The following is a 144,179-nucleotide window of genomic DNA, read 5'->3' as shown; positions in this document are numbered from 1 at the left end:
ATATCTACAACCACCTGATCTTTGACAAACCTGACAAAAACAAGCAATGGGGAAAGGATTCCCTATTTAATAAATGGTGCTGGGAAAACTGACTATCCATATGTAGAAAGCTGAAACTGGATCCCTTCCTTACACCTTATACAAACATTAATTCAAGATGGATTAAAGACTTACATGTTAGACCTAAAACCATAAAAACCCTAGAGGAAAACCTAGGCAATACCATTCAGGACATAGGCATGGGCAAGGACTTCATGTCTAAAACACCAAAAGCAATGGCAACAAAAGCCAAAATTGACAAACGGGATATAATTAAACTAAAGAGCTTCTACACAGCAAAAGAAACTACCATCAGAGTGAACTGGCAACCTACAGAATGGGAGAAAATTTTTGCATTCTACTCATCTGACAAACGGCTAATATCCAGAATCTACAAAGAACTTAAACAAATTTATAATAAAAAAACAAACAACCCCATCAAAAAGTGGGCAAAGGATATGAACAGACACTTCTCAAAAGAAGACATTTATGCAGCCAACAGACACATGAAAAAATGCTCATCATCACTGGCCATCAGAGAAATGCAAATCAAAACCACAATGAGATACCATCTCACACCAGTTAGAATGGCGATCATTAAAAAGTCAGGAAACAACAGATGCTGGAGAGGATGTGGAGAAATAGGAACACTTTTACACTGTTGGTGGGACTGTAAACTGGTTCAACCATTGTGGAAGACAGTGTGGTGATTCCTCAAGGATCTAGAACTAGAAATACCATTTGACCCAGCCATCTCATTACTGGGTATGTACCCAGAGGATTATAAATCATGCTGCTCTAAAGACACATGCACACGTATGTTTATTGTGGCACTATTCACAATAGCAAAGACTTGGAACCAACCCAAATGTCTATCAATGATAGACTGGATTAAGAAAATGTGGCATATATACACAATGGAATACTATGCAGCCATAAAAAATGATGAGTTCATGTCCTTCATAGGGACATGGATGAAGCTGGAAACCATCATTCTCAGCAAACTATCGCAAGGACAAAAAACCAAACACCGCATGTTCTCACTCATAGGTGGGAATTGAACAATGAGAACGCTTGGACACAGGGTGGGGAACATCACACACCAGGGCCTGTCATGGGGCGGGGGGAGTGGGGAGGGATAGCATTAGGAGATATACCTAATGTAAATGACGAGTTAATGGGTGCAGCACACCAACATGGCACATGTATACATATGTAACAAACCTGCACATTGTGCACATGTACCCTAGAACTTAAATTTTAAAAAATACCCAAACATGTACAGCCAACTGATCTTTGACAAAGCATATAAAAACACAAATTGGGAAATGGACACCCTGTTTAATACATGGGGCTGGGAAAACTGGATAGCCACATATAGAAGAATGAAAATGGATCCCTATCTCTTACCTTATACAAAAATCAACTCCAGATGGATGAAAGATGTAAATATAAGACCTGAAACGATAAAAATTCTAGAAGACAGCATTGCAGAAACTCTTCTAGGCATCGACCTAGGCAAAGAAAGAATTCATGACTAAGACCCCAAAAGCAAATGCAACAAAAACAAAAAAGGGACCTAATTAAACTAAACATCTTCTGCTCAACAAAAGAAATAGAGTAAAAAGACAACCCACAGAATGTGAAAAAATATTTGCAAACTAGGCATCTGACAAAGAACTAGTATCCAGAATCTACAAGGAACTCAAACAAGAAAAAAATCTCATCAAAAAGCGGGCAAAGGACATGAATACACATTTCTAAAAAGAAGATATACAATAGCCAACAAACATATGAAAAAAATGCTCAACAGTACTAATCATCAGGGAAATGCAAATTAAAACCACAATGAGATACCACCTTACTCCTGTTAGAATGGCCATTAAAAAGTTATAAAACAACAGATGCTGGCATGGGTGTGGTAAAAAGGGAATGCTTATACACTGCTGGTGGGAATGTAAATTAGTACAATCTCTATGGAAAACAATATGAAGATTCCTTAAATAGCTAAAAGTAACTCTATCATTCAATCCTGCAATCCCACTACTGGGTATCTAACTTAAAGGAAAAAAGATCATTATATGAAAAAGACACTTGCACACATATATGTTTACAGCAGCACAATTCACAATTGCAAAGATGTGAGATGTGAAGCCAACCTAAGTGCCCATCAACTAATGAGTGAATAAAGAAAATGTGATAACTATACACCATGGAGTACTACTTAGCTATAAAAAGGAATGAAGTAATCTCTCTTTTGCAGCAACCTGGATGGAGGTGGAGGCAATTATGCAAAGTGATGTAACTCAGGATTGGAAAACCAAAAACCATGTGTTCTCACTTATAAGCTATGAGTACATAAAGGCACACAGAGTGATATAATGGACTTCAGAGACTCAGCAGGGCGGGCAGGAAGGGAGGGAGGGAGGATGGGGTGGGAGGGAGGGAAGGAGGGGAGGGAGGGAGGGAAGGAGGGGTGGGAGGGAGGGAAGGAGGGGTGGGAGGGAGGGAGGGAAGGAGGGGTGGGAGGGAGGGAGGGAAGGAGGGATGGGAGGGAGAGAGGGAAGGAGGAATGGGAGGGAGGGAGGGAAGGAGGAATGGGAGGGAGGGAGGGAAGGAGGAATGGGAGGGAGGGAGGGAAGGAGGAATGGGAGGGAGGGAGGGAAGGAGGGGTGGGAGGGAGGGAAGGAGGGGTGGGATGGAGGGAGGGAAGGAGGGGTGGGAGGGCAGGGAGAGAGGGACGGAGGGCAGGGTGGGAGGGAGAGAGGCATGGATGGCAGGGTGGGAGGGAGGGAGGGATGGAGGGCAGGGAGGGAGGGAGGGATGGAGGGCAGGGAGAGAGGGAGGAAGGGAGGGAGCGAAGGAGGAAGGGAGGGAGGGAGGGAAGGAGGAAGGGAGGGAGGGCAGGGAGGGAGGGAGGGAGCGAGGAAGGGAGGGAGGGAGCGAGGAAGGGGAGGGAGGGAGGGAGGAAGGCAGGGAGGGAGGGAGGGAGGAAGGCAGGGAGGGAGGGAGGAAGGCAGGGAGGGAGGGAGGGAGGAAGGGGAGGGAGGGAGGGAGGAAGGGGAGGGAGGGAGGAAGGGGAGGGAGGGAGGAAGGAAGGGGAGGGAGGGAGGGAGGGCAGGGAGAGAGGGAGGGAGGAAGGGCAGGGAGGGCAGGGAGAGAGGGAGTGAGGGATGGAGGGAGGAAGGGCAGGGAGTGAGGGAGGGAGGGAGGGCAGGGACTGAGGGAGGGAGGAAGGGCAAGGAAGGAGGGAGGAAGGGGCGGGAGGAAGGGGAGGGAGGGAGGAAGGGAAGGAAGGGGAGGAAGGGGAGGGAGGAAGGGGGGAGGGAGGAAGGGGGAGGGAGGGAAGGAGGAAGGGGAGGAAGGGGAGGGAGGGAGGAAGGGGGAGGGAGGGAGGAAGGGGGAGGGAGGGAAGGAGGAAGGGGAGGAAGGGGAGAAAGGGGAGGAAGGGGAGGGAGGGAGGAAGGGGGAGGGAGGGAAGGAGGAAGGGGAGGAAGGGGAGGAAGGGGAGGGAAGGAGGAAGGGGAGGGGGGAGGAAGGGGAAGGGGAGGGGGGAGGAAGGGGAAGGGAGGGAGGGAGGAAGGGGAAGGGAGGGAGGGAGGAAGGGGAAGGGAGGGAGGAAGGGGAAGGGAGGGAGGAAGGGGAAGGGAGGGAGGGAGGAAGGGGAGGGAGGGGGAGGAAGGGGAGGGAGGGGAAGGAGGGAGGGAGGGAGGAAGGAGCGGGAGGGAGGGAGGAAGGAGCGGGAGGGAGGGAGGAAGGGCAGGGAGGGAGGGAGGGAGGGAAGAAGGGCAGGGAGGGAGGGAGGAAGGGCAGGGAGGGAGGGAGGAAGGGCAGGGAGGGAGGGAGGAAGGGCAGGGAGGGAGGGAGGAAGGGCAGGGAGGGAGGGAGGAAGGGCAGGGAGGGAGGGAGGAAGGGCAGGGAGGGAGGGAGGAAGGGAGGGGGAGAGGCTGGGAATAAAAAATTACACATTAGGTACAATGTACACTAGCTGAGTGTCCAGTGCACTGAAATCTCAGAATTCACCACTATTTAATTCACCAATGTAACAAAAAAAGCCCCCAAAAATAAAAACCACTTGTACCTCAAAAGCTATTGAAATAAAAATTTTAAAAAAAAAGTACAAACCAAGGCAACAGGTCCTTCACATATAGCCAAGCAGCCTGTGCACTGCACACCCCAGGTGGCACCATACATAGACCAAAAGGTGAAGGACTTGCTGTTGTGATTGTACAATGCACAGCCTGCACAACCAGACCTGGTATCCACCCACATAATTCACTACAAATTCCTGATCCAGAAGTCAAGAAGTCTGGGTTTGCACACTGATTTCTCCAGTAACTTACCCAGAGACCTTATGCAAGCACCATTTCCTCTCTGTGCCAGTTTCCTCTTCTGTAACAGGACTTGTGTCTGAAGTTTCCTCCAGCTATAAAATTCTGTGATTCAACAGAAGCAGATTTCAATTTGTGAAGGGCTGTCATACAAAAGATGAAATAAGCTCCCTCACCTGGCTTGAGAGAGAAGAACCGTGAGTTGGGGAGGGGTATTAGAGGGGAACAGTATATGCCTCAGTCAGAAAGAAACTCTTCCTCATGATCAGAGTACCCAGCACCCGATAAGGCAGCTCTGGGAGTGATGGGTTCCCTGTGCTGGAGGATTTCAAGTACACTGGGTAAGCACCTGTTAGAGGTGGGCGGTCTCTTCCAGCACGGAGAGTTCATTGTTGCAAAGCTTGGTTCTGCTTTCCTCAGTGCTAGGAGGCACTCAGCTGGGGCCAGGTGTTGTCCACTCCTGCGGATAGTTATTAATGCAATAAACTTGTCGGCTCTGCCTCTCTACCCCTCTTGCAGCTCGCACGAGTCCACATTCTCCAAATTAAACTTGGTCCCTCGGGCCATGCAGGTGTTTACCTTTGCTCTGACAAACAAATCTTTTCATCCTAGAAAGAACTAATAAATTAATCGCCTCACCCAGACTCGGGGTAAGGAGAAGATGGAGCTAGGATGGGGAACCATGCAAAATACTCAAGAGAATTATCCATGCAAACACTTCTAGCAGCTCTACTCCAACAACAGCTAATGCTAATTGCAAATCATCCTTATCTAGGCAAGACTGCGGGTCCCCTAGGAATTCCTAGCAGCAACAGCTGTGTAGGACTGGTTTAAGTTTCTGCACATGAAGGAAGAGAATCAGAAGGGTTCTTTTAAAATCACAACCATTTGTTTTTTCATTAATTCAGATCAGGTGCCCCCAAACAGTGTAGATGGTTCAGGGCAAACTGTATCACCTTTAAGTTGTGTCCACAATTCCATGAGGAATGGTAAGATTTGGCAATTATCCACTTGGGATGATCAATGAGGGGCATTCAGTCAGTCTTGGGAAGGTGGGGTCAGAACACCCCCACTGTTGTTCAAAACACTTCAGTGTTTTGCTCTCACTTCCAACGTGAATCAATTTTTTTAAAAACCAGCTTGGATGTAGCTCTTAAAGACTTCCATTCAGAAATTTACCTCAGGGCACTGTCAGAGGCATTCAAACTGGAGTGACTCCGTTTCGAGTGAGGGTTAGGAAAATGAGGCTGATACTTGCTGCGCTGCATTCCCAAAAAGTTAGACATTCCTAGCCTCTAGATGTTTATAGTTAAGGGAACAAATTAATAATGTTTACTAAACAGACCCAGACTTGGGAGTTTCCAGATATTCTGATATCTGGAGAACAAAAGCATTCCTAATTTTGCTTTAAAAATAATATTAATTCTTCACGCCTGTAATCCCAGCACTTTGGGAGGCCGAGGCGGGCAGATCACAAGGTCAGGCGATCAAGACCATCCTGGCTAACACGGTGAAACCCCATCTCTACTAAAAATACAAAAAATTAGCCAGGTGCGGTGGTGGGCGCCTGTAGTCCCAGCTACTTGGGAGGCTGAGGCAGGAGAATGGCGTGAACCCAGGAGGCAGAGCTTGCAGTGAGCCGAGATGGCGCCACTGCACTCCAGCCTGGGTGACAGTGCAAGACTCTGTCTCAAAAAAGAAATAATAGTAATAATAATAATAATTCTTGCAAAATATAGTAGTTAAGAAAATTAATCCTTTATCACAAACCCTTGTAGCAGAGCACATCTTCTGAAAATCTTTCTTTAATCCTATATATATACAAGCATTGTACCTAGGGTGGACGCATTTCTCCTCTTATATTCAGGAACACTCTACTCTATCCATGAGGTAGCTGTACTTTCATTACTTTACTTTCTTAATAAACTTACTTTTACTTTACACTGCAGACTTGCCTTGAATTCTTTCTTGCTTGAGATCCAAGAACCCTCTCTTGGGGTCTGGATTGAGACCTCTTTCCTGTAACATATTTCTCTTGACCACAGAAGGGCACAAAAAGCATTAAACACTCTGTCTCTAAAATTGCTGATTGAGATTTGGTATTTAATAGCTATGAGCAATAAGATTAGATAGATGCTTTTTGTTTTGTTTTGTTTTGTTTGAGATGAAGCCTTGCTTTGTTGCCCAGGCTGGAGTGCAGTGGCACGGCTCACTGCAACCTCCAACTCCCAGGTTCAAGCAATTCTCCTACCTCAGCCTCCCAAGTAGCTGGGATTACAGGTACCCACCGCCACACCTGGCTAAGTTTTGTATTTTAGTAGAGATGGGGTTTTGCCATGTTGGCCAGGCTGGTCTCAAATCCCTGGCCTCAAGTGACCCACCCACCTTGGCCTCCCAAAGAGCTGGGATTACATGTGTGAGCGACCATGCCTGGCAAATGTGGTTATGTTTTGTTGCTGCTATGCCAATTAAGTGTGATCGAGAAGCACTAGGATAGAAATCAGGGGACTTTTCTCCTTGCTGTTTTGTTTCATTTTGCACACTAAAAAAACAAAACAAAACACTTCTTTCCCTTACTGGATTCGGGCAAACTGGCTTTGCTCCTCTGCTATTGCCCAGAATCTGCTTGCTCTGGTTATTCCCATCTAAATCCTCCTCATTTCCTTGCCTTATTCAACATTTTTTGTGTTGGAGTCCATGTTGTGGTTTATCTAAGATTCATGGCTCGGTTATAAATTTATTTGTTATTTGGATAATGTGCATCATGTTTGATGAGAAGAAAGGAAGAAAAAGAATTAGACATACTAGATGATCCTTTGATACAAACCTCGCCTGGTTCATTGGGCATTTTTGGGTAGACCAGAACCTCCTTCTGTCAGCTATGAAGGTTCAGATGCGTCAGTCATTTCTCCCTCTAGTCCACCTGAAAGCTCTATTGAGAACCCTTCATCCCCTCCTTCTTTCCCGTCTAGTCCCACTCTGTACCCACCACTCCCTGAAGAACTTAGCCCAGCAAGTACCACTCATAGTGGAGCCTCATATCAACCTCCAACGGGAAACCTTTGTCCACTTAAAGAGGTGGCAAATGGGGAAGAAGGCACTGTGAGAGTATATGTTCCCTTTTCTATATCTGATTTGGCTCTATGCAAAGAGAAGTTTGGTCTTTTCTCTGAAGATCCAGGACAATTCATAGATGAGTTTGAGAAATTAACTTCAGCCTATAGTTTAACTTGGCAGGATCTTCATGTTTTGTTGTTTCTGTGTTGTATAGTGGAAGAGAAACAATGTGTTTTGGGGACAGCTAGGGCTCATGCAGATAAGGCATTGGCTCACAACCCAAACCATAATATATATGGCAGGATGTAGAGCAGTTCCAGATCAAGATCCAGAGTGGAAGTATCAAAGGGCCAGTGAAGACTTGGGAAGGAAAGCTCATATGGTCACTTGTTTGTTGGAAGGGATGAAGAAATATATGAAAAAGCCTGTTAACTATGCAAAGGTTAAGGAAGTTTCTCAGGGTAAAGATGAGAATCCAGCTTTGTTTCAAAAGCATTTAGTTGAGGCAATTGGGAAATATACTAACACTGATTCTGCCCCAAGGGAAGGACAAACCCTTTTGGGAGTACATTTTATAACCCAGTCTGCCCCTGATATCTGTAGGAAACTATAAAAAGCAGCTACGGGTCCCCAAACTCCTATAGAACAGCTTCTGGATTTGGAATTTTTAGTTTTTAATAACAGGGACAAAGCAGAGGAAGCAGAAAGAACAAGATGGACCTCCCCCAAGGTGCAGCTCTTGGCTGCAGCCTTAGCTGCAGATTAGGGACTCCTGGGCTGGAGCTGATGGGGTTGCCCTCCTGGCCTTTGGCCTGAACAAGGGAAGCTGAAAGGTGGGAAGGCCAAAGCTGGATGTCTGAGTCACTGTGCCTTGTGCATAAATCAGTGTGCACCCTGTAAGAAAAGTGGTCATTGGAAGAGGGAGCCATTGGCACCTGAACCAATAATGGCCAATTAGCCAGACAAACCCAAGAGTGATGGGGGCCCAAGGCCTTTTGCCACAGTTTCCATCAGACAACTAGCCATATCTCTGGAGAAGCCTCAGTAACCCTTGATGTGGCAGGTAAGAATATTAACTTCCTTCTGGACTGCTTACTCTGTTTTCGCCCATTATAATGGGCCTCTGTCACCCAAAAACTGTATGGTCACAGGGTAGATGGACAAGCCCATAGACGCCATTTGACCTATCCTTTAAGCTGTTCTTCAGAGACTTTGGTTTTCTCACATGCCTTTCTTATCATGCCTGAGTGCCCCACCCCTTTGTTGGGAGGGGATTTGTTGACTCAGCTGCACACAGTGGTATCTTTTGGAAATCACAAGGCAGGTGAGGAACTACTCCTCCTCCTTTCCTGTGATAAGGGAGGAAAGTCAATAGGGGGCTTATCTACTTTACCTATTGAAGTAATCTCCCAAGTAGATCCTATAGTATGGGACACTAAGATTACAGGCAAAATGTTAAATGTTTCCCCAGTTTACATCCAACTTAAGCCCATACCCCTGGAAGAGTCAATACCCCTTAAAGCCAGAGGCACAAAGAGGGGTCCAACCATTAATAGCTAAGTTTTTGCAATTTGGGTTGCTACGGCCCTGTGAGTCTCCTTGTAATACGCCAGTCTTACCAGTTAAAAAGCCAAAGCCAAATAGAGACTATAAATTTGTTCAAGATCTTCAAATTGTCAATGAGGCTGTCATTCCCATACATAATATAGTGCCCAATCCCTACCTGCCATTAGCCGAGGTCCTTGGGGATGCCAATTGGTTTACGATCTTAGGTCTTAAGAAAGCCTTTTTTTTTTTTTTTTTTTTTTTTTGCATTCCAGTACACCCTGATTCACAATTCATTAAGTGGACTGATTCTGATAGTCATTTAGTTTTTCAATTAACTTGAACAGTTCTTCCTTAGGGGTTTAGGGACAGCCCTCATCCATTTGGAAATGCACTGGCTAGAGAATTAAAGATGTTACAATTAAATAAGGGCAGTATTATTCAATATGTAGATAATCTGCTGATTTCTAGCCCAACCAAAAGAAACTCAAATGAAAATATCACCATGTTGCTAAATTTTCTGGGAGCTAATGGGTATAAGGTTTAGATGCATAAAGCCCAGATTTCAACTCAAGAGGTTAAACGCTTAGGATATGTCCTAACCCCTGGCACCTGGGCAATAGCGCCAGAACTAAGGGAAGCTACCTTGGACATTCCAGAACCCCAAACTAAAACGCAGCTCTGGGCTTTCCTAGGGATGACAGAATTCTGCCGTTTATGGGTGCCTGGATTTGGGCATATAGCCAAGCCTTTATATGAGGCTCTAAAAGGAGCAGATGTAAATCCTTTTGAACAGGATAATAACTGTAAACAGGCTTTTAATGCTCTTAAGGAGAAACTGGGATCAGCTCCAGCCCAGGAATCCCTAATCTTATTAAGCCATTTTTCCTTTATGTGGGTGAAAAACAAGGAACCACCCTAGGTGTCCTTGTACAGAAGTTAGGAGATATTCCCTGACCAGTGGCATATTTTTCCAAGCAATTAAACCATCTCCCTTTGGGATGGCCTGGATGCCTCAGGGAAGTGGTAGCAACTGCTCTTTTAGTAGATAAAGCCAATAAACTGGTTTTAGGACAACATCTGGATGTTTTAGCCCCACACTAAGTACAAGGAGTGTAAAAGCTAAAGGACAGCAGTGGATGACAGGGGGACATTTATTAAAATATCAGGCTTTGTTGCTAGGTGCTCCTAACAAAGTATGTCAAACTTTGAATCCACCTACCTATTTGAATCCACCTACCCTAGATCATTCTTGTATACAAGTTATGGAGCGAGTATACTCCAGCCATCTGGATTTAAATGATGAGCCTCTAGATAATTCTGAGGCAGAATGGTTTACAGATAGAAGTAGCTTTGTGCACCAGGGAAACAGTAAAGCTGGGTATGCTGTTGTCAGTTAACATGAGGTAACTGAATCCCGGGCCTTACCAGCTTCTACCTCAGCTCAAAATGCAGAATTAATAGCTCTTATTAGAGCCCTGCAATTGGGAAAGGACTTAAGAATTAACACACTGATTCTAAGTATGCCTTTCTGTTACTTCATGTTCATGCTGCTATCTGGAAGGAACGGGGACTCCTAACTGCTAACGGTTCCCCTATAAAATATCATTTAAAAATTCTGAATCTATTGAATGCTGTTTTGCTGCCCAAGAAAGTAGCTGTAATCCATTGCAGAGGACATCAAAAAGGAGACTCCAGTGCGGCTAAGGGAAACTCCTTTGCAGATGCAGCTGCTAAGGCAGCAGTGTTAAAGGAGCCAACTGAATTTGTCAGCATGTTAGTGCCCTCAGCCACGGTAATGACAGAACTCATACACCAAAGAGGAATGACAATGGGCTAAAGGTCAGGGTTTAATTTAAGATCCTTTTGGTTGGCCTATCAATAACAACAAACTGTTAATACCAGGTGCTAATCAGTGGAAAACAGTTAAGCATTTGCATGACTTTACTCATTTGGGAAGAGATGCCCTGTTTCAATTCACGTCTCAGCTTTTTATAGGAAAAAGCTTACTTAAAATAGTAAAGCAGGTAACTCAGGCCTGTGAACTCTGTGCCCAGAATAACCCAAATAACTAATCTTTATCTCCTCCTCTAGTAAGGCCTGTTCAGCATAGGGCAACATACGCTGGTAAAGACTGGCAAATAAATTATACTCAAATGCCCCCATGTAAAGGGTTTAAATATTTATTAGTATTTGTTGACACTTTTACCAGCGGGATTGAGGCTTTTCCTATGCAGTCTGAAAAGTCAATTGAGGTTTCTAAACTCCTACTAAAGGAAATAATTCCTAGACTTGGGCTGCCTAAGAGCTTACAGAGTGATAATGGTCCATCTTTCACAGCAACAATTACCCAAAACATATTTTCAGCCTTAGAAATTCAATACTGCCTTCACTTGGAGTGGAGGCCACAGTCTTCAGGGAAAGTAGAAAGAGCTAATCAAACTCTAAAAAGAACTCTTGAGGACTAAATAGCAGCTCTGGACAGAGCAGCATGCAGGCTTGCATTGTGAATTTTAGCTCCAGATCCACTGCAAGAACAAACCAGCCAATCCTGAGAGGACCCGCAGTCCCTCTGAAGGAAGCAGTGCCCCTGCAGGACCTGGGAGACCCCCCAAATACTGTGAGTGCCCCAACTACAGAAGTGGGAAAGGGAGACTCTCCTCTCCCAAACACACGCCCCCACTGGAGAAGCTGAAGTTCTGTTTGTGGGAGAACTTTCCGACTTTACCTGCAGCTGAGTCAAGTTAGAGAGCCGAGCAAAATACAGAGGTAGAGGAAGCAGCAGAAAGGTCCTGGGAGCTCACTGGGTCCCCAAACAGCCCATTCCTGCCTGACACCACAGGGATCCCGCAGAAGGGTGGCCAGAGGGGCAGGCAGTAAAACTCCGCAGGGAGAAGGAATTCTCTAGCTGAGCTTTGTAACAATTTGAACGGGGCAAGAAGCCTCCTGGCAAGAACTCGGGGGAGGGTGCGAACCTGGCAGACTTCACAGGCACGGGGAAGAACTAAATCCCCTTTCTCTCTCAGCTGGGAGGTGGAAAGCCTCTGGTAAGTTTTCAAGCCTGTTTGGCCCTCTGCTTGGAAACAGACTCCGGGCTGTTGGGGGACACATGGTGGGAGTGAGACTGGCCCTTCTGTTTGCTTGGGAGCTGTGTGAGGCCTGTCACTGCTGGCTTTCCCCCACTTCCCTGACAACCTGCATGACTCAGCAGAGGCAGCCATAATCGTCCTAGGTACACAACTCCAGTGACCTGGGAATCTCACTTCCATCCCCCACAGCAGCCACAGCACGACCTGCCCAAGAACAGTGTGAACTCAGACACTCCTACCCCCACCCACACCTGATGGTCCTTCCCTATCCACCGTAGTAGCAGAAAACAAAGGTCATTTAAGGAAAGCAGCACCTCCTGGTAGGAGGCCAACCAGCACAAAAATAGAGCATTAAACCACCAAAGCTAAGGACCCTCATGGAGTCCACTGTATCCTCTGCAACCTCCACCAGAACAGGCACTAGTATCCATGGCTGAGAGCCCCATAGATGGTTCACATCACAGGACTCTTTGTAGACCACCCCCAGTACCAGCCCAGAGCTGGGTAGACTTGCTGGGTGGCTTAGACCCAGAAGAGAGATAACAATCACTGCAGTTCAGCTCACAGGAAGCCACATCCACAGAAAAAGGGGGAGACTACTACATCAAGGGAATACTGCATGGGACAAAAAAGTCTGAACAACAGTCTTCAGCCCTAGACCTTCCCTCTGACAGAGCCTACTCAAATGAGAAGGAACCAGAAAACCAACCCTGGTAATATGACAAAATAAGGCTCAACACCCCCCAGAAATCACACTAGTTCACCAGCAATGGACCCAAACCGAGAGGAAATCCCTGATTTACCTGAAAAAGAATTCAGGAGGTTAGTTATTAAGCTAATCAGGGAGACACCAGAGAAAAGCAAAGCCCAATGTGAGGAAATCCTAAAAATGATACAAGAAGTGAAGGGAAAAATATTCAAGGAAATAGATAGCTTAAAGAAAAAACAATAAAAAAGTAAGGAAATTTTGGACACACTTTTAGAATGTGAAATGCTCTGGAAAGTCTCAGCAATAGAACTGAACAAGTAGAAGAAAGAAATTCAGAGCTGGAAGACAAGGTCTTCGAATTAACCCAATCCAACAAAGACAAAGAAAAAAGAATAAGAAAATATGAACAAAGCCTCCAAGAAGTCTGGGATTATGTTAAATGACCAAACCTAAGAATAATTGGTGTTCCAGAGGAAGAAGACAATTCTAAAAGCTTGGAAAACATATTTGGGGGAATAATCGAGGAAAACTTCCCTGGCCCTGCTAGAGACCTAGACTTGCAAATATAAGAAGCACAAAAAAAACCCAGGAAATTCATAGCAAAAAGATCTTCACCTAGGCACATTGCCATCAGGTTACCCAAAGTTAAGACGAAGGAGAGAACCTTAAGAGATGTGAGACAGAAGCACCAGGTAGCCCATAAAGGAAAACCTATCAGGTTAACAGCAGATTTCTCAGCAGAAAGCCTACAAGCTAAAAGGGATTGGGGCCCTATCTTCAGTCTCATCAAACGAAACAATTACCAGCCAAGAATTTTGTATCCAGCAAAACTAAGCATCATATATGAAGGAAAAATACAGTCACTTTCCGACAAACAAATGCTAAGAGAATTTGCCATTACCAAACCTCCACTACAAGAACTGCTAAAAGGAACTCTAAATCTTGAAACAAATCCTGAAAACACATCAAAAGAGAACCTTTTTAAAGCATAAATCACACAGGACCTATAAAACAAAAATACAAGTTAAAAAACAAAAACAAAACAAAACAACAACAAAAACAAATTACACAGGCAACAAAGAGCAAGATGAATGCAATGGTACCTCACATTTCAATATTTCATTCAATACATTTGAATGTAAATATCAAAATGCTCCACTTAAAAGATACAGAACCACAGAATGGATAAGAACTCACCGACCAACTATCTACTGCCTTCAGGAGACTCACCCAACACACAAGGACTCACATAAACTTAAAGTACAAGCGTGGAAAAAGGCATTTAATGCAAATGGATACCAAAAGCGAGCAGGGGTAGCTATTCTTACATCAGACAAAACAAACTGTAAAGCAACAGTGGTTAAAAGAGACAAAGAGGGGCATTATATAATGGTAAAAGGCCTTGTCCAACAGGAAAATATCATAATCATAAACATATATGCACCTAACACTGGAGCTCTCAAATTTATAAAACAATTACTAATAGACCTAAGAAATGAGATAGACAGCAACACAATAATAGTAGGGGACTTTAAAATACTCCACTGACAGCACTAGACAGGTCATCAAGAGAGAAAGGCAACAAAGAAACAATGGATTTAAACTATACCTTAGAACAAATGGATTTAACAAATATACAGAACATTTCATCCAACAACAGCATAATACACATTCTATTCAACAGCACACGAAACTTTCTCCAAGATAGACCATGTGATAGGCCATAAAATGAGCCTTAATAAATTTAAGAAAATTGAAATTGTATCAAGCACTCTCTCAGACTACAGTGGAAAAAACCTGGAAATCAACTCCAAAAGGAACCTTCAAAACCATGCAAATATATGGAAATTAAATAACCTGCTCCTGAATGAGCATTGCGCCAAAAACAAAATCAAGATGGAAATTTAAAAATTCTTCAAACTGAATGACAATAATGACACAACCTATCAAAACCTCTGGGATACAGCTAAGGTGGTGCTAAGAGGAAAGTTCATAGCCCTAAATGCCTACATCAAAAAGTCTAAAAGAGCACAGACAATCTAAAGTCACACCTCAAGTAAATAGAGAAACTAGAACAAACCAAACCCAAACCCAACAGAAGAAAGGAAATAACCAAGATCAGAGCAGAACTAAATAAAATTGGAACAAAAAAAATACAAAAGATAAATGAAACAGAAAGCTGGTTCTTTGAAAAGATAAATAAAATTGATAGACCATTAGTAAGATTAACTAAGGAAAAAAGAGATAAAATCCAAATAACCTAAGAAATGAAACGGGAGATATTACAGCTGACACCACTGAAATACAAAAGATCATTCAAGGCTACTATGAACACTTTTATGCACATAAACTAGAAAACCTAGAAGAGATGGATAACTTCCTGGAAAAATACAACCCTCCTAGCTTAAATCAGGAAGAATTAGATACCCTGAACAGACCAACAACAAGCAGTGAGATTGAAATGGTAATTTAAAAATTACCAACAAAAAAGGTCCAGGACCAGAAGGATTCACAGCAGAATTCTACCAGACATTCAAAGAAGAATTGGTACCAATCTTTCTGACACTATTCCACAACATAGAGAAAGAAGGAACCCTCCCTAATTCATTCTATGAAGCCAGCATCACCCTAATACCAAAACCAGGAAAGGACACAACCAAGAAAGGAAACTACAGACTGATATCCTTGATGAACATGGATGCTAAAATACTAGCTAACTAAATCCAACAACATATCAAAAAGATAATTTACCATGATCAAGTGGGTTTCATACCAGGGATGCAGTGATGGTTTAACATATGCAAGTCAGTAAATGTAATACAGCACATGAACAGAATTAAAAACAAAAATCACATGATGATCTCAATTGATGCAGAAAAAGCATTCAACAAAATCCAGCATCCTTTATGATTAAAACTCTCAGCAAAATCAGCATACAAGGGACATACCTTAATATAATAAAAGCCACCTATGACAAACCCACAGCCAACATAATACTGAACACAGAAAAGTTGAAAGCATTCCCTTTGAGAATGGGAAAAGACAAGGATGCCCACTCTCACCACTCTTCTTTACAGTACTGGAAGTCCTAGCCAGACCAATCAGACCAGAGAAAGAAATAAAGGGCATTCAAATAGGCAAAAAGGAAGTCAAACTGTCACTGTTTGTGGATGATATGATTGTTTACCTTAAAAACCCTAAGGATTCCTCCAGAAAGCTCCTAGAACTGATAAAAGAATCCAGCAAAGTTTCCAGATACAAGATTAATGTACACAAATCAGTAGCTCTTCTATACACCAACAGCAACCAAGTGGAGAATCAAGAACTCAATCCCTTTTACAGTAGCTGCAAAAATAAATAAATACATAAAATACTTCAGAATATACCTAACAAAGGAGTCGAAAGACCTCTATAAGGAAAACTGAAAAACACTGCTGAAAGAAATCATAGACGACACAAACAAATGGAAACATATTCCATGCTGGTGGATGGGTAGAATCAATATTGAGAAAATGACCGTACTGCCAAAAGCAATCCACAAATTCAACGCAATCCTCATCAAAATACCACCATCATTCTTCACAGGGTTAGAAAAAAACAATTCTAAAATTCATAAGGAACCAAAAAAGAGCCTGCATAGCCAAAGCAAGACTAAGTAAAAAGAACAAATCTGGGGGCATCACATTACCTGATTTCAAGCTATACTACAAAGCCATAGTCACCAAAACAGCATGGTACTGTTATAAAAATAGGCACATAGGTCAATGGAACAGAATAGAGAACCCAGAAATAAACCCAAATACTTACAGCCAACTGATCTTCAACAAAGCAAACAAAATCATAAAGTGGGGAAAGGGCATCCTTTTCCACAAATGGTGCTGGGATAATTGGCTAGCCATGTGTAGGAGACCAAAACTGGATCCTCATCTCTCACCTTATACAAAAAATCAACTCAAGATAAATTAAGGACTTAAACCTAAGATCTGAAACTATAAAAATTCTAGAAGATAACACTGGAAAAAGCTTTCTGGACATTGGCTTAGGTAAGGATTTCATGACCAAGAACCCAAAAGCAAATGCAATAAAAACAAAGATAAACAGCTGTGACCTAATTAAACTAAACAGCTTTTGCATAGCAAAAGGAACAGTCAGCAGAGTAAACAGACAACCCACGGTGTGGGAGAAAATCTTCACAATCTATACATCCAACAAAGAACTAACATCTGGAATCTACAAGGAACTCAAACAAATCAGTAAGAAAAACCAAACAATCCCATCAAAAAGTGGGCTAACGATATGAATAGACAATTCTCAAAAGAAGATATACAAATGGCCAACAAATATATGAAGAAATGTTCAACATCACTAATGATCAGGGAAATGCAAATCAAAACCACAATGTGATACCACCTTACTCCTGCAAGAATGGCCATAACAACCCCCCCACAACCCACCACACAAAAAAAATTAGAAGTTGGTGTGGATGCAGTGAAAAGGGAACACTTCTACACTGCTGGTGGGAATGTAAATTAGTACAGCTGCTATGGAAAACAGTGTGGAGATTCCTTAAGTAGAACTACCATTTGATCCAACAATCCCACTACTAGGTATCTACCCAGAGTAAAAGAAGTCATTATTCAAAAAAGATACTTGCAGACACATGTTTATAGCAGCACAATTTACCATCGCAAAATTGTGGAACCAACCCAAATGCCCATCAATCAATGAGTAGATAAAGAAACTGTGATATATATATATATTTGGCATATATATGTGTGTGTGTGTGTGTATCTAGGTAGGTAGATATATATATATACACACACACACCAAATATATACCAAATAATACCATATTACCAAACTGCGATATATATCACAGTTTATTATATATAATATATATACCAAATAACACCATATTACCAAACTGATATATACATATCACAGTTTATTATATATATCAGTTTATATATAGTATATATCAAATAATACCATATTACCAAACTGTGATATATATATCACAGTTTATTATATATATATCACAGTTTATTTTTTATATACATATGATGGAATACTATGCAGCCATAAAAAGAAATGAATTGACAGCATTTGCAGTGACCTGGATGAGACTAGAGACTATTATGCTAAGTGAAGTAACTCAGGAATGGAAAACCAAACATCATATGTTCTCACTGATTTGTGGGAGCTAAGCTATGAGGATGCAAAGGCATAAGAATGATACAATGGACTTTGGAGACTTGAGGGGAAGAGTGGGAGGGGGCGGGGGATAAAAGATTACAAATATGGTGCAGTGTATACTGCTCGGGTGATGGGTGCACCAAAATCTCACAAATCACCACCAAAGAACTTACGTAATCAAATACCACCTGTGCCCCAATAACTTATGGAAAGGTAAAAATATAAAGAACTCTTGCTAAACTATGACAAGAAACATCAGAAACCTGGCTGTATTTATTACCTGTAGCCTTGTTACGAGTTCAAGTGACCCCAAAGGGAAATCTGCAGCTCAGCTCTTTTAAAATAATGTATGAAAGGCCTTTCTTAACTACAGACCTCCTAATAAACATAAATACTTTCAAGCTACAAAATTATGTAATCAACTTAGGATAAGTGCAAAAAGCACTCCTTAAATATGGAAATCAAAGACTCCCTTCCTTCACTAAGAAAGAGAATTTTGTTACAACCAGCCAGGAGATTGGGTCCTATTGAAAATATGAAAGAAAAGATCCCCAGCAGATCAACTTTCCCCAAAATGTAAGGGACCTTATCAAGTTATCCTAAGTACCCCAACTGCAGTTAAACTTCTGAAAATAAACAGCGGGGTCCACCTATCTCAAATTAAACCCGTCTCTTATAAAAAGTCCCACAGGCCGACGGAACATGAAAGACTAATCACGTTTATTCCTGTAAGCCAATCAGTGACCTCCAACTCCTGTTCAAAAAAAATACAAGAGATGGGTAACATAAAGATATGGATTGGCATTCTACTTTTGGGTATAAGTTGGAATCATGCAGAGAGTATTTTATTTACTGCGTGGGCACAGACTTTGGCCTCTCTACAAAATCAAACCGTCGGGTATGTGGAAAATTGCTCCTTTCCTCCACTTCCGGGTGGCCCTGGCATATTCAACTGGCCAACCTAAGTTTATGGGGATTTTATTATGATTGGAAAACTAAACATTATAAACATAGCCCCTCTTTTCCCATGTATCATAGCCACACGGGACTTAGCCCCTTCCACTCCTATGAAGAAACAAAACAGCACCTTTTTAATCTAATTAAAAAACAGCTAAACTCCACCCCAACTTTAGGTTATGCTATACATAATGAACTTGGGCAAATGACAGTGTTTGAGTGCAGGTATCAGGCAAAGCACCTCTATGTTTTAAAAGGCACAACAGTCACCACCAAACTGGAACCATAATGTGGGATGGCTGTCACCTCAACAATGTAATCAGACCCTTCTTTTAACAGACCAAACGTGGATGGGATGGCAAGATAACTTACCAAATGTAAGTGCCTACCCTTCTCCTTGGGTTGGTTATGGGCTTGCAGAACTCATGGCTGGCCATACTTACCTTGTAACTGGAATAAAAGGTGTACGTACATGTGGTCATCCTTACCTCCGGAGATCTAACCTCACCAAATTGGACTCTCTCCCATCTAACTGGGAAATTGTGAAAGCTCACCATAGGCAACAAAATGGTTCTATTCAATGGCTGTATTTTCCCCACAGGTAGCTACAATCAGTATCGAGTTACAAGTTGAAGCCTTGTTACTGAAGCACACGGCTGCAGTTTTCAATAATACACCCCAGGCCCTTACCCTCCTGAGGAAACTTCTCCGATTAGGCAGGTAGTCTTACAAAACCATATGGCTTTGGACATTTTAACAGCAGCCCAAGGAGGGAACTTGTGCTTTAATCAAAACCGAATGTTGTGTGTATGTTCCAGACTATTCGCATAATATTACCCAGACTACAAAAGCTTTAGACGGCCGGATGCGGTGGCTCACGCCTATAATCCCAGCACTTTGGGAGGCCGAGGCGGGTGGATCACGAGGTCAGGAGATTGAGACCATCCTGGCTAACACGGTGAAACCCCGTCTCTACTAAAAATACAAAAAATTAGCCGGGTGTGGTGGCGGGCGCCTGTAGTCCCAGCTACTTGGAAGGCTGAGGCAGGAGAAGGCGTGAACCTGGGAGGCGGAGCTTGTAGTGAGCAGAGATCGTGCCACTGAACTCCAGCCTCGGTGACAGAGGGAGACTCCATCTCAAGAAAAAAAAAAAAAAGCTTTAGACACTCATATCTCTGCCATGAATGCGCTATCAGTCAAGCCTTTATCAGCTTGGTTCCAACAACTGCCCAGTTCTTGGGCCAGGACCCAGGCTGAATAGGGGCGATGATATTCCTGCCCCTGTTTAGTTTACTTGGAATAATTTTACCTATTTTGCTTTGCTGTTGTGGAATATATTGCAGTTGTACTCTTTGTGTAGAAATGCAAGACAAGCTCACTCAATGCTTTCTTAAACACTTATTAATCTTCCAGGCATCACCTTTTGTCAGAACTCGGGAGTTATAAACAACCTTAACCATACCAACGCTCTTTAACTGAGCTTCTCCCTACCCTGAATGCAAGAGACCCTAATTTAGGCAGGAATATCATCGCCCCTATTCAGCCTGAAAAAGTTACAGAAGACAGATCTTCATCCCTCTGCAACCCCCACGATTAAGGGTCCTTTTGTAAAGGGAGAGGGGAGATATGTCAGAGGCATTCAAACCAGAGCAACTCCATTTCCAGTGAGGCCTAGGAAAATGAGGCTGAGACTTGCTGGACTGCGTTCCCAAAAGGTTAGACATTCCTAGCCTCCAGATGTTTACAGCTAAGGGAACAAATTAATAACGTTTACTAAACAGACCAGACTTGGGAGTGTCCAGATATTCTGATATCTGGAGAACAAAGGCATTCCTAATTTTGCTTTAAAAATAATATTAATTCTTGCAAAATATACTAGTTAAGAGAATTAATCCTTTATCACAAACCCTTGTAGCAGAGCACATCTCCCGAGAATATTTTTAATCATATATATAGGATAAAATTTTTTATGTATATATATTTTATATGTATATATAAAATATATACAATGCTTGTGTATATATATAAAATATATATATACACAATGCTTGTGTATATATACGCACACACACACACACACACACACACAAGCATTGTACCTACGGTGGACGCATTCCTCCGCTTTCAGGAACACCCTACTCTTTCTATGGAGTAGCTGTGCTTTCACTACTTTAGTTTCTTAATAAAGTTGCTTTTACTTGGCACTGTAGAGACTCACCGTAAATTCTTTCTTGCTTAAGATCCAAGAACCGTCTCTTGGGGTCTGGATTGGGACCCCTTTCCTGTAACAGCACCATTAGCTCTTTTTTTTTTTTTTGAAACTGAGTCTTGCTCTGTCACCCAGGCTGGAGGGCAGTGGCGCAGTCTTGGCTCACTGCAAACTCCACCTCCAGAGTTCAAGCGATTCTCGTGCCTCAGCCTCCTGAGTAGCTGGGATTACAGGTGCCTGCCACCACACCTGGCTAATTTTTACATGTTTAGTAGAGACAGGGTTTCACCATGTTGGCCAGGCTAGTCTCGAACTCCTGAACTCAAGTGATCCACCTGCCTCGGCCTCCCAAAGTGATGGGATTTCAGGTGTGAGCCACACCATTAGCTCCTTAAACAATTCAAATAAATTTTCTTTTCTAGTTCCTTATTGAATACAGTGTATATTTACTCAATAAAAAGTATCAATCTCAATTTAGGCTATTTTCCTGATGGTGAAAGATATTTAGTTTGGGGCCAGGCATGGTGGCTTATGCCTGTAATCTCAGCACTTTGGGAGGCCGAGGCAGGTAGATCATGAGGTCAGGAGTTCAAGACCAGCCTGGCCAACGTGGTGAAACCCTGTCTCTACTAAAAAAATACAAAAATTAGCCGGGTGCGATGGCAGACACCTGTAATCCCCACTACTTGGGAGGCTGAGGCAGGAGAATCACTTGAACCCGGGTGGCAGAGGTTGCAGGGAGCCAAGATCACTCCACTGCACTCCACCCTGGGCAACAGAGTGAGACTCCGTCTCAAAAAAAAAAAAAAAAAAAGATATTTAGTTTGGCAAGATTCCAAAACTTTCTCTCTTGGTGACACTCTCAGAGGGGAGTCACAAAGCCATCTACCTAGGAGATATAACTGTCCCCCAAATAATGTAAATAAAAATGCTGTCTTTAGGAGGCCGAGGTGGGTGGATCACCTGAGGTCAGGAATTCGAGACCAGCCTGGCCAACATGGTGAAACCCCGTCTCTACTAAAAATATAAAAATTAGCTGGGCATGATGGTGGGTGCCTGTAATCCAAGTTACTCGGGAGGCTGAGGCAGAAGAATTGCTTGAACCCAGGAGACGGAGTTTGCAGTGAGCTGACGTGGTGCTGCTGCACTCCAGCCTGGGCGACAGAGTGAGACTCTGTCTCAAAAAAAAAAAAAATGCTCTTACGTGTACCATATTTTGCATTTTATACACTGCTTTCACATAGAATATCTACTCTGATATTCTTAAATATCTGCTGTGAGGTAGCATGAGTCCTATTTCATGGATGAAGTAACTAGGGCTCAGAAATGTAAAGCCACTCACCCCAAGTCAGTGCAGCTAGTGGGAAACAGAGCCCGAGGCTGGAAAGCAAGTCCATCTGTCCCCCACACCCACGCTGCCTTTTGAATAGTTACAGCTACCAAACAAGAAAGGAAATAGAATGTCAGCTACCTTTCTGCGTCCTGGTCTGTGCTCTGCTGATTGTTCTTAAAGGTGTTGAAGCTGCTCATGTCCACATAGCCATCATTTTAGTTTGCTGTGGACAGGGCTCTGCTCTGATCTTCAAACAGCTTCCTGAACACACCAGCCCTGCAGGCCTCCAGGGCAGAATCTGGATATTCTCATAGTCCGAGTTCATGGTTGGAATGTTCTCATAGTCTGAATGGTCAGCGCTGGGGAAGGAGATAGATAGTGGCTTGGCCAGTGGCAAGGGCAGAAAGGGCGGTCAGGGGCGGTCTTTGAAAGACTCCACTCTGGACACCATCCTGCTGAAGGAGACACCTTTCCTCTTGCCGTCTCTATAAAAGATGTGGGATGAAGGGTATTCAGAAGCCTGGAGCTTCCCAGTTTGAGACTTAAGCTGAGGGGAGTTATTGAGGCTTCTCTGGTTGACTTTCCTGGAAGGCCTGTGGCAGCTGGATTCTGAAGAGGGACCTGGAGGAAGACAGCTTCACATGCAATTTACTCTCCGTCTTCTTTTTTTTTGAGATGGAGTCTCACTCTTGTTGCCCAGGCTGGAGTGCAATGGCACAATCTCGGCTCACTGCAACCTCCGCCTCCCAGGTTCAAGCAATTCTCCTGTTTCAGCCTCCCAAGTAGCTGGGATTACAGGTGCACACCACCATGCCTGGCTAATTTTTGTATTTTTAGTAGAGACGGGGTTTCACTATGTTGACCAGGCTGCTCTCGAACTCCTGACCTTCGGTGATCTGCTCACCTCAGCTTCCCAAAGTGCTGGGATGACAGGCATGAGCCACCGCGCCTGGCCTCTCCATCTTGTTAAACATCAGTGCCAGGAACCGCTTAAAGGATGACTTCTTCTTCTTGTACTTGTCCGGGGAGTCGCTGTCGATCAGGAGTGAGGGAGAGCTCTTTGTGATGGGCTTCTTGGTGATGCAGGCCAGGTCGAAAGGAGGTGGGATGTCGACCATGGAAGAAGGCGTGGAGGTGCCGCTGGATGGAAGGTGCTTTCTCTGGGAGAAACTCCCAGACACGACAGAAAGATGTTCCTCTTTCCTCTTTATCCTGTGGTCATCTAACCCCGACCCTTCTGGCTCCCAGTACACAGAGATGGAAACAGGAATCTCTTGGCCTTCCACGGAGAACGACCGAGGGTATAAAGTGAAGGCCCTGGGCTTTGCTGGCAATGCCCTGCTGGCTTCCAGGGGCCTCCCTTCAGTGACAACAGCTCTTTCCTGCCTCCTCTGCGGCACCTCCGATGCCAGGGGCTGAGGAACCTGCCTCAGATCTGGTTTCTTTGGGGGCAGTTTCTGGGACGGTTTCTGGCCACCTTCCCAGAGTGGGGCCAGGCCCTTGTGTCGATGTTCTTCCTGTCCACGGAGACCAGGCTGCCTTCTCCTTCACAGTTCATTTCTTCTTCTGAGCCATAACCACCCAGGGCATCCAATGCAGCCTGCCCTCCTTCTCGAGGGGCTGCCAGACCGGCAGGCCCACTCCCATCACATAGGGGTTGGCCAGTGTGTCATCAACAACCTCCTCCTCCTCTTCCCCCTCCTCCTCCCGGGAGGCTCACTTCCATCACATAGAGGCTGGCCAGCATGTCATCCATGGCCTCCTCCTCCTTCTCCTCCCCTCCTCCTCTCCTCCTCCTCCTGGCAGTCCCACTCCCATCACATAGGGGTTGGCCAGTGTGTCATCCACAGCCTCCTCCTCCTCCCAGCAGGCCCACTCCCATCACATAGAAGCTGGCCAGCGTGTCATCCACGACCTCCTCCTCCTCCTCCTCCTCCCCTCCTCTTCCTGGCAGGCCCACTCCCATAACATAGGGGTTGGCCAGAGTGTCATCCACGAACTCCTCCTCCTCCTCCCCCTCATCCTCCCAGCAGGCCCACTCCCCTCACATAGGGGTTGGCCAGCATGTCATCCACAATGACCTCCTCCTTCTCCTCCTCCTCCTCCCCCACTTCCTCCTCCTCCTCCTTCGACAGGACCACCACATCAGGGGCTGTGGGACCCTCCACCGCTCCATCTTGCAGGGGTCCATGCTGGCCACACAAAGCCCCAACCACGGGGTCCTCCTCCGCACACAGCCCCAACTTTGGTGCCTGCTCTGATTCTAAGCTATTCACTGACTCAGAAAAAGGAGAACAGCTCTCCCTGCAAAAAGAGGTGCTCTTGGTTGGGAAGAACTCGTAGGGGCTTCCTGTGAGGGAAGTTACAAAGTTGTCCATGCAGTTGTTCTGGAAAAGGACGATCTGGCAGCTCTCCTCGGCAGGCTCATCCTGTGCGCGGTCCTCCAGGGTGGCAGCTGCCACTTTCTGGTTGCTTTTCTCCTCATGGTCAGGTAGTTCACCAAGGTCAACCTGCTCCCCACCTATGACACCTGTGGCCTCTTCACATCCCTCCTCAAGAACCTCAGGGCTGTCCATGGCCGTCTCTGCCTCCTGGACCCCGGCCAGCTCCTCCTTCTCAGGGGGCTCCTCGCTGGCTTCCTCAGCATCCTCTCCCATGTCCTCAGTGGGCCTGTTAGGATCCGAACCCTCATGTGCCCCGCTGGGTCTGTCCTGGCACAGCCTTCCTCATCATCCTCCTCTGCCTCCCCAGGGTTGTCGGGGGGCTTGTGGTCCTCTCCATGGATGTGAGGCAGGAGGAGGTCGCTCTGGAAGACCACCTTTCCAGCCCAAGGCCTGCCATTGTCCAGGCTGCACTCCCTGTGTGGCTGCAGCAGCTTCTCTTCCTCCTCACTTCTGGACACCTGCTCTTCTGTCCCTGGCTCATCCGCAGCCCTCTCCTTGGTCCTCAGGAGTGAGGTCTGTGCCTTCTTCACCCTCCCTGCTCAGCAATACTGCAGCTGGGGCAGCAATAGCCGCCAAGTCCTTACCAGCTCCTGTCCTCTCCAGGCCACATGCCTCGCCTCCCTCCTCACGCTCCTCTTCCTTTTCTGCAGAGGCCTCGGGAGACACCAGGGCTGCATTCCCCACACTGCCCCCGTCCTTGGGTTCGTCCTCCCTCAGCAGAGCCCTGAGGACCACGATGTAATCCTCGTCGGTCTCTGACTCAGAGCACTTTGGGACGGACCGGGGCCCCTCATCAAGCCCCCTGTCTACACAGAGCAGCCGTCCGTTGCTGCATTTGTTCAAGCTGTCATTCAGGTACACACTGGCTCTCCACTCGTTTGGGGCAGTCAGCCTGGGCTTGGGGGCAATGGGGGGCCTTCATTGCCCCCAATGTTCACGGGGGACCCGTGAACATGGAGTTTGGACTGTGAAGACTCTCGAGCCTGGCTAAGGAAGGGAATTTGGGTGCGGTCACTGGCTTCAGTGGACTGGTAGTCTTTGGCTTGGGAGCGACAGGTGGTTTTGGCAAATCTAGAGGACAAAAATAAAGAAAAAGAGAAAAAGTACGATTAACTTTATTGCCATTCAGAGTCTCCTACACACCACTTGCAGGGGACGCCGCAGATGGTTCCATCCGCCCATGTGAAGCCCACCTCCCGCGCTTTGTCTTAGGCTTATGCCCTCCACCAGAATCTTTAAAACCCCTTGATTTTCCACTAAAGATTCATTCTGTAAACAAAGTGAACAGACCTTTCTTCTACACGCAGCCCAACTAATGAAAATCAACCAAATGAAATCCTGTGCTCCTCAAATGAAGTGTCCAGGTCAGTGCATTCATTCATCCAGCAGCTACAGATAAACACTTTCTATGACCCAGCAACCATGGGAAAAGGCTGAACTTGGTGTCACCCTCCCTGCTGCCCTCATGGAGCTTACATCCCCCCTTCTACAGCTACTCCATTGGGTACTCACTAGCTACACGCATAGCACTGCAGACGGCAGGGTCTCCTACGGTCAAGAGAAGACAGCCTCTGCTGAGAACTCACCGTTGAGTTAGAATAACTGGAGGGTAGAGCCAGGGACCCTTGGAGTACTATGACTGAATAGCTGCCATCTCATCCCTTCACGAATGACACACCAAAGGTTTGAAACAGTGATGTGTGTTTCTGCTGGGGGTCATGTCTGGAATCTGCATGCTTCAGGACTGTGTCCAGCCAAGCCTCAGTCAGGTGGGGCCCCTGAGAAGGGAGCGAGGCCTGTCTGTGACGTCTGGGAGTGGAGGGCAAGGGTTTGGGGACCCGACCAAGTCGCTTTTGCGAAAGGGACGTCTTTCTCCGTTGTGAAAGGGACCCTCACTCTGGGGACCGCCGTGAGAGTGGGATACGGACTCACACGGCCAGGGCGCGGCCTCGCCAAGGCTGAGGCGGGTCCCTGAGGCGGGGCGATTTGGACGGTGGGGGGGACCCCGATTCTCGGCGAGGGGACCCCGGAGCCGCGCATGCTTCGGCCAAGGCCGAGCAGCACGGGAAGGTCGGGGAATCCTGGGAAGCTCGTCCCGGGCGTCCCGGGGTCTCCAACTTATAGCGCCAGGCCGGGACCCCTGGCGCGCGTGCCTCGGCGCCGCCGGAAGTCGCGTGGGCGGCGGCCGGGGCAGCGCGCGGCTTCGCTTCCGCTCCGGACTCAGGGCTCCGCGCCGGAACCCTGCGCTCTGGCCGCCGCGCGTTCGCCTGCGCCTCTGCCTGAGCCGCAGCCGCACCTCCGTTCTCTCCTAGACATTTCCTCCGCTCCCCAAGAGGAAAGATTTTGTTTTTGTTTTTGTTTTCCTGCTGGGTCAGGGATCCAGGAAGCCGAGGGTCGGGGCGTCCCTGCGCATATTTAAAGGGGCCGTGGCCATGGGCACGGCAGGAGGCTCGTGAGGTTTGAGGGACCAGAACTCAAGCGAGTTGGGCTTCTGGGATGTTCCTGGCTCCTTCACCCAGCGGACCATCTATCCCTTTATTTTTAACTCTGGACATTCGTTCAGTGCCGCGCCAGCCTCTGCGCTGAGCACAGAACAAGACAGCCCCAAATTCTTGCCCTCATGGAGCTTAGACGGGAGGAAGTCGCTGGAGACACCATTTCAAAGCGAGGGAGGGAAACCAGGGCAATGGAGCTGAGCGGTGGCTCTCAGAGGGCTTCACGCATTCTTGGGGCCCTCCGTAGCCTCACTGAATCAGAAACCCCGTGTTTTATCAAACCCTCCAGGTTTGAGAACCACTGGAGTAGAGACTGGGTGATCAAGGAAGGCCTCCCTGAGGAGGTGACATTGGTAAGAGAGACCCAGTTAATGAGGAGCCTTTCCTGATCCACTCAGTACACACCGCGTAGCCCCTCACAGGTACCTGCCTGGTGCTCGGCGACATAGATGACTCAGACCAAGCCTCCACCCTCCAGGAGTTCCCCGTCTGCTTGTCCACACAGACACAGGCAGATAGTTCTGCTACCCCGAGGCTCGTGCTGGGATGGGAACGCACAGGCGCCTGTGGGAGCTCAGAGGAGGACCCCAGTGCGGAGGGTTCAAAAGGAGGAGAGGCCTTCCCAGTAGGAGGAATCGCTGGGGCAAAGACTTCACCGAGGTGGGAGAGGGCCTGGCCTGCTGGAGGAGTGTCCAGAGGTGGTGCTGGAGGCGGACCTGATTTCCCCAGCTGTAAAATTAGGAACTGAATTTGATCCTTTCAAAGTCCTTTCCATCTCTGAGCTGCCCCAGAGTCCTTAATCCTCCAGGCTTCTGTGGAGAAATACTTGTGACTCGAATAGAAAATCTGTGGCTGAATTTGGTGTTACTTAGGCTCTTGATACATTTTATGGGTCCATGCATGGAGGTGTGGCAGGGATGGAGATGGAGGTGATGGTGGAGGTGGTAGAGGTGGCGAAGGTGGCAGTAGCAGAAACAGGTGGTGGAGGTGGTGTTGGAGGTGAAGGAGGCAGAGGTGGTAGTAGAAACTAGTGGTGGAGAGGTCGAGGTGGTGGTGGTGGAGGTGGAGAGGGTGATGGACGTAGTTGTGGAAGTTGTGGTGCAGCTGGAGGACATAATATATTCGGTGGAAGAACTGGAAGTGGTAGAATTGATAGATGATGTAGACATGGTGGAACTGGAAGAGGCGAAGGAGATGGTGGACATGGAACAGGTGATGGAGTGGATTGAGTTGATGGAGGTGGTATAGATGACAGAGCCAAGGGAGGTGATGGAGGTGGTAGAGATGGTGGAGTTGAGGGAGGTGGTGGAGGTGATAGAGGCAGTCGGGTGATGGAGGTGGGACAAGTGATGGAGTGGATTAAGTTGATGGAGGTAGTATAGGTGATGGAGTCAAGGGAGGTGGTGGAAAGGATTGAGTTGATGGAGGTAGTGTAGGTAATGGAGTCAAGGGAGGTGACGGAGGTCATGGAGCAGGTATATCTGTGTTTAAATGTGGGTACAAATGAGTGAGTAGATAAATTGCTTCAATGTTTCATGGAAAAAGAAAGCATGTTTTTAAAACTTGAGCTTGTTTCTGAGATTAGCAATAAAAGCAAAATATCCTAGAACCCCCAGGGTGGGAGCAGGTGAGGGAGACTCAGATAATTCAGTTCACCACCAGTGTTACTCTTCGCTGTCGGCCCTTGCAAAGGAGAAGGGAGGACAACAGGGACAAGGCTTGCTAAGTCCTTTCCACTACTGTTGAATTTGGGCTTTGATGCTAAGCAAAGTCTACTTAAAAAGATCATAGCACCAAGGCCAGCTGGGAAAATGACAGGTCTGAGCTTGTGTAGCTGAAGCCATACAATAGTGTGGAGTGATGGGCTGTGAAGTTGAAATGCTTATTCCTTTGTTTGCTGTGCCTAATAAGAGAAAATGGATGGGAGAGACTGTTGGCTTTACAAACACCCACTGCCAATACTGGTGGTTGTATTTATGGGACTGAGCCACAGCCACTCACTGAATTCAGGGGGAGTAACTGTAAATACCCACAAAAGACATGATGTGTGGGGGTGATGACCATCATCGCTACTTTCTTGAACCTTTAACATATATATTCATCCCAAGAAGTGTATAAAGGAGTTATTATATACCCATTTCACAGATGGAAAAACCGGAGGCCCAGAGAGGGGAAGTGACTTGCCCTTATAGCCCAGCCAGGACTCGCATCCCATTCACCCATTTACTACTCTGTGAATGCTTGCGGTCCATGGCTTTGCCTTTTGGGGGCAAGAGCCTCTCTGTACTTTTCTGGAGGAGCCTGGAAGGTGAAGGACAGGAACTTCTAAGGCAGATGCCAGCAGTGTTAACATCTGAGCAGGCTTTCCGTCTCTCCCCCTTTCTTTTTGCTCTTTCTATCCTGCCCTCTATCTACTTTGGACGATCAGAAGGCCAGCAGCTGCCAGCAACCTTGTGGTGAAAACCCAGCAGGAGTGTTGGAATTGGGGGTCAAGGGGACCATCACCATCCAAGGACCAGCCAGGTGTCCACCACAGAGCCTGCTGGGTATGTGACAGAGCTGTGCCCATGCCCAGCTTTGATCCCAGAAGTTGGGATCAAAGGAACCTGGACATCCAGTGCATCAGCCAGGTGAGGAGGCAGGTAGTGGCACTAATAACAGGCAGTCATAGCAATGACAGTAATAAATGCTGACAGTGGATGCCTGCGGAGCACCTGTTCTGTGCTCCACCCTTTCCATACATCTCATGACATATGGAGGCTGGGCAGGGTCAGCTCAGAGTTTTTATCACTGGGTGGGATTTTTATCACTGGGTGGGATTCAAGGTCTGTGGAGGAAGTGGCCACCTTCTTCTTCCAGGCAGCCATTTTTTTTCCTTGCCCTGGCTTGTTTGGCTTTTTCCCAAGGCTGCATTTCAAAACAGCCCCTCCTGGCTGGCGGGGTGTGGGCACAGCTCTGTCACACACCCAGCAGCAGGGGCAGCTGGCCCTAGGATTCCTGCCCCTCTCTGGGCACGTGGATTGGAGGAAAACCCCTCAAGCCTTCTTCAAAATAGGGAACTGCTCTCCCTGCTTCCTGAAGGACAAGAACTATCCCCATGGCAACCAAGGGATGAAGAGGCCACATTAACCCTTCTGAGGGCAGGCCTGGTTGAGAGCCTCTTCACCAACCCCTCCTGGGTGTGGCACTATACAGGCGACAAGGGGAGTCACATCTCCCAAAGGACATCCCCCAGTCTCACCACCATTCCAAGAGAAGGGCAAGGCTGAGATGTTATACACATTGGATGAAGGGCAACGTTGAGGTGAACTCAGAGGGGCGGACAGTACACGGACTTTGGATTTTATTCTCCTAACAATGCAGAGCCGTAGAGGAGGTAAAGCAGGTGAGGGACAGATTCTTTTTTAAAAAAATTAATTTATTTTTAAATTACACTTTTAAGTTCTGTGGTACATGTGCAGAATGTGCAGGTTTGTTACATAGGTACACACGTGCCATGGTGGTTTGCTGCACCCATGAACCCGTCACCTACATTAGGTATTTAGCCTACTGCTCTCCCTCCCCTAACCCCCCACCCCACAACAGGCCCTGGTGTATGATGTTCCTCTTCCTGTGTACATGTGTTCTCATTGTTTAACTCCCACTTATGAGCGAGAACCTGCAGTGTTTGGTTTTCTGCTCTTGTGTTAGTTTGCTGAGAATGATGGTTTCCAGTTTTATGCATGTCCCTGCAAAGGACATGAACTCATCCTTTTTTATGGCTGCATAGTATTCCATATGTGCCACATTTTCTTTATCCATTCTATCATTGATGAGCATCTGGGTTGGTTCCAAGTCTTTGCTATTGTGAATAGTGCCAAAATAAACATGTGTGCATTGTCTTTATAGTAGAATGATTTATAATCCTTTAGGTATATACCCAGTAATGGGATTGCTGGGTCAAATGGTGTTTCTGGTTCTAGATCCTCGAGGAATCACCACACTGTCTTCCACAATGGTTGAACTAATTTACACTCCCATTAACAGTGTAAAAGCTTTCCTATTTCTCCGCATCATCCCCAGCATCTGTTGTTTTCTGACTTTTTAATGATATTCTAACTCATATTTTGAAAGTTTTCCTTTTGGCCGTGGGCGCTGGTGGGATTTAGTGCAGAGTGACAGGGTCTTGGGACTCTGAAAGGTGTTTTTTTCTGGGGGACTTTGCCCTGTGAACCCTGGAGAGATCTGAGTCATGGGGAGAGGTAGTCATTTGTTGTTGTGGAGGGCGGAGGAGGATGAAGACTCTGTGAAGCATTGGTGTTAATTCTTCATTAAATATTTGACACAATTTATCAGTGATGAATCCTTCTGGTTTGGGGTTTTCTTTGTGGGAAGTTTTTTGATTACCAAACGCATCTCTTTGTTGTATTTCTATTCAGACTTTCTATTTTATTAACAGCTTTGTTGGTTTATAAGTGACAAAATTAAAGTATACATACTAAAAGCACACACATTGATAAATATCAGCATGTGGACCACATGTGAGGCAGAAACCACAGCCACCCCAAAGCCTCCCTGTGCCTTTTTATTATCCCAGCTCCCTGCATCTTCATAGCTCCAAGGTCCATCTTCAGACACTCACTCATCTCTGTTTTGTCATTTGGAGTTTGAAACTCAAAGCTCCAGTTTTATGTGTATGGTTTGAATTAGATCCTTGTGTTATCTCAGTAGTTATAGGGTTAAATTGTCTATTGTATACTTCTTAGTAACATGTTTCAAAGTAAATAGGCTTAACAGAAAAAGCATAACCCCATATGATTAAATGAACCTAGAAAGCATATCCCCTATGATGGGATTAATCATTTTAAAAAGGATATGCTCATCTTAAGAGACATTATGCATTACTGAATAATTAGGGATTTATTGTCCTTCTCCCACATGGATGTTCAGACTTTGATCATTCATTTTTCAGCACTGACTAGCACTGAAGGACTGATGGTGGCGTAGCCATTGTCCACCAGCATCTGGACTCGATGACAGACTGGATCACTCTTCCACACCAGTCCTGAGCAGGAGGCGACAACACAGTCCAAAACATACACAATCACAAAGCAACTCATGAGCAGAAGAATGGTCTGCGTGGCCATTTTTTCTGGGGGTGCTTTTGGAGAAAGGTTGGTGCTGTGAAAATGCTGGGACTGCCTGTTATGCCTGGACAAGAGAATCACCATGTATCCACTGGAGGGGGGCCGTGAGCCCTGCAAGGGAGACATCCTGAAATGTCATCAGTGTGAAAATTGTCTGCTCAAGGAAGCAACTCAGGATCCCAGCAGAACAGGATTGAGTGACAAATGTAAGGCTATTTGAGGCAAGATTTTTGATGGGAAGAGTGGAGACTTAAGAAGCTGTCACTAATGGATATGTGGAAGACCCATAGGAAGAGAAAGCAATGTGGTTGGTGATGTGAGAATCTTTGAACACTGCCAAACAGGAGCTTCTGGGACTGCAGGTGATGGCCGGGAGGATACTCAGCAGGCAGGTGGTGGAAATGGAGAGGCCTCTCATCAACCTGTACCTGTAGATAACTGACTTATGTTTGATGTCATCCCCTGAATCCTGAGACCCAAAAATATCTGTAGCTATGAACTCTGTGGGTAGCAGCAATATGATATGGATTAGAGCCACATGACCAATGATCAGGTCAGCGGGCTTGGTCCTGTGCTTGAGAAGGCACGTGAGGATGTGGAAGAGAAGGAGCATGGCATTGGCAGAGATCCCAATGCCGACTTCAGAGAAAGCAGCATTTCTTATGGCTATGAAACTGGAAAGTCTGTTGTTTTTATTCATCTTATGGGGAAAATAAGCACATAGTGAATGTCTAAGAAGAAAAGCAAGAAAAATTCTTTATTACAAATATTACCACTTCTTTCAATCTCAACCAACATTATTGCCATCATCAAACTACATGAATTAATCCTGATCCAACTTTTCCCCCTTCAGTACTGGACCCCCTCTTCACACCCTCCTGGAAGCCATCCCCACCCTCTCTCTTCTCCCATGACTATGCCATCATGGCCGGACTATGATTCCCATTGCTGGGCTTCCACATTACTTCCATAGTATAACTCCCTATTATTGGGAAGCCATTTTCTTATTTTTACCATAGTTCTACTTCTTCATAGGCAGGAGCAATGAGTTGTTTCCATTTGTATTTGCAGAAACCTGGTAAAGTTCCAGGTACAGTACACAGGAAGAGCTCTACTATTTTTGGTGAATTCAATTCAGGAGAATTTCACAGACATGGAAATGAGACCCCCTCATACAATGAGTATCAATGGTATAGCCATGTATACAGTTATATTATCTCAGTGCTATCTTTATTTTGGTTTCTTTATTGCCAGGCAAATACTTTTTTTTTTTTTTTTTTGAGACAGGGTCTCACTAACTCTGTTGCCCAGGCTAGAGTGCAGTGTTGTATGTGATCAAGGCTCATCGCAACCTGCAACCTTCTCCTTCTGGGCTCAGGTAATCATTCCACATCAGCCTCCTGAGTATCTGAGTATGATTAAATACTCTTAATCATAAGAGATTAGATGTTGGTAAGTGTGGACTCTGAAGTCAAATGCCTTGAACTAAAACCCCAAACTGACATTTACTAAATGTGTGATCTACAATTGTCACCTATACATCTAAACCCTGATTATCTCACCTATAAATACAAAGGACCATATTACTTACTTCTAGAGATGTTATGTATTAGTCTGTTCTCATACTGCTATAAAGAACTGCCTGAGACTGGGTAATTTATAAAAGAAAGAGGTTTAATTGACTCACAGTTCTGCAGGGCTAGGGATGCCTCAGAAAACTTACAGTCATGTCAGAAAGAGAAGCAAACACTTCCTTTTTCACACGGCGGCATCAAGGAGAAGTGCTGAGCAAAAGGGTGAAAAGCCCCTTATAAAACCATCAGATCTCATAAGAATTCACTCACTATCTCAAGAACAGCGTGTGGGTAACTGCCCCCATGATTAAATTACCTCCAACTGGGTCCCTCCCATGACACGTGGGGATTATGGGAACTACAATTCAAGGTGAGATTTGGGTGGGGACACAGAGCCAACTCATATCATTCTGCCCCTGGCCCCTCCAAAATCTCATGTCCTCACATTTCAAAACACAATCATGCCCTTCCAACAGTCCCAGCAAGTCTTAACTCATTCCAGCATTAACCCAAAAGTCCAAGTCCAAAGTCTCATCTGAAATGAGGCAAGTCCCTTCCACCTATGAGCCTTTAAAATCAAAAGCAAGTTAGTTACTTTCTAGATACAATGCAGGTACAGGAATTGGGTAAATACACCCATTCCAAGTGGGAGAAATTGGCCAAAACCAAAGGGCCAAGGCCCCAAGTAAGTCTGAAATCCAGCAGGGCAGCCAAATCTTAAAGCTCTGAAATGATCTCCTTTGACTCCATGTCTCATATCCAGGGCATGCTGATGTAAGAGATAGGCTCCCATGGCCTTGGGCAGCTCAACTCCTGTAGCTTTGCAGGGTAAAGCTCCCCTCCCAGCTGCTTTCATAGGCTGGTGTTGAGTGTCTGCAGCTTTTCCAGATGCATAGCACAAGCTGTTAGTGGATCTACCATTCTGGGGTCTGGAGGATGGTGGCCCTCTTCTCACAGCTCCACGAGGCAGTGCCCCAGTGGGGACTCTGTCTGGGGGCTCCAACCCCACATTTTCCTTTCCCATTGCCCTAGCAGAGGTTCTCCATGTGGGCTCCACCCCTGCAGCAAACTTCTGACTTGACATCCAGGCATTTCTGTACATCCCCTGAAATCTACATGGAGGTTCTGAAACCTCAATTCTAGACTTATGTGCATGTGCAGTCCCAACACCATGTGTAAGCCACCAAAGCTTGGGGCTTGCACCCTCTGAAGCAATGGCCTGAGCTGTATATTGGCCCCTTTTAGCCATGGCTGGGATGCTGGGCACCAACTCCTGAGACTGCACAAAGCAGCAAGCCCTGGGCCAGGCCCATGAAGCCATTATTTCCTGCTAGGCTTCTGGGTCTGTGATGGGAGGGGCTGCTGTGAAGACCTCTGACATGCACTGGAGACATTTTCCCCATTGTCTTGGCAATTAACATTTCACTCCGCATTACTTATGAGAATTTTTGCAGCTGGCTTGAATTTCTCCTCAGAAAATGGGTTTTTCTTTTCTATTGTATCATCTGGCTACAAATTTTCCAAACTTTTATGCTCTGCTTCCCTTTTAAATATAAGTTCCAATTCCAAACCATATCTTTGTGAATACATAAAAGTGAATGCTTTTAACAGCACCAAGTCACCTCTCAAACACTTTGCTGCTTTGAAAATTCTTCCACCAGATGTCCTAAATCATCTCTTTCACGTTCAAACTTCCACAGATCTCTAGAATGGGGCAAAATGCTGCCAGTCTCTTTGCTAAAATGTAGCAAGAGTCACCTTTACTCCAGTTCCCAACGAGTTCCTCATCTCCATCTGAGACCACTTCAGCCTGGACTTGATTGTCTGTGTCACTATCAACATTTTGGTCAAAGCCATTCAGTAAGTCTCTAGGAAGTTCCAAACTTTCCCACATCTTCCTGTCTTCTTCTGAGCCCTCCAAACTGTTCCAGCCTCTGCCTGTTATCCATTTCCAAAGTTGCTTCTACATTTTTGGGTATCTTTACAGCAGCACTCCACTACCTGGTACAGATTTACTGTGTTAGTCCATTCTCACACTGCTATAAAGAACTGCCCAAGACTGGGTAATTTATAAAGGAAAGAGGTTTAATTGACTCACAGTTCCACAGGGCTGGGGAGACCTCAGGAAACTTAACAATAATGGCATAAGAGGAAGTAAACACATCCTTCTTCACATGGTGGCAGCAAAGAGAAGTGCTGAGCAAAAGGGCTAAAAGCCCCTTATAAAACCATCAAATCTCATGATGACTCACTCACTATCTTGAGAACAGCATTAGGTAACTGCCCCCATGATTAAATTACCTCCCACCAGGTCACTCCCATGACACGTGGGGATTATGGCAACTACAATTCAAGCTGAGATTTGGGTGGGGACACAGAGCCAAACCATATCATGGTATGCATGCAAAAAAATTAAACGTATCAAATATAGATAGTTCCTGACAAATAATAATCTCCACTGAAATTGCAACCATAATTTTTATTATTATATAATTCCTCATACATGTGATTGAGAGAATGCCGTTATTTTAATAAATTTTCAGATTTGTTCATGCCTAAAAGACCAAGGAGAAATGAATGCCAAAATAGTAGACTTTCAACAATCTCTGTTCTTAGGACATTGATGGAATTTAAAACTTTTTCTCTGAATCCCTGAAGATATTTATATAGTTGGAACTCATGCCAGAAAAACCTAGTCTAAGTGAGTAGAGTCATCAATTATTAGCAGGACCACATTCCAAAATTTCTTCTCTCTTCATTCTTAGGCACATGAAAATAGTGGTAAATATATTCATAATTTAAATAGATTAGAATAATTTTTCTACAGATATAATTAGAAGACATCGCTCCACTTCTACCATAAAAGGTGGTTCTCCATAGGAGTTCAACCTTTCATGTCTTCTTTAAGTCAGCAAGGATATTTTCCCAGTTATGGGGTCCAAGTGTTAAAATTCTACTAAGAAATTTGTTAAGAGCTAGTTGTGGAATATTTCACATGATTAATACAGCTATCTACTTATTTATAAATGTGAGGTACATAACATTGCATAATGGTTCAGTCACATACTTTCACAGATTTGTCATCAGAAAATCAATAGTGTCAGTCTAAATTAGGGCATGTTGTTCTTTCTTTCTTTCTTTCTTTCTTTCTTTCTTTCTTTCTTTCTTTTTCTGAGACAGAGTCTTGCTCTGTCACCCAGGCTGGAGTGCAGTGGTGCGATCTCTGCTCACTGCAACCTCTGCCTCCCAGGTTCAGGCAATTCCCCTGCCTCGGCCTCCCAAGTAGGTGGGATTACAAGGGGGTGCCATCATGCCCAGCTAATTTTTGTATTTTTAGTAGAGACAGGTTTTCACCATGTTGGACAGGCTGGTCTTGAACTCCTGACCTCAAATGGTCCACCCGCTTCAGCCTACCAAAGTGCTGGGATTAGAGGCGTTAGCCACCATGCCCGGGTATATCTTTTTATAGTTGAGTTTAAGAGGTTCTTTTTACAATGTAGATACAAGTCTAAAGCAGGTGAATCCTTTCTGAATATTTTCTCTCAGCATATGCCTCTTATTAATACTTTTAATTGTGACTTTTGATGATTAAATGTGGTTTTTATAAAACCTAATTTATCTTTTTTTTTTTTCTGTTATGGCTATTGCTTTTGTGTCTTAAGACAGGGGTTCCAAACCCCTGGGCCATGGTTTGTGGCCTGTTAGGAACCAGGCCACACAGCCAGAGGTGAGTGGCAGGTGAGCTGGCAAAGCTGAGCTCTGCCTTCTGTCAGATCAGCAGTGGCATTAGATTCTCAGAGGAATGCGAACCCTATTGTGAACTACACAGGAAAGGAATGTAGGCTGTGTGCTCCTTATGAGAATCTAATGCCTGATAATCTATCATTGTCTCCCATCACCCCTAGATGGGACCATTGCAGGAAAACAAGCTCAGGGTTCCCAATGATTCTACATTATGGTGAATATGTGTATTAGTCAAGAGTTCTCTAAAAGGACAGAACTAATAGGATAGGTGAATATATGAAGGGGAGTTTATTAGAATGACTGACATGATCACAAGATGAAGTCCCACAATAGGCTATCTGCAAGCTGAGGAGCCAGGAAGTTAGTCCAAGTCCCAAAACCTCAAAAGTAGGGAAGCCGATAATGCAGCCTTCGGTCTGTGGCTGAAGGCCCGAGAGCCTGTGGCAAACCACTAGTGTAAGTCCAAGAGTCCAAAAGCTGAAGAATTTGGAGTCTGATGTTTGAGGGCAGAAAGCATCCAGCACAGGAGAAAGATGAAGGCCAGAAGACTTAACCAGTTTAGTCCCTCCATGTTCCTCTGCCTGCTTTTATCCTAGCCGCACTGGCAGCTGATTAATGGTGCTCACCCAGATTGAGGGTGGGTCTGCCTCTCCCAGTCCGCTGACTTAAATGTTAATCTCCTTTGGCAACACCCTCACAGACATACCCAGGAACAACAGTTTGCATCCTTCAATCCAATCAAGTTGACACTCAATATTAGTCATCATAGTAAGTAATAGTAATTGAAATAAAGTGCACAATAAATGTAATGCGCTTGAATCATCCCCAAACCATCCCTGCATCCCCCATACCACTGTTCTTGGAAAAACTCTTCCACGCATCTGGTCCCTGGTGCCAAAAATGTTGGGACCACTGTCTTAAGAAATCTCTGCCTATGCAAATTGTAAAGATATCCTCCTATATTTTCTGCTAAAATCTTTATATTCTTAGCTTCTGCCATTAAATTAACTGTCTTGAGTTAAACTTTGTGTATACTGTGAGGTGCTAGTCAAGGTTCATTTTTCTCATATCCATCCTGTTATTTCAACATCATTTGTTGAAAAACTTTCCTTTTCATGGGATTCATTAGTACCTTTGTCAGAAGTCAACTGACTGTACACACAGGGGTATATTTCTTTGGTATCTATTTGATTCCATTAATATATTGTGTCTGTCCTGACAATACCACACTGTTGCAATTAGAGCCACTGTGTAACAAGACTGGAAGTAAGGTGGTTTAAGTCCTCCAGATTGATTCTTCTTCAAGATTGTTTGTATAATGAAATCATTTGCATTTCCAATACATTTTATATTAAGGTTATCAAATTCTATAGAAAATTCTGCTGAGATTATGATTGGGTTTGCAATGAATGTTTAAACTGATATGGGAGAAATGCAATTCCAGAAATGTGACACCTTTCTATATATGAACATGGGATACTTCACTATTTATTTAGGTCTTTAAAAAGATCTCTCAGAAGAACTGGAACCAATTTTACTAAAACTGTTCCAAAAAATCAAAGAGAAGGGACCTCTTAACTCATTCTACAAAGCCAGCATCATCCTGACACCAAAATCTAGCAGAGACAGAAAGAAAAAAGAAAACTTCAGGCCAATATCCCTGATGAACATAGATGCAAAAATCTTCAACAAAATATTAGCAAACTGAATCCAAGACCACATCACAAAGTTGATTCACTATGATGAAGTAGGCTTTATTCGTGGGATGCAAGGTTGGTTCAACATATGCAAATCAATAAATGTGATTTACCACATATACAAAATTATAAACAAAAATCATATGATCATCTCAATAGACACAGGAAAAGCTTTTGGTAAAATCAAACATCCCTTCATGATAAAAACCATCAGCAAACTAAGCATCAATGGAAAAATACCTCAAAATAATAAGAGCCATCTATGACAAACCCACAGCCAATATACAGAATGGGCAGAAGCTGGAACTTTTTTCCTTGAGACCTGCAATAAGACAAGGATACCCATTATCACCACTTCTATTTAACCACAGGTCTGGAAGTACTATGTCAGAGCAATCAGGCAAGAGAAATAAATAAAAGGCATCCAAGCAGGAACAGCATCAAACTATCTCTCTTTGCTGATGATGTGATTCCATACCCAGAAAACCCCAAAGACTCCACCAAAAGGCCCCCTAGAACCAATAAACTACTTCAGTAAAGTTTTGGGATACAAAATCAATCTACAAAAATCAGTAGCATTTCCACATACCAGTAACATTCTAGCTGCGAGCCAAATCAAGAACACAATCCTATTTTCAATAGCCACAAAAAAATACCTAGGAGCACAGCTAACCAAGGAGGTGAAAGGTCTCTACAAGGAGAACTACAAAACACTGCTGAAAGAAATCAGAGATGACATAAATAGATGGAAAAATATTCTATGCTCATGGATTGGAAGAATCCACATTGTTAAAATGGCCATACTGCCCAAAGCAATCCATAGACAACAGTATTTCTATCAAATTACCAATGTTATTCTTGACAGAATTAGAAAAAAAAACTATTTTAAAATTCATATGGAACCAAAATATAGCCTGAATAGCCAAAGAAATCTTAAGCAAAAAGAGCAAAGTTGGAGGCCTCACATTACCCAACTTCAAACTATACTATAAGGCTACAGTAACCAAAAGAGCATCGTACTAGTATGAAAACAGATACATAGACTAATGGAACAGAATAAAGAACACAGAAATAAAGCTGCACACCTACAACCATCTGATCCTTGACAAACTCGACAAAAATAAGCAATGGTGAAAGGACTCCTTATTCAATAAATGGTGCTGGGATAACTAGCTATTCATATGTAGAAGAATGAAATTGGACCCCTACCTATTACATAGAAAAATCAACTCAAGATGGATTAAAGACTTAAATTTATGACCTCGAACTATAAAAATCCTAGAAGAAAACCTAGGAAGTACCCTAAATATCCTTGTTGATATCAGCTTTAGCAAAGGATGTACAGCTAAATCCCCAAAAGCAATTGCAACAAAAACAAAAATTGACAAATGGAACCTATTTAAAATAAAGAGCTTCTGCAGAAAAATAAAAGATCCATCAACAGAGTAAACAGACAACATACCAAATGGGAGAAAATATTCATAAAATGTGCATCTGACAAAAGCCTAATATCCAGAATCTATAAGGAACTTTATTTTATTTATTTTATTTATTTATTTTTTTTATTATTATACTTTAAGTTTTAGGGTACATGTGCACAATGTGCAGGTTAGTTACATATGTATACATGTGCCATGCTGGTGTGCTGCACCCATTAACTTGTCATTTAGCATTAGGTATATCTCCTAATGCTATCCCTCCCCACTCCCCCACCCCACAACAGTCCCCAGAGTGTGATGTTCCCCTTCCTGTGTCCATGTGTTCTCATTGTTCAATTCCCACCTATGAGTGAGAGTATGCGGTGTTTGGTTTTTTGTCCTTGTGATAGTTTGCTGAGAATGATGGTTTCTAGTTTCATCCATGTCCCTGCAAAGGACATGAACTCATCATTTCTTATGGCTGCATAGTATTCCATGGTGTATATGTGCCACATTTTCTTAATCCAGTCTATCATTGTTGGACATTTGGGTTGCTTCCAAGTCTTTGCTATTGTGAATAGTGCCGCAATAAACATACGTGTGCATGTGTCTTTATAGCAGCATGATTTATAGTCCTTTGGGTATATACCCAGTAATGGGATGGCTGGGTCAAATGGTATTTCTAGTTCTAGATCCCTGAGGAATCACCACACTGACTTCCACAATGGTTGAACTAGTTTACAGTCCCACCAACAGTGTAAAAGTGTTCCTATTTCTCCACATCCTCTCCAGCACCTGTTGTTTCCTGACTTTTTAATGATTGCCACTTTAACTGTTGTGAGATGGTATCTCATTGTGGTTTTGATTTGCATTTCTCTCATGGCCAGTGATGGTGAGCATTTTTTCATGTGTTTTTTGGCTGCATAAATGTCATCTTTTGAGAAGTGTCTGTTCATGTCCTTTGCCCACTTTTTGATGGGGTTGTTTTTTTTTTCTTGTAAATTTGTTTGAGTTCATTGTAGATTCTGGATATTAGCCCTTTGTCAGATGAGTAGGAACTTTAACAAATCAACAAGCAAAAAAGCAAATAATCCCATTAAAAATTGGGCAAAGGACACGAACAGACACTTTTCAAAAGAAGTCATAGAAATGGCCCCCAAACATATGAAAAATGCTCATCATTTCTAATCAGAGAAATGCAAATCAAAACCACAATGAGATATCATCTCACACCAGAATGGTTTTATTAAAAAGTAAAAAAATAATAATAACAGATGTTGGCAAAGCTGCAGAGAAAAAGGGACATTTATACCCTGTTGATGGGAGTGTAATTTTAAGACCAGCAACTGTGGAGAGCAATTTGGAGATTTCTCAAAGAAATAAGAGCTGAACTACCATTTGACCAAAACACAGAATCAACCCAGGTGACCACCAATGGTGGACTGGAAAAAGAAAATACGGGACAAATACACCATGGAATATTACACAGCCATAACAAGAATGAAATCATATCCTTTGCATCAACATGGGTGCAGCCAGAGGCCATTACTCTAAGCAAACTAATGCAGAAACAGAAAACCAAATACCACATACTCTCACTTATAGGTGGGAGATAAATATTGAATACGTATGGACATAAAGATGGGAACAATAGACACTGGGGCTACTAGAGGAGGTAGTGAGGGAGAAGGCAAGGGCTGAAAAACTACCTTTTGGGTACTATGCTTTCTAGCTGGGTTACAGGTTCAGTCATACCCCAAACCTCAGCATCACACAATATACCTTGGTAGCAAACTTGCACATGTACCCTCTGATTCTAAAATAAAAGTTGAAAATAAAGTATCTCTCAGTAAATTTGGCAGTTTTCAATCTAAATATCTTACATGTTTTGTTAAATTGCCCCTAAGTAGTACATGTTTCTTTGATGCCATTTTAAGAAGGTGTGATGTGTATTTTTATATATTGGTGGGTTCAGTATCCTAAAATATTCACAGAGTTGTACAACCATCACCACAATCAATTTTAGAACATTTTGATAACCTTAAAAAGAAACCACATATCATTCAGCAACCATTCCCCAGTTCCCCTCAACCATCTAGGCCTCCAACTACTAATCTATTTTACATGTTTATAGATTTTCTTATATGGGACATTTCATATAAATGATATTATACAATAAATGGACTTTTGTGGCTGGCTTCTTTCTCATAACGTTATGTTTGCAGGTCTATCTATGTTGTAGCATGTACTTCATTCATTTTTATTACTGAAAAATAATGATTCAGATAGATATGCCACATTTTATTTCTGTATTCATCAATTATTACTTATTTGGGTTGGTTTCACTTTTGACTACTATAAATAATGCCACTGTGAACATTCATGTACACTTTTTTTAAACAACTGTTTTCAGTTTTCATGAGTATATGCTACGTGTGAAATTGTTGGGACATATAGTAACTATTTAACACTTTTGGGGAAATCTCAAGAATGTTTTCCACAGCAGTTGCATTGTACATCCTCATATATGAAAGTTCCAATTTGTTCACATCCTTGCCAATACTTGTTATCTTCCATTTATTTTTATTATAGTCACCTAGTGGTTATGAAGTGGTATCTCATGGTTTTGATTTGAAATTTTCTAATGGCTAATGATATTAAGCATCTTTTTTTTGGCCATTTGTATATATTTTTTGGAGAAATGTCTACTCAGATACATTATAGATTGAATGTTTGTGTCCCACCAAATTTTATATGTTGATATCCTAACCCCTCCTGTGATCGTATTAGGAAGTGGCACCTTTAGTAGGTGATTAGGTCATGAGAGTGGAGCCCTCATGAATGGGATTAGTGTCCTTAGTAAAGAATTCCTAGACAGCTTCCTCACCCCTTCCACTATGTGAAGACACAGTGAGAAGAAAGGGACCAGGAAGTAGACCTTCACCTGTCCCTGAATCTACTGGTGCCTTGATCTTGAACTTCACAGCCTCCACAACTATGAGAAGTAGATTTCTGTTGTTTATAAGCCACCTAGTTTATTGCATTCTGCTATAGCATCCCAAACAGATTAAGATGAGATCCTTTGCCTATTTTTAAAAACTAGGTTATTTGTCTTTTTATTATTGACTTGTAAGAGCTCTTTGCATACCTTGGATACAAGTCCCTTATCAGATATATGGTGTGCACATATTTTCAGTTATATCTTTGGTTGTCTTTTCACTTTTTAAAATAATGTTCTTTAAGGCACAAAGCTTTCGATTTTTATGAAGTTCAATTTATCTATTTTTCTTTTGTTGTTTATACATTTTCTATTGTATCTTAGAAGGCTTTTTCTAGCCCAAAGCCATGAAGGTTTACTTCAATAGTTTCTGCTAGAAGGTTTGTGCTTTTAGATTTAACATATCAATTAATGATCCATTTTGAATTCATTTTGCTTATGGTATGATGAAAGAGTTCAACTTTATTCTGTTGCATGTGAATATCCTATTGTTTCAGCACTATTTATTAAAAAGATTTTTTTCCAAATTAATTATGTGTTACACATATTGGATATCCTTAACCATCCCTTAATGATTATAGGATGTCTCCTCTCTTGTTACTGATTGGTGATCTGTGCTTTTCCTTTTTTTCCCCTAATCAGTCTAATTAGAGTTTTATGTATTAATTTATTTATTTCAATAGTTTTTGGGGAACAGGTGGTTTTTTGTTTGCTTTAGTGGTGATTTCTGAGATTTTGGTCCACCTGCCACCCTAGCAGTGTATATTGTACCCAATGTGTAGTCTTTTATCCCTCACCCACCTTCCACCCTTCCCCCAAGTCGCCCAAGTCCATTATATCATTCTTATGCCTTTACATCCTCATAGCTTAGCTCCCACTTACAGGTGAGAACATGATATTTGGTTTTCCATTCCTGAGTTACTTCACTTAGAATAACGTTCTCCAACTCCATCCAGTTTTCTGCGAATGCCGTTACTTCATTCCTTTTTACAGCTGAGTAGTATTCCATGGTGTATATATACCATATTTATTTATCTACTCATTGGTTGATGTGCACTCAGGCTGGTTCCATTTTGTTTGCAATTGTGAATTGCGCTGCTATAAATATGTGTGGGCAAGTGTCTTTTTCATATAATGACTGCTTTTCCTCTGGTAGATACCCAGCAGTGGGATTGCCGGATCAAATGATAATTCTACTTTTAGTTCTTTAAAGAATCTTTATACTGTTTCCTATAGTGGTTTGTACTATTTTACATTTCCACCAGCAGTGTAAAAGTGTTCCCTTGGCCAGGCGCAGTGGCTCACACCTGTATTCCCAGTACTTTGGGAGGCTGAGGCAGGTGGATCACGAGGTCAAGAGATCAAGACCATCCTGGCCAACATGGTGAAACCGCATCTCTACTAAAAATACAAAAATTAGCTGGGTGTGGTGGCACACGCCTGTAGTCCCAGCTACTGGGGAGGCTGAGGCAGGAGAATCGTTTGAACCTGGGAGGTGGAGGTTGCAGTGAGCCAGAATTGTGCCACTGCACTCCAGCCTGGTGACAGAGTAAGACTCTGTCTCAAAAAAAAAAAAAAAAGTGTTCCTTTTCACCACATCCACACAAACAACTATTTTTTTTTTTATTTTTAAATGATGGCCATTCTTGCAGGAGTAAGGTTGTATCTCATTGTGATTTTCATTTGCATTTCCCTGATAATTAGTGATGTTGAGAGTATTTTTTTTTTCATATGTTTGTTAGCCATTTGTATATCTTCTTTTGAGAATTGTCTATTCATGTCCTTTGCCCACTTTTTGATGGGATTATTTCTTTTTTTGCTGATTTTTTTTTGAGTTCCTTGTGGATTCTGAATATTTGTCAGATTTTGTGGATTCTGAATCTTTGTCAGATGCATCGTTTGTGAATATTTTCTCCCACTCTGATTGTCTGTTTGCTGATTATTTCTTTTGCTGTGCAGAAGCTTTTTAGTTTAATTAGGTCCCATCTATTTGTCTTCGTTACATTTGCTTTTGGGTTCTTGGTCATGAACTCTGCCTAATCCAATGTCTAGAAGAGTTTTTCCAATGTTATCTTCTAGAATTTTTATGATTTCAGGTCTTAGATTTAAGTCCTTGATTAATCTTGAGTAGATTTTTGTATAAGGTGAGAGATGAGAATCCAGTTTCATTATTCTACATGTGGCTTGCCAATTATCCAAGCATCATTTGTTGTATAGGGTGTCCTTTCCCCACTTTATGTTTTGTTTGCTTTGTAGAAGATCAGTTGGTTGCAAGTATTTCACTTTATTTCTGGGTTCTCTATTCTGTTCCATTGGTTTACATGCCTATTTTTATACCAGGACCATGCTGTTTTGGAAACTATAGCCTTGTAGTATAGGTTGAAATCAGGTAATGTGATTCCCCCAGATTTGTTCTTTTTGCTTAGGATTGCTAGGCTCTTTTTTGGTTTCATATGAATTTTTGGATTTTTTTTCTAATTCTGTGAAAAATGATGTTGGTATTTTGATTGGAATTGATTGAATTTGTAGATTGCTTTGGATAGTATGGCCATTTTCACAATATTGATTCTTCCAATCCATGAGCATGGGATGTGTTTCCATTTGTTTGTGTCATCAATGACTTCTTTCAGCAGTTTTTTGTAGTTTTCCTTGTAGAAATCTTTCACATCATTGGTTAGGTATATTCCTAAATTTGTTTTGTAAAAGGGATTGAGTTCTTGATTTGTTTCTCAGCTTGGTCACTGTTGGTGCATAGCAGTGCTACTGACTTGTGTACATTTATTTTGTATCCTGAAGCTTTACCGAATTCATTTGTCAGATCTAGGGGGTTTTTGGATGAGTCTTTAGGGTTTTCTAGGTATAGGATCATTTAATCTACAGAGATAGTTTGAGTTCCTCTTTACCAATTTCAATGCCCTTTATTTCTTTCTCTTGTCTGATTGCTCTAGCTAGGACTTCCTGTACTATGTTGAATAGAAGTGGTGAAAGTGGGCATCCTTGTCTTGTTCCAGTTCTGAAGGGGAATGCTTTCAACTTTTCCCCATTCAGTATAATGTTGGCTGTGAGTCTGACATAGATAGCTCCTATTACCTCGAGGTATGTCCCTTCTATGCCAATTTTGCTGAGAGTGTTAATCATAAAGTGATGCTGGATTTTGTCAAATCCTTTTTCTTCATCTATTGAGATGATCATATAATTTTTGTTTTTACTTCTGTTTTTTGTGATGTATCACATTTATTTACTTGTATATGTTAAACCATCCCTGCATCCCTGGTATGGAACCCACTTGATCATGGTGTATTATCTTTTTTATATGCTGTTGGATTTGGTTAGCTAGTATTTTGTTAAGGATTTTTGGCATCTATGCTTATCAGGGATATTATCTTTAGTTTTTTTTTTCTTGTTATGTCCTTTCCTGGTTTTGGAATTAGGGTGATACTGACTTCACAGAATGATTTAAGGAGGATTCCCTCCTTATCTTTTGGAATAATTTCAGTAAGATTGGTACCAACTCTTCTTTGAATATCTGATGGAATTCCGCTGTGAATCCATTTGGTCCTGGACTTTTTTTTGTTGGAAATTTATTACTGTTTCAATTTTGGTACTTGTTATCATTTGGTTCAGAGTTCCTATTTCTTCTTGATTTAATCTGGAAGGATTGTGTATTTCCAGAAATTTACCCATCTCCTCTACATTTACTAGTTTGTGTGCATAAAGGTGTTCATAGTAGCCTTGAATGATCTTTAGTATTTCTGTGGTATTGGTTGTAATATCTCCCATTTCATTTCTTTTCTTCTTCTTTTTTTTTTTTTTTTGAGATGGAGTCTCACTCTGTTGCACAGGCTGGAGTGCAATGGCATGATCTCAGCTCACTGCAACCTCCACCTCCTGGGTTCAAGTGATTCTCCTGCCTCAGCCTCCGGAGTAGCTGGGACTACAGGCATGTGCCACTATGCCTGGCTCATTTTTTTGTATTTTTAGTAGAGGCGGGGTTTCACCATGTTGGTCAGGCTGGTCTTGAACTCCTGACCTCAAATGATCCGCCTGCCTCAGCCTCCCAAAGTGCTGGGATTACAGATGTGAGCCACCATGCCCAGTCTCCCATTTCATTTCTAACTGAGCTTATTTAGTTATTCTTCTTTTCTTGGTTAATCTTGTTAATGATCTATCAATTTTGTTTATCTTTTCAAAGCACCAGCTTCTTGTTTTATTTATCTTTTGTATTTTTTGTTGTTATTTAGTTCTGCTCTAACCTTTGTTATTTCTTTTTTATTCTTTGCAATTTCTTTCTATTCTTTGTTATTTTCTTTGGCTGGATTTGGGTTTGGTTTGTTCTTGTTTCTACAGTTCCTTGAGGTGTGACCTTAGATTGTCTATTTTTACTCTTTTCAGACTTTTTAATGGAAGCATGTAATGCTATGAACTTTCCTCTTAACACCACTTTTGCTATAACCCAGAGGTTTTGATGTCACTATTATTGTTCAGCTCAAGAAATTTCTTAATTTCCATCTTGATTCTATTGTTTACTCAAAGATCATTCAAAAGCATTTTATTTAATTTCCATGTATTTGTATAGTTTTGAGGGTTCCTTTTGGAATTAATTTCCTGCTTTATTCCACTGTGGTATGAGAGGATACTTGATATAATTTCAATTTTCTTAAATTTATTGAAACTTGCTTTGTGACCCATCATATGGTCTATCTTGAGAATGTTCCATGACCTGAAGAAAAGAATCTACATTCCGCAGTTGTTGGGTAGAATGTTCTGTAAATATCTAGTAAATCCATTTGTTCTAAGGTAAAGTTTAAGTCCATTGTTTCTTTGTTGACTTTCTGTCTTGATTCATGTCTAGTGCTGTCAGTGGAGTATTGAAGTCCCCCACTATTACTGTGTTGATGTCTGTCTCATTTCTTAGGTCTAGTAGTAACTGCTTTATAAATTTGTGAGTGCCAGTGTTAGGTGCATAATATATTTAGGATGGTGATATGTTCCTGCTGGACTATTCTTTTTATCATTATATCATGTCCCTTTTTGTCTTGTTTTACTGTTGCTGCTTTAAAGTCTCTTTTGTCTGATATAAGAATAGATAATCCTGCTTTTTGGTTTCCATTTGCATGGAATATCTTTTCTCACACCTTTACTTTAAGTTTATGTAAATCCTTATGTGTTAGGTGAGACTCTTTAAGGCAGCAGATACTTGGTTGATGGATGTTTATCCCTTCTGCCATTCTATATCTTTTAAGTGGAGCATTTAGACAATTTACATTCAACATTAGTATTGAGATGTGAGGTACTGTTCTATTCATCATGTTGTTGCCTTAAAACCTTGTTTTTTTTTCATTGTATTATTGTCTTATAGGCCCTGTGAGATTTATGCTTTAAGGAGGTTCTATTTTGGTGTACTTTGAGGTTTTTGTTCTAGATTTAGAGCTCCTTTTAGCATTTCTTGTAGTGCTGGCTTAGTAGTGACGAATTCTCTCAGAATTTGTTTGAAAAAGACTTTGTCTTTTTCTTTTTGTCTATGAAGCTTAAGTTTCACTGGATTCAAAATTCTTGGCTGACAATTATTTTGTTTCAGGAGGCTAAAGATGAGACCCCAATCCCTTCTGGCTTGTAACGTTTCTGCTGAGAAGTCTGCTGTTAACCTGATAAGTTTTCCTTTACAGGTTATCCGATGTTTTTGTCTCATAGTTTTTAAGATTCTTTCCTTCATCTTGACTTTAGATAACCTGATGACTATGTGCCTAGGTAATGATCTTTTTGTGAAGAACTTCCCAGGTGTTCTTTGAGCTTCTTGTATTTGGATGTCTAGATCTCTAGCAAGGGCAGAGAAGTTATCCTCAATTATTCCCTCAAGTAAGTTTTCCAAACTTTTCTCTTCTTCCTCAAGAACATGAATTATTCTTAGGTTTGGCCATTTAACATAATCCCAAATTTCTGGAAGGCTGTGTTCATTTTTTTCAATTTTTTTCTTTTTGTCTTTGTCTGATTGGATTAATTTCAAAGCTTTGTCTTTGAGCTCTAAAGTTTTTTCTTCTACTTGCTCTAGTCTATTATTGAAACTTCCCACTGCATTTTTATATCTCTAAGTGTGTCTTTCATTTCCAGAAGTTGTGATTGTTTTTTCTCTATGATATCTCTTTCTCTGGTGATTTTTTCAACCATATCCTATATTTTTTAAAATTTATTTAAGTTGATTTTCACTTTTTTTTTTGGTATCTCCTTGAGTAGTTTAATAATCAACCTTCTGAATTCTTTATCTGGAAATTCAGAGATTTCTTCTTGATTTGTACCCATTACTGGGTAGCTGGTGTGATTTTTGGAGAGTGTTATAGAACTCTGTTTTGTCATATTACCAGAATTACTTTTCTGGTTCCTTCTCATTTGGGTAGGCTATTTCAGCAGAGAGGTTTGAAACTCAAGGCCTTCTGTTCAGATTCTCTTGTCCCTTTGCGTGTTCTCTTGATGTGGTACTCTCCCCCTTCCCCTAGGAATGGGGCTTCCTGATAGCTGAACTGCAGTGATTGTTATTTCTCTTCTGGGTCTAGCCACCCAGGGGGGCTACCAGGCTCCAGGCTGGTGCTGGGAGATGTCTGCAGAGTCCTGTGATGTGATCTGTATTCAGGTCTCCCAGCCATGGATACCAGGTTTCTCAGGTGATGGGTGGGGCCATGAAACTCCCAAGAGTTTCTGTGTTTTGTGTTCGGCTACCAAGGCAGGTAGGGGCAGGGTTAGGCAGGTCTGGGCTCAGACTCTCCTTGGGCAGGGCTTGCCACAGCCACTGTAGATAATGGGGTTGGGAGTGGTTATCAGGCCAATGGGGTATGCTCCTGAGGGGATCTTGGCTGCCTCTGCTGTGTCATACAGTTCACCAGGGAAGTTGGGGATAGCTGGTAGCAAGAGGCCTGACCCAGCTCCCATGCAGTTGGTGAGGCTGGTGTCATGCCCACAGTGCCCCACTCAGACCTTGCCCCAGGCCATGAGCTACCCTGCTGAGAAAGCACGCACAACTTTCATACCTCACCCCTCTCTGTCTGCCCGCTCTGTTGGCAGCAGCTCCTGTGTTCCTGCACTCATTCATACCCACAGCAGCTCCTGCTCATCCCCCAGACTCTGTTCAAGAAAACTTGTGCCCAGTCGAAATCACTACCAATTTAAGTTGAGAACTTCTTTTGCCCCATAACCCCTCCCCAATTCCACTGTCTGCCTTCCCCAAGGGTCCCTGTGAGATATAGTCAGGGATGGCTTCCCTGGGCTTGGCTGCTTCCAAATCTTGCTTATTGTGATGGTGCTGCAATAAACATGGGAGCGCAGATATCTCTTCAAAATACTGATTTCCTTTATTTTATGCATATACCTAGCAGTGGGATTGCTGGATCATATAGTAGCTCTATTTTTAGTTTTTTAAGGAACCTCCAAACTGTTCTTCATAATGATTGTACTAATTTATATAACCACTGACAGTATACAAGAAGTTAAATCCTTCTCTCATGATCTAGATTTTCAGATTCCCCAATGGGGATGTGTGTTCAGAGGGAGGTTTTCCCCCTCTCACACTTTGGGAACCTATAGGTTTTCACTTGTTGCACAGAATTTGCAGTGGCATGTCACTTCTTTCAAAGGATCTGTGAATTCTTATGGTTTTCCTGATATGTTCCTGCAGTGGTTCTTGAGCAAAAGATCACAGTGTAAGTCTCCACATGCTGTTCCGTCCATCCATTTGGTAGCTGCCCATTAGCCCTATCTCCTACCCACCATCTTCGCCTTTGATGTATAATACTTTTCATGTTCTGTTGAAACTGTTTGCTAGTATTTCATTGAGGATTTTTGCATCCACATAAATCATGGATATTGGCTTGTGAGTTTTTTCTTGTGATGTCTTTGGCTGTGGTATCAGGGCAATGGTGGCCTCATAAAATGAGTTTGAAAGGTTCCTGCCTTATTTTTTGAAAGAGTTTCAGAGGCATTGGCATTAATTCCTTTCTGAATGTTTGTTAAAATTCAGCTGTGAAGCCATCTGGCCCTGGGCTTTTCTTTGTTGGGAAGTTTTTCGTTGCTAATTTAATCTTGTTTGTTACTGGTCTGTTCAGGATATCTATTTGTTCTTGATTTGGTTTTGGTAGGTTGCATGTTTCCAGGAATTTATCCATTCCTTCTAGGTTATCCAATTAGTTAGTATATAATTCTTCATAATAGTCAATTATAATATTTTTATTTCTGAGGCATCTGTTGGAATATCTCATTTCTGATTTTTAATAGGATTGTTTGTAACACAGAGATAAATGCTCGAGGTGAGTGATACTACATTCACCCTGGTGTGATTATTATGTATTGCACGCCTGTATCAAAATATCTCATATACCCTATATAAACTGTAACTATTATGGATACATAGTATATATATAAAAAAACTAAAACTAAAAATATGTTACAAGATGAGTTAGTGCAGTGTATTCAAAATAATTAATTATAGTACACAGGGTATCTCAAGATTTATGTGCCAGGACTGAGAACAAATCACAAAGTCTAACTATAATTCAAAATACTCAATATATGAGAAACCAGGAAAATGTGATCAATTCTTTTTCTTCAAGTTCAAAGGGACATGTTCCAGATGTGCAGGTTTGTTACATAGGTAAATGTGTGCCATGGTGGTTTGCTGCACAGATCATTCCATCACCTAGGTATTAAGCCCAGCATCCGTTAGCTATTTTTCCTGATGCTCTCCTTCCCCCTGTCCCCACGACAGTCCCCACGTGTCCCCAGTGTGTGTTGTTCCCCACACCCCATGTGTCCATGTATTCTCATAATTCAGCTTCCACTTGTAAGTGAGAACATGCAACATTTGGTTTTCTATTCCTGTGTTAGTTTGCTGAGGATAATGGCTTCCAATTTCATCTATGTCCTGATCCTTTTCATGGCTGCATAGTGTTCCATGGTGTATATGTATCACATTTTCTTTATCCAGTCTATTGTTGATGGGCATTTATGTTGATTCCATGTCCTTGCTATTGTGAATAGTTCCGTAATGAACATACACGTGCATGTATCTTTACAATTAAATGATTTATATTCCTTTGGGTATAAACCTAATAATAGGGTTGCTAAGTCAAATGGTATTTCTGCCTCTAGATCTTTGAAGAATCCCCACAGTTGAACTAATTTACACTCCTACTAACAGTGTAAAGGCATTCCTTTTTCTCTGCAACCTCGCAACATCTGTTTTTTTTGGCTTTTTAGTAATAGCCATTCTGACTAGCATGAGATGGTATCTCATTGTGGTTTTTATGTGCATTTCCCTAACGATCAGTGATGTTCAGCTTCTTTCTCATATGCTTGTTGGCCATGTGTATGTCTTCTTTTGATAAGTGTCTCTTCATGTCTTTGCCCACTTTTTAATGGGGTTTTTTCTTTCTTATAAATTTAAGTTCCTTGTAGACTCTGGATATTAGAACTTTGTCTGATGGATAGATTGCAAAAATTTTCTCCCATTCTGTAGGTTGTCTATTCACTCTGATGATTGTTTCTTCAGCTGTGCAGAAGTTCTTTGGTTTAATTAGATCCCATTTGTCGATTTTTGCTTTTGCTGCTATTGCTTTTGGCATTTTCATCATGAAATCTTTGTCTGTGCCTATGTCCTGAATGGTATTGCCTAGATTTTCTTCTAGGGTTTTTATACTTTTGTGTTTTACATCAAGTCTTTAATCCACCTTGAGTTAATTTCTGCATATGGTGTAAGGAAGGGTTCCAGTTTCAACTTTCCGCATTTGGAAAGCCAGTTCTCCCAGCATCACTTATTAAATAAAAAATCTTCCCCCATTGCTTGTTTTTGTCAGGTTTGTTGAGGATCAAATCACTGTAGGTGTGTGGTCTTATTTCTGAGTTCTCTATTCTGTTCCATTGGTCTATGTGTCTGCTCTTGTACCAGTACCATGCTGTTTTGGTTACTGTAGCCTTGTAGTATAATCTGAAGTCAGGTAGCGTGATACCTCCAGCTTTGTTCTTTTTGCTTAGGATGATTTGGCTTTTCAAGCTCTCTTTTAGTTCCATACAAATTTTAGAATAGTTTTTTGTAATTCTGTGAAGAGTGTCAATGGTAGTTTAATGGGAATAGCATTGATTCCACAAATTACTTTGGGCAGTATGGCCATTTTCACTGTATTGATTCTTCCTATCCATGACCATGGAATGTTTTTCCATTTGTTTGTGTCCTCTCTGATTTCCTTGAGCAGCCGTTTGTAGTTCTCCTTGAAGAGGTCCTTCACTTCCCTTGTTAGCTGTATTCCTAGATATTTTTTTCTTTCTGTAGCAATTGTGAATGGGAGTTCATTCATAATTTGGCTCTCTGCTTGCTTGTTGTTGGTGTATAGAAATGCTGGCAATTTTTACACATTGATTTTATATCCTGAGACTTTGCTGAAGTTGCTTATCAGCTTAGAAGCTTTTGGGCCAAGACAGTGGAGTTTTCTAGATATAGGATCATGTCATCTGTAAACAATGAAAATATGACTTCCTCTCTTCCTACTAGAATACTCTTGATTTCTTTATCTTACAGGCTCATAGCTGTGGCCAGGACTTCTAAATCTCTCTAAAGGAGAGAAACATAACTGGCTATTCTGGTTGTCAGCACCTGTATTGTCTTATCATGATTCCTAGCTTCTTTGCATTGAGTTATAACATGCTCCTTTAGCTCTGTGAGGTTCATTATTACCCACCTTCTAAAGTCTACTTCTGTCAATTCAGCCATCTCAGCCTCAGCCCAGTTCTGTGCCCTTGCTGGATAGGTGTTGTGGTCATTTGGAGGAGAAGACACACTGACTTTTTGAGTTTTCAGTGTTTTTGTGTTGATTTTTTCTCATCTTTGTGGGGTTATCTACCTTCAATCTTTGAGGTTGCTGACTTTTATGAGATCTTTGTGGATGTTGTTATTTTCTGTTTGTTTTAACAGTTAGGCCACTCTTCAGTAAAGCTGTTGTGGTTTGCTGGGGTTCCACTCCAGACCCTAGTTGCCTCGGTTTTTCCCATACCTGGAGGTATCACAAGTGATGCCTGCAAAACAGCAAAGAGGGAAGCCTGCTCCTTCCTCCGGAAACTCCAACTCCGGGGCCACTCACTTGTTGCCAGCCTGAATGTGGCTGCAGGAGGTGGTTGAAGACCCCTGCTAGGAGGTCTCACCCAGTGGGAAAGAACAGGATCAGGGACCTACCTAAAGAAGCCGTCTGACTGCCCTTTGGTAGAACAGGTAAGCTGAGTTGGGGAGGACCATTCCTCATCCGGACCATTTGTATTCTCCAAAGCCAGCAGGCTGGAACAGCTGAGTCTACCAAACTGCAGAGATGGTAGCCACCCCTCCCCCTGGAGCTCTGTGGGACAAAGCTCTCCCTGGGGGGAGAGATCAGAGCTCTGTCTATAGAACACTTGCTGGAGTGGCTGAAGCCCCTGCAGGGAGGTCTTACCCAGTGAGAAGAAATGGTTCAGGGTCCTGCTTAAAAAAGCAGTCTGGCCAAGATCTGGCAAGGCAGCTGTGCTGTCCTGTGGGGATCCCCTCCTTGTTCAGACCACCTGTATTTTTCAAAGCTGGCAGGCTGAAACAACTGAGTCTACCAAACCACAGAGATGGCAGCCACCCCTACTCCTGGGAACTTGGTCCAGACTCAGGCAGACTCCAGCCTACTCCTGCCAGCTGGCTGGAATTCCAAGCCATTGGGTCTCAACCTGTGAGATGCCATGGAAATGGGACCTGCAGAATGATGCCACTTGGCTCCCCAGACTCAGCCCCCTTCCTAGGGACATGCACAGATGAATCTTCTGCCTTGCCACAGATCCTGGGGCTGGAGTATGCAAAACTCCTGGGTGTCTGTGTGTGCCTGAGTGGCCACTCTGCCAAGACTCCACACAGGCCATGTATCGAGCCCAAGACCCTGGTATTGTGGGCTCATGAGGGGATCTCCTGATCCACAGCTTGCAGAGATCCATGGGATGAGTGTAATTTCTGGGGAAGGGTCACGCATTGACTCACCACTTCCCTTGGCTGGGGGTGGGGGTTCCCTTGGCTTGGTGCTGCTCCCAAGTGGGTCATCACCCCACCCTGCTTCTTTTCATTCTCTGTGGGTCAAGCTATTTGCTTAGTCAGCCCCGAATATCTCAATTGAAGGTGCTGAATTCACTTGCTCCTTTCATTCCTCTCTGTGAGTGCCACAGACTGCAGCTACTTCCAATCAGCCATCCTGGCCCCTCAACAACCAAATGTGATCAATCTTAGTATACCATCTATACAGATGCTGAAATACCAAAAAAGATTGCTGAAAAGAAAGCAAAATATTACAGAAATAAGTGCAATTACTATTTCAGCACAAGATTTTTGGTAGAGAGGAAAAGATTAGATTTTGTTAATTTGGGCTCAAATCCAATGCATTTTTCCCTCTACCTAATGAAATATTACTGAATTATCATATGGCTTAGAGACTCCATTGTAGGGTTCACTTATACCCCCACATTTCAACACCTCTGAATCATGATGCATCTTATAATCAATGAAATACCATAGTCTAGGAGGTTTTTTAAGTCTTAGTGGTACACAAAATAATGGCATATCTCACAATTCATTACAAGTTTGATTTGATAAAATATGGTACATGACCCTCATAAATAGGTTTCCCTTCTAACTTGTTGGTTTAAAAAATAAAAGTAAGGTACTATGAGAGTAGGGACTCTGAATCATACCCTATCATATTCCTATTCCTTTCCAGTGTATTTGAATTTTTATTCTGTTACCTGAATTAATTTAAATTATGCAAAAAATTATAAACACTATACTGAAGAATCTTAAAGCTTATAAGTTTTTCTTTTTAGTTTGGTATCTGATAATATCAATTTATTAGAATATGTTTACATGAATTCCAAATTTTCCAAATTAATAGAATAATTCAGTATGTACTCAGGATGAATTTAGTGATTTACAAAGTTTCTTTTCCAGGTGATTTTCCCAAACTGGCTTTTCACCTGTATGAGTTCTCACATGTTGTTTATCCACGTGCATGAGTTTTTACATGCCAAGTAATTAATGAACTCTTATACATTCTGATGAATGTAATAAATTGATCATGTTTTCTCCGTGTAAATTATTTGCTCTCTAAATGAGGTCTTTATAGCTAAAGGCTCTGTGACATAATCATGAGGTTTCTCTTCAATGTGCATTCTCTGTGGTTAATGAGGTATCTAAAGAATTTAATACATTGACTATATTAATGAGATTTAGGAGTATTAGGAGTTTTTACATAAAGAGAAGTTATTTTGAAAAGTATTTCCACACTAATTACAGTTTATACTGTATTCTCTCCAGTATGAATTCTCCAATACTAATGAAGGATGATTTATAGTTAAAGAACTGCCCACATTGCTAGCATTCAAAGGACTTCTTACTATTGTTGTACAGAAACTGAGCTACAGGTACAAGGTTTCTCACATTTACTACATTCATGGGGTTTGTAGTGGGTTGAATAGTGTCCACCTCCCCCTCAAAATTCACATCCACCCAGAATCTTGGAATGTAACCTTATTTGGAATGGGGTCTTTGCAGATGTACTTATTGAAGATAAAGTCATACTGAAATTAGGATATGCCTTAAATATGATGACTGGTTTCCTTACAAGAAGAGTAGAAGAGACAGAGACACACACAGAGAAGAAAGCCATGTGAGGATGGAGACTGGAGTGATATAGCTACACATCAAGCAATGCCAAAAATTACTGGCAACCAGCAGAATCTAGGAGAAGGGCATAGAACAGTTTCTTCTTGAGAGCCTCCAGAAGGAACAAACTTCCCAAATCCCTTTATTTCTGACTTCTGGCCTCTTAAGCTGTGAGAGAATAAACTTCTGTTGTTTTAAGCCACCCAATTTGTGCTTATCTGTTTTGGCAGCTATAGGAATCTAATTTCCCCTCCTGTGTGATTCTTCTGATATACAATAAAGTATTATCCACTGAAGAAAGCTTTGCCATATTTGTTATATTGATCAGGATTATCATTTCTACAAATTTTGGGTGGCTAAAGAATTTTAACCCCTGGTACTGTAGCTTTTTACTTTAATTAAAATCATAGAAATTCTCTCCAGTATGACTTCTCTATGCACAATGAAGTGGAATTTTCTAGTGAAGGCCTTCCTACATTTATTACACTTATAGGAACCTCTACACTATGAACCTCTTGATGTCTTATGAAGTTTGTTATAACTGAAAGTTGTCCCACATTATTATATTAAAAAAATTTTACACATGCATAGGTTGAACTAATGATTTCCCACATTTTTATGTTTATAATATTTCTTGCTAGCACAGTTTCTCTCAACTGTATCAAAATTACACTTCAAATGCCCTCAAATAACTATGAGATGCTGCTTTCCTTGGAGGAATTAGCTTTGAGCTCAGATAAAAACTGGCTTCCAATTTTACTATATTCATTTCCTTTCTCCACAGTCAATGCTTTATTGAAGATGAATGTATCTGGCTTCAAGTCTCCCTCCCCTCATTTTGAAATAAATTTTACAAAGAGCTTTTTCTTGTGAATATTCTTTCAATCAACTTAGGAATACCCTTGTTCAGAATTGTCCTATTGTATGTTTCATGTCTCACCTTCTAGAACTATTGAGAGCTCAATTGCAAATGACCTCTTCCCTAGCCGAAAAAGTACTCATTGTAAGACAACTGGTGCAGAAATAAACGATTCAGGGAAGATAACATTTGAGTAATTTCAAATATGATCTTGCATTATGCAGAAAGCCAATAAAATAATCAGAAGGAAGATGAAAAGATGAAAGAGAAAGTATATAGAACAGAGAGTAAGCACAAAGAGGACTGGACAGGAAACAGAGTTACTAGAAATAGCAGCTAGAGTGATGTCAGAAGGGAATGGCAGAATAAGGACCTCCAAAACTCCCCTACTCCATAAAAGCAATGGGAACACAGGCAATAATTATTGAAATCAAGTCTTTCAGAACTCTAGAAATTAACCAAAATCTTATAATAATCCAGAGAGCATTTATTCAAGAAAATGACTGAATATTGGTAAGGACAGCATTTCTTTTGGCATATAAATTGCTCTATTCTTACTCACTTTATCCCACCTGCACAGCACCTTTGAAAATCAAAAATCAGTAATCACAGTTAAAATCTGCAACCTAGCAGCTACTGGAGAGGAAGAACAGGTTGAAACACATCCAACACCCCAATCCTAGAGAACTGTCCTTATTTAATCTGTCTGGAGCTTCCTAAGAAAGCGCCACTCAAAGGTCTTCTCTTTATTTTACCTCACTCAGATTTCCTGCAGTGTGAAAGGCCTTTTCTCCACAGGCATTCATCAAAAATCATCAATGGCAAGTGTTTAATACTGCAGCTGCCTGAGGTAGTGATAAGAGTGGATCAAATAACAAGCTAACCAAAAAAGCTTTTAAAAAGTAAAATCCAGGGGACAAAGTGTCCATGGGGGGCTTTAAGCATGCATAGGAATAGCATGCATACTCAGGACTATAAGTATGCTAGGAAAGACATGACAAGGCCCTAGGTTCTCACCTGAGGCTATCCAGGAAGCTCTGCACGAGCCAGAAGTAAAATCTAAGACAGGGTCATGAACTGCCTCTCCAAGTGTTGAGAGCATGCCTAGACACACACACACACACACAGTGCCCCTCAGCAGTCCAAGAGTCTTAGTTCTATACTTTAAAAAAATATATCTCCAATTCACAGCTGATTTGCATGGTAGCAAAACAGAGTTCAGTGGCCACAAATGAGAACAATATACAGACTTTCCTGAATGAGCCTGATCCCATATCTCAGAGCCCACCAGTGTTAATACCCTGGGTGGGTATCCTTTCATCTCATTCTCTTTAGTCATAAAAAGTATCTATCTATGGTTGTTGCCTCCATTTCCTCAACTCCTATTCTCCCAGAATGCATCCAACTGGCTTCTGTTTCCTGCATCTGAAGGACAGGACACTGGTTCCACTGAGAGCCTCAAGTAACATTCATGGTGCCAAATCTAATGGTTCCCTCTTAGTCACTCTCCTGCTCACTTTCTTAGTGGTCTTCAATGCAAGGTGGCCCCACCTTTCTTCTTGAAATCATCTCTTCTCAGATATCCATGTCATTACATTTACCTCGTTTTCCATCTACCTAACTGGATGTTCTTTTCTGTCTCTGTCATAGACTTCTCCTCTGCTCCATCTCTAGATATTGATGTGCCCCAGGACTCACAGAAAGGCTCTCCATGCTTCTCTATCTGCACCCTCTTCCTGGCATTCAATATCGTCCACATGCCTATGCCTCCCAAATGTAGATCTACTTCCCTGTCTTCTCCTGTGGCTTGCAGACCTCTCCACATGAATATCTAATAGGCAATTCAAACTTAACAATGGAAAAATAGAACTCCTCCCACAAAAACAAAACAAAACAAAACAAAACAAAAAAAAACGCCAATAATACTTTTCCTGCTCCAAGTCTCTTTTCCTCTCTGTCAAGAATCCGGTGTTACAAAACCCCATGTTGCACATGCCAAAACTCAGGAATCAGATTTGGTTTCTTTTATCCCTTATCCCCTATGTATATCCATCAGTAAGCCCTGACTACTCTACAGCCAAAATAATGTATATCCAAAATTCAACCACTTTTATTCTACTGCCTACTCATGCCATCATGTAATACAATATATAACCTATTGATAGGCATGACTATTGTGGCAAGATCTGCTTGATGCTCACAAATCTTCCCCACATAAGAATACTACATTTCCCAGTCTCCTTTGCAGTTACTTTAAGACAGTGTGACTGAGTCCTGGCTGTTGGAATATGCAACACTCAGTATATGCTACCTCTAGCTGAGCCCCTAAAATGTCCCACTCAATCTTCCTGCCACAGGTTAGAAGCAAGGGATGAGCATTACTTTGAGCCTAGACCCTGAGACACCTTCTGGAACAGCTGCCCAGAGTCACCTCCTGACCACATCACACTGTGTGTTGAGCAAGAGATAAACTTTTTTGTGTTAAGCAACTGAGATTTGGAAGCTTTTCTGGCACTGCAGCTAGCACGTACACTAATAGACATATAAACCACATGCAGACATTGACCCACTTAGAACAGCAGATACCTCTGTGAAGGCTGGATTTCAGCCTAATCTGCAATTATTTTTATTTTTCACAAGGATAAAGAATATGTGTAGTTCAGGTGCAGATAACAAATTTAAAAGACAATTCCTGCATTCCCCTCCTCTTGCAGCTGGAACACCCTGTCTGTATACCAACTGCTCTTCCCTCACTCACTCCCAGAGTTCCTTCATCTCCACGGCTTTGGTTCACAGCTAGGGCAGGAAGGCAATTATGAGACACAGTCAGTAAATCAGTCCACAGTTACTTACCAGCACCCAACAGTCAGGCCCTGGGCATGGTGCAAGCCAGGCACCAAGAGGTGAATAAATCATGCTGTCTGGCCTTGAGCAGCTCCACAGTCTGGCAATTTCTTCCCAGAGTGACCGCTCTTCACAAGAAACTGCTGTGTTAACAAGCTCACATGCTGAAGATGGACTTACCTGAGATCCAAGGTCAGCCAGTCTCTAGATTCGTTTCTTCATCTTTGTCCAAAACTAGCAGAAGAAGCAGAACAGAAAAGATAATTGCATCATGGCTAGGATAGAGGAGTGTACTCAGATGGAAGAAGAGGAGGGACATAAAAGGAGAAGTTATCAAATGAGATAGACTCGAAGACTTGCTTAAGTGGGGTCTTAACGACTGAATGGGAGTTCACCAAGAGCACCTAGAGTAAGGGAAGGTGCATGCAAGGGCACAGAGGGGTGAAATGATCTTTTGCTTTCAAAACACTGATGGCTTCAGTTTGGTAGAAACACAGGGTGTGGGAAGGGGAGAGGCAGTCAGGGTAGGCTCCTCTGTATGAACTTGGACTTGATCCACAGGGTTGTCACAACCCTGTGCAGACTTTGCCTTAGGGTGCCTGGTCAAATGGGCAAGTGGGACTGAAATCCGGTAAGGCTCAACTCACCAAGTCATGTACCCTGTCATGGGTTTGAATCCACCAGGAGAAAGGGGTGCCATTTCCACAGTGCCCAAAGATGCTGTGTGGTCTAACAGGAGCCCTGTTTATCCTGTCCCGGCATCACAGCTTTCAAAGCCTTTTTACACACAAGATCTCACTGTGTTCTCACAACTCCATGAAGAAGGCATTGTGAGTACCATTTTATAGATGAAGAAACTGAGGCTGAGATGTGAAAAGACAAAACCTACAGAAGACATTCTTAGAGAGGTCCCTTCAGGTTCCAGTGATTCCCCTTTGGCTAGAAGATCCTGGGAAAACCAACAAAGCTCTTGGCATTTGTCCTCTAGCAATCTTTTCGTCATGGAAAAACACAGGTTTGATGTATACAACTGACTCATGGTGTACACTACATTACACGGCCACAAATACAAATTTTAAAAAGTGAGGTGAAATACTAACTAATTCTATCGTTCTAAGATTTTTCCCCACCCCAATAGATTGTCTTTGTAGGAAACTCATCTGTAAAGGATGCCAGCAGAGACCAGGTCACATCTGTTTTAATTTTGGATGAAATTCCATTTCGTGGCCCCTCCTCAGATGGGGAGGTGCCTGCAATCTCACACATTTCAAATAAATTTTGCTGAGAAACCAGGGCAGGTAATATCTGATTTTTACCTAATACTAGCTTGGGGAGAAAATGGGACTTTGGGGAAAATTTCCCCAAATTTTTGGTTTACAAAAATCATTCTTGGTTTAAAAAATCAGAGCCCAACCAAGAGAAGGGAATTTCCCCTACCTTGGCCAAGTTCCCTAAAGCATCCTGGCAACAACACTGTAGGAAGAGATTGTGAGTGAATTAGGAATCTTAATGAGCTTCTGAGTAAAACGGCCTGGCTTGCTCTCTGAGGAGTAGATGATGGTACCGAAACCCTTGGGGCAGTAAGTTTCATAATATTCCCCTTCTTTTTAATATCTAGAAAATTTATTCAATACATAAAATTCATTGAGATTTATACTAAAAAATATATGGGCTGTCTATAAAACAAACGCTAAGGGGCTTTCTAAAGGTTCCAATAACCAAGCCAGTTAACAGGTAGGGGAGTACTCCGCGGCCATTAGAGAAAGCCTTCAGTACAGTTCTGGCGCCATCTCGTGTCTGACATTGAGCTCAGCACTTAGAAAATACACAGCAGAGGAATGTACTGGGAAGAGTGAGTGGCCAGGTGTTCCTGAAAATTTACAGACGGGATGGGGAGATGCAACTGGAAAAGTAGGCTAGGGCCCGCTCCTGACGGTCTTTATCTCACAGGCGCTGGCAACTAAGCCACATGATCAGATCTGTGTTTTAGAGCAATTCAGCAGTAAGCACACAGGCACGGTGGGTGACAACGGATCAGATACCTAAGGGCTCAGTGCTTCATGCCCATGTTCACTGCCTGAAGTCTTGTGCCAAACCACTGGATCAGCAGCTCCTACTAGAATGTATGCAGGCATTACTGGTTGATTTGTTCACGTCTATATCCCCACTGCCTAGAACAGTGCCTGGTACCTAAATGTTTTTATTTTAAAATAAAAGGACATTTTTTCCATATATGACTACATGATAACACTGTCAAAATACAGAGCCCCCACCCCATCCAGCTGCACAGCAGCCTGAGAGGAAGGCATCGCTTTCCTCATCTTACAGATATAAACAGTGGGGCTCAGTGAGGTTGCCCTGGTAAGGGCAGAGGCGCAGCCCCCCGTGTATAATTCCTTCACAGCCAGGCTGCAGGGACCTGCAGCCTGTTGCAGGTAAACGAGCTGGACTTCGGGATCCAGACCAGGCTTCCCCGGCGTCCGCTGCGTCACGCACTGACCCTTTCTAGACCTCAAGTGACAGCATCTACACAGGAGGCGCCAGGACCGTTCCCCAAAAGCAAAGTCTTTAAAGTGACATTCCCCAGAACCCCCACCCGCTCCCAGGTGAACTGGAGCCGAGGGACTTCAACGGAAGACACCACATCCGATCCTACCCGAATATACGAAAAGCGGACCCGAGCGGGGGGCCTAAGGCTCCGCACACTCGTCTTCGGCCGCCCTCCCCGCTCTCGTTTTATAAAATGCCGACGCCGAGGCCGCCAGTGAAAAAGATTCTCGTCGGTGGTTACAACTCGGGCCAGGGGAATCCAGGAGCCCTAGTTTTCCGCTGGGACGGAAACGGCGGAATCCAAAAGTGACAGTATGACAGGATTTCCAGAGCCGACAGACCAGCCCTCGGCAATCCCCACCTCTTCAAGTCGGCCCGGCCCTCTCGGTCTCCGGCTTCTCACTCGCTCGGCTCCGCTCGGCTCCACCCGGCTCCGCTCGGCTCTACCCTGCCCCGCTCGGCTCCACTCATTTCCGCTTGGCTCCACCCGACCCGCGCCTCGTCTCTGTTCGGCTTCACTCGGCTACTTTCGGCTGCGCCGCACTCCCTCGGCTCGTCCACTCGGCCCCATCCGCTCCGCTTGGCCCCGCCCTCTCGCTCTGCTCCGGTCGGCCCGCGCTCTCGCCCTCTTTGGCAGGTGGAACAACGCGGGATGTCCTGTTCGTCCCGCCGGGCTCGGGTTGGGGGTCGTTTGTTCCATCTGGCTTAGCTCCCATTTCGGCCCACAGCGGGTTGCGTCAGGTACAGGTCGGCTCCATCGGGCCTGCTTCCCTCCCCTTCTTCGGTCACCTACAAGGTCAGCTCGTGCACCTGTCTCCCCCTCACCTACCCGACAGCTCTAGGGCAGCTCGGTTCGAAACGACCCAGGAGGGGTCTTGCAAAGTCTTCCATCATCGTGGGCACCGCGCAGGCTGAGAGGAACGAACTGAGCTCCGGGATATCTTGACTTGGCGACGCGCCTCGGGACCCCCACATCACACCTGGATGCCCTGGGGTAGCCCTCGCACATCTGAGTCTCCCCATCTGCAAAATGCAGCTGTTGCTAATTCTGCTCTCCCGGGCCCGGCGGGAGGATTAGGGGCCAGTGAGCACTTGTTGAGCGCCCTTTGTGTGTAAGGCGGAGTTTGGACGCAAGGGACACCCGAGTGAGCGGACAGCGAGGTCAGGACCCTGTGTATGGAGGCGCACACAGAGGATTAAACCAGCATGTTTGCAAAAACGCCTGGCCCTCTGCTTTTTCCGCTGGCTGTGTGGCGTTGAGCACGTGGTCTAGCCTCTGGAGCCGTTTCCCCTCCCTAAGATGGGCAGAGCTCCTTGGCAAGCAAGAACTGTCCGTGTGTGCCTTGCCCTCCAGCTCCAGACATCTCACAGAGGCAGCACAGGTATCTGTCTCCTGCTCCATCCTTCAGGAGGTTGGGTCGCAGGAAGGATGGCCTGTTACAATGACCCTCCGCATGACTTCAATTCATTCCACAAACTTCTGAGGGCCTGGAACTCAATGTTGGGGAGACAGGGCAACAGTTGGGTACTTAAGTTGCAAGCTGCAGAAACTGACTTGGCCACTTTAAATAAAAACAATTTGTTGGAAGGATACCGGGGAGGTGGTGGAATACAGGAAGCCTGAAGACAAGGTTTAATAAAGCAAGAGTTGGGCTGTGCCAGGTAGTCTTGGTGCCAAAGACCTCTGAACAGTTACCCTTGGACACTGCTGCTATGTGAATGCACGCTAACCCTTTCTGCTGTCCCCGTTAAGTCTCCAGAGAGAGGGTCTGATTGGCTGGGTGTAGGTGTCAGGAACTTCTTCACGTTGAACTAGGTCCTGAAGGATGAGTAGAAATTTGCTAAAGGGAGAAGGAAAGAACATTCCAGGTAGAAGGACCAGCATGTACAGGGCATGTACATCACTGGAAAGAAATCTCGGGGCCATCTTGGACTTGTGCTTGCCACAGTGTGCCAGGTGCTTTCCTGGTCATGTCATTCAGTGCTCAAGAGAACCCCATAAAATGGATATGAATAATTTTTTGGAAAAAAAGTATTATATTGTCTTTATTAAAATGATAAGTGCTTTTATAAACCATTCAAGCTATATAGCAAAATGTTGCCAAAATGGAGACAGGAGGGCAATCATTACAAACCCTAGTTCCCCAAACCCTAGAATTAATATTAGGCAACATCATTCCAGATGTTTGTCTAGGTATATATTTGGAAGGAGGAGTGGGAGTGGAAGAAAGGATGGGAGACGTAAGAGAGGGAGGATGGGTAACAGGAAGGAAAGAAGAGAGGCAGTGTGCAAGGAAGGAAGGAAAGGAATTTTATTAAAATGAGATTATACTGTATATGTCAATTTAAAAAATAAAATATATGAAGCATATTTCCATATGAATTTAACCAAAGGAAAGGAAATTTGAGTGAAATAAAAGCAGTTGTTAACTTTACATATTTGATTTGTTAGCAAAATGAGTATTTTTTACAAGATCACTCCAGGTTTGTGGAGAACATTAAGAGATTAGGGGCCATCTCCCTGCTAAATTACATGTTTAAATCCTAGCATTTATTTTTCCCTGTTATGAAGAATGAGAAAATTAAGTCCTTCACACTTTCTATCATGCTCACACCTAACATACTGCCGTTGGGCTACTGATTCTATTTATTTATTTATTTATTTATTATTTTTTGGAGACAGAGTCTTACTGTCTCCCAGGCTGGAGTGCAGTGGCACAATCTCGACTCACTGCAACCTCCGCCTCCCAGATTCAAGCGATTCTCCTGCCTTAGCCTCCCGAGTAGCTGGGATTACAGAAGCCCACCACAATGCCCAGCTAATTTTTGTATGTGTTTTCAGTAGAGATAGGGTTTCACCATGTTGGTCAGGCTGGTATTGAACTCGTGACCTCAAGTGATCCGCCTGCCTCACCCTTCCAAAGTGCTGGGATTACAGGCATAAGCCACTGCTGCACCCAGCAGTGCTATTGATTTTATAATGCCAAGGTCTGTAATATTCACAGACCTTGTAATATTCTGCCACCTCCCTTCCCTTGAATATTTAGTCGTAGTTCTGGGTTGGTTTGTTAGCATTGCTCACCTCTAGTCATACCTTGACTTTTCCCTTTCTTAGTTTCTTTTTTTTTTTTTTTTTTTTTTTTTTGAGACAGAGTCTGGGTCTGTCATCCAGGCTGGAGTGCCAGTGGCATGATCTCAGTTCACCGCAACCTCTGCCTCCTGGGTTCAAGCGATTCTCGTGCCACAGCCTCTTGAGTAACTGGGATTACAAGCATGCACCACCACACCTGGTTAATTTTTTTGTTTTTTTTGTAGAGATGGGGTTTCACCATGTTGGCCAAGCTGGTCTTGAACTCCTGGCCTCAAGTGATCTGCCCTCCTCGGCCTTCCAAAGTGCTGGGATTACAGGCAAGAGCCACTGTGTCCCTTTCTGAGTTTCTTATTTAGATTTATCTCTTGATTGCCATAGACCCACCTTATGGATAGGAACATTAAGGCTTGTTCAAAGTCACATTGCCCATGGCAAATCAGTGCAGAGCCAAGATTCTGACAAATATTTGCCTCTCCAGAGGGAGAGCTCAGGAGACCCATGGCAGCTGTGAGATTTTGGACTTGGGTATTGGCATCTAGGGAAGGAGGGAGTCACTCTCTCTTCTTGAACTTTCTGGGGCTGCCAGAGGAGCCTGGACAGGACTCGGGGCTAACTCTGCCTCAAGGGGTCAGATTAAGGGTTGGACAGGTTTCCTGTAGTGCCTCTAACCCAGCCCTAGAGATCTAAGGAGGGAATTAGTGATTCAGGTGACTGGTTCTAGATTTTTTTGGACACGGAGGACTAAGAACAGAAAGTAGGACAATGAGGAGGCCCGATGCATCTGTTTTTCTTCCACTAGAAACAAAAATCCCCCAACCCAGAGGCCTAAACAATAATAGATTTTTCTGTCACTTAAAAAAAAAAGCCCAGAGGCAGGCTGCGGGGCTGCTATGGCAGCTCAACCATGCCATCATGTCCCTTCTTGTTTTCCATTTGGCCGTCCTTCTCAAGATGGCTGCCAGAGGAAGGGGAAACTCAAGGAACTGAAAGCCCAGGGGCTTCCACCTACATCTCTTTCAACAGAACAAAGTCATGGCTGCCCCTAGCTGCAAAGGATGCTGGGAGATGTAGTTTCTGAAGTCAGTAACAAGACAGAAAAAAGTTTATCTTCAGGATAATTGAGATTTTTCACTACTTTTTAGTCTACAATAATGAAAACAGCTACACTTAGTCATTTACAGATATTCATCTGAAGTGCCATCGAGGGACCAGGCACAGAGTCAGCTGCCTTGTGTAAACTGGTGAACGAAGGGCTTGTCCTCTCCTCACCTGACTTACTTAGGGAATAGTCACTGTGTGCAAAGTACCTAGTATCTATTACTTCATTTAATGTTCATAACAGTACTAGGAAGTAATTACTATTATCCCCATCCTACACACAAGTAAACAGAAGCTCTGAGAGGCTAATAATCTATCAAGGCTCCATAATTATGTAACAGATCCAGAATTCAAATCCATGCTCATCTAGTCCAGAGCTTCAGCCATTAACTATTCCATACTAGTGGGTTCCATCCATGGCTGTGTCTTAGAACCTCCCTGAAAGCTTTTTATATGCTCCACAGAGATTCTGATTTAAGTGGTTGGAGGTAGGGTTCAAGCATCAGTCTGTTTGTAATTATCTTATTTAATCCACACAACAACTGGAGATGGAGGTATTTATCTTTCTATTTAAAAATCAGAGAAACTAAGACCCAGAGATGCAGACTCACTTGCCTAAAGTCACACAGCAATTCCACAGTGAAACTGGGGTATATGATCAGATCTATCTTCTCCAAAAAGCCATCCTTAGCTCCAGAGAAAGGCAGCCTCACTAAAGCTGGGGGATATACTGGCCAACCACTCTGCTCCAGCCCCAGAAGCCTCCCAGGGAATGTGTGTGCATGAGGGGCAGAGCGCCAGGTGGCAACTAAGTGATAAACAGGCCAGGACATGCCAGGATGTGTGCCGGAAGCCCAGCCCACTAAAGGCAGAGGTGTGGCTGGGCCAGGGTGGGGGCCGGACGTGGGGATGCACTTTTTCCCCAGCACAACAAGCTGTGGGCTTCCTCCCTCCCAGCTGAGCCCTGCCTGATATGGCAGGCCCAGAATGGGTCGCTAGCTAGAGACTGGAGGGCTGGCAGGAGGGCAGGGGCCCAGGGCCAGTCCCCAGAGGAAGTCACATGGCTGGGGGCACAGGCATGACCCAGGAATGGTGAGGGGAGGGAGATATTTCAGGCCCGAGAGGAAGGGCCCAGCCCATGAGATGAATCACCCGGGCCGGAGATTATCCTGAGGAAGACCTTGGGGGTGGAATGGTGATAAGTGCTCTCCTCCCGAGGTGACCAGGAGCCCACGGGCGGATGGCCAGCGGCCGGTGAGGCAAAGTGTGGCTGGGAGGGCACAGATGAGTCTGAGAGGGCCCACCAGATCCAGGTGCTTTCCAGAAGGGACTTCTCAGTGACCCTACAACAGAGGGGAAGCCCTGGAGACCAGTCACTTGCACAAGGTCACAGGGCCAGAGATGGGATTTGGAGTGGGAGTGTGCCTTTCTGTTTCCGCAGCTTGTCTCCCCAAAGCAGGGAGCTAAGACTGCCACTGCCCTCCTGCTCCAGGGGCTTCCTGGGTGGACATGAAACTTCACTGGTAAGACACCAGGCTTTAGACTCTGAATGGCAAACCAGGTGTCAGAGCTTATGCGTGCTCCTGGATGAGGCACTAGACTTGTCCCAGCTTCTTATTGCCCCAGCTTCTTATTGCAGGAATGGGAAGTAGGGAGTCCAGAGGCTTACCCAGAACAAGGGGCTTACCCAGGATTCCAGAGCAGGCTGGACAGAGGCCAGTGGACCTGAGTCCCGCCTCCCAGCCCACAGATGATGATCTTCTGGATCTCTAAGGGTGGCCATCAGCATCACCTGGGAACTTGTTAGAAATGCACATTTTGGGGTGCATTTCATTCAGTCCCAGATGGACTGAATGTGAACCTGGGCTGTGGGCATCCCTCTGAGCATTAACAAGCCCTCCTGCAGGGGATTCTGGTGCCAGCAGAACCTAAAGTACATACACACACACACACACACACATATTCACCGGGTGGTATTTGGTATAAAATGGCCTCACAATGGTCTTTACCTCAAATTCAATTAAAACAATCCCATCCACCTGATGATCCATCCATGGGCTCACAAACCATGGGAATGCAGAGGTCCTTCAAAATCAACAGGGATTTGTTTCTCAAGCTTGAGGGATATGTGGGCTCCTTGAAAGGGGAAACTTGTACACTACTCCCCCTGGCCAATAAACACACTCAATGGTGGTTTAACTAATTTTTAGTACACCATTGCTTAGATATGTACTATCATAAAACTAAGCATAGGCTCTTATGCTGTTAAAATCTGCAAGTTCCAGATGAAATATAAACTAACATAAACACTACAAAATCTAACTTTTAAATGAATGATAATTGACATATGCCAGAGAATGTTACTTTGCTGAAGCCAAGTGGCAGCTTGTAGCCTGATCATGGTGTCAATTGTCACCACGTGGGGCCCATTAAATTTGGCACCATCTATCACCCTCTGTCATGAGATGAATCAAACCTCCCAACCCCTTTCCTCTAGCCCACCTCCTCCTAACCCTTTCTTCACACAGGGCAGGGGCTTCAGTGAATTACTGCTTTCTTCTCCTGGGCTCCAAATCACAAAAGTGGTTTTCCTGGGAACCTTATGACCATAAGCAAAAATGCAAACTCAAACAGGAAAGTTAATTAGAGGACAGTTCTCAGTTATAATGAGGTCATCCTAATAGTTTGAAATATGAGGATGTTAGATTCATGTTAAAATGAAAAAAAAAAAAGACCATTTGAAATTCTCACTCTTGGAGCCCTAAGCATTCCTCTCTGGAAACCTGGGAGTCCATAGACCCCTTTTGAAGAGACAGAGACTTAGAGCTGGCATGCCTTACTCCATTTCTGAGCTGGAGAAATCAAGGCCCACAGAACAGTGGGGACCCACTGTTCCCTTCTCTGATCCCTCTAACCTCTATCAGCTGATTTCTCACTGGTATGAGGAAGAAGTGTCCCAGTCACCATTGTACCCAAATGCAAGGGGCTCTCCTGGGATGAGTGAGCTGCTCTCCCTGAGAGAAGTTTGAGCACAGTTGGCCACTACTCAGTGGAGATGGGATAGACTTCCCTCCACCTCTGCCAGGAAGTCCAACTTGGGAGGTCTTGAGGGGGACCTGGGCATCTGTTTCATACCTAAGTAATTTGGATGCACATAGTAGTTTGAGAAACAGTGGCCCTGATGATCTTCAAGATTCCTCTGATCCTAGAGGGCTGGATTCCAATACACATCTTTGTCGCCATAATCATCATCATCAAATAACTATCATGTGTTGAGTGCATGCTATGTGCCAGTTGCTCTGCTAAATGTGAATGTGTTATATATATGATTGCTGTAACCTATGAGATGGCATTATTATTATTATCATCTCCATACAGATATGGAAATAGGCTAAGGGAGGTTCACCATTTTCCTAAGGTCACACAGCAAGAGGCTGAGCCGAGACTCAAAGCCGGGTGTGTTGCCCCGCTAGTGCCCTAGCGGTATTTCATATCCAACTCTGCCCCTAGCTGGCTATGTGCCTTTGGAGCCTCTCAGGCCTGCAATGGGGCTCAGTCTCCCCACGTGTAGGATGGATTGTCTCTTTGCAGCCTCTTCCACAATCTTGGCCCCCAGATTCACAAACAGATTGATGGTTCAGCAGGGGAGTCAATAGGACTTTGGCAGCAGGAGGAGGGAGACATCAATTTTTCAGCCCCAAGGCCCATGTTCCAGCTCCTCCCAGTCAGGATGCTCTGGTCCTACCCATTCTGCCCCCCACCTCCTGCCCCCTTGATAACACTGAATCACTGGCCTGGGTGAGGCCCACCTCGTGCATAGCAGTGGGTATTAGGAATGCTGGGATGGAGATGAAATCTATGTAGGTGAAATCAGTGCAAAGGAGCCTATTATTAGCAGGAGTGAGGAGATGTGGGAGAAGACAAAAAGGGAATGGAGTCATGTGTTAACATAAGTGCCAGACACTCAGCTAGACGCTCAGCTAGATGCTGGGTAAGCAACTTAACCCCTCAACATCTCAATTTTCTCTTCCGGAAAATGAGGTTTTTATGAGGAGTGCATGAGAATCATCCAATTATTCATGTGTCTAACAATTATTCATCAAGGGCCGCCCATGTTCCAGGCATCATTCTACGAAATGCAGCTGTTAAGTAGCAAATATTCCTACTTGTGGGGCAGACAGTGCAAAGAGGAAGACAGACAAACAAAAGTCAACAAATACACAATGTAAAGTTGGGGGGTGCTGACACATTCTAGGCATATAAATAAAGCCAGAGTAAGAGGTGGTCTAGACAGTGCCATGAAAGCGCAGGGTACTCAGGGGTCACCCCCATGGGGCAGAGATGTGGGAGGTGATATTCTGCTTGAATGAAGTAATGGGCGAACCATACAGCCATCTGGGAAAAGTGCTGCTAGCAGCAAAGAAATATAAGGCATTCATCAGACAGCCTGGCACATACTAGGTCCTCAGTAAATTGTGCATGCTATCACAGTGCAAAGAGAGAGGCTGTTTCCTTATTTGAGCAGATGGATGGTCTCTGTGTTCCTGCTGCTCCCCAGCTGTAGGAATGTAGTCTTCAAACCCCAGCTTTTTGCCCTGCCTGCTCTAATCCTGGGAGAGAGGACCTGGGGGCCAACAGCTCCAAGGCAGAAGGAGGAAGAAGAGATTCCATCGGAGGCAGCACAACCTCCTACCAGCCAGGTGCACAGAGGGGGGCTCCCCAAGCAGACACCATGGTGCCAGTCACAGGAGTTGAATGCTGGATAGCCACAAAATAATAGAGGCTGATCTCACTGGTGAAAACCCACATGGGACTGGATAACAGCCCTGCTCTGACAATGTGGGTGCCTTCCCATCTACAGGATGAAGCCTACAGGCCTTTACAATTGACACCCTAATGGCTTCTGCCACCTCCTTCCCACCTCTCCTTCTTTCCAGCTCCTCTGCTCTCCATGGGCTGATTACCCGGGGTCTGGTGATCATCACTGGGTGTGCAGCTCTGGGTGCCCTCTGGAGGTGCCCATGTCAGGGGATGGGGAGCAAACAAACACACAGATGAGGCTGTGGTGTTTGTGGTGTTTATGGTGGCTGCTTGAACAGGGGCTAGCACAGAGGCTGTGGAGGTCAATATCCTGTTGGAGGAGTCGGCCAGGGATGGCTTCTGGAGGAGGCAAAATGAAGCTTCAAGGGTGTTTTTCATTGTTCAGTTCTCAGCTCTTCAGAGCCTTCTCTGGTCACACTACCTGAGGTTCCCCACGGAGCTGCTCTGTGTCACAGCTCTGAATTTCATTTTCTTCTGAGAACTTTCCCACATGAGAGTATTTCTTTCCTTCATCAATCCATTCAACTAAAATGATGCTCCCGCTGGGTGCAGTGGCTCACGCCTGTAATCCCAGCAGTTTGGGAGGCCAAGATGGGCAGATCACAAGGTCAGGAGATGGAGACCATCCTGGCTAACACGGTGAAAGCCCGTCTCTACTAAAAATACAAAAAATTAGCTGGGCATGGTGGTGGGCACCTGTAGTCCCAGCTACTCAGGAGGCTGAGGCAGGAGAATGGCGTGAACCCAGGAGGAGCTTGCAGTGAGCCAAGATCGAGCCACTGCACTCCAGCCTGGGCGACAGAGCGAGACTCTCTGTCTCAAAAGAAAAGAAAAAAAAAATGCTCCCAGTACAGGGCTCCCAGCAGCTCCAAACACTTACTGAAAGCTTTGGCTATGGTTTATGCTGCTGAAGTTTTCTTCTAAGCATCAACGAAGAAAACAGAGGGACCAAACACAGGTGGAAAGTCTCTATAATCTCACCCTGGGGGACCCGCCGTTGGAGACCACCTTAAACACAAACACCCTTTCTTGATCCGTGGCAGCACCAATGGTGGCGGTGGCCTCTCTCTTAATTTAATTTACAAGCGTGTACACGACACTGGCTATGTTCCTGGCAATGTGCTAAGCACTTTACTTGTAGTATCTCAAACCTCAAAACTACCCAAGGAGGTAGAAACCATTACTGTTCCCAGTTTACAGATAAACTGAGGCAACGAGGGATTTAAGTAACTTTTCTAAGGTCACAAAGATAATAAACGGTGGAGCCAGGATGTGGACACCTCTAGAGCCCTCACTGACAGCAGTGTCTGGTATACAGCAGGACTCCATATCCCTTAGAGATTATTGCTGTGGCCGAGATCTAAGCTGATCTCCTTCTGTATCCAGCAGGGGGCGACAAAGCACCTGGCTGACTGTGCACCTGCCCCAGGTATGGTTGATTTGGCTTAAAGAGGAACAGTACCTGCTGAAGAGGTATCCTTCTCACTTCTTAATCCAGGCAGAGGGAGCTAAATGGGGAGAAAAATTCTGGGCTAGCATGACTCTGCCAAAGAAGAACTTTCTGCAATGGGTCCCATTGAAACAGTCATGAAACCGCTATTCACACTAGGTTCCAGGTTTTGGAATGAATCCTTGGAGGAGCTCCCAGTCAGGTGAAGGATTAAATTACCTGAACGTTATTAGGCCCACAGAAATCCAAACAAGTTAAAAATAAACCGTTCTGGATCACGAAGCTAGTAGGTCTCAGAGTTGGGATTCAAACTCAGACTTATCTGACCCAAAAGTCTGAACTCTTTTTACCAAACCATGGTCCTCATGTTGATGAAAGCCCTGTCCTGGGTGCTGGAGACAGAGATGAAGGATACAGCGTTTTTCCCACAAGGAGATTATGTTCTGATGGAGGAGGGAGGGGAGTGAGGCCATACAACATTTGGGGTGGGAAGGGCTCTGCCAAGATCAGCACAAGAAGGGTGAGAGTACAGAGGAAGAGATGCATTAAAAGGTGGTCCCTTTGAAGATCATATCCATTGTGTTTACTGCTGTACCCCAGCAGTGAACCCAGCCCAGGGCCCAGCACAGTTTAATCCTCAACGAATGTTTGATGACTGAATGAATGAGGAAGACACCAAGTGCCTAGGATAGGAGTAATGTAGATCAAGGAAGGCTTTTCAGATGAGTTGACATTTGGGTGGGATTTGGAGGATAAGTTAGAAGTTTACCAGGTAGAAAAGAGCTAAAGGCATTCTAGACATATACAAAGGAAAACCGGCTGCAGTAGTAGTCTCTCAACTTTTTAAAAAATCCTAACCCAAAATGTATACACATACACATCCAATACACACACACAGACACACACACACACACACACACACATGCACACACACAGTTGGAACCTTATGCATAATGCCCTCTGTTATTTTCTGATCTATTTCTTTTTGTAAATGCTAGTGGCAACCCACTAATTTGTTGTGATATGGGCACAAGTGTTTGGGGAAAGTGGAGGCTGTAAAGGTAATTTTGAGCTAGACCATAAAGATCTCTGGATGTTAGGCTGGTAAGATGGAACCCTTTTTAGTTCTGCCTCTCCTTCCTTCCCTGTGAAGCCAAACACTACAAATTCCTTTTCCTTCTCTCACTGTCTGATAAACTCCCTGCCTCTCAGGCTTGTCTTTGTTACCTTTAGTCACTCCATTTCCCCAGCTGGTTCTTTAAATCATGCTGAATTCCTGGGGCTCTGCACTGGGCCTTCCCCACTCATCCTTCTTGGTCTCCCAGGGTGTCCTCTCCTTGCCTTGATTTGAATGTCTGTCCACTTCTAGCTGGGGATATCCAACCTAGAAGTGACAGCCCCAAGCCTCTCCCCGAGCACCAGTCACCCTTCAGTGACCTACAGACACTTCAGACTCAGCATGTCCAAAACCAAGTTTCACTCCCTGAGACCTCCTGCTCCCAGGGTCCCCAGTCTGTATTTTTCTCACCAGCCACACTCTCACAGGACAGGACACTGTCCTGGAGGCCTTCCTCATCCTGTCTACCCTGCCTTCAAGCTCGGTCTCAAATCCACCCCCTTCTCTCCCCACCATCTGTCCAGGGTAAGCCTTCTCTCCCACAGGTAACTATTGAGACCTCCTGACTTGCCCTCCTCTCTTGCTCCCTCCTCTGTTGGCTCCCATGACAGCCACCATGAACCTTCTGAAACAAAAACCTGATCATGTAACACTGCTGCCCCCCTTAATATGCCCTGTGTCCCTAGACTCCCTATTGAGCCTCTTCCCTGCATATCTCCTTCCCTCTAACGCCCCAATATCCAGGCACCTTGAACCTCCGTGGCCCTGTTTCCTCTGGTTTCAAAAACTCACTTGCTTAATACCAACTCACTCTTTTAGGATCCCATTTTAGGAACACTTCCTCTAGGAAGCCTTCCCTGATCCTCTGAGACTGGCTGAGGAGCTCCTCTGTGTTCCAACAGCCCACTGTGCACCACACATCTTGGTGCCTAACACCTTTTTTCCTATTGGAGTGTCCCAAGTCCTTCCCCCTCCTCCATTAGATGGGCAGCCTAATGGGGCTGGGGGGTGGGTTAAGAGCAGATGCTGAAGTCAGTATTTTCTAGGTTCGAAGCTCAGCTCAGCCATGGACTGGCTGTGGGAATTTGATACTTTATTTAATCCCTCCCTGATTCACTTTCCTCATTCTATCAAATAATGATGGCTGTGATAATGATATCAACAAGTGGAGTACCTACCCCTTGGCATTTTCAGGGGATTCAGTGAGTTGATATGCTGAGGCTGTAAATGACAGTGCCTGGCATGTAATAATGCTACCTATGTGTTTGATCATGAAATCGGTCCTCAGATGGGTTGCTCCAGGAGGGGCAGAGACTGGATTTATTTGATATATTGATCTGTCTTGTCCATATTCTTCCCTCCTGTATTCCTCCTCTTCTTCCTCCTCCTCTCTCATCTTCTGATGCACCCAGCACCTGTGTGGAGCTGTTGGTATGTGCCTAGCACCTGGCCTGACATCGGGTCACAAGTACACCCCAGCATTCGTGACATGAGTGAAACTTTGGTCTAGGAATGATGGTGAATGCAGAAAATAAAGGTCATATTTGGAGATTCTTTGGAGGTAGACTGCTCAGGGCTTGTGCTGACTTGATCTGAGGGTGGAAGAGGAGGAAGAGGAGGAGGAACAATGCAGGAGGGAAGAACATGGCCAGGACAGACCTTGTGATTTCCTTTACCAAACTCTTAGCTCCTCCAACCATCTCCAGATCATTACAAGCCACCTCCATTCACCCAAATACTCCAGCCAACATCGGGGTCACCTATCATTCCTCTTTCTCTTTCTCTACCCACCCCTCCCGAATCCTTTCAAATCCTGTCTGTGCAAGACACCGGCCCCATATCCTGGGTCCTTTTCTCCTCTCTGCACCCCACTTCTACCCTTATTGTCCTAGTTACAACTGCTGTGTAACAAGCATCCCCTCCAAACTTAGTGGTAAAACAATCATTATATTCACAAGTTATAGGGCTCAGGAAGTTGGGCAGGGTACACTGGGGATACTACACGGCCACTGTCCACCATGCTTTAGCTTGGCAGACACAAAGCCAGCATGACACAATGGTGGAGGTACCTTCACCCACATTTCTGGCACCTGGGCAAGGTGACTCCAGTGCTGAACTCACCTGGGACTGTGGGCTGGAGCAAGCACAGGTGGCCTCTGCCTATGCCTGGGCTTCCTCACAGCATGGTGGCCTCTAGGCCTCTTCCATGGTGGCTCATGGCCCCAGCACTGGTGCGCCAGTCAACAAAACAAAGACTGCATTGTCTTTTATCGCGAAGACTTGTAATTTTTGAGCATCACTTCTGCTACATCTTATTGGTGGAAGCCATCACAAGCCCACCCGGATTCACGCAGGCAGAGCACAGAGAACCCACTTCTTCATGGGAGGAGTGTCAAATAATTTTGTGGTCATGTTCTAAGAGCACCACCCTAACCCAAACTACCAATGTCTCACCTGGACCCCTACTGTCATCTCCTCTCTGGTCTGCTTGATGGCGCACTTTACTCACCTGTCCCCATTCCCACAGTGTGTTCCCTTAGGACAGCCACGGGGAGCTTTTGAACACACAAATCAGATCAGTCACCCCCTTCTTCATCCCTCCAATGTCCCCAGCTGAACACACCACTGAAATCCAAGCTCCTTGACGTGCCCACACAGCTTTGTGGATCTGTGTAGCCCCATCTCCCTTCAAGCTCAGGCCTTCTCTCTCTCTCTATTGCAGCCCACCATCTCCTCCCTGGGGCTCATGCCCACCTCTGAGCTTTTGCACCTGCTGGTCCCCTTCCTGCAGTGCTGGACCCCTGATGCTGTGTCCTTCAGGCCTCACCTCAAATGCCACCTCCTCAGATCTAAAATTAACCCTCCAACACCCAGTATTCCCTCTCCCATCACCCTGCTTAATGGTCTACTATCTGCAACTCTGTTCTTGTTCACTTATCATCTGTCTCCTTCCTGGCCCCAAGAAGAAAGACTCTTGCCTTTCTTCTTCCTTGCGTCCACGGTGCCCACTATCGTGGTTGGCACAGAATATGGAATATGAATGAATGCCTGAATGGTGGCTTTTGGGTGTGTGTGTGTGTGTGTGTGTGTGTGTGTGTGTGTGTGTGTGTGTGTAATTTAGAAAGGCAATCTTGAAGGATAGGCAGGGCTGGGTGCAGGAGGTTACTACAGTTGGGCATACTTTGTTTCCCATATGGTTGTGCCACTCGCTAGCTGGTGACTCTGGGCAAACACCTTCACCTCCTTGAGCCTCAGTGTCTTCAGCTGAAACCTGAGTTCAGATTTGCCAGACCCGGGCATAGGGACAGCAGGTCCAGCAGGAACACCAAGCCAGGACCACAGCCACTCCCAGGGAGCTCAGTCCCTGGAGCCCGAGAGGAACACTCTCCGGAGGCGCAGGCACAGCCGCTCCTAGAGACTGGGCAGCCCCCAGGTGGCAGGCGGGACCGGTCCGTGCAAACAGGGAACAGGTACCCGGAGGATGGACATTCGCTGGCAGAAACATAAATTGCCGCTCGGAGTCTTGGCACCACCCAATTTCCAGGGACAGTTAGACTCCCCCTAGCTCACTGGATGAGGTGTACACCAAAGAAGGGGGTTAGCCCCCTCGGGTCGGCCAGGGCACTCAAAGCATTCTGTTCCCGGGAGCGAGGCCGAGGTGCACCACCCGCCGCGTCCGCCTGGTGTCGCCGCGAGCGCGCTCTGAGCGGCCAGCTGCGCCCCTCACACTCCCGCGGCTCAGGCGCCCCACTGCTGTTCGGCGCGGGGCAACTGGGCCTCAGCCAGACTCAGTCTGCCGGCTAACAGCAGGATCCCAGAGAAGGCTGCCCAACCTGGGCACCCCCTGCCGCCACTCTCGAATAGGTGGGGGTAGGGAAGAAATACGCTGAGCCAGTCAGCCCGTCGCTCCGCGAAAGGGGGCGCCCTCCCCTGAAGCTGGGGTTGGGGAACTGGGGTGTGCCCTGTCAGCCCCAGCTCCCTGTTCCGGGCTGGAGGGAGCAGGGCAGCAGACCAAGGCACTAGACCTCTCGGCCGAGTCTGGTCCACTCCACCCGAGGGCAGCCTCTGGACGCCCACTCGCCCTGCAATCTGCAAGTTAGTGACGGGTGGGGGGCGAGCGGGCTCCTACCGCCTCCAACCGGGCTGTGCTCCCCAGCCTGCCACCTGCACCCCGGAGCAGGGAGGGGGCCCCCGGGAGCGCGCATGGAAAGGCGCGAGCGCGCGCCTGGTGCAGGCGGCCCTGTCCCGCGGGCGCAGGGGCGCTGGGCGGGCGCTCCGGGGAGGCGGGCGGGGGAGGGACGGGGGAAAGGAGGGAGGGGCGGGGGCGGGAGGCAGCAGCGCCCCCGCACTCCCCGCGTCTCGCACACTTGCACCGGTCGCTCGCGCGCAGCCCGGCGTCGCCCCACGCCGCGCTCGCTCCTCCCTCCCTCCTCCCGCTCCGTGGCTCCCGCGCTCCTGGCGAGGCTCGGGCGCGGAGCGCGCGGACGGGCGCACCGACAGACGGCCCCGGGGACGCCTCGGCTCGCGCCTCCCGGGCGGGCTATGTTGATTGCCCCGCCGGGGCCGGCCCGCGGGATCAGCACAGCCCGGCCCGCGGCCCCGGCGGCCAATCGGGACTATGAACCGGAAAGCGCGGCGCTGCCTGGGCCACCTCTTTCTCAGCCTGGGCATGGTCTACCTCCGGATCGGGTAAGGGCTGCCTGCGCCCTTTCCGCGCGTGTCTCGACAAAGTTGGCACGGCCCGGGGAGGGAGGTGTGCCGCCTGCGAGCCTCTGCCGGCCACCAACTTCCACAGCTTCTCTGAGAGGCCGGGTGGGTGCGGTGTGGGAGCGGTGGACGCACAAAGGCCCCCCGCAGGCGGACACCCCAGGAGATATAGGCAGGGGGACTGGCCATCCTGAGGACGTCTGAGTCTGGAATCCCCCAGGACCAGAGACAGTCGGTAGGGACGCTCCAGCCTGAGGGACTCTGGGGGAGGGCTAGCTGCTGCAAAGGTTCAGCCCATCCCGGGGACCCTTCGGACCCGGGCATAGGGACAGCAGGTCTAGCAGGAACATCAAGCCAGGACCACAGCCAATCTCGGGGAGCTCAGTCCCCGGAGCCCGAGACGAACTCTCTCAGGAGGCGCGGCACAGCCGCTCCTAGAGACTGGGCAGTCCCCAGGTGGCTGGCGGGGCCGGTCCGTGCAAACAGGGAACAGGTACCCAGGAGGAAGGACATTCGCTGGCAAAAACATAAACCGCCGCTCGGAGCCTTGGCACCACCCAATTTCCAGGGGCCCTTAGACTCCCAGAGCCCCTTCCCGGGCCAAGGGGACAGCACGTCCCACCCCCAACAAACACACACAAAGGTGGGACGAGAGGCGGCCTGAGACACAGAGGGAGACAAGCGCTAGAGAGAGGCGGGACACCCCGCCCCCTGGAACTGGGCAGCAGAGGCGGCCGGGCGCGCGAGCAGCCCTCCGGCTTCACCTAGCGTTTCTGTGGAGGTGGGGCTCGGGGGCGCTCTGGCTGGAAGGTGGGAGGGGGCAGCTCGGGACGCGTCCTGGAGCTGCTTGTGCAAAGCCGGTCACCCTTTGTACTTAAGACAACGTGTGTGAGGTTCGGAGCGGTGTGGGGGCGGGGGGGTCTGGGCATGGATAGAGGTTCTGGCGCTGAAGGGCCCGCTTGGTAGGTCTCACACACCCTGCCCCTCCAGCCCCCAGCAGTGAACCCATTACCATCCCTTTTGAGGAGGGGTGGACCGCAGGGGCTGCGGCGAGGGGATGTGCGTGGCAGACCCTTTGTGTTTTGTCACTACTACCCCTCTACCCCGTCACTTCCCCAGTCCACGTCTCTGGAGCGGGGATTTCGCAAGTTGTCCGGCCGCGGCCGCTAGCAGGTGCGTGCAGAGCCGACCAGGGGCCGCCAGCCCGACCAGCGGCGGAGAGGCGGCTGCGGGGATCGCGCCAGTACCGCCAGCCTGCCGGTGTGTTTTAAGTGTTATTGATTCGCCCGCGTCTGCGTGGCTTTCCTTTTTTTCTCCTGCTTTAATCTTCATCTTGGCCCGCGCCCCGCCGCCCCGCGCACATTCAGCATCCAGGAAGCCAGTGGGGCCGATTGGCTCGGGCCGATTGGCTCGGGCCGATTGACTCGGGCCGCGTGCGGCTTTATCTCCTTTTTAATTAGAAACGGGGAGGAGGGACCCGGGTGGCGGGGGAGACAGAAAGGGAAAACAGCAGAAAATAACCTCCCCTGGCCGCCCCGCCCGCCCGCGGGCCGCCCTCCCGCCGGCGCCGCGGCCTCCCCGGATTGGCCCTGCGGGGGCCCAGCTGCCCGAGAGGGAGGGAGGGAGGGAGTCCTGCAGGGCGCTGGCTTTCCGCCTCAAGCTGCCCTCTGGGGTAGGGAGAGGTCCAGGTCGGGGAGGTGGGAGTTGCAGGTGACTTCGGGCCAGGCCCTGCTGCTCCCTGCGCCTCGGGCTACTCATCTGTATAGTGGGCATGAGGGGTGAAGTCTCAGCGTCCCTAAAAGGTTTTTCCATTTCCCCAGACGTGACGGCTCTACCCGCTTCTGGCTGATGGTGGGGCATCTGCGGTATTCTTATTTTGCTCGGATAGTTCAGGTGACTCCGCACTAGCCTATTGCAACAATCAGATCCGATAATAATAATGATAATTACAACACCACCACCACATTTATGGGGCACTCACTATGTGCCTGGCACCTTCTAAGCACTTTCCATGTTCTAGCACATTCGATTTTCACAGCAGCCGATGAGGTGGGGACTAGTTATCAATACCCTAATTTAGCCATGGAGAAACTGAAGTGCAGAGGGAAGGAAACTTGCCTAAGATCGCACAACTAATAAGTGAACGAAGCTTAGATGAGAACCTAGGCCAGACCCTTAGGGGCTAGTCTATTGCACCTATGAATTTTTGGCCCCAGTATGCCAACCTATCCACTCTCTGCTGGTGTAGAAATTTCCTGGTGGCCAGCTAGGTGCTCAGAGGGTCCTCCTGACAAATGATGCCAAAACGTCTCCACTTAATCTTCTCATGCTGCTTCTTCCTCAGACATTCCCAGCATTCTAGTGTGTGTTAGACTCGGGTTTAGCGCTGAGATGCAGGTGCAAAGCCAGGCTGTCCCACCTCCAACACCTGCTAGCTGAGAACCTTCCTCCAGGTCCCAACCTCTGTGAGCCTCAATTTTCAAATATGTGAAACGGATGTGATGATTCTTGCCCCACAGGGCTGTGTGGAAAGGTCACATGAGCTGCTGTTTGTGGCAGCACCCACCATACTGCCTTGGCACATAGTAGGGACACTGCCCAAGTTTACTGATGCATTTGATGCATATTTGGGGGCACCTGCCGTGTAATAGGTACTCACCCGGAGCCACATCTTTGAAGTGCCACAATCCATTTGTTCATAGTGAACCAGCAGACAGCCTCCCTGCCCTCAGGGAGCTCATCCTCTCAGGAGGAAGACAAGTGATCAAGTGAGCATGCAAATTAAAAACACAGACATGAAAACATTTCAGTAGACCATGAGTAATCAAGAATATCCAGTAAACAAAACAGAGATTGTGATGGGAATTTATTAGGGGGAGGGAGGGGAGGGAGGAGCCCTTAGCTGGGCTGGTCAGGGAGGTGACCCTTGAGGTCATGTGAATAATGGCAAGAAGCCAAGCTTGTGAAGATCAGGGGTGAGAGTGCTTCCAGGGAGAGGAGCCAGCAAGGACAGAGTGCCTACTGCAGGGAGAAGGCTGGCACGTGGCAGGAGCCTAGGGAAACGGCAGGAGTGATCAGTTGTGCGCTTGGAGGGCATGGGTCCATGTCACCTCCTTGAGTTATTGGTACAGGAGAACCTTACTCTAACAAATTGCAACTCCAGAAAACTGCCCACGGCTGAGTCCCAGGATGAGGCACTTGCCCAGTGGCTCTACCTGCAGCCCTACCACTGCCACCAAGCCAAGCCACCACCAACCCTAACCTGCCTAGTCCCTCTGCTCCTGCTCTGGCACCCCACAGGTCTTTCCTACATGGAGCGGGGATCACCAGGTCATCTCAGTGTCCTGCTTACACCCTTCAGTGCTTCCTGGTGCTGCCTGATGCACCTGAGAAAATGCCAGCCCTCAGCCATCTCCTCTTCCCAGGATCTCCCTGCATCTCAAGCCCTGGTTTTGTAGCAGTTTCCATGGGTTCTTTCTATTCCTTGAAGACCCCGAACTTCTCTCCTAGAACTTTGCATTTTCTGTTCTCTCTGCATAGAATACCCTTCTCCAGATCTTCCCACAGATGCCTCCTGGCAATTCAGATCTCTGTTCTGTTCTAATGTCAACTCCTCAAGGAAGTCCTCTTGATCACCTCAGCTAAAGAGGCCCTCACTTTCCTCACCACCCCCACACCCCAGTTGCCATCCCAGCATCTTCCTTTACTTTCTTCATAGTACATATCACTGTCGAGATGGCCTGTTTTATTCATTTGTGACATCTGTGTTGTCACCCTCCCTAGTTCCTTGAGGGCAGGGCATTGCCTGTCAGGTGCACAGCTGTCTCCTAGCATGGTACATGGCACATGATGGGTATCCGATATATATCAGTGAATAGTTGAGGAAGATAGGAATTCTCCTCATAATAGTCGCACACATCCTCTAGGCCAGTCATGCCCGGAGTGGGATACGTGTACTCCATTGACAGCAGGAAGAAAATGCCAGGACTTCTACTTACAATTGCTTTTTAAGGTTTTTTTCCAACAATAAAACATATACATACATGAAAGTATATGTTACATATACATTAAAAAACAGATTTTTTTAATGAATATCTGTGCACCCATCACTCCTTCAAAGGCACCTGCTGCATGAAACTTTGAAGTCATCATTTCCTTGCTTGCCTTTACAATTTTACCAAAGAGATGATTCCCTAGCAATATAGAGCTTCTTTTGCATGTTTTTGAACTTCATCTCAATTGCATCCTACCATAAACTCAAAGGCAACTTGCCTTTTTTACTCCATGTAATGTTTGTGACATACATCATCTTTTTTTGTTTCTAAAACAAAAATCAAGTGTGTGTGTGTTTCACTGATATTGGGTATACGCATTGATTCAAGAGCCTATGTAGAAATTATAGGGTTTCTATTCGAATGGACATGAGTTAGGGGTGCAGGATCAAAAAAGTTGGGAGACCACTGCTGGGAGCAGTGGGGTGGCCAGTGCTGGACACCTACGAAGGGTTCCCAGGCCATGCCCCCTTGCTGGCCTAATGCTCCATCTCTCTGTGTCTCTCCCTCCAGTGGCTTCTCCTCAGTGGTAGCTCTGGGCGCAAGCATCATCTGTAATAAGATCCCAGGCCTGGCTCCCAGACAGCGGGCGATCTGCCAGAGCCGGCCCGACGCCATCATCGTCATAGGAGAAGGCTCACAAATGGGCCTGGACGAGTGTCAGTTTCAGTTCCGCAATGGCCGCTGGAACTGCTCTGCACTGGGAGAGCGCACCGTCTTCGGGAAGGAGCTCAAAGTGGGTATGTGCTCACCCAAACACCCCTGCAGAGTCTTACAGGCTCTAGGGACACCAGAATACCCTCAGGTGCCCTCTGGAACTCCCTCACCTGCCCCTGCTAGAATATCCCTCAGTATGGGGTCCTGCAGGTGCATTGACTTGCATTCAGGACTCTCAGTGAAGGTCAGGTCTCTGGTTGAATCCATACCCCCTCAATCGTTTATTGACAGAGGTGCAAACCAGCAACCAGTGACCCAAATGTTAACCTCTGATGCAGTGCTGATGTTGTGTTTTGAATTGAAGCCCAAATTTTAAAATTTGTTGTTTCACCTAAAATATAGGAATTTCTGGTTTCTTTTGAAAAGTTGGCAGATCTACTCTTAATTTACATGTGTGCCCATGTGGTTGCAAAGACCTTAAACTGAGAACACAACTCCCTTTAGTTGCAGCAGTGAATGGGCAACCCATTCACTGCCACAGTCCCCACCACTCCCTACTGCTGCCTGTCCTGTGCATTCCTGTGACATGATCCGCTTGACTCCTGTGGGCTTTTGACTTTGCAACTGTTTTATGGGAATGGTGCGTGCAGACACATTCATACACACAGAGTTTTGAGCCACACATTTGACTTCTGAAGCAACTATAACAAAAGTCTGGTGGAAAAGGGTCAGAGAGAGCGATGCTGGTCTCCAGGAGGCCCTGGTCAGTGGCAGGAGGCCATGCTGTGTGTCTTCTGGCTTGTGTGCGTGTGCATTAGGGGACCAGAAACTGCCACAGGCTGGCTTCTGCACTGTGAACTTCCCTGAAAGCCAGGTCAGCCTTGGATATCTTTGGGTATCCTGCCGCCTCCTCCTCAGGTCACACTGCTGTCACATCTGGGCTCCCAGGCTGTCCCATGCTCCCCCATCTCATTGCCCTGTTGCTCCTGGCCATCCTGCAGTCCCTTCTGCACCCAGCAGGCAGGATCATCCTTTTACATGGAAATCAGATCATGTCACTGCGCTGCTTAAACCCCTTTGGAGGCTTTCTTGCATCAGAATGAAATCCCCACTGCTCATCTAGCTGCTGCTGACCTCTGCTGCCATCTTACCCCTTCACCTTGCTCACTCAACCTTGTCCTTTTTCCCAAACACACCACACTGGACACCAGCTATTTCTTCTGCCTTAGCTCCTTTCCTCAGCCCCATGCCCCTGACCCTGTCCAGGTCTTCTAGACCTTTTCGACCTTGTCAAAAGTCCCCTCTTACCTCAAAGCTCCATCCCATCAGCCAAGCACTTCACACTGTCTGAATCCATTCCGAACTGGTTTGCAATGTCAGCTTCATGCGGGCAGGGGCTCTACTCCCATGCTTACCACTGAACGCTTTCTTCCCCTTGCCTTTTGGAAGGAAGCACAGCCTTACCCATCCCTGCAGCAGGCCTGGTTTTGTCACCATATTCTGTGAATGCCTTCTTATTTGCACCTTACAGAACTGTAGACAGGATCTCAGTATGGGGTCCTGCAGGTGCATTGGCTTGCATTCAGGACTCCCAGTGAGGGCCAGGTCTCTAGTTGAATCCATACCATCCCAATAGTTTATCGACAGAGGTGCAAACCAGCAACCAGTGACCCAAATGACACCTGGTGACAAATGTCACCCGGTGACATTTGGGACACTGGTGAAGTTGGCAGAGGATCTTTCCAGAGGCAAACCTTTTCCAGGGTCTTTGTTGTGTAGACTTTTGCCTTGCACCGTCTGCCCTGTTTTTCCCTCTTCCCAAGCCCAGGGCTCACTTTTTAGGTGGAAACAGAGGCCCAGAGAGAGAATGGGACTGTCCCGGGTCACATAGTGAGTGGCATCAACACTGAGACTCCAGTTTATCTGTCTTGTGAGCCTCCCCTTGCTTGTCGCTTGTGGTTTTTGTGCTTTCTTCTACTCAGATAACACACACAGACACACACACACACAAAATTCCTGGGACCCAGGCATGGGCTCCAGCATTGTTTTAAATTTGTGGCTTCTGATATATAAGATGTTATAGATGAGGAAACTGAGGCTCAAAAGGGACTTGCTCGAAGTCAGGTCAAATGAGTGGCAGGGCCTCTCAGGACTGGGTTCATTCCAGTATAATTTTCAGTCTCAGAATAGTCAGTATATCAGCTGGCATTGGAATAGTCCCCACAGAGGTCTGGGGTGGAGCAGGAGGGCTGCAGTGCAGGGCAGTGCCTGGACAAGGATCCCCTCCTGTTGAGCAGCCCCCAGCTGGCCATGGTTGTAGAAGAGAGGCTGAGGAGGAATACTGCCAGCGCACACCAGGGAGGAGCAGAGGCCAGTGGCAAGAGGCATTCTAGTGGGTTTGGCAGGCAGAGGTGGCTGGGGGAATTCCAGCAAAGAGAGGTGCCCAAGAAAATCCTTGGGACAGCGATGCAGGGCAGTTGGTCGGAGGAGCCTGGAAGGAAATAGGAGCTGGAGCCAGGAGGTATATAGGGTCAATTTAACAAGTTTGAATTTCTGAGTGGGAGTCGTTGGAGGATTTTGAGTGTGGGAGTGACTGCCAGAGGATAGGTTGAACTTATGAAATTGCCACTATGAAATGATTTTTGGCCCACAAAAGTGGCAACATAATATATGTTGATATACATATATTATGCATTGACTTGCATTCAGGACTCCCAATGAGGGTCAGGTCTCTGGTTGAATCCATAGCCCCTAATAGGAATAGGAATCCATTCAACCTTATAGGAATTTGAGAAGATTCACGAAAGAGTGAGTATAAGTTCATTGATTATAATACTTGTTGATTTATTCATGCATTCACCAAGTTATTTGGTGTCCACTGTGGCTGGAGGCTCCTGTTCCAGTGTGTGTGTCCAGGGAATGGCTCTGGATTTGTGAGGGAGGTGAGCTATGGGCATGTCTGGGGAAAGAGCATGTCAGGCAAAGGGAACAGTAGGTGCAAAGGCCCTGAGGTGGAACGTGCTTGGGGGTGGCTTAAGGAACAGTGAGGGGCTGGGGTGGCTGGAGTAGAGTGAGGAAGGCTGAAGGGGAAGGCTCAGGGTACCAGGAGCTGGGTGGTGCAGCATCCCTCAGGCCAGGGCAGGGGGTCTGGATTTCCCTTCATGGGAATGGAGACCTTCTGGAGGGGAGACAACAAGGGAGGGACAGTATCTGACTTTGGGTTTAGCAGCATCACTCTGGCTGCTGGGAAAAGCATGAACTGCAGGGTAGGGTGGCAGTGGGAGTCCGGAGTCTGGTCGAGTCTTCCAGGAAGGAGGTGATGGTGGCTCAGCCTCAGTGATAGCCATGGAGACCTGCTTTGAAATCCACCAGCCAGGAAGGAGGGAGAGTGACAAACTAAGGGCCAGCTAGGAAGAAGGGAGGGTGACAAACTAAGGGCCAGCTAGGAAGGAGGGAGGGTGACAACCTAAAGGCCAGCCAGGAGGGAGGGAGGGTGACAACCTAAAGGCCTGCTAGGAAGGAGGGAGTCACTCTGGTCTAGACTTCTAGGGTAGTGGCAGTGGGAAGAGGAAGATGAGTCAAGATGAGAGCCCTGAGAGTCTGAAATGCCCCTGAGCTTAGGTTTCCTCATATATAGACAGGAGTCCTGCTCCAGGACATCAAGAAGCAAGCATCACATTTAGGGTCACTGGGCTCCTCCTCAGTGCTCTCACCCCCATGGGGTTGCCACTTTCTGGGAATGACCAGCTAACAAGGGCTGTCTTGCAGGGGTAAAAATCTGGCCTTTGGAGCTGTGGCCATTAAGTCCTGACTTTGAGCACCAGGACCCGTTGTCTGCCTTTAAAGAGAAACTTTCCAAAGCTCCACCCCATACTTCTGCTTACATATCGTTGGCCAGAACTTAGTCACATGGCCACATCTAGCTGCAAGGGAAGCTGGGAAGTGTAATCTTGTATTCAGAGTGGACATGAGACCAGCTGGACTCTGTGACTGAAGAGGAAGAGTTCTTCATCGCATGCCTGGCTCTCTTCTGAGTGTTCAGTTTTCCTGCATAGAGCTGAGAGGCAGCAATGGGCAGGTACCAGGCAAGGTCCCCTTGCATGCTAGAAATTGAACCCCAATTCAAGCCACCTCTGGTGAAAGGGGGACTTATGTATGCCTAAGGAACTGGAGGGCCAGGGCATGGTGCTGACTTTTGAAATGGGCTGGACCAGAGGTAGCGTTGGCATCCAGCAACCCCAGGGCCACCTCTTGGGGCAGTGGGACGGCCTTTGCACCTGCAGTGCCACACCTTCCAGATTCAAGTACCCCCAGAAAGAGCCTTGGCCTTTCTCTAGCAGCACTTGCAGAAGTTCTAAGATTCACTCGGATTGGACCAGCTAATGGGGCTTTACTTTTGGTTGTGTGCCCATCCCAAACTAATCACAGTGGCCAAGGGCAACAGTGCTTTTTCTGGCTCAGCCTGGTAGCCCCACCCAGACCATCTCTCAGGGGAGAGGAACTGCTCACGAGTGTACTAGTCTGCTAGGGCTGTCAGAACAAAGCCCTGCAGACCAGGTAGCTTAAACAGCAGAAATGAATTGTCCAGTTTCAGAAGCTGGACATCTGCCATCCAGGTGTCAGCAGGGCTGCTTTCTCAGAGGCCTCTCTCTTGGGCTTGCCACCTTCTCCCTGGGTTCTCACGTGGCCTTTCCCCTTGTATATGTGCCCCAGGAATCTCTTGTGTCCTGGTCTCCTTTTTTATAAGGACACGAGTCATATAGGATTAGGGCCCACACTAACAGTCTCATTTTAACTTAATTATAATACTTCTTTAAAGTTCCTATCTCTAAATGCAGTCACACTCTGAGGTACTGACTCAGTTCACAGCAATGAGTGACCAGAGTGCAGCATGGTTCAGGCTTTAGGGAGAAGGCAGAGGGAGTGTGGCAGGCTCTCAGAAGTGAGACCTCAGGATGGAGGGAGGAGTCTGGACAGTGGAGATGGCCCTTGATCTGGGACTTGGAGGGTGGGGAGAAATTTATCAGTGAGTGGGATCCCAGGCAGAGGAAACAACAGAGCAAAGGCATGGTCATGGGAGAGTTATGGAGGGAATGAGCAGGGGCCTGCAGCCTCAGGAGACGGTGGCTCAGGGAGTCCCCTGTGAGATGGCAGGCTAGCTGTCAAGACCCTTGAATGCCAGGGATTGTTTGAGTGGGGTGTGTGGCCCCACATCAGTTTGACCAACTGCTACCTTGGGCGGGGGGTGTCTAAGAAGGCCTTCACTTCCCTCTAGACTTTTCTTTCTTTCCTTCCTTCCTTCCTTCCTTTTTTTCTTTCTTTCTCTCCTTCTTTCTCTCTCTCTCTTTCCCTTCCTCCCTCCCTCCCTCCTTCCCTCTTTCTTTCTTTCTCTTTCTCTTTCTTCCTCCCCTCCTTCCTTCCTTTCTCTCTCTCTTTTCATTCCTTCCTTCTTTTCTTTCTTTTTTCTTTCTTGCTCTCTTTCTCTTTCTCTCTCTCTCCCTTCCTCTCTCTTTCCCTCCCTCCCCTCTCTCCTCCCTTTCTTTCTTTCTGTCTTTCTTTCTTTTTCTTTCTTTTCTTTCTTCTTTTCTTTGTTTCTTTCTTTCCTTTCTTTCTCTTTCTCTCTTTCTTTCTCTCTCTTTCTCCCTTCCTTCCTTTCTCTCTTTTCCTTCCTTCCTTCCTCCCTCCCTCTCTTTCCCTCTTCCTCTCTTTCTTTCTTTCTCTCTTCCTTTCTTTTCTTTCTCCCTCTTTCTTTCTTTTCTTCCTCTTTCTTTCTCTCTCTCTTTTTCTTTCTCTCTCTCTTTCTCCCTTCCTTCCTTGCTTCCTTCCTTCCATTCTCTCTTTTCCGTCCTTCCTTCTTTCCTTCCTTCCTTCTTTCTTTCATTCCTCCCTCCCTCTCTCTCCCTCTTTCTCTCTCTCTCTCCCTCTTTCTCTCTCTCTCTCACTTGCTTTCTCTCTCTCTTTCTCCCTTTCTCTCTCTCACTTTCTCTCTCTCTTTCTCTCTCTTTCTCTCTCTTTTTCTTTCTCTTTCTCTTTCTCCCTTCCTTCCATTCTCTCTCTTTTCCTTCCTTCCTTCTTTCCTTCCTTCCTTCTTTCCTTCCTTCCTCCCTCCCTCCTTCCTTCTCTCCCTCTGTCTCTTTCTCTCTCTCTCTTTCTCTCTCTCTTTCTCTTTCTTTCTTTCTTTCTCTCTCTCTCCCTTCCTTCCTCCCTTCCCTTCCCTCCTTTCTTTCTTTCTTTCTTTCTTTCTTTCTCTCTCTCTCCCTCCCCCTTCTTCCCTTCCCTTCCCTTCCCTCCCTCCCACCTTTCTTTCTTTCTCTCTTTCTTTCTTTCTTTCTTTCTTTCTTTCTTTCTTTCTTTCTTTCTTTCTTTCTTTTGTTCTTTCCTTTTCTGACAGGGTCTCTCTCTGTCACCCAGGCTGTAGTGCAGCACTGCAAATATAGCTCACTGCAGCCTCCACCTCCTGGGCTCAAGCAATCCTTCCACTGGGATTACAGGCACACGCCACCTCACCTGGCTAATTCTTTTCTGTTGTCTTATAGAGACGGGTCTCACTGTGTTGCCCGGGTTGGTCTCAAATTCCCAGCTTCAAGCAATCCTGCCTTGGCCTCCCAAAGCAATGGGATTACAGGTGTGAGCCACTGCACCTGGCCATTTTTTTCTTAAATAATATTGCGACCTTCCTCGAATTTACCCCCAACACAACTTGTCATCCACATTTGTGAGCCTCCCTCGTGTCTCCCCTGCCTCTCCCTCCCTGGCTATACTTTCCCTACCTTGAATCTTGAGTTTCCCATTCCCTTGCTTATTTGTGTTTAATGTATCATATGGAGATCTTCCCCAAAAGTAAATGACTTCATTTTGGTTGGATTGAATTGCTATTGTGCCAAGCTCCTCCCCCGCTGGAAGCACAGCTCCAACACTGGGACTGGCCAGCTGCATGTCTGCCCAGTGAGCGGGTGAGAAAGACAATCTAACAGCATCCTGATTTGCACTTCCCTGAGAAGTGATGAGGTTGAAATATCTTCCTGTATTTACTGGCTGTGCATGTTCACTCTTCCACGAGTTACCTCTTCATGCTTTTTCCCCATTTTTCTGTTGGGTTGTGGGTTCTCCCATTGGGTTTGGCCAGTGTGGTTGTAGTCACAGTGCAGGGAAACCAGGGTTAGACCAGGTAATGCCTAGGGATGAGTGGGTTCCTTGGGGTGAGTGGGCTCCTCAGGGTGAGTGGGCTGTGGGAGGCTTCACTCTATCTTGTATCTTTTCACTGAGGATCGGTGTGGACCAGGAGCCAAGATAGCCCTTTCTCATCCATCACTTCATTGGGTCCTTGGCACCTTTGAAAGAAAGCGTGTCCACCTCCGTCTCATTCCTGGGAGACAGGCTTAGAGTCAGGCAGAGGCTGACCAAGATCATGTGGCTGTTTTGTGGCAGAGCTGAAATCAGTTGTGAGTCCCCCCTTGCTAGAGGGATTCTTCTGTTTGTGTGATCCTGCCAGAGATTCTCAAGTCTGCCATGTATTTGAGAACCCCTTGTCTTGCTGCAGGTGTGGGGCTGCCAAGTGAGTACTGAAATCAGAGTCACATGGCCGGGTTTGCATCCCAGCCCCACCCTTACCTTGCAGATGACTTTAAGTGAGTACTTCACCTTTCTGACAGTCTGCAGAATGGGGGAGCCACACACCCACCTTGCTAGGTGGTAGTGGCATTACATGATATGGGATGTAAGAGCCTGGCACATTGTTATCCATTGGATGACATCCCCTGCCCGCTTCCAGGAGGCCTGTGTGCCCGTGTCATATGAACACAAGCTCAAGGAACCCGGGACCCATGCTCTAGATTTTCTTAGTGATTACCAGCCTAAGCTGAGCATTTTGACTCTACCTCCAAACTATATCCCCCAATCTGTCCAGTTTTCACCACCTTCACCACCACCTCCTGATTCAAACCGCCATCTTCAGATACTTGTTGCCTGGACAATGACATCAACCTCCAAATGCACTCCACCTCCTCACTTTCATCCTGCAACCCACGCAGCCATCCAGCATGACATCTTCTCTGTGTTGCTCTGAGTGTGGCATCCTGCTGTGTAAAACCCTCCCGCGGTTTCCTGTTGTTCTGAGAATAAAACGCACACCCATCCCCTGCTCCTTTATGGACCTCTGCCAAAGTCCCTCCCACCTCAGGGCCTTTCCCTCACTGTTCCCTCTGCCTGGATGCTCTTTGCCAGCTTGGCTCGCTCCCTCTGTCTTTCTATCCTCTACTCACCTGTCAGCCCCTCGGAGAAGCCTTCATTACCCCCTCTCTAGCGTACACTGCCTGTCCTTGTCCGCTCTCACTGTGTAGCATTTTCTTTATGTCACTTTGTTACTCCAGGATGTATTCTCTGTAACTTGCTCATCTGTGCAGTGCTGTGTAGTGGTTCAGCCCTGAAGCTTCCTGCTTGGTCATTTACCAACAGTGGGCCTTGACCAAACGGGAGTGATAATGGCACCATTCTCACAGGTGGCGAGACGATGAGGTTAATTACTGCACTCAGAACTGTGCCTGGCACACAGGAAGTGCCCCATACATCGTAGCTGTGTTGTTATTATTGTCTGTCTCTCTGGCCAGAAGGCAGCTCTGTGAGGGAGCAGGGGCCTCTGACCCAGTGCCTGGCACATGGAGGGCACAGTCCCTGTGGAGGTGCTCAGTGGATGTATGGACATCACAGGTACCAGAGCAGCCCCCTGCCCCAACTCCTCTCTGCAGCAGGAGATGGCACAGAGGGTACTTGGGAGATGCAGCTGAGTGATAGTGGGCAACCTGTCATATCCTGCATATGCAGGTCTCCACTCAAAGGCCACCTCCTCCAGGAGGTCTTCCTGGACCATCCTGCCCAAGACAGCACCCTCCACCCTTCCCTGACAGGGCACCCTGCACTGTTGTCTTTGCAGCACTTACCACTTTTGGAAGTGACTTTGTTTATTTTTGCAAGACCCCATCTGACATTAGTCTTCTCTGCCATCATGAGGCTCCATGGGGCCCAGATCTGCTGATCCTCTTCTCCCCAGACCGCCAGCATGTGTCCTGGGGCCTGGCACACAGTAGGTCCTCATGGAACACGTGAAGAAGTGTATGGCCCCCAGGCAGGCCAGCTTCTTTCTACCTTGTGTGGCCCCAGTTGCTCCGAGCCCTTGAGGACAGGCCTGGCCTTGTTTATCTTCTGAATGCCGGGTCTGGGGAGCACCTCATGCACAGCAGGTGCTCCGTTTTCTCTGTCGCGTGAATGACGGCTGTTTACTTCTTACCCCCAATACAAAACTGCACGTTCATGTCTGCACATTTTCATTGAGCTCCATTCTAGCTGGGCAGTCTCACTCATCAAGATCTTTTTAATGTCAATTTGATCAACCATCCTGTTAGCTATCCTGTCCATCTCTGCATTGGCTCAAAATGGGATAAAAATGTTGACTAGGTCTAGTGCCTAGGAAAGACCCCTATGGCATGATTCAAGAGGAGCTGTGCCCAGGGTCTGCTCAGCAAATCACCAGTTCCCAGGCTCCACCCGCCGCCTACTGCCAGCTGCCCTGGGGAGAAAAGGACATTCCCTTGGACAATAAAATGGGGGAACTCAGCATGTTATACTCCCTGCTCCTGGAGAGTCAGGGTGCCTGCCGGCATATTAAAGGTGCTGAAATGTCCTGTAGATAAGACAGCAGCTTGAGCTGACTCAATCTGGAGGGTCCACTCATTTCCATCCTTGGACTCACTGACTGCCCAGTGGAGCTGCTCTTAGGGGCACACACACTGGGGAATATCACCCTGGAGACCCTCACAGCTTGACCATACTCAGAATGTGGTTTATAGGTCAACTTGGAATCTACCAAAAAGTATATCCACCCACCACCAATTTCCATATCTTTCCCCAAGGGTACAGAAGAGGCACATCCTCGCTTCGGACATTGCCATGGGCAGCGAAATCCATTCTAATCCACATTACCATTGAAAGTCCCTTCAATCATGCATAAAATTCAGAATGCCTGAGTTTCCATACAAGTACAGGAAAGCATGCACATACATGTAAAATGTATATACGACAACACAGTGTATAGAATGAAGAGTATATATCCACAATATAAGTATATAATATTTTAATTTTTTTCTGGTACATTTGGTTCAATTTATGCAAGTTAAATGTTCATGGGATAAGACTCCCCCACTTGTATGTCCACTCATTTATTCACGTCCTCATCCCACAGATATTTACTAGAATCTCTGCAGTAAATGCTGGGGTGCAGGCTCTGTCTGGGGCACTTGCTATCTGGTGGGGACAAACTGGGAAGTCAAGGCTGAAAAGTGCTCTGAGGATCTAGTGGAAGAGAAACAGGCACTGGGAGATGAGCACAGAAGCTGCCTGCATGGGTCACCTGAAGTAGGGGCTGTCCACAACCCAGGAGGGGAAGGGGAGTGGCAGCAGGAAGGGCTTGGCTGGGCGACACAGACAGAAGCCCTGGGATCCAGAGTGGCTTGGCACGAGGGACCGCAGGGCGTAGGGTAGGGAGGGTAGAAGAGGCTGGGGAAAGAGGTGGGACCAGGCATCCTGCAGGGTTTTGGGACCAGACTCAGGGGGTTTGCTTGGGAGGGAAGTTGTCAGAGGTATTTAATCAGAGGAGAGACAGGATGTAGGAAGATAATCAAATTCTTTGCACACACAGAACATTGCTATGTCTCCAGCATTATCATCGGCAAAGAAATGGTGATTTCCCGCCATGTGCTCCTGGGGATGGGTGCATTCTTTTCCACATGCTCACGACCTCCTGTTTGGTATCCCCCTGCCGGAATTTTTCCAGGGATGGGCACAAATGACCTAGGAGTCAACCCCTGGAGTCCACCCTCCTCTGTCTACAATCTGGGAAACTCTGATGCATTTCTGGGCTTCTGCCTCTGTAGAATTTGTCACCACTTCTCTTGGGCAGTCACTTGAGCAGCTCTCTCCTCTCCCCAAGGTGACTGCCTGGGCTGAGGGTCCCATGTCTGGGGATCCCCACACTCTGCAAAAAGGACTCCATCATTTTACCCATCTAGGGCTGTGAGAGTGCAACACATGTCTGGTGAGCTGGTGAATGCTTAGAAGGATGGATTTGAAGACCTTTCCAGTGAGAGAGACAGAAGCAAGGGGCGGGCCAGCTCCATTTTCTCTCTGCCATTTCTTAACAATGCGCCATCTTGCCCAAGCAAAAGACCTATTCTTTCCTTATTCTTGCTTAGAATGCAGCTAACAAAGGACTTTTTGTCTCCTTTGCATTTTTTTTTTGCAAGCCTCAGTTCATCCTGGGTTTTAGCTCTCCTGACACTATTCTCTGAGATGAGTCTTTTGTTATAATGTTCTCTTCCCAGCTTTCATATGGTAGACAGGCAGGCAGGCAGGCGTGCGTGCGCATGCAACATGCAGACACACACACACACACATACACATACACACACACACACACTTGCTTTCACACGCACATTCATTCATTCATTCAACTGTTGAGGCTTCACAGATAAATAATCCAGGTCCCCACAACCTAGTGGCGAGAGACTGATCATTCAATTCAATACAAAGTAAGGATGGACAGGGTGCTGGGCCACTAGTGGAGGGAGGGGACATCTTGGAGGCCCCTCAGAGTAGGGAACTTGGGAGCCATGGCTTGATGGATATGGTGCTAACCAATAATGCATCTAGTAAGAGCTACTCTTTATCGATCCCTTACCAAGTGCGGGCTGAGCTTGTCATGTACATTGGCTTATTTAATCCTCCCAACAACCCTGGGAGGTAGACATTTTGTATTCCCACTTTACAAATGAGGAAACTGAGGCCTTGAGAGGTGAGTTAACTCATTCAATGTCCTGCTGCCAGGAAGAGGGAGTCAGGATGTGAACTCAGATTTATCCACCTCCAGGGCTCTGCTTTAAAACTTCCTGGGCTACATTCACTGCCCCTTAGCAGGCAGATGGAATAAGAAAGGCAATTGCAGGCTGAGGGAACAGCAGGTGCAAAGGCGTGAAGCCAGGAAGGAGTAGATGCTGACCATTGGCAAGTGGTCAGCAGTGTGCTCTGGCCTTGCTCAGTGGGAAGAGAGACCCTTGGATGGAGAAAGACAGAGGCTGGGGCTTGCATACACCCCTCCCCAGTTTCCCTAGCTGTGGGCCTGTTAACTTACCAAGCTCCGCCCAGACACAGCTCCCTGCACCCCCAAATCTTCCAGTTATTCATTGAGAGGCTCCCTGGTTCCTCTTGGTGAGACAGCCCCATGTGGCATTCTGAGCCCAGAGGGGCTATGAACTGCCATGCCACGGGGCTGGCAAGCGCAACCTTTTTCCATCTGTATATTTTCCAAATCATATATTTCAGCTTGTGTCACTGCAGATTGCTTGCTCTCTGACCCATTGGCTTTAAATAGCAAAAGAAAAAAAAAATACAATGCACTTTGTGGTTTCCAGTAAGATACCGTAAATACACCCAGATAATATTCCGGTGCAAACCATTTACAGTGGCTACACAGGGCGGTGGAATGGAATCTTTTGGGCAGGCTTGGACATCAGTTTATTTCCTCTGTACCCGCTGGGATCGTTATGGAGCTGGAACCACAGAGGGCGTCAGCTGGGCTCCCCATTTTCATCTCAGTGATAATATGTATCGTTCTTTATCCAGCACCTTCTGGGAGCTCCATAGAGGCTTCATTCCACAGTGGTCTCATTTAATTTTCACAACTTGGCAATGTCCTCCTAAGGGTTCCCACTTCACAGATGGGGAAGCTGAGACTCAGAGAGGCAGAGTCCTTGCTTGGGGCTCCCCCAGTGAATGAGAAGTAGACAGGAGGGACTGACGGGTTTCGTCTTATCTGAGTTCTGAGCTGAAGTCACCTGGGATATCACAGGAGGGAAGGTCTCTGGGCTTCTGGATGAAAAGTTTACCTGGAGATGTGGATGGATTGAGAGGTAAGGAGGGCATGGGGGAGGTGAGGGAGCCAGGGGATCTTCTGGTCTTGCTGAGTCACTGGTGACCTTGAGCAAGTCTCCCATTCTCCTTGAAGCTATCATTCCAGTAGGAGCCCCCTGGCTTTGTTTCTGTGGCTCTAGGAATCTCTTCTCTGATTCTGGGGAGAGGAAGGGCTGGCAGAATCCACACCCGCCCACAGCCTCACCTCCTCCGGTGCCGCCCTTGCTCACCTGCTCCCGCCACTAGCTGACCACACCACACCAGGGCCATCACTCAGGCTACCCCTTGGCCTGATGCCTTCTTTGCCCCTAGAGAGCCTCATGACCTCCCCACTCAAGGCACCACCCCAGATGTCCCCCACTCCCATCACCGCCCTGTGTCACCTTCTTCAAAGTCCTCAGCTGCCACGGAGTGGCATGATCCTACTGCCTGTCCTTCTACGAAGGCAAAGCCATGTCTGAACTCCTCATCTGAGTTTCCTCATGCCCTAGAACAGTGCCTGGCACATAGTAGATGCTCAAGAAATATCTGATGAGTGAAGGAACAGACGGCTTGGTCAGGGAGGTGGAGGGGAGGGCAGGATTTGAGGGAGGTTCTTCCTCTGATCCTGGGCAGGAGGGAGGGGCAGGTCCTTCACAGCAGGCTGTCCCCACTGCCAGGGGTGGAGGATCTGATCCTGGAGGGCACACAGGCCATGGTGGCCAAGCCCAGGGTTCACTCACAGGTTCCACATGGATGATCTGGGCAAGAATGTAGGCCTGGAGTCAGTAGGACTGGAATGGTTATCAAAACCTTGAGGCAAGGGAGTGGGTCAAACTCTGGGGCCAGCTGTATGAGTTTGAATCCTTACAGGTTGTATCACATGGACCTCAGTTTCCGCATCTGTAAAATGGAGATAATAGCAGCCCCCACCTCCCATGTTGTTGCCATATATTGTAGATCTATATTCAGTGCTTAGAACAGAGCCTGGTGAATAAGAAACATTTTGTATGTCTTTGCTCAGCTTTTTATGTACTATATGTCATTGGACATATGATCTCATCCCATTTCCACAGTAATAGAACAGACCACCCTTGCAGGTATCTCCTAAGATAAATGAGATGGCATTGGGGAAATTACCCACCTGAATGAAGGGGCTTCCCCATACAGCTGAGAGAAGGGCTGTTCTCGGAGCAGTGAGCATGACCAGGGTCCAGGGGAGTTCTCTGGAGTGGTTAGGCACAGCAGGTGACCTCCAGATTTGCATCCTAACTCTTCCTGGGCAAGTCACCTCATCTCCCCAAGCCTCAGTTTCCCTATCTTACCTAGGATGAGTAAAGGAGGCAGACATGGATGGAGTCTGAGATTTATTTTAAGATTCCAGGAGGCTTTTCGCTTTCTACCATCAAACCCTGTTCTCAGCTCAGCAAGCCATCTGATTTGAATGGTTTTGATAAATTATTTATTGGTAAGTTTTAATTGATAACAACTGAATGCCATCTCATTTTAGAAGTAAGTGCATTCTGACAAGAGTTGATGTCTTAAGCCAGAAGAATCTCTAACCATGGGATTTCCATGCACTGGTGGGCCAGGAAGGGAGCTGGGGTGGGGCTGAGGAAGGACACTGACCAACTTGGGCCTTGAATCCCAGTTCTGGCCAGTTTCTAGCTGGGTGACCTCAGCAAATCACTCTAACTCAGAGCCTCCATTTCCTCAACTGTAAAACCATGGGGAATGACATCTACACTGGGGAATGTTGTGAAACACTTCACAGAGGACCAAGCATGGGTCCGGAACCTAGGAGGTGCCCAACAAATGTTGCCTTCTCTCTACTCTTTCCCATCTTCCTTGAAAAAAAAAAAAACCCAAGTGTCTGGCTAACTCTGTGCTCATGCCTTGGGGCAGTCTTGATTTGATGAATGGGCTAGGAGATGGGCTATCAGGGGCTGGAGTTTATCACAGGTTCCACACCTGCCTGGTTAGATCCTCTTGGAGCCTCAGTTCCCCCATCTGTAAAACAGAGAGGCTGTTAATACCTTCCTTGAGGGTTGTTTTCCTAGGGAATAGATGGGCATCCTCTTCTAACATGCTGAGCACGGAGTCTGGCAAACAAAAAGCACCCAAGAAAGACCATGTGGTTGAAGGCACACAGTCTGTGGAGACCAAGTCAGAGCTTTCTTTCATTCATTTATTCATTCCACTGCTATTTACTGGGTACCTACTGTGTGCCAGGCCCTGAGGACACAGCAAGGGCCATGACAAAGTGCTTATCTTCAAAGCAATTATATCTGAGAGGGACAGGGGTCATGGTGGTAGGGCTGGTATGGGGAACAGATAATCAGCAGCTAAGTCTAAAATGGCAGGGAGCAATAAGGGCCATGGATAAAACAGATGCAGGGCAAGTTCTTCTCTGTACCACCCAGTGGCACCTATAATTTCATCAATTATTATAATTATAATGCTCACTACTATTTGTTTAAGTACCTGCTAGGTGCCAGGTGATGTCTACCTCTTCCTACAGGGTAGGTGCTAATAACAGATGAGGAAATGGAGGCTCAGGGAGGTTAAGTGACTTGCCCAAGGTCACACAGCTTTTGGCAGGGTTGAAATTAGGACTCAGATCTGTCTCACCCCTCACACATTTTGGAGGAGGTTGGAGACAGTGGGAGTGACAGATATGGTCCCTGTCATCTTGTAAACCTTAAATTTGGCTGGGCAGACAAACACTGGATCAGCCTCACATACTTGGCTCTCTGTTGTGACCTTCAGGACATTGTGAAATGGGACTCGGTGATAGTAACAACAACAAAACTACAACGCAACGGCTGATGTTTACTGAGCACTCACGGCATGCCAGGCACTGTGCTCAGCACCGCTCAACACCCCTTGTTTTGTAATTCAGTTCACTTAGACACATAGGTGCTGTGTAATTGTACCCATTTCACAGAGGAAGCAACGAAGGGTCAAAGAGGTTAACAGCCCTGACGTTAGTCACACAGCCAGCTGGATGCCCAGGGTAGTTTCCTCCATGGTAGTGTGGGGGTGGAGTGGGACTGGATCATCCCAGTCTAATGTGGGCAGGTAAGGCCAACGTCAAAGTTAATGGCAAGAGTCAAAAGTGACTCTTCCACATCCAGAAGGACTGGACTTTACCAGCCAGTACCTGGGTCCCTGAGAGCTCTGAAGCCAAGAATGACTGGCCCTCATCCGTGTCTTGACTACAGCCTTCGCTTCTCAGGGGCAGTGGGTGCTGAGGAAGCCCAGCTTGGTGGGGAGGGGAAGGCCATGGCACTTGATGAGACCTCACTCTGGGCTGTGGGGAAGAAAGCTCTCCATCTGGAGCTCGGGGGGGTGAAATGTGCCCCAAGGTGCAGCTGCCCTTCCCCACCTCAGGGGTGGGATGGAAATGGTGAGTGGGTGGAAGCCGTCTGTGGTTAGCTGTCCATTTCTCACCATCTGCACCATCATGCACTGCTCCAGAGACTGAGAGACCCAGGAACGGTCACCCCTGGGCTGTAGAGCAGAGGACACACAAAATTACCACAGAAGTCTTGGGCTGGCAGCCCCCTCCTCTGCCTCCTGCCCCTCCCCCAGGGAGAAACCAAGGGAGCGGGGCCAGTCTTTGAGGACAGGCCAGGCTTTCTGCCCCGCCTTGATTCGCAAACTCCATTCTTGGTCTGATAAAGAGGACACAGTCTCCCATCAATGGCTGGAGCCTGCCGGTGGTGCCTGCCCACTGCACCTGGGAATCATCTCATCCCTGAGGGCAGTTCTTGGTCTATATGGGATGCCCAGAGGCCAGGTCTGCAGCTCAGCTCTGCTGTCCACATGTTGGGTGTCCCAGGCAAGCCAAAAGCCTTTGTGTCTTCGATTGTAAATGAAAAGCCCTACTCCTTACCTCTCAGCCCTCTTGTACTTGTAGAGACTTGTTACCTCCATCATAGATAAGAATTGTTATAATTGGAGCATTTGGGGCCACTTTCTTATGCCAACCTCTGTGCTAAGTGCTCTACCATTGTTAATTTTTATCATCACATTTTACAATGGGGGAACTGGAGCACAGAGAGGTTAGGTGACTCACCCAAGGTCACACAGCTGGAAAGCAGTGGAACAGATTTCTTCCCTGCCCTCCATCTGATTGTCCTTTTCTCTCACGTCCTTGAGGGTCTATTCTTGATATTGACTGTCTTCCTGAGGGTTTGGTTTTCTTGTGAGTTTGATACTCTCGAGTGTGAGCTGGTGCCTGGGGTTGGAGAGCTTTCTCTTTGCTCCTCTAGGCTCCCGGGGAATCACTGGACCGGGGGTGAGTCTTCCCACTTGCCTTGGAGCCCTTGGAGCATGCAGGGGGATATATTTGAGCCTCAAATCTATGCAAATGCAGGAAGTGGCGATCAATTTCCAGGAGATTCTGGCTTCCTCCAACCCCGCCTGCCCACCTCCTGTGCTGGCTGGTGTGGACCTGCGTGCCTGTCTAGCTTTGCTGGAGGGTGGGGACAGGTGCAGACTTTTCCTGTCTGTCTGCTGTTTCTTTGCCCGAGGATCTATCCTTGAGGCTCTATCTCTTTACCAAGGCCCTGCCTCAGCAGCACTCAAAGCCTGGTCTCCTGACACCTCATGGGCTTAATTCCAAAGCTCCCTCCTTGGCAGAGCTCAGCAACATGCGTCTATTCCCACCTATCTTGCTGGCAGTTCTGTCTTCAACCTGTGGCTGAGACAGCTTCCCTTGTCCTCCTATGGCCTGGTCCAGCATGCAGATCTTACACAGCATTTCTTGATTTCATGCAGCAAAAGCATTGTTGGGTTTTATTGCTTGACCAGAAGTTGAGCCTGTGCCTGTGCCCCATGGCTCCCCTGTCCTTGCTGCCCTGTGCTAGTCCCTCTGATGGGCGTGTGTTACTCAGAGATGTTTTCTTCCTTCTTCTTCTTCTTCTTCTTCTTCTTCTTCTTCTTCTTCTTCTTCTTCTTCTTCTTCTTCTTCTTCTTCTTCCTCTTCCTCTTCCTCTTCCTCTTCCTCTTCTTCTTCCTCTTCCTCTTCTTCTTCTTCTCCTTCTCCTTCATCTTCTTCTTCTTCATGGAATTTCGCTCTGTCACCCAGGATGGAGTGCAGTGGCACAGTCTTGGTTCACTGCAACCTCCACCTCCCAGGTTCAAGCAATTCTCCTGCCTCAGTTTCCCAAGTAGCTGGGATTACAAGCATGTGTCACCACGCCCAGCTAATTTTTGTATTTTTAGCAAAGACAGAGTTTCACCATGTTGGCCAGGCTGGTCTTGAACTCCTGACCTAAAGTGATCTGCCCACCTCAGTCTCCAAAAGTGCTGGGGTTACAGGCGTAAGCCACCATGCCCGGCCCCCTCAGAGATGTTTTCTAGTACTAAGGAAATGACTAATGCAGAGAGTTGCGAGCCCGGTAGGTGCTAAAATAATATCCTTTCCCGACCCCCAAAGTTGAGCTGAGTTCCCCAGGGGCTTCATTCCCCTTGGTGCCAAGTTTCATGTTTGTGGAGCCAGGCACTGGCTATGCATTTCTGCATTTGACTTGCCCCCTTCTCCTGTGCCTTCTCAGCAGCTCCTGTCAGGTAGGCGCTGGCACTCTCCAGACTGAGATGCGGAGAGGAGAAGGAGCTCGCCCAAGTCCCAGTCAGTCAGTGGCGGAGCTGGGACTTGAGCCCAAGCATTCTGGCTCCAGAGCCTCTGTGTTAGCAGGGACGCCGTGGGTGGGCTGGCATGGCACGCCACGGCAAAGACAGCCCTGGCATGGGGAAGCTGTCCAGTCCAGCAGGTGGACAGGCCTACCTTCTGCAGGGTGGGAGGGCAGCGATGGGGTGGGGGGACAAGTTGTTTGTGTCTGTCTCCCCCTCCTGGGGAGGGAGGTCCCAAGGCAAATGAGAAGGTGGGTGGGGAAGGACCTCCCTGAGCATGGGACAGAGTGACCTGAGGCTGGAAGCAACTTGGAGCAAGTCATCCTCCTCCTCACTCGCTGCTTAAGCCGTCTCCATCCTGGCATTCTGAAACACCTTCTCTGGCCCCCCTTTGCCTGCTCTGGGTTCCAGGGCCTCTTCTTCCAGGTGCCTTCCCTGAAACCCACCCAGGCTACATGAGAGTGAACTTTCCCAGTGCTCCTCAGGGCTTATACCACACACAGGGCTTTGGTATAGGTTGCTTTGGTCAGTCTTCACCCTGTAAAGCAGACATAGCCCTTGAACCCATTTTGCAGGTGAGGAGACTGAGGCCCAAAGAGGCTAAGAGGCGAGGTGGCAGCACCATATTTAGGCCAACTCTGAGTGACTGCCTGTCCCACGCTGTCTCCTGCACCCCAGCTGCTCAGGACCCTGCCCCTCCACTGGAGATACTCACAGTCCAGTGAGGGGGCCACAGAAGAAGGGAGGGGATGGACATCTGAAATAGCAGGTGACACACAGAAAGGGTAGTGGCCACGAAAACAAGAGGTAGGGTGCAGTCAGGTTCCATGAACGAAACATGGGGCCAAGAACTTTCCATGGACAAACTCTTGTTCTCCCTCATTGCCATGAGAAAGGTACCAATGATATGTCCCCATTTTACAGCCAGAGAGACTGAGGCGCAGGGAGGGGTAGTCCTTGGCCAATAGTCACAGAGCCAGGGATTGATGTTCCTGGGATTTAAACTCAGGCCTTCTGGCCCCAGAGCCAGTGTCCTCCGTGGGTGTTGGGGAAACGCTGCTTTACAATGCTGTGAGCTTTATGCACGTGTGCAGTTTATGTGGTTACGTCAAGTGTGCTCGGGAGTGGGGAGTGGGGACTGATGGGCTAGAGGGGTCCCCCACATCTGGCCTTCCAGATCCTGGGCAACCAGCCCACATACCTTCCTCCTTTACTGCCCAGTCGACTCCCCAGGTTCTGGGGTTGAATGGATGTGTGCGTAATGGGAGGTGCTCAGCTCATCACCCTAAGAGGGAGCTTTGTTGGAAGCTAGGAATGGGTACTCAGTCAAGCTTTGGAGAGCCATTGCATTGAGCTCAGCCTCACTCTTCAGTCAGGCCCAGCCTCCTCTCAGATGCTTGGGACCTGACCCCAACTTGTCTCCTCTTCTCTCCTCTTCGCAGGGAGCCGGGAGGCTGCATTCACCTACGCCATCATTGCCGCCGGCGTGGCCCACGCCATCACAGCTGCCTGTACCCAGGGCAACCTGAGCGACTGCGGCTGCGACAAAGAGAAGCAAGGCCAGTACCACCGGGACGAGGGCTGGAAGTGGGGTGGCTGCTCTGCCGACATCCGCTACGGCATCGGCTTCGCCAAGGTCTTTGTGGATGCCCGGGAGATCAAGCAGAATGCCCGGACTCTCATGAACTTGCACAACAACGAGGCAGGCCGAAAGGTAGGAAGCCAGGGAGTGCAGCTGGGCGGCGCTCGTGGAGATGCTGCAAAATGGCTTGTTTGTAACATCTGGTGCCGGGTGTCTGCTGAGGAGCCACAGGGCTCTGCCCTCAGCCTCATTCTGCTTGGTGCTGGCATCAGCTTGTAGCTGGTCAGGATTTGTGTATGGCACAAAGCTTGTCAGTTACTGAAGAGGTTGGATACTTGAGTCTCCCTTAAGACGAATTGAATGTTACTCAGCAAGATGGAAAGAGGGACAGATGTGAACTCTTATCCTTGGGAGGGACCAGATTAGCCTTTCTCCCTTGCTCCCTTCCTGCCTCTCTCCCTCCTTTTTCTCTCCCTCCGTCCCTCCTTCTCTTCATCCCTCCTTCCCTTCCTCCCTCTTCTCAGGCTTCTGGCCACATCCTGTGTGTCAGAGCCTCCCAGGTGGCCTTGGTGAGTCACACAGGGGAATTGCTCACCTGGTCTGCCCCAGGATGGTGTCCTGGGGGAAATTACCAGGCCCTGCCTGTCTAGTCTCATGGCTGGGAGCTCCTGCCCAGGGTGGTGCATCCCTGCAGTGGTCCCAGCTGCTCCCTCCTCCCTGTTTTTGTGGTCCGATCACCCTGCAGGTCCCAGGTCCCAGGCTCCCTCCTGCCTTGAAGCCCTCACTTCCTTGAGGCAGACAGGAGGAGGACACGTGGCTTCCCTCTCCCAGCCTCAGTTTCCTCACCCACGGCTCCCTGGCTGGGCCGTGGTGAGAATTAAAGGAGAGAATAGCACATGGCCCGCAACAAGTCAGGGTCAGGGTGGATCCCGTGGGAGTGTGTTCTGTGAGCCACACAGCTCCACTGGGCATGAGGCTTGTGGCTGCTGCTCTGTCATACTGCCATGAGCCCGTGGGCAACACAGACACTGGGAACTGTCAGAGGCTGTAAGACCAATCTCAGTGGGCTTCCTGGAGGAGACAGGCCTTGAGAGATGAGCGAGGTTTGGCTAGGCAGGGAAAGGAGGTGGAAGCAGCCAAGATCCGGTGAGTGGGGGAGGAATGGACACAGACCCAGAGGTAGGGGCAGGGGGCCAGTTAGGGACCACACTGGCTAGTCTGTGAGGCCCTGAAAAGGGAACCCCTGCAGGATGGGGCCGAAGAGTGCAGCCTTGTGTTCTGCCCCCACATCTGCCTGTGGCTGCCATGTCCTTGTCCTTCAGGTTTCAGCCATGATGTCCTCTCCCCAGAGAGGTTTCCCTTTACATTCCTTCCTAGCCTTTTCTCCGAGTTTGCCTTGTTCCATGGCTTTCTCCCCTCTCTAGACTTTAAGCATACCTAGGACAGAGGCCTGGGCTGTCTCAGACACAGCAGCACTCCAGAGCGTGGCACACAGTAGGCACTCTACATATATGTATGGAGTGAATGGATGAGTGCCTTGTGGTTGCTGGGGAGCCACTGATGGTTCTGGGGCAGGAGAGGGGCAGAAGTCATAGACCCTTGGGAGGCAGAGGGCTACCTTCAGTGGCGTCAGGAGCTGGGTGTGAGTGGAGTGCAGGCCGGGCCTGACCTGATGTTTTTGAGCAGGAACAGCCCTCCCAGCTCAGGAAAGCTCAGTAGAGGGCCATATATCCTCCTGCCTGCCCAGTGCTCTCTGGTTAGGGAGGACCTTTAGGGATGGCTTTCTAGAAAAGCACTTCTACAGACACTATGTATTTCCTGAGCCAAGAGGTGGGACCGTGGACTCCCCGGTGTATGCAGAGAAAGGGCTGAGTCACACCCGTCCCGCCCCTTTGTGCTACAGGGATGGAAATGGAGGCTCAGAGAGGGTACCAGCTGACCCGTGGGGACTTAGGTCAGTGACCACACACACCACTCAGCCAGAGCACGGCGAGGTGGTCTTCCAGCCTAGCCCCAAGTGGCCAGACCCTCACTTGCTGCCATGGGACACCCCAAGGGCCCCGACGAGGGCAGGAACAAAGACAGCCGCCAGTTGCTGTGGGTTCCAGCCCCTCTTGTGACCTCAGTTTCCACATCTGTCGATTGGGACTATGACCCACTCCTTGTTCCGACCAGTGCAAGTCAGTTCCCCAGGATTTTGCAACACGCCATTTACTCAAAGGCATGGGACCCCACCCCAGAAGCCCCCTCCCAACAGGCTGCCATGGGCTCCACGCATGGCGGGGCTGGGAAACCGACAGGAGCAATGGGGCCAGCCTACCGCTGCTCCTGGCTGAGAGCCTCGGAAAGGCTCGCAGATGTGTTTATCACCCGCTCCCTCACTCCTGCCATGAGGAAACAAGACTCAACCTGACCACAGGCTCTGGGGCTTGTTGGCAGCTGGTGTGAGAGAAGGGGAAGCGGGGAGGCTGGGGTGGGGGGGTGCACCATGTGGCTTCTGCAGACCTGATGAGGGGCTGCCCCTGGGCTGAAGGGGAGCCCCCAACTCCCCTGGCAGTCGAAGGAGAATAAATGCTGCGGGGGCGTCCTGCCCTCACAGGTCCCCAGTTTGAGTCTAAGCCCAGCAGGATGTGGGCCATGGGGCAGGGGCAGCACCACAAGGAAGCTGCAGGGCATCCCCCCTTTCCCTCATTGTCTTGTCAATTGTGTGGTCTGCAGGCCGAATCAGAATGGTTAGGTGCCAATATCTTTTGGCGAGGTGATTTTAGAATTATAGTTTCCCCTATTGGCATTTCGGGGCCTTTGAACTTTGGATTGAAATCAGTGGCCACTCAGGTCGGGGGTCCCAGAATACGAAGTTCACATCCTAGCGTGTGATGTGTGGAATCATAGGCTCCTCAGTTGGGAGGAAGGGAAGAGTCAGAAGCATTGTGCTGAAATCTTTGGATGGTGGAATCTTTGTGGCTTTGAATAATTTATTTCCAGCCTTTTGGCCGCAAGGAAATTAACTACCCACAGTTTTTGCCCCACTAGACGTTCAGTCTAGTGAGAGAATCAGGTACAAGAAGCAAAAATTGTGATTCAGGGCTACACACTGTAGGAGAAACGTGATACAGAAAGTGAAGAAAAGAGGTCAGAGGAAGAGTGGTTTGTTTCCTCTTGAAATCTAAGAGTGCTAGGCAGAAGAAGGGAACTCTTAGCAGGGCTTTGAAGGATAAGGAGTCCAGGTGGACGAGGCATCAGGAGGGAAGAGGGCAGTTCAGGCAGCACAGGCATGTTCAAAAGCATGAAGTCCTAACAGCATGCTGTGGGGGCTCCGTGTGGCCGAGGGTGGGGAGGACGAGTGACGAGGCTGCAGAGGGGCTAGATCCTAACACACAGCCTTGAATGCCAGAACAAGGAGTGGGACTTTGTCTTAGGCCAGAGGTGCCCAGATGAGGCTTTGGTGGGGCAGTGCTTGGGCAGGTTTCTGGCCCTGTCTGGGATAGAGTGGAGTACAGAGTGAAGGGGCTGTGGCCACGGTTGGTGCCTAAACCCAGCAGGAGCCTCGGGGCGCATGGCTGGGGAGGCTGTTTAGGAAGCATAATAGGTAGGAGCTGTGTCAGGTGTGTTTGGCATGGAGGAGCAGGGTCGTAATGGAAGCCATGGTGTTTGTAGGATTGCCCGATGGGAGGGTTAAAGGGGGAAAGCAGGAGAGAGCCTGGGCCACAGCCTGGGCAAATGGGTACTGGGACCGGAGGGCTATGGGAAGGGAACGACAGTCAGGGAGGTTGGAGGAGAACCAGAAGAACCTGGGCCTTCTGGGTGCATTTGTGAGTGCGTGTAGACATCCCCCTGCAGGAGTGCAGAGAAGCCTGGGCAGCTGCGAAACCCAGCCAAGGGCCAGGGGCCTCCGAGCCTCCATGATAATATTGTACTTGGCAGGCCAGGCTTTCGAGTCCTTACTGTACAGAGAGAGAAGTGCACCAGGGAGCTCCGGGGGCCTGGGGGAGGGTGGAGGCCCTCAGCAACCCCTTCAAGAGAGTGTGGTGACTGAGCCCAGGAGAGGCAGCCCTGGGGATGGGGGCCCAGCTGGGACAGGGCTGGCCCCTGCTGGAATGCGCCGCTTGCTCCAAGGGAGGTGAGCTCAGGGGGATGGAATTCTGCCGAAGTGAAAAGTCACCTCCCAGTCCCTGCCCAGCCTCTTGCACACGGAGGGGTGTCGGTCTTGTCCCTTCCTGCCCTGCCCCGTCTGGTCCGGGTGCTCCTGGGAGCTGGATTCCCACCCCTGCCCTGGCCGCAGGCAGGCCTGTGAGTCAGGGGACACCAGGGACCAGCCCCTGGCAGCTGGGGCGGAGTCCAGATAAGGCCTGCTCAGCTATGCTCCTCTCTGCTGTCCCGAGGGCCACTTGCATATTTGACCAGATAGAGTGGCCAGTGGTGGCATGTCGAGGGCCTGAGGAGCCAGGCCCCGCCCAGCCCGAAGCTGACTGGCCAGGCCAGGCTGGGAGGAGGCATCCTCAGTCTGCGGTGCCCTCCATTCCTGCCCCGCCCCTGGGCACAGGTGTGGGTTCTTGCCCTTGTGAACGGAAAGGCTTGCAGCCAGGACTCAGGGGACTTGGAGCAGGAATGGTCTTGGACACATCTCAGCCTTTCAGGGCCTTGGTTTCTTCCATGGCAGGGGCTTCTTTCCTTTGCTCCCAGGAGGGTCTCCAGGTCTGACATGTGGGCTGGGGAATGACATGGGGTTCTTGGGACCATTGTACCCCAACCCTGTCTGCAGCTTTTCTCCCACACACACCACTTTCCAACCACACACTCCTGCAGTCGACCAAGCTTGTTCACACCTCAGGGCCATTGCACAGGCTGCTTTCTCTGTCTGGAAAGCTCTTTCCTTGAATCTTTGCAGAACTAGCTCCTTGTATTCCTTCAATTCCTGGCTCAGATGTTGCCTTAATGGGGAAGTCCTCCCTGACTTCCCTCCCCTGCTGTCTGTCTCATCTCTCTCCATCACCCTACTTTACTTGCATGTGAAACCACGGCACAGAATGATCTCATTTGCACAGCTCTTTGTGTATTTATTGCTTGTTGCCTCCGGCTGCAGGGTCAGCACCACAGGGTAGTGATGGCCTAAGTTCACCCCTAAACCTAGAACAGTGCCTGGCGCATAGTAAGTGCTCAAGAAATATTTGTTGAGTGAACAAATGATATGGCAAGTGCTTGCTCTGTCTTGGGGGGATTTCCAGGAGCAGGGTTGCAAGGTATAATACAGGACTCCCACTTAGAGTTGAATTTGAGATAAACAAAAGTACGTCCAAACTATCGCACAAGACATACTAAAAAATGATTCACCATGTATCTCAAATTCAGATTTAACCGAGTTTGTGGTTTTGAATTGAGCTGATATTGAGATAATTGTAGATTCACATGCAATTGTGGAATATGAAAAGATCTTGTGTACGCTTTGCCCAGTTTCCCTCAATGGTGACAGTTTGCAAAACTATAGGACGAAGGTCACAACTAGGATGCTGATGCTAGGACAGTCAAGATGCAGAGCACACAATGGTCCCCAGGTTGCCCTTGTATAGCCACTTCTACTTCCCTTCCCCTTCCGAATCCCCAGCAAGCACTAATTTGCTCTCCACTTGTATACTTTCATTATTTTAACAATGTTACATAGGTGGGTCTTACAGTATAACCTTTCCAGACGAGCTTCTTTTCATTCAGCACAATTCCCTCAAGCCTCCTTCAAGTGTTGTGTATCAGTAGCTGGTTCCTTTACCTCGCTGAATAGTATTCCAGGGCACAGAGTCTCCACAGTTTGTTTTGCCATTCACCTGTTGAAGGATGTCTGGGTTGTTTGCAGGTTTTGACTATTACAAATAAAGCTGCTGTGTACATGTGTGCATGTGTGTACAGGTTTTTTGTGTGTGTGTGTGTGAATGTAAGGTTCTATTTCCCTAGAATAAATGTCCAGGAGCACAAATGTCTGATGGCTGTATGTTTAGCTTTATAAGAAAGTGCCAAACCATTTTCCATTTTGTGGGAGAGTGGGTGTGTCATTTTATATTCCCACTAGCAATGTGTGAGTGGTACAGTTGCTCCACATCCTCACCAGCATTTGGTGACATCACTGTTTTTAAAATTTTTTTGCCATTCTGATAGATGTATGTTATACCTCATTGTGGTATTGATTGGCATTTCCTGAATGGCTAATGATGTTGAATATATTTTCATGTGCTTATTTACCATCTGGATAGCCTTTTCAGTGTAGCATCTGTTAATGTCTTTTTGCCTATTTTCTAAGTAGGTAGTTTACTTTTTTAACTGGTGAGTTTGGATATTTCTTTATATATTCTAGCAGCCAGTATTTGGTCAGACGTGCAGTTGGCAAATATGTTTTCCCAGACTGTAGCTTGTCTTTTTTATCATCTTCATAGGGTCTCTCACAGAGTAAAAGTGTTTAACTTTGATAAGTTTTAACTGATAAGTTCCAATGTATCTATTTTTCTTTGAATGGACTGTACCTTTGGTATCATCTAAAAAATCTTTGCTCAGCCCTAGATCCCAAAGATTTTGCCATATTTTTTTCCTAAAAGTTTTATGTTTAGCATTTAACTCTGTGACCTGTTTTTTTAAAAAATTCATTAATTTAAAAAATCAATGAAAATTCCTTTTTTAAATTGTATGTTACATTTTAATTTATTTTTAATTGTGATAAAATATACTTGGCATGAAACTTGCCATGTTAGGCATTCTTAGGTGTGCACCCCAGTGGCATCAAGCACAGTCGCACTGTTGTGCTGCCATCCCCACCTTCCATCTCCAGAACTTTACCATCTTCCCAAACGAAGACTCTGTCCCTGTTAAACAACCACCTCCCATGTGCCCCCGCCCCACCCCAGCCCCTGGCACCCACCTTTCCACTTTCTGTCTCTTTGAATCTGACTGCTCTAGGCGCCCCACATAAGAGGCATCATATAGTTTTTGTCCTTTTGTGTCTGTCTTATTTCAGTTAGCGTAATGTCTGAAAGGTTCTGTGATTGCTTTGAATTAACTTTTCTATGAGGTGTAAGTTTAGGTCAGGGTTCATTTTTCAGCCTATTTATGTGCTAAATCCGGGAACCCTCCCTAGCCTCCACTGTCAAGGACGGTGGCCTCGGGACAGTGCCAAGGAAAGCTGTAGGATTGTTTTAGAGCTGGAGATTCTCTCTTCTGTGGGCATTTAATCAATGAGAGACTGAGACCCTGAACTGGAGGGGCCCTGCCAAAGCCACACACCAAGGGAGTGGAGAAACAAGAGCTGCACCTAGGGCCTGGCTCCTGGCTCAGACCTCCCTTCCGCTCCCTAGAGCTGGCCAGGGTTGGGGAGCTGAGCTGGATGAGAGGCTGAGGTAGGGACCAGGAGGTCCGTGGTGGGCTTGAGAAAAGCTTAGTGGGATGACCAGGTCAGGGTGTCTGGGCCTAGAGAAAGGAGCCCAGACTAGACCAGAGAGGAAGCTACCAAGGATGGGTTGGAGGGGGACCAGCCCAGGCTGGGGCGGAGGGTGCCCACGAGGCCTGAGGTTTTGCCAGTTTTCTCTGATGACACAGCAAGGGCAGAGCCCAGCCAGGTCCCGTCAGTGATGCCACAGTGATAGCAGTGGACAGTACCCGGGGAGGAAGGGGATGGGATAAGAGAGGCCGCATGGGTAGGGGCAGGGGCGGCCCTTCCCACAGAGACTGGAAACGTCTGTGACCCCAGCTTCATGTGGCCTGGTCCCTGGCATCCCACTTTGCTCTGGGCTGGTAAGACCACCCCACCCCCAACCTGGATGGACGTGGGCAGCCGGGGCAGGCCCTGAGGAGGCGCTGAACACCCAGGCCTGGGAGGAGTCAGGTGGCTCGGCCATGAGTGGAGCAGCCTCAGGAAGGTGTCACCATCCTGCAGTCCCTGAGGACTGGGGGTGCTGTGGTTAGGAGGGTGGCAGGCAGGACCAGGACCTACGGGATGGAAGAATATGGGGAAAAGGCAGCTCAAGTGAGAAGGAACTTGCTATCAGGAAACAGGATGCAGTCCCTATCAAAGCAGGTGGTACAGGTGGAGGGAAGGTTTTCATTTGCTGGGAGAATATGGACATGATTCTAATATCAGCACTTGAAATATATGTACTAATTTAATTCCCACAGTAGTCTTATGAGATTAACATTCCCTGTTCTCTCCATTTTACAAATAAGAAAACTGAAGCACAGAGAGGTTAAGAAAGTTGCTTAATGCCACACAGCTGGCAGGTGCTGCACTGGGATATAAACCCAAGCAGCCTAGCTCCAGATCCAGGTCTTAACCTCAAACTATCCTACCACCCTCAGGAGTCTTGGACTCAGATGCCTTTATCCCCACAGTCTCCTGATCCTGAAACCCTGTGATTCCAAGATGTTAACCTAAGATTCACAGATGCTCTGATTTGAGGAATTTGGAGACTACAGTCCTCAGCCCCTAGAAGGCCCCACTATGTGGTCATTTGGGTTGTGGGTTATCCAGGCACGCACACGTGCATCCTCTCCTACTCTGGTCACTGTGGCCTTGGGGCAGTCCTTGAGCCACCACCTTCTGCCTAGGAGAGGACACATCAGGGCCAGGGAGGAACCTGGTTGTGAGTGAGAAGAGGGGATTCTGTGTGCCACCTTGGCAGGTGAGGGGCCCCAGGCTGTCATGGGGGTTCAGGATGAGACTGGACAAGGAGATGGCCAGACAGAGACCCACACCTGGTGCAGGGACCAGGGCATCTCCTGTTTTAGCAGAGTTCTGGACTTGTTCAGCCTGATGAACAGCAGTGGGAGAGACTTCTCCCCCGATCCTTCCAGGCAGTCGTGAGACTCGCCTCGGTGTCTCTCAGAGCCCAGCCTGGACCTGGCATACTCTTGGTGACATAAAGTGGCACACATCCTAGGCCATGTCACAAGCAGCCACCAGAGCACCACAGGCAGTAGGGTTGGGTGCATCTGTCCCTGCCTTCTCATTCCCAGGAGTGTACAGGGGGCAGGCAAGAGGCAGGTGCTCCCTGTGCTGTGAGGTGGGCTCTGGAGTCCACTCCTGGCTTTGCTGCTTGCTAGCTGTGTGGCCTTGGCCATGTTACTCTGCCTCTCTGTGCCTCAGTTTCTCCAGGGACACTTAATAGCGCTATAGAGTATTATGAAGATTACATGATTAAAAGAATTTAAACTGCTTATAGCTGCACTGTCCAATATGATCACAAGCCACATAGGGCTACTTAAATTTAAATGAATTACAAATAAATAAGATTAAAAATTCTATTTCACAGTCCATGTTTCAAGTGCTTGGTAGCCACCTGTGGCTCGTGGCTTCCTACTAGACCATTCTGTGGTGGCAGGAAGGTCTGTTGGTCATCACTGTCTTAGAGTGGCGGGCACGGAGTAAGGGCTGAGACGTTGGTACTACTACTAAGGGGCCTGAAAATGTCTTAGCTGCGGTGGAAGCTCATCCTGTCACCTCCCTGGCCTCCTGCCAGCTCAAGGGGGTCTCAGATGCTGGCCATCTGATTTATCTTGGAAGGAATTCCCAGTGTGGCTGCTGGCCCTGCAGCTGGGAACTCATTTGAAACTCACCTGAGATGGGGAGGGGGCAGCATGGCGAGGCCCTGAGAGCGCCCTAAGTGAGGTAGAGTCAGGGGCTCAGTTACACCACGGTGAGATCAAGTCAAAAGACGCACAGCGGGGACAATTGCCGCCTTTGTCCTCGGGAGGGGGACTGGGACTCCTGGGTGTTATCAAATCTGCCGGGAAGAGGGAGGGAGGGGAGCCAAGTGATGGGAGGAATGTGGGTGAGGAGAGGGGCAGGAGTGGTCCTAGAGGGAAGGAGAAACTAGGTGTTCTGGAGGGTCTGGCACCAGGAGTTGGCAGCTGTCACTTTTCCTAATCCTCAACACTTGTGTCTTTTGAAGAGAAATCCAGGTGCAACTGTGTCCCTAGGAAGGACTCCTTGCCTGACAAAGGCACTTCTTTAAATTACCTCCTTTCAGTGTGCATTGAGACACTGTCAAGGCTGCTCACAGTGGCAAGCACTTGCTCTCGCTCTGTCCCAGGTGGGGTTCTAGGTGCTTTCCTGTGGTTACTCCATTTGATTGGCCCGACATCCTTGGGGACCCTTGGTAACTCCATTTCTCAGATGGGCAGCTGAGGTCCGGGCAGTGAACGTGAGCAGCATCCCAGGCTCCTGGACAGGAGAGCTGGACTCAGGGTCTCAGGGCCTCCCCAGGCCATGATGGGGAAGGGACAGATTCCCGGCCAGCTGGACATGGGCAGTGAGGCCAGCACTCAGCTGCTCACTGCAAGGCACTGTGTGTCCCTCTCAAGGCCTGCCCTTCCATGTGCTGGTCCCATCCCAAGTGCTCTTTGTAAACGGTCTCACAGGGAAGGGCCTATTGTCATTCCTGCTTAACAGATGAAGAAAACTGAAGGCACAGAGCAGTTCAGTGGTGTGCTTGAGGTTGCCCAGGTAAAAAGCATCTGAGCCAGGGTTCCCTCCAGCCATCCCAACTCTGCAACCCAAGCTCTGTTCATCCTTGGTGCAGCCTCTTGTTAGTTCTCAGTTGTGCGTGTGTGTATTTTTGGACCTAGATGGATTGGTAGCATTTTGAAATCATAAAGATTCCAACAAGGCCAGGCACGGTGGTTCCCGCCTATAATCCCAGCACTTTGGGAGGCCAAGAGTGGGTGGATCACCTGAGTTCAGGAGTTCGAGACCAGCCTGACCAACATGGAGAAACCCATCTCTACTAAAAATACAAAAGTTAGCTGGACAAGGTGGCGGGCACCTGTAATCACATCTACTTGGGAGGCTGAGGTAGAAGAATCAACTGAACCCAGGAGGCAGAGGTTGCAGTGAGCTGAGATTGCACCACTGCACTCCAGCCTGGGAGACAGAGTGAGACTCCATCTCAGGGGAAAAAAAAAAAAAAAGATTCCAACATGACATTGGTAAAACACTTTATGATTTGCATGACCTTTTTTTTTTCAACATCTTTTCCTGGCCAAGTCTCACAGCTGTCCTCCAGGTGAGCAGTGTAATTGTGCCCGTTTTGCAGGTGAGGCAGCTGAGGCTCTGGTTGGGTACTGCTCAGTCCCCCGGAGGTGTTCTCTGCTGGGCTGAGAGTTTTGGATGGGAGGCAGGTCAGGAGCTCCTGACCAGACCATGCGGGGAGGTGTGAATGACCTGGATGTGGAAAGAGCTCCGATCAGAGCCCCGACTGTGCCACTTGTTTGCTGTGTGCCCTTGGGCAGTCACCCTTCTCAAGCCTCAGTTTCCTCATTGAAAAAAAGGCAGTGAGGATTTGTACTTGTCAGAGCTGTTGTGCAGATTGCATGAGATAATGCCCCTGGCGTGCCTCATCCTATGCTCTCAGGCACGATGAGTGCTTGGAAAGTAGTCATTGCTGTTATGAATATCATTGTTAGTATCAGTAGTAGTAGTGATTTGAAAGCCACAGTCAAGTTTTAATTCTTACATCTTATTCCTAAGGACTGTTCTGGCTCTAAAACTCTGTTTTGTCCATTCGCTGGCTGTAGAGTGTGCTAGCAGACTCAAGAGAAGGAGCGGTCCAGGTCGCCATTGAGATTTTTTGCTGCACTGAGCAGGGAGGGCCACAGGACACCAAGCCATGGCAAGGCCACGCTGGTCCTCCTTTATCCAAAATAGGTGATGTCCACCTAGGTCTTTCAGTCCTTGTGAGCAGCCACTTCCAGAGGGGGCCTCTGCCCTTGTCCTTTCAGCCCCATGCCACACATACCCAAGTACACACCACATTCCAGGACCTTTAAAGTTGTCCATAAAGTCCAGTCTCCAGCCCAGACCTGCCTCCCAAACACGAGTCCTGTGCATCCAGCTGCCATCCTGCCTCCCTGCTCCAGGATGTCTACTGGCCCATGAGCACTCATCTACCACAACCTAACTCCTGATCTTTCTCCCACAAACTTGCTGGTGCCTTTGTCTCCATCCCCTGGTTCAGTAAATAGCATCTGCATCCTTCCAGTTGTGTAAGCCAAACCCTGGCCCTGGCCTTGGCCATGACACTTTTCTTTCTTTCACACCCCACATCCAACATGTCAGTTCTACCTACAACATCTGTCCAGAGTCTGTCACCTAATAACTTATACCCCCGAGCTCATGATCAAAGCCACCAGCATCTCTTCCCTACAGTGACACAACAGTCCCCTGCCCCAGAGTCCTATTCACCAGCGTCTCTTCCCTGACATTGCACAACTGTCCCCTTGCCCCAGGGTCCTATCCACCAGCATCTCTTCCTTGCGGTGGCACAACAGTCCGCTTACCCCAGGGTTCTACCCACCAGTATCTCTTCCCTGCAGTAGCAAAACAATTCCCTTACCCCAGAGTCCTACCCACCAGCATCTCTTCCCTGCAGTGGCACGACAGTCCCCTTACCCCAGGGTCTTATCCATTGGCATCTCTTCCCTGTAGGAACACACCAGCCTACTAACTTGGGCCCCTGCAGGCTTTTCAAATGTCAGTTAAACCCTGCCTCCCTCACTTATAATCTCACCATGGCTCCCATCTCACCCAGAGTAGACGCAGAAGCCTTCACGGTGGCTCACAGGCCCCTCCCTCACCCCTGTCTCCTTCCCCTTCGCTCTCTCTGTCCCCCTGCAGCGGTCTCCCTGCGGCTCCTCACACACACTGGGTATGTCCCTGCCCCAGGTCCCTTGCACTTACTGTTCCCTCTGCCTGGAATGCTCTCCCTGCAGACACTCACCCTCTCACCTCCTCAAGTCTTTGCTCAAATATCACCTCTCAAGGAGGCCTTTCCTGACCACCATATTTGAACTCGCCCTCCAGTCTGTCTCGCTGCTTCCTGTTCCCTTCCACGTTTTGTTTTTCTGTGTAGCACTCATGGCCACCTGACATAATATTGGTACTTTGCCAAGTGATCCCAGTGTGGCTGGGAAAAGTTAGAGTGCCTGCTGTAGAAGGCCTCCTGTGGGAACAGCACAGGCCCAGACAGAAGCTTCCCTCCCACCTTTTCCCCTCTGTGCCTTCGATATTTGTTCCAGGGGGCCAGCAGCACATGAATATTTTATACCTGTACAGCTTTTGTCTTACTCCAGGCACTGTTCTAATTACTTCATACGCACGAATTCCTAAAATTCTCATAAGAACTCCATGAGGTCAGCCTGGCATTGTCTCCCTTTTACAAATGAGGAAACTGAGGCACAGAGAGGTTCAGCTACTCACCCAAAGTCATACAGTTGATAAGCAAAGAGCCAGGATATGAACTCAGGCAGTCCAGCTCCAGAGGCTTCATTCTTGCTCTACTTCCTCTCTTTTGTGTATTCATCCACTTATTCATTCATTAAGAATTTATAGGGTGTCTTCTTTGCCTTAGGTGCGACGTTTTAGAGACGAACAGATGACTAAAAACTGGTTCCTGCCATCAGGAAGCTCAGTCTAGTGGGAAACGCTGAACAAGTAAATAAGGGAAAAGGAAAAACATATTCATTCAGCAACCATTCACTGACGCCTAAGATTATTTCCCAGCCTTTAAAAAGTTAGAGGAGGCCAGCCCCTGGTGTATTCCCTGATTGTGTTCATTTCTAAGCCAGAGAGCCGAATCCCTATATGCCAGCTCTGTTTTAGGCACTGAGGTCTTAGATAAATAATATACCATTTCTGAATTTGAGGGGGATTACATTCTAATGACAGAAGGAGAAGAGTGAATTACTGCATGTAAATATGACAACATGAACTGGATTTGGTAGAGGAGTGTGTAGGGGACTATGGGACCCCAGGATAGGAGCTCTAACCATTTGGGGATTGGTTTGGATGAGTGCATGGCTGAGTGGTAGGATGAATGGATGGATATATAGATGGATGGATGGATGGATGCATGCATGCATGCATGCACAAATGGATAGATGGATGGATGGATATTTGCTAGATAGACAGTAATGGGAAGGCTGGTTGAATGAATGGAATATGAATGAAGAGATGGATGGATGGTTAAACGGACAGATCTTAGAAGATGGTTGGATGGATGTTTGGGTAGTAGGATAGATGGATGGCTGAATGGGTGGATGGATGGATGGATGGATGGATGAATAGCTATTTGGAAGGATGGTTGGGTGAATGGATGAGTAAAAAGCTGAGCTCACTGCTGGAAAGTTGGACATTTTCCCAGTGAGATCACCAGATCAGCTGAAAGAAAGGATGGAAATCCATGCATTCGTTCATTCATTCATTTGACAAATATTTATTAAGCACCTATTTATGCGTCTGATACTGTTTTAGGCTCTGGGATTAGACATGGTACTTGCCTTTATGGAGCTGACATTCCGGGGGAAGGGAGACAACAAACAAATAATAGAATATATATATGGAATCTATTGTCAGAGAGTTATAAATGCTATGATGAACAAACAAAGCAGGATGAGAGGGCACAGTTGTCAGGAGCAGGGGCATTTTATTTTAGGCGATCAGGAGAGGCCTCCTGGAGAAGGTAAGTTCTGAACAGGAAGTGAGGAAATGAGCCATCTGGGGAATTGCATTTGAGTCAGAGGGAATTGCAAGGTCAGAGCCCAGAGGCAAAGAGGCCAGTGTGGCTCTCAGGGAGGAGAGGAGGTCACAGAGAGATGTGTTAGAGAGTGGGGAGTGCAGGGCCCTGCTTCCCTGTGAGAGAAGGGTTTGCCTGCATCTTGGAAGCCTGCGGAGGACATTGAACCTGGGCTGATCAGCGTTAGGAAGGGCACCACCCTCCCTGCACCCCTGCTTGCTGGTTCCCAGCCCTGCTCCCTCCTGGCTGCTTGGCAGTTGGGAGGCTGTCAGCATTTTAATTACAGCTCCACGCTCTCAATGGTTTACAACTCAACCGTAAAACAGGCCCTGGGCAACATGTGGCACCTCTGAGTGATTTACTTGCTCACCATTTCTATATTTAGTGCCATTTAATGCTTGTTGGCCAAGTTTTCAGAGAGAAAAAGAAGGAGGAATTTGGTGGTGGAGTGGGGAAGGGGTCCGTTAAGTTTTGTTTGTTTGTTTTTAAATCACACAAATGTATTTTTCAGTTGTTTTCTGAGATTATTTCCCAGGCTTTAAAAACTCACAGATGGACCAGTTCCTGGTGTATTCCCTGATAGCGTTCATTGCTAAGCCAGAGAGCCGAATCCCTTGCAAAGTTGCCCTTTTCTCCTTAAAAGCTGTGTGCACTTCCTGGTGAGGGTTAGGTTTAAAGGACGCCATGGGCTGAGGGTATGACTAAGGGCCAAAGGCATCAATGACTTAATATTCCACCTGTTACGGGCTGGGCTTCAGGCCATGTGCTCCCACCCCCTATCCGGGCTCCCCTCTGAGACCCCCAGCCTCAGGCTCTTCAGAGCTTCTCAAAATTCACCTGGGGAATGTGTGGAAATGCAGCTCCCGATTCCATGTGTGGGTCTGGGGCGGGGCCTGAGATTCTGCATTTCCGACAAGTTTCCAGGTGATGTGGATGGTGCTGGTTGGTCCAGGAACCACACTTTGAGCAGCAAGGATTTCAACCAGCACTGTCCAGTAGAAACATAATACCAAACACATGGGTCATATGACATTTGCTAGTTGCTACATCAAAAAGGTCAAAGGTGACATTAAATTTAATAAGATATTTTATTTCATCTAAGATATCCCAAATATCTATCTGATATTGATTACATATCATTTCAATATGTAATCAATATGCAAATACTGAGATACTTTTTAATTTTTCTGTAATAAGTCTTTGAAGTCTGGCATTTGTTTCACACTCATAGCACATCTCAATTCCGACTAGCCACAGTTCAAGCATCCATATTGCTCGTGGCTCCCGTTTTGGAGGATGCAGATCTAAATCCAGCTTGAATACCCTGGTGATAGGGAGCTCGCTACCTTCTGGAAAGTCCACTCCATACCTACAGAATCCGAGCTGAGAGTTGCCCTTTGAGACTAGCTGGGGAGACCCAGCTTTACTCTCTGGGTCCCTAAGCCAGTTGGCATTCTTGGTCCAGAGCAGTCCTGCGAAACTTTGGGGGCTCCAACCAGGTCCCCTTGAAGCCCTCTCCCAGCTCCCTCCTGTGAGTCGGGTACCTCCCGTTCTCTGCCTGAGCCAGCCCCAACAGCAGCCCTGAGATGGTTTTTTAGGTAGTTCATAATCTCTGATTTTCTTGTTGAAGGACCAGGCTCAGAGAGGTTAAGTGGTATCCTGAGGGTGACCCAGCCAACAGGTGGCAGAGCTGGGGCTTGAAGAAGGGACTTTAAAACCTCTTCCTCTGCTGGGGGAGGCTTCAGTTCCTTCCGCACACCGTGGTTTCAGAGGACCTTTCAGGTCCACTGTTGCTCCTGCACATGCACCAGCCAGCAGGCCTAGATGGTACTAACAGAACCTCAGGGACAGCAGGAGGGTGAGGACCCGAAGCCGCACAGCTGAGACAGAAACCCACGTCCCTCTGGGCCCTGGGTCTCCACTCCTGCAGCAGCTCGTTGTAGCTCAGAGCACTGAGAAATTGGTTATTTCTCAACCATGCCCCCCACCTGCTCTGCCCAGGGGAAGAGGCCCCACCGCACCCTCAGCTGGGAACTGCAGACGCATAGAGATAACTGGGGTGTATTTCCATTTGCCCGACTGGAAAACCCCTACCCCACCAAAGGCAGGAACAGAATATCTCAGAGGAGTTGTCTTTGCACACACATCCGGGGGCTGTTGCAGGGCAGCGTGGAACCTTGGTTCAGGCCAGTCCAGCCTCCTGGACACCAGCTCCTGCACGCTGGATGCCAACACAGGTCGGGAGAGGCCAGAGCTGCTCCTCATGTCTCAGGGAGCTCCTGTCTGGGATGGGAAGTTCATAGGGCTTCTTTGGTAGCTGGCCACCTGGGCAGGACCTTGCTGGGGCCCAGGCAGCTCAGATGGAGGTGGTCAAGGGCACAGAGGATGTTCAGCCAGGTGTGACCCGGCTCCTGGGTCCTTCCTCCATGTTCTGGAGCATTGTTGCCTGTGTCCCTGCCCCAGGGACTTTCCGGGATGCTTCAGCCTTGATCTTCTATGGACTAAGTCAGGGCCTCTTCTACAATAACCCACCATGAAAGAATGGCTATCTAGACTCCTGAGCAAAGGTGAATTCATTCATTCATTCATTCACTCACCCAGAAAATGCTTGCTGGGTGTCTCCTGAGAGGCAGACCTCCTCTAGATGCTCCTGAATACAGCAGATGGGGGCTCTGTGTTTCTGGAGCTGACATTCAGGAGGGGAGGGGAGAGCAAGCAAGTCATCCCAAAGTACCTCAAGCGGCCGGGGGGATGTGAGACAGGGAGATGTGAGAGGGGCTGATGCGGGGCACTGTGGAGAGGGGGCCATCCAGGGTGGCTTTACGTTGCTGAGCTGGAGCTGAGGAACTGGAGGAAGGGTGTCACAGGCAGAAGGATCAGCTGCTGTGGAGTCCTGGGGCAGGAATGGGCTTGGTGTCGTCCTGGAATACCTGACATTAAGTGTTCGCAGAAGGGTTTTGGCGGGGCTGAGAGGCAGTGGGTGCCCTGGGGCCTCAGAGGACAGGGCAGAGGATGGTGTTCTCATCAGAGGCTACCACTTGGCCTCCGGTAACTGCCCACACCCCCACAACCAGACACTCCCAGTAATGCCCTGCAGTGTGTTGGGCTCCAGCCAGGAGGAGCAAGGCCCCTGGCTCTCAGCACTCAGTCTCATGGCAGTTCCATCTAGGCCTCCCTTCAGGTCCCAGCTTGCCTTCCTTTCCTATCTGGGGCTCTCACTGCTGCACCAAGCTTCTCTTCTGCACCCACACCCGCTCCCTGGGTTTTTCCAGCCCCAGGGCATTGCACTCCTGCTCAGGCACAGGTGATACCCTTCCCTCGAATTTCCAGTGGCGATCTCCTCTTCATCCTTCAAACCCCACAGGTCACTTCCTCCAACTGCTCATGGGCCCCATGGCAGTACATACAGGCCTTTATTTTGGACCAGTCTTCATTCTACCGGTCTGGTTGTCTCCCTGACTATCTGGGCTTTTCTTGAAGACAGAGGCTTTGTCCAACCACCCTCACTTTACTGGCACCCAGCACAGACCCTGCAGTGGGAGGTTCCACTGGAGAGTTCAGGACTGCCAGAGTGGATGGAGGACATGACCAGGGCTCTCCACCCCTGGCCACATGTGAGAATCCTGAGAAGCTTTTTAAAATAGCAGACACCTGGCCACACCTGAGACCAGTGAAATCCTAACCTCTGGGGGTGGGGTCCAGGCATCAGCAGATTCTGAAAGGCTGGGATTCTGCAGATGACTCTGAAGCAGAGCCTGGGGAGAGCGTGCGGATGCTGCTGTGCCCATCTGGAGGCCAGGGCTGAGCCCTGCATGCCCACACGAGGGCGGACACCCCTGTCATTACACGAGCAGCTGTGCTCCATGGCCCAAGTTCCTAGGGACACTGGCCCAATGGGGTCTCTTGTCTTTTTTTTTTTTTTTTTTTTTTTTTAAAAACCAGCTTTACTGAGATATAATTCTCATGCCATACAATCCATCCTCTTAGAGTGTACAAGTCCAAGGTTTTTAGGGTATTCACAGTTGTGCAACCGTCACCATAATCAATTTTGAAACTTCTCAGCACCCCTCAAAGAAACTCTGTACCTACTAGTAGTCACTCCTCATTCCCTCTCTCCCAGCCCCTGGCAGCCGCTCCTCTGCTCTCTGTCTCTATGGATTTCCTGTTCTGGACATTGCATACACCTGGAAGCATACACGCTGTGGTCTTTTGTGTCCAGCATCTTTCACTCAGCATAAAGTCTTCAAGGTTCATCCATGTTGCAGCATGTGTCAGTACTTCATTCCTTTTTATGGCTGAATAATATTTCATTGTATGGAAAGACAACATTGTGTTTACGCATTCATCCATTGATGGACATTTGAGTTGTTTCATCTTTTGGTTATTATGAATAATGCTGTTATTGACATTTGTGGACAAGTTTGTGTGTGAGTGTGTTTCTGGTGTTAGTGTTCCCCCAGCCTTGTGGGGAGGTCCCATCCCTCTTTGAAGTCCACCATCTTTGGGGTTGTCTCTGACAGAGCCCAGGTCTCTGGCCAAGAGAGGAGGGTCTGAACTGATGTAGGGGGCCCGTGCTCTGGGTCCTCTAGCTCTGTGTCCTATTGCTCTGCATCCCCATGGGGCTGGCCAGAGTCAGGCAGGCCAGCAGGAGCTGAGGACGCTGGCTCAGCCCTCATCAGATGCACAGTTTGTAGCTGATTTACCACCAAAGGGGTTCACAACAGTCTTGCCCTGGGAGCTGGCCAGGCGGGCGGTCCTCTGGTTTCTGTGTGCTTTCCCGTTCTCTCTCTGGTTCTACCTGACTGAGCCCCCACCCTGCGTCTTCCTGCATCGCGGGACCTTTCTGCTTAGGTCTCTAGTCTGTCCTCTGCGTGGACGCCTGAGAGAGCTTCTCCAATGCCATTCCACATGTGCTCCTCTGACCCCAGCAAGAACCATCAGGACAAAGACCCCGCCGGCCCTCCAGCCTGGCCCACTGCCCTCCTTCCTGGCCCACTGCCCTCCTTCCTGTTTCCTGGCTGCTCCCTGCTTCCTTCTGCCCTCGGCCTTTGCCCATGCTCTTCCCTCTGCCTGGCCTGCCCTTTCCTCCCTTTTTGTCTCATCGACTCCTCTTCAACGTCTGGTTCTCAGCTCAAGGTCACTTCCTTACCTGATCACTCCAGTCGCTTTCTTTCTTACTGCTCTCAGTCATTCATTTGCAAGTATTTACTGAGCACCCGCTATGTTCCTGGTCTAGCCGCTGGGGACACCGCAGGGGATGGACAGACCAGGTCCTTGCCCCTGGCAGTTGACATTCTGGAGGGAGACATGATAAACACAACTAAAATGTGTGCTGTGTCACATTTGACGCAAGCTAGGGAGCAAAACAAGCCAGGGCAGGGGTGGGAAAGACCAGGGCAAAAGTCAGGGAGAGCCTCATAGGGAAGGTGAGATTTGAGCAAAGGCTAGAAGCACTGAGGAAGGGAGCCATGTGGAGAGTGGGGAAGAGTACCCCAAGGCAGAAGGGCAGCAGGTGCAAAGGCCCAGAGGCAGGAACATGCCTGGGGTGCTGGAGGAACAGCAAGGAACCCACTGTGACCAGCATGGAGTGAATGAGGGCATAGGAGATGAAGTCAAAGAGGCAGCAGGGGATGCCTGGAGGACAGATGGAAAGAACAGTAAAAGGAGCCCCATACACCCGACTCCCAGCATGCACCCAACCCACAGCGTGCACCTGACCCACAGCGTGCCCCTGACCTCCAGTGTGCACCCGACCCGCAGCATCAGCAGCCCCAGCTTGTGGTCCAAGTCCTCTACCTCGTTTTCTCTCCTCAGCTCCCCACAGCTGGAAGGGTTTAAGGAAAACCCTAGACAACTTGTTATTTCACCCACACATGACTGTGTATCTCCAATCAATAGGGACTTCTAAAAAAAAACCATGGTGCCATTATCACCCTGAGCAAAATAAACAATTGCTCAATGCTCTCTAATACCCTGCCTGATTCAGATTTCTCAAATTGTTTTAAAAACATTTTCCAGCCAGGCTGTGGGGGAAACTTCTGGGAGCTGTGACCACAGGAACGGGAGCAAGTTTGCGCTTTCCTTCAGGGCCACCATTGGTGGAAGCTGGTATCAGCCTTATGCCCCTGTGACAGTTGACAGCACAGCCACCTCCCCCTCCAGAGCTTAAGCTTCAAGGGAGTCGGGGGCTTGCCTCTTTCTGCCCACCTGGCCACCAACCTCAGCGCCTGGCCAGGGAAGGGATTAAGTTAGCGTGTAGTGGAAAGGTGAATGAGTGAATGAATGAATAAGTGAATGTATGACTGATTGCCAAGGCCATTTCAGGGTGCTCCAGCAGTTGGGAGAAGCACATAGGTTCAGTGGCTCCATGTCCCCGCTGTCAGCCTCCCTGCCCCTCATGCTGTGGTTGGGGTTACCCAATTGCCTCACCCCAGGTCACAGGCCACAGTCCCCACTAACCTAGACTCTGGGACAGGCCTGCCCAAGGCAACCCCTGCCCCGTAGTCAACCTAGCAGCCTGCAGGGAGGTCACTTATGAGAGAGAGGCACCCAGAATGCATCTAGGAGAGGCTGCACTGTGTGGTGCTGCACTGTGTGGGGCTCGACTATTCCACCTCCAAATGGGTTTGCTACTTTAAATGCCCCAGTTTACAGGGGAGCAAAGCTGAGACCTGGCCCCAGGCCCCCCATGCCAGTGTGCAGTGTGTCCATCTGCTAGCCACCACCATATGGGCTCCCTTCATGTTTAAGGGTGTGTGTGTGTGAGCTTGTGTGCCGGGAAGTATGTGGGCAGGACTGTGTGTGAAGGGCTATCTGTGCATATGTTGTGTAGGGATGGACAGCATGAGAAGCACCTGTGTGTGAGCATGTGGGTCGTGCATACCTGTGAGGGAGTGTGTGAGTGTGTGCACAGGCGTAAGAGTGTGTGCTTTGAGTGTGCTGATGAGTGTGAGGGTGTGAGCCTGTGGGGGGTTGCATGGGGCCGTGCCTGGGGAGGTTGTGTGTGTGTGAGCACATGGTGGGGTGTGACTGTGTGCAGGCCACACAGGTTACTGGGGGGGGTAGGAGCCTAGAAAGAGATGAATCTGGGGTGAGGGGCTGTGTGTCCACAGTTCTCGGGCTCCTACAATACCCCAAAGTTGGGCAGAGACCAGTTCATGGAAGGTCTTGAAAGCCAGGCAGAGGAACGTGGGCTTTAACCTCAGGAGCCAGAGAGAGCATCTAAGCAGTTGTAACCTGGCAAACACTGAGTTTCAGAAGGCCCCCAGTATAGACCAGAAAACCTCTCTCTGGCTTGAGTGGAAACCTCTCTTCCTGTACCCCCCAGGCTGCATTCCAGGGGCCCTGTCCTATGGGGTGCACCTTTTCCCTGCCATCCCCTCCATGTCAGGCAGGAATATTTGCTTGAAGTCAGTGCATCCAGAATGACTTAAAGAATGCACCAAAAAGAAAATACCTCAAATGTTTACAGAAAAAAAAAGCCATTTTTTCTGCTCTTTCATCTGAGTCGCCCAGAGGTATACAGCTGCAGCTGGCTGAAATGCAGCTTTCTGCTAAGATGGATCGACATGGGGAGGGAGAGGAGGAGCAGGAGGAGACTGAGAAGGAGGAGGAAGAGCAGGAGAAAGAGTAGGAGGAGGCTGAGGAGGGGGAGGAGGAGGAAGAGCAGGAGAAGCTTGGGAAGAAGGAGAAGCTTGAGAAAGAGGAGGAGCCTGTGAGAAGGAAGAGTGGGAGGAGCCTGTGGAGGAGGAGCAGTGGGAGGAGCCTGTGGAGGATGAGGAGCAGAAGGAGGAAGAGTAGGAGAAGCTTGGGAAGAAGGAGAAGCCTGTGGAGGAGGAGGAGCCTGCAGAGGAAGAGGAGGAGCAGGAGGATGGGAGCAAGAGGAGGAGGAGGGGGAGAAGGAGGAGCATGAAGAGCAAGAGAAGGAGAAGGAGGAGCAGGAGGAAGAGCAGGAGGATCCTGAGGAGGAGGAGGGGGAGCAGGAGGAGCCTGAGGAGGAGGAAGAGGGGGAGGAGGAGGAGGAATATCATCAGGAGCAGGAGAAGCAGGAGCAGGAACAGGAGGGGAGCAGGTGGTGGCAGCTCTGGATGGGAGCCTGTAGCACCTATCCTGGTGTGGGTATCCACACTTATTGTCTCCTGGGGTTGGGGGTCCAAGGCTGCCTGCCCACTGACCTCCACATTGTCTTTATTCAGTGCCTTGGAAAGGGTCCCTGCTTTGGACATTTGCAAGCAGGACAGGTCCTGGGCAGGACTCTGGGGAGATACACCTATAAGGCAGTGAGGAAGGCAGCCCTGGGCATCGAGAGAAGTTGGCCAGTGATGCAGCAGCCACAGGGACTTATGCTGGTCCCATGAGAAACCTGGAGCTGGGTTAGCCCCATGGAGGCAGGGAGATGGGCCTTTGTACCCAGCACCAACCAGTCTTTGGCTGGGGGGCTGCCCAGGGAGGGGGAGTGGTCTTGGGTGAGACAGCTCCCATCAGGGGAGGGCAGTGCCTAGGGAGGAACTCAGCTGCTAGCCATCAGCAGCAACACTCCCAGCAGCTGCAGAGGGAGTGTCTGGTCCTGAAGGACAGATCCCAGTGGCATGCGACAGTGTCCACTACACAAGCCAGCCCAGGTGACCATCACCGAGGGAGCAAGGCCATCCTAGCCCACCCACCTTCCTTCTGTTCGGCCACATCACAGCTCTAGAGCCAGATTGCTGGACTCTAATACCAGTTCCACGCTTCCTGACTGTGTGACTGTGGTCCGCACTGCCACCCCTTGGCTCCCCAGTCTGCTCATCTGTGAAATGGGCTGATGATGGTCAACCTTCCTCATAAGGTTTCTGTGTGCATTCGTGTCAGGCACTGGACACCGCAGCTACCTCGGAGGCAGCGGCTTTTATTAGAGGTGGGCATGGATCCTGCCCTTGTGCCACTCAGTCTGCTGAGAGGTTTGGGCATACACGTAGGAAGAAATGACACTGAGCAGCTTGGGCTTGAGGCCGGCATTGAGCCCTAGGCCGAGAAATTTTCCTCACTCTGATCCTGACACCAACACCAACATTTCCTGCAGAGCCTTGAACAATGGCACAATCCTACATAATCACAGCAGTGATTATGAGCACCTCCTTCCCCTGGAACTCCACCTTCGGTCATTTAACCCAGCTGCTGCATCACCAGGTGTGTTCCATTGAGCCCATGTCATGAGGAGACAAAGCTGGAGCTCAAGGAGGGACTCACTTACCCAGTGTGCCCACCAGAGTCTGGGAGATGGCGTAGTCAGGGGTAACAGAGGAAAGTTTAGGTAAAGGATGACTACAGGGATGTGGGCAGGATTTAAGGAATCCTAAAAAGGCCTTAGGGCTGGCAACACTGGGGAGCTCTGTCTGCCCTGGAGGGCAGTGTTAGTGGAGAAAGTGTGGCTTGGGGAAAAGGGGCCTCGTGGCAGGTGCTGTGGTTCTAGGCAGAGGGAGACAGTCACAGCCACCATGTGGTCCATGGACAGGGAGTCCAGGGTGTAAAAGTCCTGCCTGTATCTTCTCCTGCCCTCCAGTCCCTGTGGGATCCCCCACTGGTAAGCTGGAGGGCAAGGAGGGACACAGCTCAGCCTCCCAGGGTAGAGCAGGGGTGAGCAGCAGCCAGGGACACCTTCCACCACACACAGAGGATGATGGACCCGTGTTTCACTTGGTTGGTGCAGGGTGGGTGCTTGGAGACAAGAAACATGAACAGATGGGGCATGGGGCACAGGAGAGGAAGCCAGCGGAACTTGGTGACCATCTCCTGCCTCAAGTCTCTGGAGTCTGACCCAGGCATGGCTTTCTGTGAAAACTAAGCCATCAGCCCTCCAGCCTGAGGTTGAGGGGCCTCCACATCCAGCAAAGCTCCCACCTGCTTTCTGTCCATCTTTTTGACCGGGGCCCAGCTTTACCATGTGATCAGCTGGCTTGGATCTTTTTTGAGAAGGTTCAGGAACGAGCCTCCTGCTTGGGGGAGGGTGGCTGGGGTCTGAGCATGGGAGATAGCAGTACCAGCAATGTGGATGGGAGAAGACGCTGCGGGGACCAGGAGCACATTGTGTGAGGGGAGAACAAAGGCAGCCATTGCAGGGGCTGCTTAAAGATGCCCTGGGGTTGCCATGCCAGGCAGCAGCAGCACAGACATGCTTCCAGCGCTGGGAGGGTGTTTGCAATAGGACAGGGGTTCTGGGGTGAGTTGAACTGGGTCTTGGAGAAGGCAGGAGAAAGGATGAAGGGCTGGGGCTTCAACAGCAGGGCTCCCAGGAACTCCTAATGACCTCTGGGGGAAATGGTCAGTTCCTCTCATCTCTGCAGCTGCTGCACTGCACAGAAATGGGCTTTCACTCCAGGGACTTCTGGGAGAGTGTGGACAACTTCAGCCAACCTGCTTCTCTCCTCCCCCTGCCCTCCTCGTCTCCCTCTGTCCCCATCTTTTCTCTCCGAGATCCCCCTGTGGTGCCTTCACTGGTAGGGAAAACGGAGACTCAGAGAAGGAAAGGGACTTGCCTGCAGGCACATAGCAGTGTACAGACAGAAGCAGGACCTCCATCCGACGGCTCCTTCTGCCCCACAGCGCCGCTCTCCCTGCCCTGCCCTTCTAGCCCTGTGCGCACTCATCCCAGCATCCACTGCTCAAAATGAGAAAAGTTCCCACAGGCTGGGCGCCAGTTCTGTGAGATACCTGGTGCCAGGCCTCAAAGAGCCTTCTCCTGTTTAATCCCCACTGTTCCCTTTGAGAGGACTTGTCCCTACTTTACAACGAGGAACAAATCTCTTACGATGCATTTGGTTGCAAGTAACAGAATGCCTTACGAGTACCAAAAGTGGTTTTGATGATAGGAGTTTGTTTTTTTCCTGCAAAATGAAAATCTGGATATGGTTTCTTTCAGAAGCTCAACAGTCTTTTCTTGGGCCCCAGCTCTTTTCACCCTTCCATTCTGCCATTGTCACCTTGTCAGCCTCATAGGCCTTGCCTAATGGTCACAAGATGACTGCCTAAGCTCCAGGAATCACATTCTTACACCACAGCATCCAAAGATAGAAAGGGAGAAGTTGCTTTTCCGGGTCTCTGTTTTTTTCAGGCGATGTGTTATGCTTTCGGCCTCCGTGGTCAGAGGTAGGCCAGCAGCAATGAGGAAATCGAGAGCCAGAGAGTGTGCCATGTTCCCTTGGGCCATTTCTGCCATCACCAGCATGTGGTGGCAGGGATGGGATTTGAACTGAGCTTCTTGGGTGACCTGACTCTGCCACAGTGCCTGCCCTTCTGCTTCAGGCTGCCTTTGGCCACATCATACTTTCGTGGAGACTGATTCTGGTTGCCCAGGTCACTGCTTATAACCTGAGGTACAAGTAGTCCAGAACTGACCACTCCCTGCAGAGGAGCCAGCCTGGCCAGCCTCAGAGGGGTTTCAGAGGGGAGGAAGCAGCAGATACTCAACGAACCCAGGGTCTCGAGCTCCAGCCCTCGAGGTCCTGGCCTTCCAAAGGCCTTTTTAGGCAAACCAGTCCTTGGCTCCCCAGACCTGCGCCATGCCATGTGTGGCTTAAAACCCATCAACTTGGGGCTGGCTATCTGTTTTACAAAGGGCACCTCCACCACCCAGATGAAAGGATTTCTGTTGCAGTTAGGGTACTTTAAGTTGTAATGGGCAGAAACCCAACTCAAGCTTGCTTAAGAGCAAAGGGTATTCATTAGTTCCTGGAACACAGTGGTCTTGGGTTGATGAATTCAGGTCTGGCTTGATCCAGGGTGCAAATGATATTCCCAGGACCCAGCCGCATGCACCCCTTCCTTGCCCCCTCTCTATTTCTCAGCTCTGCTTTCCTAGTTGATGCCATTCTCTGGCCCATGTGGTTGCACGATGCCTGTCCACAGCTCTGGCCCCTGCATTCCCTCCTGTTCGTATGTGGTGGGAGATAACCAACAGCTCTTGTCTTCTGTGTGCGCAGAATCCCCAGGACTCACTTCAGTTTGGCCCTGACTGGTCTGAGTCACCCATCCTTAGCAATGACCAGTGGGGCTACTTCAGTTTCGGGGGCTAGGAAAGGCCTCATTGAGGAGTCACTGTTTGCAAAGCTCCAAGGTCTCACTGGGCTTGCTAGAAAACAAGGCACCAAGATAAGGACTGGGGTTGGGTGGGGCTGGGACAGGTGGCTCTGTGGAGGAGGTGGCACTGTGGAGGGCTGTAGAGGGCTGGGTTGGGCTGGGCCTGCGGAGATGAATGGGGGCACATTCCTGGAGTAGGGCAGCGCAGGATCGATCCTGGAGCGCCCAGTGCTTCGGAGTGCCTGCCATGGGAGCTGGGGGCAGGGATGACAGCGAGCAGTGTGTTCAACGCTGGGAAGCCTTTGGTTTTTAAAATTCGATGCCCCTCAGAATGCTATGGAGGGTGGCAGACACTTCCAGTCATAGGAGCACCATGTGGCATGGACCCTGTGGGAGCCAGAGGTTGCTGTCTGATGTCCCCTCCCAAGGATCCTTCCTTCTTCCAGGAAGTTCACCCCTAGGTCCCCTGGGCAGCCCGAGGGTCTGGGACAGGCCCAGAAGCACCAAATTCGATAGTATCTATTTGGCATTATGAATCAAGGAATTTTCTGGAGCCAAGTTTCTCCCCAGTCCCCTCCCAGGCCTGAGAACCCCACCCTGAGTAATTCCGGGCTCTGGGCAGCACCTGGTACATTGTTGGCACTTCCTGGGGGACCTGTCAAAAAGAGATTGATTTTTCTCCCTCCAGTGGTGCAGAAAATCCTTCCTGCTGCTCCAGACAGGTTTGGGGCATGGCTGGCAGGCAGAGGAGGCTCTGGATTGCAGCCCCACCCAACCTGGTGCAGGAGTCCCCTTTACAGACCCCAGCCGCTGCTTACATACATTCCAGGACAGGGAGCTCATTACCTCACCAGCAACCCTCTTGAACCCTGGTGAGCTTTGTTGGGGAGGTTGCCCTCTCACTGAGCAGGAATCTACTGCTCTGTGACTCCTGCCAACAACTGGGGTCCCAGCTCTGTGCTCTGGGACACAGTCCTTCCTGCTCACTCTGTCCTGGGTCAGGCCTGCAGACCCTGTGGAGTAGTGACTAGGGATCCCAGAAACTACCTTCTCCAGGCTGAGCAGCTCCAGCTCATTCACTGTGGGTCCTCCAGCTCTCTCCTCTAGACATGCTCTGTTTCTTTCCATCTGCTGAGGCATAGTCCAGTTCTGAAAACTGTATAGGAAGACCATCCCCTTCTTTATTGTGGGCATTAGGCCTTAGTTAATATGGCCCCAGAGTGTTGGCTTTTCAGTAGCCTCCTAGCTCATATTGAACTTGTGGTCAATTTCAATCTTTCTCAGTCTCTCCCATACTGTGATTTTGCAATCAATTTTTTAGATATCAAAAATTGTAGATGTTTAGCCCTCTTCTGGCTGGTTTCAGCCACTGTTTTATTCTGTGGAAGGGACTGAAGTCTGCCTGGCCCTGCACTCACATTATCCTCTGTAGATGCCTGAGCTGACTGGAGTCAGATTTCGGTAGCACCAAAAGACCCTTTTACTCCCCAGATTCCCCTCTTTCTGGCCACTCACCATGCCTGAAATGTCCTCATTATGTGCTCAACATGTGCTCTTCCTTAAGCCTGCTCCCTCTTTCAGTTCTCTGTTTCTGTTTCCCAATCTGAAATGCCTTTTCCCCATCTACCTGAGTTTGGCCAATTCTAATTTATCCCTCCTGTTATCTGACTCCAGCTCAGCCCTGGCCTGATGCACACAGGAGCATCTCACGGGTTCAAGTTTCCTTCTCTGTTGCTTTCACTCCTTCATAGCACTTACCAATGTATGATTACATTCAGGGGAATTATTAATTCCACAGCTACTTCTGGTTTGGAATCACAAGCTCAGAGGTGGCAAGGACTGCAAACTCAGGGAAGGTGGGGACCGGAAGCTCAGAGAAAACTGGAGCAGCACCTGCTTGTGTCATAGTCTTCCTGGGAACTCCCCAGCAGGGGTGACGCCAAATACCACACAGTAGGTCCTCACTGTAAAACAGGTGCATGAGTGAATGCCTACGTGGACAGACATGCCCTAGGTCCTGTTCCCCTTGCAAACACCGGGCAGCACCGCTTGCACACAAGGCTCTTCATCAGAGGCGGGGGATTTCAAGGTGAATGACCTGGCCCGAGGAGTGTGGCCGGTGGGGTTCTCTGGAAGCAGAGGCTGAGATGGAGTTTCAGGTCCCAGCTATTTATTGGGGATCTGTATAAAGGAATAAAGGGGAAGAGGAGGAGCAGGCTTGGGCAGATAGAGGACTCACACTTGGATGCTGGCCCAGCAAAGCCTTGATGGGGAGCACTGGACTCAGTCCTGCCCATTACGTTGGACTGCCTCTGGCTAAAATGGCCAGACCTTTATACCCTTGCCTCTCTTGGTCCCCAGATGCAGGGCCCCACACCCTGAAGGATCTGACAGCTGGAGGCTATGCAGTAATCACACTCCCAGGCCAGTGGTGTGTTGGAACCCACTCCTATGGGCTGGAAGACCCACTACTAAATATTCAGGATTTGTCAATTGTTAAACTGTTGGTAGCTTAAAGTCAGCCATGGTGGGAACGTTTAATTTATTCCTCAGAAATTGGGAAACACTACGTAACAGGGCTTTTTGTTTTTTCTTTCGAGAGCCAGTTTGAGCAACATACCACTACTTGTAGCTATGAAGCAAGTCCTCCCTTGGAGGGCAATTGGCCTGGGGGAATGCTGACGTATAGGCAGGTTATCACAGTGCTAAGGAGACAAGGACTCTAACAGCACAGGCCAGCCATGGAAACCATGAGGGAGTCACTGTCTATCCTGACAATCAGGGAAGGCTTTGTGAGGAGCTGACTTTTTTCCTGACATGGCAGAATATTCAAACACTACAAAAGACAATCCCATGAAAAGTAAGACTCCTGTTTGTCCACCTGGTCCCCTGGCACTGGTGTCCTCCCCAGAGACAGCTGCTCTTACCAATTCCCCTCATGTAATTCCAGAAATACCCTGTGCTCTTACAAGCATACATGGATGAGTCTTCTTTCTCATACAAACAAGCTCCCAAGCTGCAAGCCTTTCTACACTTTGCTTTGCTCTCTTAACCATGGACCTTGCACAGTGTCCTTGGTTAGTGAGTAAGAGCCATTTCATTCTCTTTAGCAGCTATAGGGCATTCCAACTCATAGATGTGCCGTAATTTACATAACCAGTCCCCGCTGGTGGATCTTCAGATTCTTTTGGCCTTTGGATATTTCAGATAAGGTCCCTGTGAGGCTCTTTGACATCTTGCACAAGCACAAGCCTCCCTGCAGGGTACATATTCAGTAGTGGAATTGTTGGGCCATCGTCTGTCATGGTGATAAAGATTGGCCTTCCAGATAAGGAACAGCATGTGCAGGGCCGAGAGGCATGGAAGGGGTGAGCTTGCTCAAGCGGAGGCAGCTGCTGTGGAGAGAGCACGGGCCTGGGGGCCAGGAGGGTGGGGCTCGACTCGGCCCTGCTGCAGAGGAGCCAGGTGTATCCACTGTGGTCATGGCTGGATGCCACAGGCACATTCAGACTGGGGAATTAAGGAGAGTTTAGAAAGAGACCACTGTCCAATGACCCATGGAAGCGTGGATAAAATGTGGCATACCTGTGCCATGGAATGTTATTCAGCCATGAAAAGGAAAAGAATTGTAACACATGCTACAACATGCACAGACCCTGAAAACTTTATGCTGAGTGAAGGAAGCTAGAGACACAAAATGCCACATACTATGTGATTCCATTTATAGAATAGATCTGTCTAGAACAGACAGATCTACAAAGACAGCAGGTAGATTAGCGGCTGCCTGGGACTGGGAAAAGGGGAAATGGGGAATGACTGCAATGGGTATGGAGTTTCTTTTGTGGGGTGACTAAAATGTTCCAGAATTAGATTGTAATGATAGTGGTACAATTCTGAATATACTAAAAACCATTGAATTGTACACTTTTGATGGGAGAATTGTATGGTATGTGAATTGTACTGCAGTAAAGCTGTTTTAAAAAAGAAAGAGTTTGCTAATAAAAGGACAAAAGTAAAGGAATTCAAAGAGTTGGTGCAGCACCCTGGGGCTTGCTACACTGGGGAGTGGTTACTCCTTACGCCTGAAGACAGGGGAGGCTGAGCTGCTAGAATCCGGGGGCTGTATAGAGAGGACTTCCCAGCAGGAGCTGTGACCTTTGATAGGGGTGTGCAGACATCCTGAAGGGCCCAGCAGGGAGCAACCAGGGGGAATAACTTCCAGAACTTTCCTCCTGCCCTCTGATTTCCTGCCAGTGCCTTCCACAGGCCAAACCATCTGGAAGGGCCTACTGAGGCCAGACACCAGATTCACAGATTTACTTCCTCATTTATTTTTCTCATATATTGTGAAATCTCAGCATCACAAGATGGCAAAATGGCAAACTCTAGCAGTTTCATGCAGCTGGTCTTTAACCTGCAACCCAATGGTACAGCCACTAATATAAAATACTGACATTCTGCCAGCTGCTCCAAGCCCCTCGATTGTCCCCCACCTTTGCCATGGCTTTTCCTTGAATCCTCTCAACTTCACCTATATCCAGCAATGGAGGGTTGATGCCTGGCTAGCTTGGCAGGGCCTGTGGGACCCTGAACATTCAACTGACAATTGCTCGGGCCTGGGGCATACTGCTTGTGGAGTGATTTGAATGCACCCCCTTGGTGAATTACCTTCTGGCGTTTTCTGCGCACCAGCTGTATGCCAGGCTCTGGGAAGCTGCATGGAGCCGTGTCATCTTAGAGCCTGAGCCTGAAAGCCCTCAGACCTCCTGACACTGAAGCACAGAGCCCAGGCTCTTCAAGTGGGGAGGTGAGCTCATAAGTCCCCTCGGGCAGCTCAGAAGCCTGGCCTCAAGCAGTAGGGTGCAGAGTGCAGCTTTGTCCCTCACACACTTCCTCTGCTATTGTCCCCTGCCTCAGGGAGAGGGCTGGGTGCCCGTCTGGTGACCAGCCCTGGCCAGGCAGCTGTGATTATGCCTGGCTTAATGTGGACATAATGCAGTCACTGAAGCTCTCAAAATGCAGAGTGTGCAGGGCTAGCAGGCTGGATGTCACCTGATCGGAGCCCATTCAATACCACCATGGCGTCACACCATCAATGGCTTCAGAAGAACAGGGAGGCCACATTCAGGGGTCCAAGAGGGGCAGAAGGAGCAGTGACCCTCATCCAGGACACAGGAGCCATTTTCTGCACTAGGGCCATTGCTTAGGGCCCACCACGGTAGTAGCCCTCAGTATCACACACATGGAAATACATGCAAGCCTTGGTATTGCTTTCCCACAAAAACCTTCCAGGGGCTTCCCATTGCCTTTTTTAAGAAAACAACTTTACTGAGGTATAATTCACATGCCGTACAGTGTCACCACTTAAAATATGCAATTCAATGGCTTTTAATATATATTCACAGATATGTGCAACCATCACCACAATGAATTTTACATTATTTTCATCACCTCAAAAAGAAACCTGTACCCATTAGCCACCACTCCCCATTTCCCTTCTTCTCTGCAACCATTAATCTCCCATGTGTCATTATGGATCTGCCTATTCTAGGCATTGCATGTAAACGGAATCACACGATATGTGGCCTTTTGCATCTGGCTACTTTCACTTAGCATATAATGTTTTCAAGGCTCATCCACGTTGTAGCGTGTGTCAGTACTTCATTCCTTTTTATGGCTGAATAACGTTCCACTGTATACCTCATTTTGCTTATCCATTAATAGTTGAGGGAGTTATTCCGCTCACTTTTTGGCTGTTATGAATAATGCTGCTATGAGCAATCATGTACTCATTTTATTGTGGACATGTTTTCATTTCTCTTGGGCATACCCCTAGGGGTGGAATTGTTGAGTCACACATTCTGTGTCTAACATTCTGAGGAGCTGCCAGACTGTTTTCCAGAGTGGCTGCCTCATTTCAGCTGCCCACCAGCAGTGCAGGAGGGTTCTGATGGCTCCACACCCTCGCCGACACTTGTTATTGTCTTAGCCTCCTAGTGAGTGTAAAGGAGCATGTCGTTGTGGTTTTGATTTGCCTTTCCCTGGGGACCAGTGCTGCTGAACATCTTCTCATGTGCTTGTTGGCCATTGATTGTATCCATTGCATTTTTATAAATTGAGATATTGCTTATGTGAAAAAGGTACACAAAGCATCCCTGTTCACTTAAAAGAATAGTTACAAAGCATGACCCATGTAACCATAACCCATATCAAGGAGTGGAATATTGCCAGGACCCCCAGAAGACAGCTGGGTGCCCCTGGCCAACCACAGCCCCTCCTCGCCCTGGGAATAACCTTGTCTTGATATTGGTGGATGGGCTCCTAAACAATACTATCCAGTTTTGCCTGCCTTTGACCTTGATCCAAATGAAATCACTCTGTGGAAATCATTTCTGGCTTGCTTCTGTCCCTCCACACTGTGTTTCTGAGTTAGTCCCTGTCAGTGTGGCTTGCTAGAGCTGTTCATTGTCATTGCCCTATTGTGTTCCATTGAAATGCACACGCTGTGGTTTATCCACTCACTATGGATGGTCATCTGGATGGTGCCCAGGTCAGAGTGATTATGAACATTGCTGTGTGGACATTCTTGAACCTGTTTCCTTTGCACACACAGTGTGATTCTCTAGGGTATGTGTCTTGGAAATGGAAGGTCTGAGTCATAGGCATGTGCATCCTCAGCCTTAGTAGATACTGGAAAACGGGTTTCTAACATACGTGTACCGGGTTGGCATGCCTCCAGCAGTGTCTGAGGGCTCCAGGTGCTCCATATGCTTGCCAACACTCAGTATTGTCAGAATCCATTTTGAGCATCCCCCAGGTATCTCTGTCAAAGCCTCCAGCTCAACTGGGCCTGAGTGCCTCAGAAACACCTGCCTCACTCTGCCCCCAATTGTGTCATCACACCTCCAAGCCTTTGCGCTTTCTCCTGCTTCTGAAGCCAAGGCAGAAAGGCAGGCTGGAGATTTGGGAACTATCCCCTCACTGACAACCTGTGTTGGGGATATCTGTGTTGTTTTGGGGACACAGATTTGTGGGACGCAGCCTGCATTTGAAGGGGCTGCTCATCCAGCATGGGCTGTGTGTGTGGGGGTCCTGGGAGACTGCTGCCTACAGGAGGTACTCTGTGATGCCAGGTGTTCTGGAACCAGAGCCTTCAACCAGCCAGTCCTGTTCCTGAACACTTTGGATGCCTGTGGCATCACTGGCTCATTTGATTGCAGATACTGAGGTTGAAATGTGGTGGCTCTCCCTCCCTGGTGGTTCTGTTGACCAAACACTGGTCACCTCTCCTGGAAGCAGAGCTCTTAGGGCTAGGAGGACCCTGAACATGGACCCAATTCTCAGAGACAGGGACTTAATCTTGTCACCTCAATATCCCCAGCATCTTGAACGGGCCCAGGGCCACAGGCAAAACTAGCGAGTTTTTTGAATGTCTCATTCTCTTCCAGCACCCTGATTTTCTCAGAAAAGCTGGAATTGTCTTCACTATATGTTAGAGTTAAGGAAACTGAGACCTGGAGAAGAAGCATCACATGGGAACTAAGTGGCCAGCAGGCACTCAGTTCACCCCTCAGCTCCAAGCCCCTTGCCTCAGAATGTCTCACAGACCAGCTCTGAGACTTAGTTTAGCCTCAAGGCTTTTTTTTCTGTAAAAAGGAGTCAATCATACTAGCTTCATGGAATTAATAAGATGCCATACACAAAAGCATGGGCCCAGTGTGTATGCAGGGGGTTAATAAATGTCCACTCACTTACCCCTTCCTCCATTCATTCTTTCATGATATAACAAGCAAAAGCAATTTGACCGTCTGAATGAAGGATAATAAAAATGCTCACACATGGTGAACCAGCAACTGTGCTCACTGGGAAATACCCATCTCTGTGCCTGTACACAGTAGGAGCTCAATTCATGACTTAGGATGGTGGAGGAAGGAAGAGAAGCTTTAGTCCCAAAGATATTTCTTTATAGTTGAAAAAGGAAGAAAGGGGTGGAGGGAGGAAGGAAGGAAGAAAAGTGAGAGAAAGAAATAAAAACAATTTTTTAAAGTACACTGAAAGTAACCTGATATGCCGTAGTCTGGGTGTTGGGTAAAATGTTGCCTTCTCTTATTGCTAGGCTATTCTAAAACAAAGGTAAGCAAAATATGGCTCATGGCCCAACTCCAGTCCACTGTCTTTGTAGGTGAATAAAGTTTAAATGAAAAACATCTGCCATTCAATTCTTGAACTTCATATAAATGGAATCATAAAGTATGTCCTCTTTGGTGTCCAACTTCTTTCCCTCAACATTACCTCTTAAAGATCCATTCTTTGTGCATGTGTGAGCAATTCATTCTTTCTCCTTGCTGTATAGTATTTCATTGTATGAGTACAGTTAGGCACTATCATTATCCCCATTCTACATATGGGGAAACTGCTGCACAGAGGGCTGAAGTGGCTTGCACTGCACAAAGGCTGGAATGAGAGGGCCTAGAATCCAGGTCTGAGTTTCCTACACCAGAAAGAAAAAACTAAAGCCAGACCCAGATAGGTGGGGCAGGGGTGGGGGGCGGGGGGGAGCTGGGGGCTGCACTTGGCCTTGGCGTGCAGTGACCTGTGCTGTGCTCTTCCCCGCCCTCCCCTGCAGATCCTGGAGGAGAACATGAAGCTGGAATGTAAGTGCCACGGCGTGTCAGGCTCGTGCACCACCAAGACGTGCTGGACCACACTGCCACAGTTTCGGGAGCTGGGCTACGTGCTCAAGGACAAGTACAACGAGGCCGTTCACGTGGAGCCTGTGCGTGCCAGCCGCAACAAGCGGCCCACCTTCCTGAAGATCAAGAAGCCACTGTCGTACCGCAAGCCCATGGACACGGACCTGGTGTACATCGAGAAGTCGCCCAACTACTGCGAGGAGGACCCGGTGACCGGCAGTGTGGGCACCCAGGGCCGCGCCTGCAACAAGACGGCTCCCCAGGCCAGCGGCTGTGACCTCATGTGCTGTGGGCGTGGCTACAACACCCACCAGTACGCCCGCGTGTGGCAGTGCAACTGTAAGTTCCACTGGTGCTGCTATGTCAAGTGCAACACGTGCAGCGAGCGCACGGAGATGTACACGTGCAAGTGAGCCCCGTGTGCACACCACCCTCCCGCTGCAAGTCAGATTGCTGGGAGGACTGGACCGTTTCCAAGCTGCGGGCTCCCTGGCAGGTCACTGCCTGGATCTTCACAGGGAACCGCAGGAATGCTGAGCTTGTCTTTTCTGCTGAGGAGGGTACTTTTCCTGGGTTTCCTGCAGGCATCTGTGGGGGAAAAAAATCTCTCAGAGCCCTCAACTATTCTGTTCCACACCCAATGCTGCTCCACCCTCCCCCAGACAGAGCCCAGGTCCCTCCGCTGCTGGAGCGAAGCCTTTTGCAGCAGGAACTCTGGACCCCTGGGCCTCATCATAGCAATATTTAACAATTTATTCTGATAAAAATAATATTAATTTATTTAATTAAAAAGAATTCTTCCACCTCGTCGGGATCCGTTTTCTGCAATCAAAGTGGACTGCTTGCTTTCCTAGCAGGATGATTTTGTTGCTAGGACAAGGAGCCATGTAGAAGTGTACATAACTATTCTTTATGCAGATATTTCTACTAGTTGATTTTGCAGGTACCCACCTTGCAGCACTAGATGTTTAAGTATAAGAGGAGACATCTTTTATACATATATAGATATATACACACACACATTTATTATTATTATTTTTTTTTTTTTTTTGCTGTTTGCTGCTACTTATCCAGAAATTTGAGCTGGTCCAGATTTGGAGACGTTTTTTCCAGAGTATGTTTTCCATCCTTTTGCCCTCCCCAGTTCAAACTTCACCATTAGAAAAATCCAGTTTGGAATACATAGAGAGGAAAAATAATAAATTCCCAGCAGTTTCCATCTTTCGGAAAGTGAGCCACCGGATAAGAGAGAATATTTTGTAAGAGACTATTTTTATATGAATATTTTATTTATATCGAGTCTGCTGTATCATTCCACGGCCTGTGCTTCTTCTTAATTCTGGTACTCACTTTGGGGTAAGGAGGGGCGATGCCTGGTTGTGGCATCAGGCCCCACGGGGCCCCTTGCACAGCTGGATTCTTGAGTTCTGTTTGCCAAGTGGGCACAAGCTGCCCCTGGATGCCTGGGGTTGAGGCATCATCTCATCCATGTTAGCCAGGAAAGAGATAAAATCCCCAGCCTCAGCCTGTTAAGCTCAGGCCTTTCAAGCAGGGCCACTGAGTGGTGGCCTCGAAATGAGTCACTGTGGTGGGAGGTCATCGTGCCCGTCACAGGGACTTGACCGTCATCATGCAGCAGAGGCCAGTTCAGGGAGCCCCACACATCACCAAGACACTAGCCATTGCCTGCATGTCCTGGAAGGTGAGATGCAGTCCTCAGATGAGGGGACCCAAAGCAGATGGGGTGAGGGGCCGATGAGCAGCCGGGCCCAGTGGGGCTTCCTGGATATCCTGCTCCCAAGGCCAAGCGGCAGAGAGAGGTTCAAGTGAGGCCACTTTGCTTTGGGTCCAGCTACACCCAGAGCCTCAGCCTAGAAAGCTGTCCTCCAGCAGGCTGGGGGTGTTCTAATATGTGTCCGTTTGCATTTCCGGTGTGTGTGTGTGTGTGTGTGTGTGTGTGTGTGTACTGTATCTCCTTAGGGACTTGAGTGTAGTCACGTGACTTTGCGCCTTGCAGCGCCTCCGCTGTACTCGTGTATGTATGTGTCTGTGTGTTTCCATGCTACCCAAGCGTCTGTTTCTCTCCATGTGCCTGGGAGATCAGGTCTCAGGCATGGAGCTGCATGCCTTTGCATCTGCTGCTCCCCAGAGTCTCTGCTTGTGTGTGAGGGCTGGTGGTATGAGGCAGACAGCAGAGATTGTGTGTGATTGTGTTGAACCACCAAGAGAAGGCACCTCTGAACTCTGTCCCCACACCCATGGGTGAAAACCAGACACCTCTGAGACCACAGCACAGCCCCATGGCCCCACCTGCTGGGAGCCCCTCAGTATCTAGGCTGTGTCTGACTCCTCAGTGTCCACACTGAGCCTGGATCACAGCATGGGCAAATAAAAGTGACTGGATGGTTGCATGGTTTCTTCCCTTGGACCTTTTTTTCCATTTTTCTTTTACTTGGGTGTCTGGAGGAGTGGGCATGTGAAGGGGCCATGGAGTGAATGGATGGAGGGATGGATGAATGTGTGAGTAGGTAGGTAGGTGAATGGGTAGATGTGTGGATGGATAAGTAGGTGGGTGGGTGAATGGATAAATGGATGGATGGGTAGATGGATGGATGAAGGGATAAACAGATGGGTGGATGGATTGATAAGTGAGTGGATGAATGGATGAATAGCTAGGAAAGTGGGTGGGTGGATGAGGTAGGTACACCTACAGATAGGTAAGTGAGCCGTTTCTTGGGAGTCCACAGGTCACATTTTATCTTTGCTTTGGAAAACCTACCAGATCTGCCATGAGCAGGATGGCTTCCCAACCTTGCAACCCTTCTGCTTCTGGCCTCCTTGGCACCTGGGAATGGGGGAGATTCTGACCAGCCTCCCCAGATGAGTGTTCAATTATAGTTACATAAACACAGTCTCAGAAGAGTCATCCCTGTGTCCTCCCTCACTGTGGATTCCCAGCTCCGGGGCCTGCCCTCTCTCTGGTGCCCTGTTCAGCTGTGCTCTGAGCCCCAGTTTCTCCACCTGTGAAATCAGAATAATAACACCTACCTCACAGGGCTGTTGTGAGGATCCTCCCAGTAATGACTGTATGGCACTTTGAGTTGCAAAGCAATGGATGAATGCTAAATATTATTATTAATTATTATTATCACTATTCTCTCCACAACTATTGGATTCTTCAAACATGGCTTATGGTAATAAATATTTGGTTCTGCATTGGGCAGAGGTATCCACCAGCCCCTTCGGTCTATTCCTAAAGTGGCTTTTCAAAAAAACTGATGTTACAAAGGCCAAAATCGTTAGAGGCTGAACCAAAAACATCAGAAAGCCCAGGACTATAGTGATGAGAAACCAAATGCCTGGGGTCTTGGCAGGAACCCAGTCTCAGAAAGTAAGCTGTTCAACGCAAGGGCATTTTTGCCACATGGGAATGTGGGCCTCTTCATGGTCAGATCCTCTGATTTTTCAAGAAAGGACAAGCATCCAGGTTTTTAAGTAAAATATCCCACTTTTTCAGTACGTTGACAAACACCATGAGGATGAAGCAAAACATGACTGCGGGCTGAACTTGGCCTTCATGCCACCAGCGTATAGTCTCTGACTTGGACCCATCTCTTGTTTTAGAACTGGAGAAACTGAGGCCCAGAGAGGGCCAGGGCTCAAGGCCACACAGCAAATTTAGCAGTGAGAAAACAAAGTCCAGGATGTGTGCCTCCCAGGGATGGCCTTGCACCAACATAGTGCACCAATGGAGGCAGCAAAATAATTTGAGGGAAAGGGTTAAGAGGGATAAAGTTCCTATACACACACACACACACACACACACACAGCCTCTGGA

General features: G+C 47.6%; 2 protein-coding genes, 1 long non-coding RNA gene and 1 pseudogene across 4 annotated transcripts in view; 1 reads left to right on the top strand and 3 right to left on the bottom strand.

Annotated features, from left to right (window-relative positions):
- Positions 1 to 22,750, bottom strand: part of LOC101154278 (uncharacterized protein DDB_G0271670-like) — a 126,152-nt gene extending 103,402 nt beyond the window's left edge. For both annotated transcript variants that reach the window (XM_019023125.4, XM_055381066.2), the window contains exon 1: positions 22,603 to 22,750. The gene's annotated coding sequence lies outside the window, so the exon portion shown is untranslated. The remainder of the gene's footprint in view (positions 1 to 22,602) is intronic.
- Positions 22,599 to 33,229, bottom strand: LOC101146588 (FYVE, RhoGEF and PH domain-containing protein 5-like; annotated as a pseudogene).
- A 27,945-nt stretch (positions 33,230 to 61,174) lies between these two features.
- LOC129532283 (uncharacterized) lies at positions 61,175 to 64,389 on the bottom strand. Its single transcript, XR_008677959.2, has 3 exons — positions 64,265 to 64,389; positions 61,534 to 61,587; positions 61,175 to 61,305 (listed from the first exon to the last, which is right to left on the bottom strand). It is a non-coding gene; the product is annotated as an uncharacterized lncRNA (long non-coding RNA).
- A 15,443-nt stretch (positions 64,390 to 79,832) lies between these two features.
- Positions 79,833 to 141,144, top strand: WNT7A (Wnt family member 7A). Its single transcript, XM_031009483.3, has 4 exons — positions 79,833 to 80,169; positions 84,753 to 84,979; positions 104,915 to 105,186; positions 140,275 to 141,144. The coding sequence occupies exons 1-4, from the start codon at positions 80,099 to 80,101 to the stop codon at positions 140,752 to 140,754; spliced, it is 1,050 nt and encodes a 349-aa protein (XP_030865343.1). The 5' UTR covers positions 79,833 to 80,098; the 3' UTR covers positions 140,755 to 141,144.
- Positions 141,145 to 144,179: the final 3,035 nt, after the last annotated feature.

The sequence above is a fragment of the Gorilla gorilla genome, chromosome 2 (genome assembly GCF_029281585.2).
Source record: "Gorilla gorilla gorilla isolate KB3781 chromosome 2, NHGRI_mGorGor1-v2.1_pri, whole genome shotgun sequence".
Classification (NCBI taxonomy): Eukaryota; Metazoa; Chordata; class Mammalia; order Primates; family Hominidae; genus Gorilla; species Gorilla gorilla.
The sequence above is the reverse complement of the archived record's forward strand: the minus strand, read 5'-3'. Positions and strand labels throughout refer to the sequence as shown.

Bases quoted from the DNA above. Each gene is read 5' to 3' on its own strand.
- WNT7A (XM_031009483.3), top strand. From the start codon at position 80,099: ATGAACCGGAAAGCGCGGCGCTGCCTGGGCCACCTCTTTCTCAGCCTG. The intron at 84,980-104,914 runs GTATGTGCTCAC...TCCTCTTCGCAG, and splicing joins CGGGAAGGAGCTCAAAGTGG to GGAGCCGGGAGGCTGCATTC. The intron at 105,187-140,274 runs GTAGGAAGCCAG...CCTCCCCTGCAG, and splicing joins ACAACGAGGCAGGCCGAAAG to ATCCTGGAGGAGAACATGAA.